The 144,179-nt window shown below is 43.9% G+C and overlaps 2 protein-coding genes and 1 pseudogene across 3 annotated transcripts in view; all 3 read right to left on the minus strand.

Annotated features, from left to right (window-relative positions):
- Window positions 1-7,114: 7,114 nt before the first annotated feature.
- On the minus strand, window positions 7,115-95,935 carry TFEB (transcription factor EB). The gene is made up of 10 exons (XM_084853110.1): window positions 95,659-95,935; window positions 48,693-48,805; window positions 19,025-19,270; window positions 18,263-18,511; window positions 16,826-16,906; window positions 15,361-15,481; window positions 15,111-15,167; window positions 13,056-13,131; window positions 10,521-10,668; window positions 7,115-8,915 (listed from the first exon to the last, which is right to left on the minus strand). Exons 3-10 carry the CDS (start codon window positions 19,220-19,222, stop codon window positions 8,469-8,471), a joined length of 1,377 nt encoding a protein of 458 aa, XP_084709236.1. The 5' UTR covers window positions 19,223-19,270; window positions 48,693-48,805; window positions 95,659-95,935; the 3' UTR covers window positions 7,115-8,468.
- A 14,628-nt stretch (window positions 95,936-110,563) lies between these two features.
- On the minus strand, window positions 110,564-123,814 carry LOC146348437 (gastricsin-like; annotated as a pseudogene).
- A 5,856-nt stretch (window positions 123,815-129,670) lies between these two features.
- LOC146348438 (pepsin B-like) overlaps window positions 129,671-144,179 on the minus strand; it is a 15,950-nt gene continuing 1,441 nt past the window's right edge. The window contains exons 3-9 of one of the 2 annotated variants that reach the window (XM_084848324.1): window positions 140,478-140,595; window positions 139,444-139,562; window positions 138,492-138,691; window positions 137,732-137,854; window positions 133,793-133,934; window positions 132,746-132,844; window positions 129,671-131,311 (exon numbers count right to left, since the gene is read on the minus strand). In XM_084848324.1, coding sequence (XP_084704450.1) covers window positions 131,159-131,311; window positions 132,746-132,844; window positions 133,793-133,934; window positions 137,732-137,854; window positions 138,492-138,691; window positions 139,444-139,562; window positions 140,478-140,595 — 954 coding nt within the window. In that variant the 3' untranslated portion in view covers window positions 129,671-131,158. The remainder of the gene's footprint in view (window positions 131,312-132,745; window positions 132,845-133,792; window positions 133,935-137,731; window positions 137,855-138,491; window positions 138,692-139,443; window positions 139,563-140,477; window positions 140,596-144,179) is intronic. The other variant, XM_084848325.1, reaches the window with a different exon arrangement.

The following is a 144,179-nucleotide window of genomic DNA, read 5'->3' on the forward strand; positions in this document are numbered from 1 at the left end:
ATGCCAGGTTGGATGAATCACAGGTCAGAATTAAGATTGCCGGGAGAATTATCAACAACCTCAGATACGCAGATGATACCACCTTAATGGCAGAAAGTGAAGAGGATCTAAAGAGCCTCTTGTTGAGGGTGAAAGAGGAGAGTGCAAAAGCTGGTTTGAAACTCAACATTAAAAAAATGAAGATCATGGCATCTGGCCCCATCACTTCCTGGCATATAGAAGGGGAAGAAATGGAAGCAGTGACAGATTTTATTTTCTTGGGCTCCAAGATCACCACAGACGGTGACTGTAGCCATGAAATTAAAAGATGCTTGCTCCTTGGGAGGAAAGCTGTGGCAAACCTAGACAGCATAGTAAGAAGCAGAGACATCACCTTGCCGACAAAGGTCCGTCTAATCAAAGCTATGGTTTTCCCAGTAGTAACGTATGGCTGTGAGAGCTGGACTATAAGGAAGGCTGAGCGCCGAAGAATTGATGCTTTCGAACTGTGGTGCTGGAGAAGACTCTTACGAGTCCCCTGGACTGCAAGGAGGTCAAATCAGTCCATCCTAAAGGAAATCAACCCTGAGTGCTCATTGGAAGGACAGATACTGAAGCTCAAATATTTTGGCCACCTAATAATGCAAAGAGAAAACTCTCTGGAAAAGACCCTGATGCTGGGAAAGACTGAGGGCAAAAGGAGAAGGGGATGGCAGAGGATGAGATGGCTAGATAGCATCACTGATGCAATGAATATGGACTTGAGCATGCTATGGGAGAGAATGCAGGACAGGAAGGCCTGGCGTGCTATGGTCCATGGGGTCACGAAGAGTCGGACACGACTGAACGACTGAACAACAACATGCCTCTTGATACCGGTTTCAGGGGAACATGAGCAAAAGGGTACTATTGCCCTCATATCCTACTGGTGGATTTCCCAGGGGCATCTGACTGGCCACTGTGAGAACAGAATGCTCGCAAAATAGGCCTTTAGTCTCATCCAACAGGGCTCTTCCTATTTTAGCTGATCAGTGGAGTGGATTACAAACACATCACACTCTTCCACCTGGAGGGCCCCAGGCTAGGAAAGGCTGGTCCATAGAATGGCAAGCATTAGTATGTTAATTTCACATACCATAAACAAGGTGTGACATCAGTTATATTCATTTGTGAAGGAAAAGTAAATTGCAGCTCAAAGGGGGGGGAGGTATAATAATCTCCTGGACTGCCATGCCAATAGCACCACCTTGTGCTCCTAATCCTCAAGCACAATTCATTTAAAGTGCATACTCTTAGTTTCAAGTTTTGCTAGGAAAGGAAGTTGATCTGTAGTGACAACAAGGACAGCAGCACTTTCCAATTTGCCACATATTCCAGTTCTCCCCACCCACTCTGAAAAGGCTTATATTCCCACCCATCCTCGAGTGCTACATCTGGTGAAGTAGTTGGGAAGGGTTTATCCATTTCTCTCCAGTTTTTGTAATTTGTTTGTAATACCCACCTTTCGCTTCACTATTCTCCTTGCAACAGGAAAACAAAACCACCATTTGAAGATGGTCTTTCTAAAAATAAACAAACCAAAAACCAAAAAAAACCCCACTTTCCCTAAACTACATTGGGTAGGCCACTCTCTAAAATGCAGGGAAATATAATCACTACAGCACAGAAGTTGCTGTTGAAATGCATTGGCATGCTCCCTCAATCCCAAAACAAGCAGATGTATCCATCAATTGTAAATAAATAAATTTTAATGATTTGTTTCTGTTCCAGTCCATTATTTTATACATTTATTTATAAAACAGTAGTAACATTTCAGAATCAGAGCATGGTGCAGTTTTCTTCTCTTTTTTCTAAAAAACAACATTATTTTAAAAAGTTATGACTAATTCTCACAAAAGGGATAGCCCCTCACTTCTCACACTGGAAGGGATTTTGGTAAAGTGTACCTTTTGTCCATTCCAGCTGGGAGCCAGACACAATCCTTAACTCTTGTTGCATATACAATATACACAACATCACCATATAGTCAACAAAGCATATTGCGCTGTGGTGTATACTAGCATGGGGTGGAGAGGGAAAAGAGAACATATACAAATCTTTGTTCCTGAAGTTTCAAAAAGTGTGTCTGCTGATTTAAAATACTCTTAGCATGAGACATCTCAATAGAGCCCAGTATTTAGAAGACAAGGACTTTTGAGTACAATGCTTTTTGAAAATCAGGTTCCTTTCAGTTACTTGAAGGCTGGTCTTGGAAGCTGAGGCCTCAAAAAACATCTTGCTAGATGCTTTTTGGAAGAAAACATTTTGTTTTTTTTATATCCCTCCAAATCCAGATACTTTTCAAAGCCTTCTGGAACTGAATCATATTGGATTGAATGTGACAGGCAGACCAGATAATATGGCTGCAATCTGATGCACACTTACCTAGGAGTAAGCTCCAGTGAACATAGTGGGATTTATTTCTGAGTAAACATACACAGGATTGCATTGTAACTGGGCACACTTACTTGGAATTAAGATGTACTAAATTTCAGGGGACCTGTCTGAGTAAACAGGTATAGGATTGTGCTGTAGACCTGGGTTTTTAAAAATTTGTTTTTGTTTTGAAGATTAAATTATTTTTCTGTTCTATATAAGGTGGAACTACAAACACATGCCACAGTTTTAAATCCTGAGAAGAAGAGAGGCTAAGGAAAAAATGGGCTTTTGGGGCAAGTATTACATTCACTTCCTATTCCTATACCTTGTAAATCAGTCACGCACACTACATAATAACAGTAAGAACTACATTCTGTGTCTTCAAAAGCACTTCATGAACATAAAGTTCTAACATGCAACACTTGCAGCAGATTGAGAAAGGATCTGGCAATAAATTATCCCCCTCCTCCTCCCATCAAAATGTATTTGAGATATTAGATGCTTCATGTACAACAAATCCATTTCCCAGTATATTCCTCATACCAACACAAGCTCTCTCTTAAGACAGACTCACCTCTTATGTGCTATTTCACTAGATCATTGCAAAACACCAACCGACCTTAAACTTTCTGATGCCTTCCTTTTTGCCCACCAGGGTTTCTAGCATCGCATGCTGCTTTACTTCTCTTCAAGGGCTAGGTGCACGAGGCTTAGGATGCACAACACCCCAACAAGAACTAAACATGTGTATTTAAGTTACTGCAGAGAATTAACACACTCACCCACAGGCATTTGGCAGAAGTTCAATATACTCTCTAGCTCAAGAGTGTACAAACACATTGTCTCAGAGGGACTACATTTGATTTGGAGGATGCCCACTATCTTTGCACGGATGCTTCATAGAAATCAGTAACAGCTGAGCTTTCATGGGTCATGCTCTGAAGCACGTAATCCTATGCATGTTTAGACAGAAAAATATCCTACAGCTTCCAGCATTCCCTATGGCTAGCTGGGGAATGCTGGGAGTTGTAGGACTTTCTTCTGTCTAAATGTGCATAGGATTGCACCCTAAAACTGTTAGCACAGAGCAATGGAACATGGAGGTTCCGGCATTGAAAGTCTAGGCTGTCATCTGGTCAATACTTTCTATGGTTTCAACACGTTACTTCTCAGTGTGTGTGTGTGTATACATACACACAGAAACACACATATAATACTATTCCTACTTTGCAACAGGCATGTTGTGTGAAATCCAAATCCAAAATTGGATTTGGTTTGGTCTCACATGTCTTCATGTCTATGTGTGCCTTTCCAGATGATCCAGCTGTACTTATTATTGTAAGTGCTGAAGTAGTGCAAGTCACAATCCAGCACCACTAGTACTATACTCCATCCTCACTTGGTGGAAAGGGGCAGAGGTAGTGTTATTGTGGAAAATATATATTCTTTAAAATAGCCGGGAGGGGTGTGGGGGAGGGAGATGAGTACTCTACTGCTAGAGAGTGGATGTGCAAAGCCTCTGAAGGAAAAAAAATACAGGGGAAATGGGAATAAAATAGCAAGACATTTAAACTCCTGAAAGTGGCATAGAGAGAGAGAGAGAGAGGAGGGACTTGTGTTGCTGGTTGCAGTGCTGCCACAGGCACCATCCCAGAGGTGCCCATGATACTAATGCAACCACATTTCCATACAACATTAATTCCTGCGACAGTTTTAGTTGCTGTGGGCAGGGGGAAAGTGCTTCTTCTATAAGAACTGTGGACCAAAATCTGCCCAGTTCTAGGTACACCTCATTCATTCAGTGCTTTCTCAGTTATTCAAGGCCCAGATATTCACATGCATGCATATTTCATCTAAGGTCACACAGCATCATTGGTTTTCATAGTCTTAAATCTTCTGTTTTTCTGATTCAGAACGTAATAGAAGTGAACTGGAGAATAAACAGGTCAGAATTTTAACGGGGTCTTTGTGCTGCCGAACAGTGACATTGCATGAGTTTATAGGAGGTGCTTTGGCACAAAAGGATTACAATATTTTCAAAATTCAGGTATCTCAGTAATACAAAATGCTCATTGCTGTGGTGCTGAAAACACTAAAACATTCCCCGGATGAACTTGCAGCAGATTTGTCCAAAGCTTTGCATATGGCTTAATCAAAATCTGCAATTTTGAAATATTCCTGTTTGATGGAACAACATGCTCCCACCTGAATTCTGCTACTAATGAAATTCAGCAGCTACCCTGGAGAAAAAGTGCCATCTTCTTCCCAAACAGTGCATTGCATTTGTGAGTGCTGCATGGAATGTACTTGCAAGCATGTCACAGACTTCTATTGGATTTTGTTTATGGTGTGATTTGTAATGACTGATGCAATATCTTTTCTCTCCATGCCAACAACATTTTGTGAACTTTCAGCATGTTTATTATTATTATTTTCATTATTTGGAGGCTGTGTGCTCCCCTGCTGTGCAGCTCCAGCATGTCAGTGCCCAACTAACCATACTTTCTTTTTTCTTTTTGGCAAATCCCAGAAAGGCTACACTCTGTCATTTTGTGAACGTTTTGTTTAGCTGAGTTTTTAACAGATCTTTGGAAGCTACGTCCTCCTCCTCTCCCTCCTGCAACAAGACATCCCCCACTCTTTATTTCTGTTATGTGCAAATGGAACATCACATCGCTGCAACTGGGAGAAAAAGAATTGCAAGAGTATCACATAATGACTAAAGATTCAGCCAGGACCTTCTTTGGCTGCTCATGCAGAAAGAACCTAAAACGCTGCAAATCATAGAGCCATGGCAGACTGAAGGCACTGTTTTGTCTAAAAGGAATACGTATGTGATCTGATGGCTCTTTGGTAGGTGGCTGTTAGTTCTGGAATCAAAACCTCCACAAACAAGGTTTGTTTCAGGGAAGAAGAATTGCTCATCTGAAACGTTAAAGTCAGTTCCTTCTCTGTCAGAGTTTTCTTCAGTTGTTTAATATAGGAAGCTGCCTTATATACCCGGTCAGACCATTGGTCCATCTAGCCTAGTATTGCCTGCTCTGACTGGCAGTGACTCCACAGTCTCTCAGGCAGAGAAGTCTTTCCCATCACTGGCTACTTGACCCTTTTAACCGGAGATGCCATGGATCAAACCTGGAACATTCTGCATGCAAAGTATATTCCCTACCCCTGAGCTATGGCCCCTGCCCTTAAATCCTTCAGTAATCATATTGACCAGGATTTGGATCTTAAGCAATAGAATAAATTCATCTCCCTTTCTCCACAGACCTATATGCAGAGACAGATTCTAAGTAGCCTCAACAAGGCCTTAAGGCATACATGCTGCAAGTTCAAAAGGACTAGAATAGACTTAACAAGTTTAATATAATAATCCAAATAACAGCACTTGACACTTCCCCAAATACACAAACACTACATTACCCCATCCCCATCTGCCCAGAACTCTCCACTTGTTCCTTTGAGAAGCAAAAATATATTCTCGCAGGGCAATTTCGATTCAAGTGAGTCCAATTTGAATTGGCCATCAAGACCCCTTAGTAGAGGGGTGGGCAACTGGTGGCCCTCCAGATGTTTTGGCTTACAACTCCCATCATCCCTCACCATTGGCTATGCTAGCTAGGGCTGATGAGAGTTGTTAGGCCAAAACTTCTGGAGGGCCACAAGTTGCTCACCCCTGCCTTAGTAGGAGCCAAGATCTATCCAACATTTCACAGGCTTGATGACACTAAGTGCTCTAACTGAAAAAGAGCCACAGTCTACCCTAAGGTCATTGAAAATTAAACTATACATCCCCTCTATGAACTATTCCTTGATTAATTACACTCAGGCATTGTGCATATTGCTCTTGTCAAAAACATCAGGCTAAGTCTCTGTGCAATGCACCATGAAGCAAGTCACAGTACGAGAGAGAATTTTCATCTGATGGCAAGTGGATGAAATGCACACAAGGCACAACGTTGGTAGGAAGGAGGTCCTGGAGTCTTCCAAATTTCCTGAGCTACCAAAGGGACTGAAGAACTGTAGAGAAGACAATTCAAGCACAGCTTTCAGGGTTGGTCAATGACAGATAATGCCAAGTTCTATGGGCCTGGAACTGCAAAGTACACTGCTCCTAAGAGACTGGAAGCATTCTTAAGCCCTGATCAAAATGCCCTGAGAAACTGAAGGACTGATGGCAGGCATAAAATCCAGTCACTTTCAAACCACCCAAGACTGTATAGTATAGATGATCTTATCAATTCTAGGAGATGGCAGATGCCAAAACACTCAAGTAAGGCTTTAAAGTAAACCAAGGTAGGCACACGCTTTCAGACCTGATAGAATTTCTCTCTTTCAAGCCATGTTGGGCAATAGGAAAATAGGAGGGTCCCTGCTGCAAGGTCTCTATCTTCATCTGAATAATACAAGAGAGTTCACAATAGGATATGCATGGGCAGAAGAGTTAAGGATACAAGGTGTTTCCCACCAGAGATGCAAGTACATGTGCAAATCACCAATTTATGGTAACCACTGAGAAGCAGCTGCTTTTCAATGGTGTGTTGCTTTGAAGTTATTATTGAAAGTAAGGGCTTTGTGCACACAAATGCTTGCATGTGTAGTGGGGCAGCATCACACATACCCCAAAATACAGGTATCTGACATATGTAATGGCTATATGAAGCTGCCTTTCGATCCACACTAGAGTTTGCACTAGTTTAGTTGAGCAAGTTTATTAAACTTGCAAAGGAGGGTTCATAGATCTCCCTTCAGGAACAGGTAGGGCTTGGGGGAAAGGATGGAATTGGTAAGGTTCTAAAAAATATGTATTTCTTTGTAGCAAAGCTACTGATACAATAGCCAGCATAAAGGGGGCAACAGAATCACTTGATGGAAAGATGGCTCCCAGCTAGACTGACAGGCTATGGCCTCTGAATATTATATGGAAACCTCAGGTGGACAAAGACCACAGTGCTGAACAGCCATATGCATGGGTGAGGGAGAAGCAAACGTAGAGCTGGAGATACTTTTGCCAGGTTTTACTGAAGCCAGTCATGCTTTTAAATGGCAAAGCAACGTGCCTATTTTTCCTGGGGGAATGGCTGCAGTAAAAAAATGTTTGAAATACCTCCAGGTGTGCACGTACTTCTTCACCTGTATGCACTTCTGGCTTTCTAGGATTGTAGCCAAAAAGATTACATGAAAACAGAGGAAGGGCCCAAGCCAAAATTAGATCTCAACAGCCTGGGCTGTGGAGGACTCAGACCAGAGGTCTGCATCATAATCTAATGGGGTATGCATTTTGAAAGCCGCAAAACGTTAATTAAGCCAGCTGTATCCCACTTGGGATTCTAACTTTAGAAAGGTTCTGTGAGAGTTGTAATACTGTTGTGCCATCTCACCAAAGGATTGATACAAAACCACCACCCCTGGTCACGTGTGGTGAGGCAGTAGCATCGCACTCTCCCTCTTGCAGGCTGTGCTGGATAACCCTGCCATGTATAAGGAAAGGCACCCCAAAGTAGGAGCACACCTGAAGAAGGTCATTACTCCCATCAGGCTGGCGGTAGCAGGTAAAGGGGTGGGGGCACAGTGAGGCTTAAGGGACACACTGGTCTGTGATAACAGACAAGCCCCAAGCCTTAGTTAAAGCTGCTTCTTAAACAGGACAAACTGCCGCCTAGGCCATCGACACCCAAATCACATTGTTGCAAAAATGCTCAAAGTGGCTTTGCAGGACACGTGGTCTGAAGGCACAGGGCACCTGAGATATACCTGCAGGAATCAGAAAGGTTGAAGGGGGGTTGCAAGACCATGATTATCCTGTGGTCATGGCAGATGAGGCAGGGCTGCTCAGTTTTTGGCACATCAGGGCAGGAGAGAAGCGTGGGGATTCACATGCTAAGAACTGGAGTGAACCTTGTGCTGAGGATCCCCCACCCCACCTGTGCACAAACTGTCTCCAGTTCAGGATGCGTTGCTGTTTCGTCTCGCGTGCCCTTGACTACGTCTGCAGGGATAAGGCAGAGGGACAAATCTTCACAAACAAACAGTATTTGACTCCTAGTCTTTTCTCCCTTGGAGGCTTCAAATCACAGCATGTCTGTGTCCTCCATGCTGAAGCTGCTTCTGCGACTGCTAGCCTTTGAAGCTTCTGGGGACACAGCAGAGAACAAGGGGTCAGAAGCCACGGGCAGCATGGTATCCTCCATTAGCATCAAGTCTAGCTCCTTCTTGGACAAGGAGGGGAAGGAGACATTTTGGCCGGGGTCCAGAGGGTCATGGAAGCTACTGGAGTTGTCGTCAAAGCTCAAGCTGTGAGTAAAGTCCAGCTGATGGTAAGGGGACTGTGGTGGAGCAAAGGGAGGCTGGTGCTGAGTTTCCTGCTCTGGATGGAGTTGTGGCTGCCGCTGGATCTCAGCTGTCCCCTCCTCCCCAGAGGTTTCTTGCTTCACAGCCTGCTGAGCCAGGTCAGCCATGTTCGTGCCAGAGGGTGAAGAGGCTGGCAGGCCATGGACTCGAGCCTGCATCTCCAGCTCCTTTAGGACAAGGCACACAAAGAAAGAGTTCTTATCAAACAACCAACAGAGAGATCTGGGCATAGTAGTCTCATCTACTTTGTTGCAGCTAGTGCAAAATGCAGTAGCTAGACTGCTGACTAGATTTACATATCGTAAAGACCACATGACACCAGTTTTAAAGGAATTCCAGTCAGAATTCAAAGTTTTGGTGATGACATTTAAAGCCCTAAGCAGCTTGAGACCTTGATAATTGAGGGAGCACCTCCCTGCCTGAGGACTGAGATCTGTTGCAGGGGCCCTTCTTTGCGTTCCACCAGTGCAAGACATACACTATGGTGGGACATGGGAGAAGGCTTTCTCTGCTGTGGCAGCCAAGTTGTGGAATGCCCTCCTCTTGGAGGCCCGATTGGTGCAGACATTGGTTTCATTTTGGCACCAAGGAAAAACATGGCTTTTTACCGAAGGCTTTGAGGGCTAAATGCAGTCCCTAAAGTAGCACACTGTTTTAACTGTTTTATTGTCTTAGATTTTAATTGGTATAAACTGGTTTAATTTAATATGTTTTAGCTGTTTAAATTATTTATTGTTTTATACTGTTGAAATTGATTTTATCTGTATGCCACCCTGAGATCTTAATGATATAGGGCAGAGGATATCTATATCTATATCTTCTATATCTATATCTATATATCAATCAATCAATCTCTAGCAACTCTAGCCCACTATGGAGAGACAATCATTCAGCAAATAACAGTGACCCAATTTCTGCTATACATGCTTGGTAACTTCCTAGGATGGGCAGTTATAGCAGGCAGACAATGTGCAACTTCCAACTGAAGACAGCTGGAAAACTTCATTGCTGCGTGAGCTTTCATAGGCTCACTCTTCATCATGTGCAGTCATACAGCCTTCCCCAGCCAGGCGCTCTCCAGTTGTTTTGGACTACAACTCCCAACAGCCATGCTGTTGAAGCCCAACTCATCTGGAAGGCACCAGGTTCAGCAAGTCTGCGATAACATACCATTTTTAATTTTATATCTTGGTTTATTCCTAAAATAATGTAGCCTTGCATAAACCCCTTAGAGATATGGGCAGTGGTATATAAATCTATTAAATAAAGAAAATAATGTTGAGTACAGGATGGCACAGCTTAAAAAAACCTCCAAACTAAAAATGAAATATTTCAGTGAACTATTCTTAACACCCAGAGCCTTGACGGGTGATCTGGGATGTTTCTGCTTCTTGGGTCCACACCTGAGGACCACACCAACACACCTGAGACAGCCATGTGTGACCGGAAAATAGCAAGCCAGAGGAGTATAGGACATGGCTTTCTGAAAAGCAACCATCAAATACGTACTGCTGGTGGGCACTGCTAATGGGGGGAACACACGGGTAAAGGCCACAGTAAGAAACTGCTTTGCAGCCAGGGCTCTGGACCTCTTCCATATTTCCCCAGAGAATGAGAACATGAGACAAGGCAACCAAAGGGAGGTGGATGAAGGATGTGATGGATGGAAGCTAGTATATCTTCAGTGAGGGGATAAAAGGAAAGCAATTTCTAAAAGTACATAGAAGTGATTGTGGCAGTTATGAGCACAGGATAGAAGGATGGGGATCCACCTGTATACGGAGCCAAAGCTGCTTGTTTGCCATTTCCAGACGCCGAGAATGGTTCTCAAGATCTCGTGACCTCTGCAAGTCCTTCTGCATCCTCCTGATGTAATCAACAGAAGCTTTCAGGATTGTCCCTTTGTTCCAGCGCACATCCCTGGAATGAGACATGGGAGGAGAACATTTGACACTGAAAGGATTACTTACACATTCGATAAAGCTTTTGAGAAGTCATGCTCAGAGAACGTTTCTAAGCAAATGGAAGGAAGAGCTGAAATGACAATGCACTGACTTGTTTACATTTCTTGAAGCCAAAAGAAATCCCTCCAGGAAATAAGTTGGGTGTCCTAACACATTTGCCACTAAAAATAATTGCCTGCCTTTTAAAGCTGGCATGCTTAAAGGTGGGGCAAGCAAGCTCACCAAGGAAAAAGCAAGGTCAGCATCAGAAAAAGTTGTATCCTGCCATTATACAACTTGTAGGCTTCACATGCTTCTTGTGAAGCCTTCCCCAACCCGGTGCTTTCCAGATGTGCTGGGCTACAACTCCCAGCATTTCCTAGCCAACATGGCTGGCTGGGGGATGCTGGGAATTGTAGTCCAACATATCTGATAGGCACCAGATTGTGGAAGGCTGATCTTGTACAAATCAAATACGTAGCAGTGCCTCCACAACACTTCCTTGGACATAACATGGACTTTTTGAACTTTGCCACCAACCAGCCATATGGCATGCTTAGGTGATGCCTGGAAGTGGTCTCAAAATAATGGCCAGAAATTAGCCCATAAGTTCCCTGCTGGGCTGGAACTCTCCCTTAAAAAGTCACTGGTTGAGTGAGGAGTGAAAGCTGTTCTGTTCCTTGAAAGTTTATATACAACAGCTCTTTGCCACTACTTTTAACAAATTGACACAAGAGGCTAAATTCAGATTATGTCAAGATTGTTTGAGAAATACTACACATGCCCAAGCTGAAATATCTGATCAGGTTTAGATAAAGCTGACAGAATAAAAATTCTCCACATTTTTTCTGTATGAAGCAGCTGTGCGTACATGCATTGTAGCCAAAAAGAGAACTACAATATTTAAAACTTTTGAGCTATTCTGAGTTTGAGTTTATCATTTTCTTTAGTTGTGAAAACTCTCAAAAGTATTTTTGCATACATTGTATTAAACTATAGCTTCTAATTTGGATGATATATCATGAGTTCAAAACTGACATGCTATTGGTTACTGTGATTTGTTGGACTGTTGCTTTGGTTTTACACCTCCAACCCTGCCAAAGAAGTGTTCCTTCTTGTCCCAATCCATTTTTGGGGGAAAACTGGTTTAAAAATTCTCTGGCAGCATTGTGGCAGGGAGAGTGAGGGAGCTCCACTATGGTAGAAAAACTGTTTTCCCAATCTGATGCCCACCAGATGTGCTGACTGGGAATTATGGGAGTCACAGTCCAACACATCTTGAGGGCATCAGGTTGAGAAAGACCACTGTAGAGCTTTTATAAATTAAAAATAGGGGACCCCAATAATTTGGTGAGGCACATCACAGCACAATCCTGTTCTTGTCAGTGGATGCTGGTGGATTTGATGTCAGTGGGGCAGTGAATCCATTCCGGGTTTCAGTCAGAACTCTAAAGCTATCCAAGATGCTTCTGAGTGAAAACTGGAGCAGATTCACTGTCCCACTAACATCGAAATCACCAGCCACCACTGGTTCTTGTTTGCTCCCACTGTGTTCAATTGTGCTCATTCTCGGGTAAGCATGCCTAGGATTGCATCATTCATAACAGCCCTTCTAACTACCAAGCAGGGTGGGGAGATTTCAAGCACAGGGTAGGCAGTGACAAATGGGAAGCCCATCCCCCATTCATGCTTTCCTTCCAAATTGCTTTTCTTTAGCTTAAAAAAAAAATCTAAGCTGTGACTACTTCTACTCATAGAGACCCACCAAAGGGTCAGTTTGGGAAGGTGGGATTGCAAGCAGCAGAAGGGGGTCAGTCTCCCTCCTTCTACCCCACCCTGCTCCTCTCCTCCACCCTTCTTTGTAGGGGTTCAGCTGCAATCCAAACCTGACACATGGATCTGCCACCACCACGTTTAGTTTGGCCCTAAAAGCACATTTCCATAATGCAGTTTACTAGTTTGTTCTAATCTCAAACCAGTAAAGAAATATTAGATTTGTAAAACACACATGCACACATTTCAGGGACTTTTGAATAATCCTGTATTTTAAATGGAAACAAAACAAAACATTTCCAGAAATAAGGAGCTCTGTTTTAAATCTGAAAGAAGTATATGTAATATACTTTTTATTTGGTTTGGGGGATCTTTTGTTTTAAGGCTTAAGTAAGTTTGGCATTTTAGCTCTGAGACAAAAAGTGAGTTGTTGTGAAGATTGTTTGAGCCAGAACTGATAATATTGTTTTCAGTGGATATGAAGCATAAATTTCCAGATGGTTTTATTCCCATGGCCTCTTTCTCAGGTTGGTGTTCTTGTGACTCTCTAAGAGGAAACAGAAAAAACCTGCAACTTTTACCAGAACTTACAGATCTCCAGCTTTAGGGATCAGCATTCCAAGTTCCTTAATGCGATCATTGATGTTGAACCTTCGCCTTCTTTCAACTAAGAGGGGAAAGAAAAATAGGGGGAAATTGAGTATTTCTTAAAATATCTCACTTTTGTAAAAAGCAAAGTGAGCATAAAGGGGCTGAAATAAATAAACAGCTGTCACCTGATTAAAGAAAACCAATCTGTCAATCAATCAATCAATCAATCCTGTATAAATGTACATATGAAAATAACAGTCATTCTAAAGAAAAAGATCACACTTCCTATGTTTTTCAAGTATGCATGCATGTATGGTGTCACAATAGGCATACTTTCAGAAGAGCATTTCCTGTGCTCAGTCATACTGGATTGGAATGCCTCTTTTATGATGGTCCTTGCAAAATTTTGAATCTGCTGCCTGATGATGCTGGGGCACCTTTTTTAAATAATCAAAATGTTAAACTGATTATTCTAACTTATTAAATACAGCAGCCCTAAAATAAACAAACAACATGGTGATGGCCAACTAGATAATATATTCATTTGAGCACAGCAAAAGAGAGCTTCAGAGTTCCATGGTCCTCCATATTCATTAGTGTGTGCATGTGCCATTTGAGGGTGCACACATGTGCGCACATATACATGTGTGTACATGAGGTTGTATGGGTGCGCATGTGTGTGTATGTGTAACAAAACACAGCAATCTTCGTGTAACACAGAGAGGAAAAGCATTAGCAAAAAGGATGGAAACATCTTGGGGTGCAGGGCGCTTCTTCTTTCTGGAGACCTGCGTGAGGCAGGAGACTTGCAGCCTGGTTGGCGTGTGAATGTCACTTGCTTCCACTTATACTCTATTTTTGTATTTGTAAAGAAACCTAATATTACAAAACCACCATTCATCACCACTGGTCTCTCCTTCAAAGGGAAGGCAAACCCCAATAGTACCCCACTGGAATGTTTCACTGCTCCAGGGAGTGGGTGGTGCGTAACATTATAAACACTCACAACAGTGGGTTATGTCTAAGGATGGGTGCATCTGTCAATTTTGGTTTCTCATTTTTCGAAACCTTAGGTTCAGTTCATCCCAAACTGAGAAATTTTTGAATCTTAAGTTTGGATTGTCCTGAACGTTGAGAAAAAAATGCATACAAATAGACTAATACACATTTTTGCAAGCAATTTTTCTAATCTAATGCATTTGTAAATGTTGTTTTCCCAATACATGCATTTCTGCATGCACTTTCCCTAAACATATACTTTTTGTGTACAATTTTTTTAATTGGGAAACTCCATTACACAATTTGGGGAAGTGTCAAATTTGAAGGATAACTGAGTTTTGGTTTGTATATTGGTTTGAAAGTGCAAAATTAGGTAAGTTTACACTAAAATTCGAACTGAACAATTTCTCTCCCATCTCTAGTTATGTTATATATATAAAAAAGCAACCCCCCAGGTTGACAAGCTGGCTTTCATTGCCTATTCAAAAGCAGCAGTGGGCAGGGGGCTTAGTATCCTTTATGCTCATTTGTAATCTTATTAAAAACAGATGCTTGTTTTTAACATTCAAATAGATAAATGTGCAATTGCAGATTTCTTCCAGACCAAGACTGCACAATTGCATGAAACTATGCTTTAACAGTACTGGAAATAGCAAAAACAGAAACAAAAAAGTCCCCTTCTAGGAACCAATCAGGTGATAAAATGGCTTGTCTAATAACATGAACACATTTTTGTGCCAAGCAGAATAGCCAAAGGCAGAAAAAGAAAACAGAAAAGATCTGCATGAGGACAGACCAGCTCTATGCACATGCAAGAACTGTGAGTGTTCCATCTCCATTCACATTTTGGAATTCTGCATCAGATTAGCTAGATAGTTGCATTAACAAGCAGTGAAATTTTGATGCTGGTGTATGAGAATGTTGCTAATACACTGTATTACCATACAGTCCACAAACCAGAGACACCAGAGGATGAGTAAGGGGAACATCATAGGGAGCACTGACGAGAATTTGGGAAGGTGTTCCAGCTTCATGTTTCAACCAACCATCACTCACTCAGATTGTGATTGTCTTTCTTCTGCCGTTCCTTAGCCAAAGCACGGCTCTCCGCATCTAGAGATAAAAGATCAAGCTGTCAGGCAAAGCAGTGAGCCAGGAGAAACAAGAGTGATTTTAATGCACATGTGCACACATCTGTATGTGCAAACAGACTCCCCCTAGACTATACCCTGAGGCCAAGCTGGGAATGAATATGGCCCCAACAAGTTAACTCAGAACCCACTGGCCACACGCTCTGCTAAGTTACCTGTGAGCTCTCTCTTCTGAGTGAGATCAGCAGGGCAGGAGCTGCTGGTGATGCCCACCAGAGAGGGCGTCATCTGAAGGTCACTGCTATACACATTCATATGGCTGCTGGACAGTGGCAGCTGGAAAAAAAAGGAGCACAACAAAACAAAGCTTTATCTTAGCATAGGAAATACAGGGGGATAGAATGAGGGGCAAAACAACAGGGTACCAGGCAGATGCAAAGTCCATATTTCCCCCCTCAATGAGTGGCAGTGACTTCTTCCAAGAGATAAACAATTTAGGTCAGGGGTTGGCAACTTGTGGCCCTCCAGATGTTTTGGCTTACATCTCCCATCAGTCCTAGCCAGCATAGCCAATGGCGAAAGAGCAGGGGAGTTGTATTTTAACTAATTATAATTTTAGTTAACCAGGCAATTAATTGTATTTTAATGTATTTAAATTCTTTTGTAAACTCCTTAGAGATATTTTTAAATATAGGAAGTGGTATATACATCTATTAAATCATCGTCATCATCATCATCAATAATAATCCTCTCTGGAAAAGACCCTGATGCTGGGAAAGACTGAAGGCAAAAGGAGAAGGGGACGGCAGAGGATGAGATGGCTAGATAGCATCACCGATGCAATGAATGTGAACTTGAGCACACTCCGGGAGACAGTGCAGGACAGGAAGGCCTGGCGTGCTATGGTCCACGGGGTCACGAAGAGTCTGACACGACTGAACGAATGAACAACAACAACAACACATACCAGCTATTAAGCTGGAACATAAGGCAGCAGGCCTAAAGCAGCACATACATGGGTAACTCCATTCTGATGTGCTGTGTAGCCCCAACAGCAAGGATGGCACTGTATGTTCTAGGGGGGGGGAGTTACCTGCACCTTCAGTGGACAGCTCCCAAATTCCAGTATCACTACACATAGAGATTGGGGGTGATGGAGGAAAGGGAAATAGGATCTAGATCGGGGTGGGGCAATGTTGGATGATCTGGGGGCAATTTTTGCCCCCCTCCCCGATTCCACTGTGGGTTGCACTCCCCTGCCACCATGCCTGCAACAAAGCCACTTTTTCAGGAAGACCCATAAGACTGTGATTTGCCATTGAAACAAGGGAAGCTCTCACTGTGCACCTTGTTTTAAAGGGGGAAAGTTCCAGTTTTGCCACCGGTGCTGCTGCACCACTAAAATACGGGAGCAATTTGGCTTTTGGCAGCGGGGGCCAGAAAACAGGCTGGGGGGGGGGTTCACATGCAGCTTGCAGGCCATGTGTTGCCCACCCCTGATCTAGATAGACCCATACTGTGGGCACATTGCAACATATTTCTTTCCTCCAGGAGGGTCTGAGTAAGATTTCTACTAAAGTGTCACTACCCTTAATCCAGGACACAATGATCTTGTAGGTTTGCTTCTTCCATTATTCCCTCCCCACCCAACAGCAAGATGCAAAAAGCAGAGACACTCACAGTATTGGGCATATGAATTTCTGGGTTAATGCATCCCACTGTAGTTGTCAGCTGCATGATGTCTTCAATGACGTCATCCATCTGAAGGAAAAAGTAGCCTTTCAGACATAGGAGGGATTTTCTTCAGTCAACAATACATATTTTTAATACTGATTTTTCCTGTATGTGTACAGACATGGGAAACACATCACAGATTTAAGTGCCTCTTATTTTTATTTAATTTATATTTATTTATTTAAAATATTTCTAGGCCGCCTGTCAGGGTAGGAACCCACCCAAGGCAGCTTCTTATAAAGAAGGTTTGCTTCCATCTGCCCCTACTCTTTAGGGCCTACAGTCAGTATCTCCTGCTGGAAAGGATGGAGACGGAAGTTCCCCCACAGCCAGTTTTTAATCTTACTTCCTACAACGCAGAATGATGCAAAAGCCTAACTTTCATTTTGTCCCCCTTCTTAATCATCGTTGGATGTGCCTGATCTCATCTGATCTTCGAAGCTAGGCAGGGTCAGCCCTGGTTAGTACTTGGATGGGAGACTGCCTGGGAATCAGGCTTCCTGCACTGAGCAGGGGGTTGGACTCAATGGTCTTGCAGGCCCCTTCCAACCCTGTGATTCTATGAATCTCTATGATCAAGTTATGCAACCAGGACAATCATGTGGTACAGCTGTAGCTAGACTTTAGATTGCAGGAGAGCTGTGGCATACTACCTATAAACTTCCTGAACAGTTTTAGCGTAGTCTCCACCTCAATTTGCTCATCTTCTTTATCTCTTATGTGCCAATTTTCTGTTAAAGAGCATTCAAATATGAAGTAGTACAATCCAGAAAGAGGTGAACCACAAGACTGTACTGTTCAAGTAGCTCTGCTGTAAGTGACCATCTGAGTGAAGAAGTGGTTCCTGCATAGAAGTGGACTTCCCCGGAAACAAATGCTCTTTCTTCCTACTGTAGGGTAGGGCTGTGCAAATTAGCAAAACTTGAGCTCTTCCAGGTTCACTGAATTCCATCTCGAAGCTTGTTCTGCCTTGTGTCCATATCAGGTTGCAAGCTTTGGGGTTTTTTTCTTTTTGAACGAAAATTTGTGCATATTTTCCTGCATATTTTTCCAAATGTACATATCAAATGTGTACATTTTTGAAATGTATGCATTTTTCTCCCTTTGATTAAAGTGTATTTGTGTGCATTATTCAAAAGTGCACATTTTTCATGCACGTTTTTCAAGTGTATGCATTTTTCGAACACATTTTCCCCCCCGTGAATCACATTGCAAGCTCAGAAATGTATGGACTTTGACCACAGACTGTGTTCAGGTCTGCATTTGTTTCGCCCTACTGTAAGGTACCAAGAAAAGCAAGACTGGGTCCACATGCCATTTAAAGCATTGTCCACTGCTCTCTTCCAACAAATCCACATTTCCCCAGGAATATAACTTACACACCTCCCTTTCTGGGTTGGAGCCAATGTTGAGCATCGCCATTGGACTGTTGGGGGTGCTGTTGCCTGCAGAAGAGGACATGACATGGCTTGGCCTCACACCAGGCGAGGCAGAAGGGGGAGGCTTGGGAGAAGGGGCACTAAGCAGCGGAGCAAACTTGTTCCCATAGGTTTCAGACAGGTATTCTTGGACCTTCTTGTCTCGTGACCGTTGCAGGTGGTATGTGGTAGGATTCTCCAGGAAGGACTGAACCTAAAAACAACCATTGAAAAGTCAGGAGAGGAGTGACAGAGAGTTGTCACATAAAAGGTGGCAATAACTTTCAACTGAATATATCTGGAGGAAAAAAAATGCTTTATTGTTCCAGAGAGTATTGGCCTTTCAAACCTATGGATTGTAAAGTTCAATGTATAACCTGGAAAAATACAGGGCAGATGAGTACTAGCTTGACCCATTTCAAGAAATCTTCATCAAGATTACTGGTTTTGTTTGGATAACATCCTTTGTGTTTATGCATACAAATCTCAATACTTCCAAATCAAAAGAAAAGGAAGGACTGTCACCCTTAATACATCCAAATGTATAAAGGCTTATATATAGATTTTTTTTTCTCCACCTCCATGTTCACATATGTTTATTTGAAATTAAGGTTTCCACTGATTTGTAAAGAGAAGACAATCATTTTTGCAGTTTTCATACCTGAATGGCTATTTCATTTGTCTCCCTCACTAGGGATTGACAAGATTTCATTTACTGGAACTGTACCTTTAAGACTTCACCCGGCACAGAGGGTGGTGACTGGAAATTAACTGGTGTGTTGATGGCAGGGGTTGGAGCCATTGGCATTTGCTGTTGTTGCTGCATGTAATGCATCATTGCCTGCTGCTGCATGCGCTCCCGTTGTTCCTCTTGCTGCACTTGCTCTCGCATGAGCTGCATCCGCAAGCCAATGCGCGAAGCCATGGTTAAGATTTTGGATCTGTCAGTTCTTCCTAAGGAACACTTAAAATCCTATGGAAGAAAACAGAAGGACTTAAACACAAAGATTCCACATTAAAACAGCTGAAGTATTGCCTTGGACTACAAATTGTGCATCTGCACTTTACAGAAATTGAAAGTTACTTTGCACAAGTACTTATAATTGATACAACAACAGATCTCTCAACTCTACCATTGATTAATAGTAGACTATGAACTTAGCATAGATAGCCCATGCTGCTTTATATCTTTGTGGCCATCTAGCCCAACCTTCCCCAGTCTTGTGGCCTCCAGATGTGTTGGACTAGACCTCCCAGCATCCCCTTGCCCAAGATGGGGAAGGCTGATCTAGCATTTTGCTTTTGAAATTTATGTGAAAGATGTATTTTTTTCTCTGAAATTTCTAACAGAAAGTTTACTGGCAGTTAAGAAAGGCAAGGCAAGCTTTGCAAGAGCTGAGTTGCTATATCAATCCAGAATACCCTTGCAAGAGCTCAGATCACATCCACAGCTAGTTTGTTGCTAGCTATAAGGAAACAACAATTAGAAACTACAAAACAGAACCAAAAAATAATCTTATTTTGTATAACAAAAGTATAACAAAATGCTTTATTGATTCTTTAAAATTTTATAATACATTTAAATAAGTGCTAATATTCAATAACTTCCCTAATGTTTTGGGTTTTACTCTCTCAGCATGAGACAGGAGGTGATATCTATGACAAAAACATCTAGGCCATAGAGAGTAGGAATGTAAGTCTATCTCTTCTAGGTAATAATTTGTGCAGTACTAAAAGCTAGCACTTGGACACATGGAAGAACACTTGAGACAGCTGCTCCACATTTCCCATTTCATTTATGCTTGCAAGAAGAAAATCACCCTGGTTTGAAAAACAAGCTGCAACGGCAGTTGTGTGAATCAGAGATAAAACTAGGGTTTCTGCAAAGCATCTGCCTTACTAGACAAAATGAAATTGCAACACTATTATTGCAGGCTCTCCTTTTTATCTGGGCATAAAGGTTCTCCTCACCACCACACACATTTTATAAAATTCTTCAAAAAAGTATTCTTCTCAAGTATACAACAATGGGGAAATTGAAGCATAAAGCATGGATGCTTCCGAGGTCACTATGTTCAATGATGGCAACACAATTGCTTGTCCAGGATGCTATTTAACAGCCTAACCAAGAGATCACACTCCCACCTCTATTTAGGAACAGTCTTCCCAGCCTGTGCTTTCCAAAGACTGTCCCTGGTGTTCTTTGATGGCAAGAAACCCTTTTTATTTTAACTATTGTGTCTCTCAACTCTTGCTCTCTCCTTAAAAAATGAACTGCTAACAAAATGGTAGTAGTGTCCCTGGTGCGGCCATCCTCATTCCCTCACTTGGACTTAAAAAGAAAAAAAAGAGCTTTTAAAGTCAAAGTGAGTTAATGATCCCCTTTCACTCCATCTACTTTTCACTCCATCTACTAGATCTTTGCCCTGTAATCACCCAGGGAATGACAACCCACCACCCTCCTTCTGTTTCCTTATCATCTCCAGTCAGGTGACAAGAGATGTACACTAAACTTTGCTGAATGGAGACAGAGGTGATCCCAACTCCTCAGACACTCAGCATGTGACAGAGGTAGAATTCAAAACCCCAAAGAGAGAGAGAGAGACAGAGAGAGAGAGAGAGAAGGGCTTTGTTTGCATTGGCATGAGGTTGAAAGGAAGTCCAGAAAGTGGTGTACCAGAGTACTAAGTTCAATTCCCCATCGTGGCACTGCTTCTCATGTCAGGGAGAACAGCCCCAGCCTGTCCCAGAATTGTGAAAAGATGCTCAGACACCAAAGGGCAGATAAATATTGATTAGGCACAACCGCCTTGCTGGAATATTATGCCATAGAATGAATGGATTCATCGATTACGGCTGCAATTCTATACACACATACCTGGCAGTAAGTCCCATTGAATTCAAAGGGACTTCATTCTGAGTAGATATGCATACATTTGCCCTGTAAATGCATTTTTGTCAACTAATAAGGCACCCCTGACTAATCAGGGAGCAGAATTAAACTTTTTTTTAAAAAATATAACCACTTAAAATAACTGCAGATGGCAAGCACTATCTTAAGAGAGAAAGGGGAGAGGTACCTCTTCTAAGATGATACCTACCTCAACACAAGCCTGTGTCATCTAAAAACTATTTTTCTTTAGAACAGTGTTTTTTTCTTCATATGCAACTAAAAAAAAACTAAGCTAAAACTCATACAATTAACTGTATGCAACTTCCATAAAGTCAACTCAACTATGTATGCAACTCAACTAAAATTCATACAATTAATTGATTAAAGGTGCAATCCTATGCATATTTAGACACCAAAAATGTCCTACAACGCCCATGTTGGCTAGGGAATGCTAGGAGTTGTAGGGCTTTTTTCTGCCTAAACATGCAAAGGATTGATTTCCTTTCCTAAGATTTCCTTAACTGTGTAACAGCCTCAATAATAAACTAATAATAAATTGTTATTTAGATAATATTTTTTCCTAGGTACTCAAAGCACTTCACATTAAATATCTCAAAGGAATCAGAGATGGAGGGAGACTCATAGGCCATCTAGTCCAACCCCCTGTTCAATGCAGGAAGTCCAGAGTTAGAGGATCCCCAACAGCCGGCTGTCCAGCCTTTGCTTGAAGACTTCTAGTGAGGGAGAGCCCACCACCCTCTAGGCAAATGGTTCCAGTGTCAAACTGCTCTTACCGTCAAAAGGTTTCGCCTAATGTAGAACTGAAATCTACTGTCCTGTAACTTACATCCATTAGATCTAGTTGTGCCCTCTGGGGCAGGAGAGAACACTCTTCTGTGTGACAGTCCTTCACACAGTGCTATCATGTCCCTCTTCAGTTTTCTTCTCTCAAGGCTAAACACGTGTGGTTCCTTCAACCTTTCCTCACAGGGCATGTTTTTCATAACCCTGTCCGTCTTTGTTGGCTTCCTCTGAATCCATTCCAATTTGTCAACGTATTTCTTAGTGCAGTGCCCAAAACTGGACACAGAACTCCAGATGAGGTGTGACTAGTGCAGAATAAAGTGGAACTATTGCCTTGTGACTTGGGAACTATGGTTCTATTAATGGAACCTAAAACTGCATTAGCCTTTTTTGCTGCCATATCACGTTGCTGACTCATGTTCAGCTTGTGGTCAACTGTAATCCCAATATTATTTTTGCATGCATTATTGCAGGTAATCCTCATTCTGTGCATTTGATTCCCCGCCCCCTTAAAGTGGAACTTTTCATTTGTTTCTGTTGGGTTTTATTCTGTTAAATTCAGCCCAGTTTTCCATTTATCAAGGATTGTTTTTTAAATTTTATTCCTGCCTTCTGAGGTGTTATCTCTCCTTCCCAGTTTTGTGTCATCTGCAAATCTGATAAGGATTCTCTCCATCCATTTATCTAAATCACTGATAAAAATGTTGAAGAGTCCCAGTCCCCAGCAGCACCCCACCTGAAACCTCTCTTCATAGGGAGCCACTGATAAGCACACTAAGATTTCCAACCAGCTGTGAATTTATCTGATGACATCATCATCTAACCCAGATTTAACCCATTTGCTAACCAAAATATAATGGGGAACTTTGTCAAATGCTTTGCTAATCAAGGTAAGTTCTGTCTGCAACATTCCCACAAACCACTAAACTAGTATCTTGATCAAAAAAGAGATAAGAGTAGTCTAGCCAGATTTAATCTTGACAAATACATGCTAGATTCTCTTAATCAGTGTGCTGATGTCAAGATGCTTAGAGACTGAATGGTTTATAATCTGCTCTTTTACCTTCCCTGGTATCAAAGTCAGACTGACTGGCTTGTAGTTCCCCATATCCTCCTTTTCTCCTGCCCCTTTTGAAGACTGGGAAATCTTCACACCAAACCTGTAAGAATGGGACCAGTATTATTTTGCCTCAGGCCAGAACAGCTGTCCTGATTTCACCAACTTATTTGGGGGAAATGGGATAGGGAGGGCCATTTGGGGACAGAGGGTCAGTCAGCGGCATCGTTTTTGGTGGGTCCTTCTTTTATCTTACCTTATTGTTTTGCTTTATTTAATTTCCAGGCACATGCACACAAGCTCCTTCTGCTCTTGGAGAGAATCGTGGTGGAGAGCACAGGACTGGCTGCTGCCATCCGCCATTGTTTTCCCAGATGACAATGGGGTGGGATAGGGTGGGGGGATGGTGGACAGCAGCCAGCAGCATTCTTTCTCTTTGAGAGTGGGAGAGACAGCATGCTTGTGTTTACACTTTAAAAAAAAAAAAAGGGCAAGGAGATGGATCCAGACTTAGTCATACTTCGAGCAAACCCACTGAAATCAATGGGACAAGTTAGTCACAACTAAATTGATTGATTTCACTGGGTCTCCTCTAAGTATGACCAAGTCTGGATCCAGCCCAAGGTCGGTCCTGAATCTTCTCCCCCCACCAGCCCAAAATAACAATTTGCCAATTTCCTCCTCCCCTCAGGAAACTTGCTTCACATTTCAATTACTGTTTCACTTGCCAAAATTGCACTTTCATAGCCAAAACAGTTTGATAAAACCATTTTTGCCCCAGCCTAGTGTTATGATGCCCATGATACAGATGGGAAGTGGAGGCTGGGTGGCAAGGCCCACCCAGTGAGTTTACAGGGAAGGTGACATTTCAAGTGGTGACTTTCCTGGCTCATGCTTTTAATTACTCCACACCAGTTGCTTCATAGGAAGAACGTGTATTTGGGATGAATCATCTTGGCACATGCCTACCCTAATTTCTAAGCAGCTGGATTTTCAGGCATGCAGGGTGCTTCTGATGGGGGTTTCATTTAGGTTGAAGCCATCCTATGCCTTAGGCTTAGCGAAGGTAACAACAATTTGTAGTATGAAAGCCCTTGTAGTGAATATGCTTTCATAGTGCTTTTGTAGGGCATGCTCAGCACTTCTGAGAATGAATCCAGCTGCTTATTCAGATTCCTAAATATGCATGCAGGAGTTTACACCCTGCTGGTTAAGCTTTTGTCCTCAAAGCACCTCACCTCTCTTACAAGCTGCCTTCTTCAGTCATGGAGTGTGAAGAGCTTACAGACCCTAACTGGGCATAGATAAAGCTATCGTATTCTTTCTTGCTGTCATAACACAGGCAGTACATAACAACAGACACACAAAAGGATGGGGAACTTATTCATAGACTAGACAATCTGGTTCAGAAACCAGCTTAACCTCAAACAAATTGCAACAAGAACATCCCTTATACCAAAATGCACAGAGAGATATACTCTATCACATATGAAAAAGTCTCATGAAATCATACTCCAGGAATCATACTCCAGACTCCTCTTATGAGTGCCTTTCTAGCTTTTTCACTCCCTTCTGTATAAAATCCAAGATCTTGAAATAATTAGGAGGGAAGTCACAGAAGAATGAACCAAACACTATGTGAAAGAGAACATCTCATGCTTAAAATCAAGACATAATACTTCAAATTTACATACAATTCAAGATGTGTAACTGAAATAAGTGGACCTTTTGAAATTTAAAACTTACAAAACCAAAGTTTGGCCACTAATATTTTCTAAGAATTTAGATGCCCCTTTTTAGACATGTTGGTGTATAAAATGTATTTCTACTTAAGACCTTTCCCAGAAAAAAAATCAAGGAAACATCTTACACCTGTATGCATCTTGTTATTCATACTAATGCCAATGTGTGTTTAATATCAGTCACTACTGGTTCATAATTTTTTTTCTAGGGCTGTCACCTAATTAAATAAATTTTAGTTGATTAAACATAAGAGGTTGAATCCACTATTAGTCCTACTTAGAGTAAACTGATTGAATGGAATGGGAATTCAGTTAGTCATGACTAATCTTAGTCCCATTCATTTCAATGGGTCTACACTAATACACGCTGTATTCAGCCCAAGTCTTTTACAGAGGAATCCTGTACTCTAATTATGCTAAGGGTGGAGATGCACTGCCACTATGCTGGTAGAAGGGCAACCTTATCCAATACTCACTCAGCTGGGGAGCAGAGGTAAAAACACACAACTTTAAAAACCTCCAAAATGGCAGACACACACCCAATGTCTCTGGAAACACCACCAGTACCCCCAACCCAGGGACAGAGTTGCCAATGATGCCCAGTTGCCACGCGGACACTGAAGGACACAATCTGTGTATGCTGAGCTAGGGATGTCAGAGAAATCCAGAAAAGATTTCTATGAATCTGACCTGAAGATCCCGCAATGGACTGGCTTTTTCTGAGTTGCGCAGACTGTTTTTTTTTTAGTTTTGTGGGGGATTTGTTCAAATGTGCGTTTAGGAACAGGGAAAAAAATTATCGTTAAAAAATTTGATTCCATCAATATGATGGATGATGGAATGAAACATGCCTGACAGTTTGTGAAACACAGATGGAATGGATTTCATAGAATCATAGAATAGTAGGGTTGGAAGGGGCCTACAAGGCCATTGAGTCCAACCCCCATTTAACAAAGTCCATACATCCCTAGGCTGAGCTGGGCATATGTCTGTCATCATGTCACCAACACAGAAGAAACACGGACAACCAGGCAGCGGCCAGAGGACCAGCAAAGGGAAAACTGTGGCACTGTCCACTAAAGCAGGCACAAACATGCTCTTGAAACTGCTGCTTCAAATCCCCACAGAAGAAAACATTTTACCTCCCCTGCCTCCTGCCTGTGGAAGACAAGATACATGTCCAGGCAGGCAGCAGCAACAAGCAAACGGACTCTGTGCTACAGTCTGCAAAGCAGCCGTTGACTCCCAGGATCAATGGTTCAAATCCTCACAGGGGATTTCTTTCCCCCTTTCCCAGAACCCATAGTCTTTTGAAAAGGGGATGGATAGTACAGTTGCAGAGACACATGAATGAATGCACACATGCTTCCAGGGTCATTGGTTTAAATGCCCCAGGAGAAAACACATTACACACACCCTACACTGCAATATTGGCTGGGAAGGACTAGAACAGGGGTGCAGAACCTCTTCGGCTCCAAAGGCTGCATCAGGTGTTAGATAGGGCCTGTGAGCACGCACATGCTTGCCACACAGCTTTGGAGTTGCTGAGCAAGGGATGACGCTAAAATGGCAGCATGGGAGTGGTTGTCAAAACTGCTTGGGAAGAAGCAGGCGAGGAGCACCTGCTTTCAAGGACCACCAAGGGAATGCACTACACCCTTGGACTAGAACGAGGAAGTCCACTTCCAACATCATGCCCCAACTGGTGAGGGGCTGGCATTCTGAAGTTGGGGGGGGATCACAGCCCTGAAGCAGCAGAAATCTCAACAAGGGAACACACACCCCACATCCTGTGGCTGCATGTTGCATTATGGTCCAGGAATATGTCACCAGGGACTTCTTTGAGGGCTGAGGGGAAGCATGCAGCAGCTGGGGTGGGGGGCAGAGTCAGCAGCCACAGGTGTCAAACCACTGGGCTAGGTATGCTGACAGGATGGGGAGCTTGTGCCATGCCAACCAAGCAAGTGCCTGTTGGCTGTCACTTATGGGTATTGTCACAGTTATTTTCAGAACATTGTTCTAAAAATTGCTGCCCAGTTGGGGGGGGGGGGACTTTTTAGTAGATCAAAGGGTTTTTATCTGAGCAGTCTAACTGATCAACTGCATATTGCAACCCCAGCTTTGCCTTTATGCTTCCAACTCTAAGGCAATGTGCAGCCTTCCAATTCGTTTTGTTTTTGCAAATGCACTTGCATGTATTTTAAGGAGGATTTCTTTAAAAAATTGTACCTTGCTTTTCTTTCTAAAATAAGCTCAACATGGCTTGCAAAAAATAAATAAACGTGCCCATGATATTTGATGTGCAGTGCCTTCCGTGGGTGGGGGGCAGGGGACGTAACATGTTTTCCTCTGTGTGGATTTGAACCAGCAATCTCTTGAGCATGCTTGTGCCTGCTTTAGTGGACAGTGCCACAGAGCTTCCTTGGCTGTTCCTCTGGCTGCTCCCTGGTTGTCTGTGTTTGTTCTGTATTGGGGGTGTGGCAACGTGACAGACATGCCTCTGGCTCAGTCTGTGCAGACTGTGTACCTCATTGTCTGCATGGCATGTGGGCATCATCACCAACTCTGCCCAGGGTTGGGGAAGGGATGGTTCCAGAGATACTGGGAGTGTGCTTGCTGTTTTGGAGATTTTTCAAGTTGCTGCAGAGGAAATTTTGAAGTGTGCACACAGGAACAATAGAGGCCATGGGCAAGGCGTCCAGTACTTCTATGTTTTGCAGTGCTCCCATTTCTCTCAATGGCTTCCAGTCCTCACCATCCTGCTTCAACTGATCCCCAGCCCATACCACCCATCATTTCTTGGCTACTGGCAACCCACCACATCCTTGCCCAAATACTTCCCTTTTGCAGAAACCCATCAGCCATAATTATGATCAATAATGAAACTGTAAAGGTTTTCCATTTTCACTTCATATTCTGAGCCTTCAATAGGGATTTGTTGTGCCACCTTTGGATTACTCCATAGCAGACCATGGCCATCCCTGATATGGCTGTCTTCTACCGTTTTTGCCAGATTAGCTCTCAGAAGTGAAGAAGCAGGTCTTAAATATATACAACCACTTGGGAACCTTATACTACAGTTTCAGTATGAAATAAGTGTGGCTAAGCAAATGTAATAGGGTTTTGGGCAAAGAAGGCCATAACCGTATTGTGTTTTAAAAATACTTCCTAATCCCCATTCCCATAGTGTCCTAAACCAACCTGGACAGAAATAAATTACATGGATCAAAAGCTATGGGATGGTGTGAAGACAGGAATTAATTACCTATAGCAGAGAGCTGATCTAAAAGGATAAAGAAGATATCCAGGGGGAATATGGTTCACATTATTATTCATAAACTTTGAAGGTCTGCCTAGAAAATACAACTAAGTATAGCAATACAGGAACTGCCTACAAGGCTGTCAATGCTGTGCACCTAATGGTGGACAAATCACTATGCTTCAAAAAGTGGTGCACTACACAAGAGTGCTTCTGTCCTGGGGTTTTTCCATGTCTGTGGTATGCTCTTTTAATGCACCATGACCTGCAACCCACATGCACTGGCCACTCTGATTACCTGCCTGGAACAAAAGACGAGTCACAAGTTGCTGTATCTTCAGGTAAGCAACCCGTAAATTTTGTTGTATTGCAGGGCCCCTGTTGTGGATTGCAGACCATTTTGCTTCTTTACCTTGGGAATGGTACACAGGCCAATAGGGTTGATTCCAGCTTTAAGGGGGCCCTGGGCAAAGTGCCCTCTAGTAAGCCCCCTCTTCCATGCATGAGCCTTGGCAGGCTTACCTGGCAGTGGTGGCAGGAGCAGCACTTTGAGCAAGGAGGTCGACCTACCAGTTTAATTTCTCACAATGCCCCAGAGCAACACCTGGCACTGCTCAGGGCAACAGGCTGGATTGTTGTTGTTGTTCTTTAAAAAGGGGGAGAGCAGGGCAGGTGTCAACAGCGGGACCTGTGGCAGTTGCCCATGGTTGCCTGGTGCTAACACCAAAGGCGTTAGCACCTTTGAATCAGAACTCCTCCTTTTGTACTCTGATGCAGCGATACCACCTATTCCTACCAAAAGAATGGCTACACGAGGAAATGGAAAGGGGTTACAAAACAGGCAGCCATAGTGACATGTGTGCATCCTCTATGCAAACAATGCATCTGACTGTGAAATACTACTACTCAAGAGCAATTCTTAATTGGTCCAGAATAGTAATGCCTTGACCAGCAAACATCTCAGTGACATGAAGCGTGCACCAGTCTAACTGCACCTACTTGCAACCCTAGCAAGGCTTCCCTTCCCCTAGGAAGCTGCCCTATACCGACTCAGACCACTGGTCCATCTAGCTCAGTACTATCTACACTAACCAACAGCAGTTCTCCGGAGTTTCAAAGAGTCTTTCCCAGTCACACCTGGAGAGGCCAGGGATTGAACCTGGGAACTTCCCCATGCAAAGAATGTGCTCCTCTTCCTATGCCCTTCTCCACCAGGGCACCTGAGTGCAGAAGAATTCATTCTGGAGGAGGAGACATATTTGTCTAAGGCAGCAAAACCAGCAAGACATATTTATATGTATGTATGTGTGTGTGTGTATTTACTTATACTGCCCAATAGATGCAGTTCTCTGGGCAGCTGACAACAAATACCCCCCCCCCCAAATACACACACTAGGGAGGTGCAGATTGTGTAAAATCCATTCCATTTGCGTTTCGCAGATTGTTAGGCGCCTTTTGTTCCATCATCTGCTCATTGATAGAATCGGATTTTTTGTAGTTTCCTAATTGTACAAATGCGCATTTGCACAAAGACAAATTTGCACTTGCAAAAATGCACAAATCTCTCCCAAATGCGCATTTTCATACTTTAGCCTGTGGAGAAAATGCACATTTTTGGCCGGTTTTTAAAGTTTTTTGCATATTTGCTATTACTAAATTTGCACAAAATTCCTAATTTTGTTTTCTAACAAAAGGTTAGAAAAATGGTCCACAGGTCTATGGAATCCACCCAACAGGAAATGCCGGTCAGCTGGGGAATCTGTGGGTCAGATCCATACAAATCTGAACTCACTTTGTTCTTCTGTGGATTTCTCCAACATCCCTAACACACACACACACACACACACACACACACACACACACACTTTAGATTTGCATATAAATCACACAGACTGTACCTCTTGCATTTCATAGACTAGGGCTGCTTTGTTTACCCTTTTCTTTCTCCTCTAACCTTGCGTGTGTGTGTGTGTGTGTGTGTGTGAGAGTGTGTGTGTGTGAGTGTGTGTGTGTGTGTGTGTGTGTGAGAGAGAGAGAGAGATCTCTGCTAACAAAGGATAACACTTCATGCATCTAATGAAAAGTGCTCTAGCCTATGAAAGTTTATGCTACATATCAAAAACAAAGATAAATTAAGGCCTTTCCATAAGCAAATGAACCAAGTTAAAAATCCACTTTTTCTTATAGTCTCACGGACCACCTGAAAGCATACTTTGGATTACAAGTAGTAATGAGCCATATATGATTCTGTGCCTTGGACACATGTAAAGTCACAGGCACTATGACCATTGCTCCTGGGGAGGGCCCACAGGTCAGTGGTCGAGCAAGTGCTTTGCATGCAGAAGGCCCCAAGTTCAATCTCCAAGTAGGGCTAGGAAGGAATTCTCCCTAAAACCCTGGAATTGGTGTAGACAATACTGGGCTAGACGGACCAATGGTCTGACTCAGTGTAAGGCAACTTTCTATATTCCTTCGTATGTCTTTCCTCAAATCCAGAAATCTGCTGAAGCCCTGTTAGTAGTGTTGTTGTTGTTCAGTCGTTCAGTCGTGTCCGACTGTTCGTGACCCCATGGACCATAGCACGCCAGGCCTTCCTGTCCTGCGCTCTCTCCCGGAGCGTGCTCAAGTCCATATTCATTGCATCGGTGATGCTATCTAGCCGTCTCATCCTCTGCCGTCCCCTTCTCCTAGGGATGGCGGAGAATTTCTCCCTGAATCTTCGGGGGGCCGAGCGCCAACGCATTCGGCCCCCCGAAATCAGCGGTGAAATTCTCTGCCACCCCCCGCCCCTCCCGGGATGCAAATCTTTGCTATTTGCGTTGCCCTTATTTTCACTGTAGTCTACGTAAATCTTTACGTAGACTACCGGGACCAAATAAGGAACGCAAATGGCGGTGCCCCATGGGGGCCGCCATTTGCGTACGCGCTTTTTTTTTTTTCTATGATTAACGTAGCCTATCACGGCTGACTTTGCAAATCTAGCCGTGATAGGCTGTGTAAATCGTTACGTAGCCTATCACGGGGTCTTTTTTTTTTTTTTTAAACTTTCGTAGTTTGCGGCCGGGGAGACGGGGCGCTCCTCCCCAGCCTGAATTTCGGCCGGGCGAGGCAGGAAGCCTCCCCCCCCCGGCCTGAATTTCAGCCAGGCGAGGCGGGACGCCTCTCCCGCCTTGCCTGAACTTCGGGGCGAGAAGCGAAGTGCCTCCCCCCCACCGCGAAGCAAGCTGCGAGACCAGGTAAGTGACTTTCGTACATCCCTACCTTCTCCTTTTGCCTTCAGTCTTTCCCAGCATCAGGGTCTTTTCCAGAGAGTTTTCTCTTCGCATTAGGTGGCCAAAATATTTGAGCTTCAGCTTCAGTATCTGTCCTTCCAATGAGTGCTCAGGGTTGATTTCCTTTAGGATTGACTGATTGGACCTCCTTGCAGTCCAGGGGACTCGTAAGAGTCTTCTCCAGCACTACAGTTTGAAAGCATCAATTCTTCGGTGCTCAGCCTTCCTTATAGTCCAGCTTTCACAGCCATATGTTACTACTGGGAAAACCATAGCTTTGATTATACAGACCTTTGTCGGCAAGGTGATGTCTCTGCTTCTTACTATGCTGTCTAGGTTTGCCATAGCTTTCCTCCCAAGGAGCAGTACCTTCTCCTAATTTGGAAGTAGTAGCTATTTACATATTCTTGGTATCTGCACTCTTTCACTATGCCTCAGCTATTTCTTTGCTTCTGCTACTGGGAGTCTCTTTCCCACCCTGTTCATCATACAAGCAGACCTCACCAATGTCCTAAGTAGAGAATAATAGTGTAGGTTTTCCATTTTAGGAAATTCCTGCACCTCACCCAAGAACGAGAAATTAATGTAGATTGTAGGGCAAAACAAAACAAAGCCCTGCATAAAAGACAGGGAGAACTGGAAACCAAGGTAGTTTTAAAATAGCCTTGTTGGCTCTGCTTGGCTTCACCCTATGTAACGTTCATCAGCTTCTGCTTTCACTCTGACTCACTTACAGGATGGGCGGGGAAAGAGGACAGGAGGTCTGAAGGAAGGAAAATGAAAACCAGCATACACATGGAACACAGAGCAATTCTATGAATTTTGACTCAGTAGTCCAACGGGGCATACCCCTTAAGACTGCAATTTTATATACTCCACAGAACTCAATGAACCCAGTGGAATTTACTTCCAAGTAAACATGCACAGGATTGCATTGCACAGAAAGTAGCAGGCTTAGCCATTAGTCAAGGGAATTGGTCAAGTAAACTCATATAAATAGGACTGAGTCTTCTCAGCAATGAGACTAGTGCTGGGCCAAAGTTTCATCACTTTCAGGGTATGTGAAAATGGCCCTTGAAGGTTTTTGTGATTGGGCAACCCCCTTTGAGGGCTGGGCCAAATCTGGTGTGGTGGTGGGAGGCTTCCCATGATAGAGATGAGGGGGCAGAGGTCATTTTCTGTAAAAGACTACAACCTGCTGCCTCCTCATCTTTAAGTCCCCACGCTCACTTCAAATAGTACAGTATGATCCACCTATCCTGAAAGTATCCCCAAATGCCTCTTTTTTTGTGGAAGACAACGAATGGCCCAATGAAAGTGAGGGAGCATTTTCAGCCAGACATTAAATGAGAAGAACCACTGAAGAAAGTTCTCAGGCAAAATGATCCTATCCTTGAATTGTGGTACAATATTTTAACTTTTAAAAGCCCCAATGGTTTTCTTCTCATTCACCTTTTGATTTTTGGAACGCTGAACTTATACCATGAAAACAAATGACTCCATCCACCTAGAGGTACCTGCGGATTGTACAGGAATCATACAGAAATCGTATAGATATATATTTCTATATATATAGAAACTGTATGCATTTGTGGAGACACATGCAATTCTTGCCATCCTCGTAAGTCAGGGACTTCATTCTCTAGTAAACCCAACCCATTTCCAGATCGTAATTCACCATAACTTTGTTTATTAGCACATAAAATGTTGCAATATAGAAACCTCATAAAACAAATACCCAGTTAAATCAAAAGGTGTAATTGACAACCAGTCAAAGATTAATTGAAAATGTATGTTGTGAAATGGCCCTTAGGGGGTTGTGAGTAGCACTGTATCTTCATTTCACTTTCTGTGTCATTTTGAAGATGAATGCCCTTGGTTTTCTCCCTTTTTACTATGCATTCCTTTGAGTTTTTGGCATAGGCGGAGACATTTAAAAGTTTTGCTTGTTTTTTACACATATGTTGCAAGTTGACTTTTGATTCATACAATAAAACTAATTTTAAAATAAGAAACCTGAAAATAAAATGAGCCATGGACCCTGTCCTGCTCTAGATCAAGTTTGGGCTGTCTGCAAGCACGTACAGGGAGCGAGGCAATAGAGTAGTCAAGTTGGCAAGCAAATGGTCAAGCATAGGTTTCATTACAAGGAGGTTTAAGCTGAGGCAGGAGCGTTCAAAATCCAGGCAGAGGTCAGAACACCGGAAGTCAGGCAGGCTACAAGGATCAGGCAGCAGCAGGAGTAGTCAAGATCACAAGCAAGAGGTCAAACACAGTAAAACAGATAGGTACGTTACACAGTCCAGAAGCAGAGTCATTGAGGAGTCCAAAAGGTCAGGAAACAGAGCATCAGACACAGGGCACAATTCAGGAGGCAAGGTACACAGCAGAGACTGGATGGACCAAGTTGTTCCAACACTGGCTGGGTTTCCAGTCAAGGCTTTTAAGCCCAAAGCTAGCCAGACTCCACCCAGAGCTCAGCTGCAGCCATCAGAGTTCCCTTTCCAGAGCCTACTCCTAAGGAGTCCCTTTCTCCTGAGGAAACCTTTTCTGGAAGCGAGCACTCCTTCACACAGGAGCCCCTGCTGGCCTGTTGCTTGAGGTGATGATGCTCCTGGGGATCAGGGGGTCAGAGTCCCTCAGAGGCAGAGTCCCTCTCTCTTTACAAGAATGGCCCTGCAGCCACTTCTCCTGAGGGTTCAAGGCTCCTGTGGGTCTGGTGGTAGTCCCTGGTCTGGGGTATCCTGGGCTTCTGGGGCCTTTAGCTCCTCCTCTGAGGAGGACTCCTCCAGTCTGGGCATGACAAACCACTATTAATACTCTTTCCTCTAGTGCTTGTCCAGACAAATCAGTCAAAGTGTGGTCTCCAACCACATCTGAGCCCAGTGATTCCCAAATAATTTGCCAGGGTACAAAAGAGTGCCATGAGAGGACCTGAACAACTATCTGCTACTTTCTTGTTCCCAGTAATCCCAGGGGCACTGAAACCTGAAACCAACACATCACCTGGTACAGCCTAATTTGAATGTCTGCAAACCCTCTTCCTCCATATTATTTTAAGATTCTGACTATACAGGCATCATGAGTTCAACATCCAGTCATCCTTCTCCCCAGTCCCCACTACTCCTGCCCTCCTGCTTTTTGTAACATCTTGCTAGTTGAAGAGATCTGCAGATCTTGAAAGCTTGCACAGGTTTTGAGTTGATTTAATGAAGGTATTAAACTAATATGGATATTGGAATTGAAAAATTAAGCTCAACAAGAAGAAAGGAAGGTGTTAAAGTGACACCTAAAGCAAATCCACACACAAGGGAAAAGGGAGGGGGCACTTACCAGCCGAATCCATTGATCCCATAAAGCTTCACATTCTGATGTGAATCAGTTAATGAAATGCCACTGAAAGCCATGTCATAAACTTCTATTATGGCAGAACAAATGTACTATGTGCAATAAATAACCTTTGAAATAAATAATGCTGTTCCACCACAAGCAAAGGAGCAAACAGACAATGCAAGTCCAAATAGTGTACGTTCACAAGAGAACATGACGCTTGCAAAATAACTCCCATATTCATCAGTAGACTCAGGCTCTCCCAACTGGTGAGATACAAGATTATTTATTATCAACAGTTAAAATGTTTCAATGCAGCTCCTTGGATATCTCCAAACAATTCAAAATGCTTGATGGGATGTCAGTCAACAGGACTATTTTACATACCCTTATTCATGAGCATCCAAAAATCAATACAAAACCACGCAAGACACTTCGATGAAGCAGCATAATAATCCTTAAATCACTCACTGGCTTCCTTGCAATACTTGTACCAGCATAATAGAACTTTATGACTTAACTCTCAGTGGCATTTAATTGATTGTTCCTATAGTAATTAGCATCAGAATATGAAGCTTTATGCAATCACCAGATTCTGCTAGTGAGTGCTCCCTACTTCGTTCATATGTACTGAAAAATTAAGCCCGCAATCCTATACCCACTTTCCTGGAAGCAAGCCCCCTTGAACTCAATGCAAGTTATTTCTGAGTAGACATGTACAGGGTTGCATTGTAAACCACCCACATGGATGCATCCACCATTCTATGCCCAATGAAACAGGGAGGCCCTGTGCAACACTGACACCCATTCCCAATATCTGGCCAGTGGCATCATACAGAGTGAGTATGGATGTAAAGGTAAAGTAAAGGTGTCCCCAACCAGTCGTGTCCAACTCTAGGGTGTGGTGCTCATCTCCATTTCTAAACTGAAGAGCCAGCGCTGTCCGAAGACGCTTCCGTGGTCATGTGGCCAGCATGACTGAACACCGAGGCGCACGGAACTCTGTTACCTTTCCCGCTGAAGCGGTACCTATTTATCTACTTGCAATTTCTTGCTTTCGAACTGCTAGGTTGGCAGGAGCTGGGACTGAAGACGGGAGCTCACTCCATCACGCAGCACTCGGGTCTCGAACTGCTGTCCTGCCAACCTTCCAGTCTTGCAGTTCAGCGTCTTAACCACTAAGCCACTGCGGCCCCTACGTATGGATGTACTAGACCCCATTTCTGAGCCTTATCTGACAGAACAAAGGTAAAGCTACTTTTGTTGTTGTTTACTCGACTCTTTGTGACTTCATGGACCAGCCCATGCCAGAGCTTCCTGTCGGCTGTCGCCACCCCCAGCTCCCCCAAGGTCAAGTCCATCACCTCCAGAATATCATCCATCCATCTTGCCCTTGGTCGGCCCCTCTTCCTTTTGCCTTCCACTTTCCCTAGCATCAGCATCTTCTCCAGGGTATCCTGTCTTCTCATTATGTGGCCAAAGTACTTCAGTTTTGCCTTTAATATCATTCCCTCAAGTGAGCAGTCTGGCTTTATTTCCTGGAGTATGGACTGGTTTGATCTTCTTGCAGTCCAAGGCACTCTCAAAATTTTCCTCCAGCACCACAGTTCAAAAGCATCGATCTTCCTTCGCTCAGCCTTCCTTATGGTCCAGCTCTTGCAGCCATAGGTTACTATGGGGAATACCATTCACTATGCGGACCTTTGTTATCAGTGTGATGTCTCTGCTCTTCACTATTTTATCAAGATTTGTCATTGCTCTCCTCCCAAGAAGTAAACGTCTTCTGATTTCCTGGCTGCAGTCAGCATCTGAAGTAATCTTTGCACCTAGAAAGACAAAGTCTGTCACTGCCTCCATGTTTTCTCCCTCTATTTGCCAGTTATCAATGCAGCTGGTTGCCATAATCTTGGGTTTTTTGAGGTTTAACTGCAACCCAGCTTTTGCACTTTCTTCTTTCACCTTCATCATGAGGTTCCTCAGCTCCTCCTCGCTTTCAGCCATCAAAGTGGTATCATCTGCATATCTGAGATTGTTAATGTTTCTTCCAGCCATTTTAACTCCAGCCTTGGCTTCATCAAGCCCAGCACGTCGCATGATGTGTTCTGCGTACAGGTTGAATAGGTAGGGTGAGAGTATACAACCCTGCCGTGCTCCTTTCCCAATCTTAAACCAGTCCGTTGTTCCGTGGTCTGTTCTTACCGTTGCTACTTGGTCGTTATACAGATTCCTCAGGAGGCAGACAAGATGACTTGGTATCCCCATACCACCAAGAACTTGCCACAATTTGTTATGATCCACACAGTCAAAGGCTTTAGAATAGTCAATAAAACAGAAATAGATGTTTTTCTGAAACTCCCTGGCTTTCTCCATTATCCAGCGGATATTGGCAATTTGGTCTCTAGTTCCTCTGCCTTTTCTAAACCCAGCTTGTACATCTGGCAATTCTCGTTCCATGAATTGCTGGAGTCTACCTTGCAAGATCTTGAGCATTACCTTACTGGCATGTGAAATAAGTGCCACCGTTCGATAGTTTGAACATTCTTTGGTGCTTCCCTTTTTTGGTATGGGGATATAAGTTGATCTTTTCCAATCTGTTGGCCATTCTTATGTTTTCCAAATTTGCTGGCATATGGCATGCATCACCTTGACAGCATCATCTTGCAAGATTTTAAACAGTTCAGCTGGGATACCGTCATCTCCTGCTGCCTTGTTATTAGCAATGCTTCTTAAGGCCCATTCAACTTCATTCTTCAGGATGTCTGGCTCTAACTCACTAACCACACCGTCAAATCTATCCCCAATATTATTATCCTTCCTATACAGATCTTCTGTATATCCTTGCCACCTTTTTGTGATCTCTTTTGCTTCTGTTAGGTCCTTGCCATCTTTGTTTTTGATCATACCCATTTTTGCCTGGAATTTACCTCTGAGGTTTCTAATTTTCTGGAAGAGGTCTCTTGTCCTTCCTATTCTATTATCTTCTTCTGCTTCTGCACATTGCTTGCTTAAAAATAATTCCTTATCTCTTCTGGCTAAGCTCTGGAATTTTGCATTTAATTGGGCATATCTCCCCCTATCACTGTTGCCTTTTGCTTTCCTTCTTTCTTGGGCTGCTTCCAGTGTCTCAGCAGACAGCCATCTTGCCTTCTTGATTTTCTTTTTCTTTGGGACATTTTTTGTTGCCGCCTCCTGAACAATGTTGCGAACTTCTGTCCATAGTTCTTCCGGGACCCTGTCTACTAAATCTAGTCCCTTAAATCTATTCTTCACCTCCACTGCATATTCATGAGGAATATTAGTGAGCTCATATCTAACTGATCTGTGAGTCTTCCTTATTCTCTTTAGTCTGATTCTAAATTGTGAAATAAGAAGTTCGTGATCTGAACTACAATCAGCTCCAGGTCTTGTTTTTACCAACTGCATAGATGTCCGCCACCTTTGGCTACAAAGGATGTAGTCAATCTGATTTCGGTGTCGGCCGTCTGGTGAAGTCCATGTATAAAGTCGTCTCTTAGGTTGTTGGAAGAAAGTGTTTGTTATGCACGGTGAGTTGTCTTGGCAAAATTCTATCAGCCTATGTCCTGCTTCATTTTGTTCTCCCAGACCATGCTTGCCTGTAATTCCAGGGGTCGTCTGACTACCCACCTTAGCATTCCAGTCTCCTGTAATGAAAATAACATCTTTGTTTGGCATACTATCCAGTAGGTGCTGCAGATCCTCATAGAACTGATCTACTTCTGCTTCTTCAGCATCTGTGGTTGGGGCATATATTTGGATCACTGTGATATTAAATGGCTTACCCTGAATTCGAATTGAGATCATTCTGTCATTTTTTGGATTGTATCCAAGCACTGCTTTAGCCACTTTATTATTAATTATGAAGGCTACTCCATTTCTTCTGTGGTCCTCTTGTCCACAGTAGTAGATCTGGTGGTCATCTGATGTGAAGTGACCCATTCCAGTCCATTTCAGTTCACTGACACCCAAAATGTTTAATCTTGACATCTCCCCAATAACCACATCCAATTTACCCTGGCTCATAGATCTTACATTCCAGGTTCCTATAGTGTGTTGATCTTTAGAACATCGGATTCGTCGTTCACCACCAGCACCATCGGCTGCTAGCCGTCCTTTCGGCTTTGAGCTAGCTGCGTCATCACATCTGGGGCTAGTTGAACTTATCCTCTGTTCCTCCAGGCTACCTTACAGTTGTAAGCAGGATGCTGCCCATGGTTCTAGAATTTAAAGAGAAACACACACACACACACCTCTTTCTGAATGCAACAGTGAAGGCTGTTTCCAATTTTAACCCTGGGAGGAAAAACACTACCAAAAGGTTGGAAACACTGTCTTAGAGCGCAATCCTATGCATGTTTAGACAGAAAAAAAGGCCTACAACTCCCAGCATGCCCCAGCCAGCATGGCTAGCTGGGGGATGCTGGGAGTTGTAGGACTTTTTTCTGTCTAAACATGCATAGGATTGCACCCTTAGCTTTGGTCAGTATCCTAGAGTAAGAACAAAATATGGGTGCTGATCCCTCAAGGTACCAGTAAGAGAAGACTGGATTATTCCAATATATTTCAAAACAGCAAATTCTTTTTTCCTGGGAGGTTGGCTGGTATAAGAAACTGATATTATTTCAATGAAATTTGAATGAGGTTTTCCTCCCAACTCTGGAAACACATGAATTTGGATAGCCAACTGAGGCAGCCACCATAATATCTGTACTGAAATGGCAAAGGTTGAGGAAGTTGGCAGTTTAGGTTTGGTGAAACCAGACCAGCACAGGGGCCTTCTATAAATCTGCCAGCTCTCTGAAATCCAGGTTGATCTGTGGTCCAGCATCTATGTACAGGGATAATATGGAGCAGCATGGAGAGACAATGAAAGCATCCAAAGCCTAGACACATCAGCTGGGTGACTGTCCTTCATCAAGAGCCCTTTCAAACTCCAATTGTATTGGTAACAACAGACTTTGCATTGACTGGAACAACCACATCACTCATAGGCAAGGCTCTTTTAATTCATTGGTCTTATCCAATTATACTGGTGAACAGGTTGCCTGAATAATTCCCTGCAACCCCATAAACTGCATGCGAACTGCAGTTCGGCACACATAAGCCTTCCAATGTGGGTTGAGTGTGCAAAAATTGAAGCTGTCAGCCCATGGCAAATGAATCAGACAGCCTATTGGACATACCTAAAAGGTAAAAATATCCAGCCAATAGCTCGATTGTGAACCAGAGTGTCAGGTGACTCTGCCTTAAAGACCTTGATGTGTGAGAAACAGGCCCTACTTGTCCTGAACCCATCAGCCCATAACCACCTGATGCATCCACATGCATCACTGAATATTTCCCATATTTAAAATACCAGTGGCAAAGGGCACAACGTGATTGTTGTCCATTTTACTAATGGACAAGCCACCCTAGGGAGGGATTTTTTTAGAATTTGCCTTAGGCAATATCAGAAAAGCATAAAAGAATAGAGAACTAAAGCTGCTAGAGCACAAACTTTCCCCATCAGACCACTCCTTCTTCTGCTAGTGCTGCTCTCTGATCGTTTTTTCTTTTTCAGGTGCCATGCTTACCCCACTAAGAATAGATTACGCTGTTATGGCTCCATTAAGGAATGAGTGATTCAGGCGCCAACCATTTTCAGCAAAGAAACAGCAGAGGACAATGGAGAAGGAAGAGAAGAGGGGGAGATATGCTGGACTTCAAGAACATAGGGTGGCCATGTGTCCTACTTTACCGGGTAGTTTATTTGAAAATGTTTTCTATCTGCAGAGCTCTCCAGTCCAAGTTCACTTAAAGATAAAGAACCATAAGAAGCGAGAGCAGGGAGGGGCCTTGAAGTTGTCCATCCACAGTTAGTATTTGAACAGCAGACTGAGGAGCAGACTGGTCGCAGTCTTCCCCACTATGGTGAGATGGACATTATTTCTATTTTGATTATAGCAATTATTTCTAAATTTGCATCTAAATGTATAAATTATGCCATTTTATGCAAATCTGACTTTATTTGGTTGTTCATTCCCCCTTTAGGTCTCCCTACAAGAACATCTTGACAATGGCACCAATGTTGGCAATTCAGATCTTGAAGGACCCATTACTTGACTGGGCAAAGATCCTGCTATCTGTTGATCATTTTACTTCATGCAAATACAGACAAGCATTTAATGGCATATAGTGGGTCATTTATGTCAGCTGACTTTAATAGGTCTAATATCTTATTGAAATTGTTTTTAGCTGTTGAAATTATTTTAAATTTTGTTATGTTAAAAATTTTATACTATGCTTTATTATCTTACATCTGTGGTTTGTAATATCTGTGAACTGTTGTGAACCACCCAGAGAGCTTCGGCTATTGGGCGGCACAGAAATAAATAAATAAATAAATAAATAAATAAATGAATGGTGGTGGTGGTGATGCTGATTATAATAATAATAATAATTATTATTATTATTATTATTTACCAAGAAAGTGGTCCATGTGGGGAGCTATTATCTGTAGCACGAAAAGAACTTTACCCTTTTACTGCTTCTCCAGATTTCTTATTCAGCGGGGATATCTGATAAAATCTATGCACAATGTTGGCAGATGCTAGAAATGACAGAGTTCAAACAATTTTAGAAAACCCTGGGGAAATCCTGTTTGCATGCCTACCAGAAAAAGTTACCACTTAGATGATCACCAATATTCACCCTGTATATGTTTACTTCTATAATCCCCCTAAGATGAAGGCTAGTAATTCCTTCTTTTCCTCAACAAGAAAGATGTGGCTTGTGAATGACAGCAGGAGTTGTAGCAAAGGAGGGGCTAAAGCACAGCCATCCCAAATGACAGCCTAGTACCCGAATCACTCCCTCATCTTTTTTTCCTTTCTGAGCATCTCAGTGCCTCAGTTGCAGGAACAATTGCAAGATCTTATTGCTGTGGCTTAGACAAAACACCTGCCTTGGAGAAAAGCAATGCTGGGCCTCAGTCCTCTGTGAAAGGCTGCGATTACAATCAGTGCTTTATGACACTATAGCCTCCAACATTTGTCAGGCAAAATTTGGTGTACTTATTTTATACCAACTAAGAAAATAGCTCATCAAAAAAGTGTATCTACACCAGATCCCCTCTGCTGTAAATGGTTGCTTTTTACTTAGTTTTTATATGTCCCAATGGTGTCCAATAGTGAAAAAATAAATACCATAGCTAATAAGTTCGTACCACTGGCACTCTTTGAGGGAGGCACAGAACACAAAACACAGATTTGCTGTCAATGTATTGCTGAACATCCCAGCTTCAGTAACTGGAACTTCAGGCTATCAAAGACCCAGTGACCTGGTTTGCACATAACAACAATCCAGAGTTTAGGTCGAGTATGGGTTGTCACTGAATCTTGGGCTGTCATTATATGCGAACCCTGCTCTATGGTTTAACTATGGGTTGTTAACCATGAACAACTCAGAGTTCACAACCCAACAGCAAACCATAGATTCTTTTCTTTGGATGTTCGTGGTTAACAACCCATAGTTAAACCATAGTACACGGTTTGCAGATAATGACAACCCACGATTCAACGACAACCCACAATTCAACTCATTGCTGTTGTTACATGCGAACCTGTATGCTGCCTTGGGCTGTATATAAAAGGCAGCTTTGCATAAGTAGGCTAGGCATGGGTTAAGGCCAGGAATTTCGACAGCGGAGTGTGCTGACCCTCCTCAGTTCATAGTTGGTGCCAACCATGCAAGAATGGAGGGTGAGCCAATTTGCACTGCATTACCCTAGCCTTATCCTAGCCAATGGCCATGGTGGATACAGATGGTGGGTGTTGTAGTCCATCACATCTGGAGGGTACCAGGTTGAACAAGGCTGCCTAATCCATTCACACTAGCTTTGCAATACAAGTCTCTCGGTTACTGGCCTTGATCCATGCTGGCTGCCAAACTAGTCCGGTATTCCATCCCTAACACTATTCTGGACCTGATACTTCAGAAAAAGGAAAAACAACAGCACAACCCACTAACATTTCCGTAAGTCCCACTTTTATTGAGTACCTGTATCAGCTTTTGAACATTAATTTTCCACACATATTCTTCCACAGGAATCATTCTGAAAGTATTCCTGTGGAGGCAGACAGTTTATGGAAACCAGCCCTAAATGTCACAGACACCTGATACTCTGCTTCTCATCCTCCAGGAATGGCAGGGGCCACCATAAAAGGGATCTTTCACCTACTTTGTGTTTTCTGAACAATAATTCCCACTGGGGTTCTAGTCTGCTTTTAGTGCTGCTGGTTTTTACTCTGGTTTTATTCAGTTTTAAACATAAGGTTTTTATTTTATGTTTTGCTATGTTATTGTATTTTATGTTTTAAGTTTTGTTTTGTAAACTGCCCAGAGAGTTTAGGCTATCAGGCAGTATAAAAATGTAACATATAAATAAACAAAGAAGTATTTAAGACTGCAAACACTTGTAGGCCTGGTGAGTTTGCCCTTATCTAGTGTCAAATGCCAGCTATGCACATTCTATCATTTGCAACACTATGATGGGGGAAGCTGTATCTACCAACATTCTCTCCTCCATACAGCTGTTAATATGTATATTTTTAAAGAGATCCCTGCCCCATTTTGAATCTGGCTGAAAGCATTTCAAACTAACACCTAAGACTGAGTATTAGATAAAGTTTTCCAGATAGTAGCATAGTCCACTCCTGGTACAGTACATAATCAGGAGCATGCGAAGCATTCTGGGGCCAAGAAAGATTTAATGAGCTTTAATGAGCTTCCGTCGTGCATTAAAAACGTGGTTGTTCAGGCAGGCATTTGGGGTGGGTTAGGGTATTTTTAAAAAAATTTTATGGTAGAATTTTATTGTTTTAAATTGTTTTATGGTGTGTTGTATATCACCCAGAGTGGCTGGGTGACCAGCCAGATGGGCGATTAATAAATTTAATAAATAAATAAATAAGAAAGGACCAGAATGAGATTATATACTCTGCAGGTCTAGACCTTGTGGACCAGGAGTTCAAAAATGGTGAATCTAATCCAGGGATGGGCAATTTTGTGACCCTCCAAATGTTATTGGACTGCAACTCCCATCAGCCCTAGCCAGGACGACGAAAATGATGATTATATTTATACCCCGCCTTTTTCCCAGGATAGGCAATGGTGAGGGATGATGTGGGTTGCAACCAAACAACATCTGAAAGTCAACAAGTTGCCCACCCCTGATCTAATATCTCTGAGACGATGGCAGCCTAGTCATACCATTCATGACCCTGCAAGCATTTCCTCACTAAGAAGTCAGACTGGTGATAGTTCCACAGCAAGGACTAATTAATTCCCTAAGTCAAGACAAATTTGTGGCTAGATTTATTTATTTACAGCAGATAATTTCCATCTTGCTTCTCCATTCCTCTAGGAGAAGAAAAGCAGCTAACAGTAAAGAAATACAAGTAAAGACATTGGGGATTTCTACACCAGCCTAAAATCCTGCATTTAAAATGTGGCTTTCCACTTCTGTTTTAAATGCAGGATCACAACTGATTCCCTTTACACGTGCTTCCTTCTCTGTAGATGGCTGTTCCCATTGTGTTATGTTTCCGTGAAGAGGCATTACACATGCTCCAGGTTCAGTGATACTTGCTCCTGGGTTCCTGCCCCTTTCCCTCCCCTTGCACATTACTGGTGGATGGAGACTGACATGCGGACAGCCACCCCCCCAACAATCTCCCCAGCCCCGCCTCCCTCTTCCATTCTTTTGGCCAGTCCCTGCTGCTCAGCCCCTCTGCTGCTCCTCCGCTCTGCCTCCGCCCACTGCCGCTCTGCTACTCTGCCATTCTTCCGCTCTGTTTTGAACAGGCAGGCTGAAAATGGCAAGGAGCCAAAATGGCGCAGGGGTGGGAAGGCTGAACACCCATCAGACCTTCGTCACCACTGTTGACATCATGATCACGCCCCCAACAACTACACTCAGCCCTTCATTCACACTAGGGGAGAAATACACGGGGAGGACATGGTACTCCATTTGCGCATATCTGGGAAAATACCCCATTTTTTCCGTCTGAGGAAAAATGGGATAGGTGGGAGGAAATAGTGGAATAATGACTGGACAATGACAATGTCATGTAGTGGACCCGCACAATTCAGTGAGTGAGCAACCATGAATGCGTAATAAACTTGAGGTGTAGAGATCCCCATTATCAAGAATTGTGATAAGTATTACAATAATAGAATTGGCAAGCACAACAGATTATTACTTCAACTTTCCCAAAGGCCTCTATTTAAAGAGCCCAGTGTTCACTAGGCACCAGAAGATATATAGTGTCACGGCCTCTCTAGGGATGACATTCCAGAGTGTTGGCACCACAACTGAAAAGGCCCTGTTCGGCTGTTCCTTGTGCCACCTGAACGTCAGTCAGTAGGGAGACCCAAAGTAGGACCTCAGGTGTTGAACTGAGTGTTTAGGACAGCACATATGAGAGAAAGCAGTCCTTAAACTACCCCAAGCCTCAAGCCGTTTAGGGCTTTAAAAGGTAAGAAGCAACACCTTAAACTGAGCTTGTAACAAATGGATAGCCGATCCAGCTTTAAAAAGAACTGTAGTTATATATTGTGTCCATCCCATCCCAGACAATCATCTGGTGACAGCATTTTGAACCAAATGAAGTTTCTAGACGTTTTTCCAGAAAGCACATTAGAAATATTCATTCTCATCCCGCCAGTGCTTCTAGCCTCTCTTTTTAATGTTATTTATTTATGAACTTATATCCACTTTATCACTTACACCTCAAGGCAGCTATCAAAACCAGCTGCAGTTAAAACAATAGGCAGAAGATAAAAACAAATATTGACAAAAGCCAAAAGATAAAATTTTAAATTAATTTCTCATTTAAAAGGCAGACCAGATACCCCTGAAGTGTTTCCATTCCACTATAAAAGCTATTTCCCATTAAGAATCAGTGTCTGAGTTTGCTCCCCCGCCCCATTCCTTTGTGCTTCTGTGTCATGTCTTTTAAATTATAAGCCTGCAACCAGGGACTGTCCTGTGTTATTGACTGTATGCAAGATCAAGAATGGAAGAATTTTAAATAAACAAACAAACAAGCAATAAAATGCTATGAACAACACAAGAGCACAGGATGAACCTTACTCAGAACCTAAAAGATAATAATGAAGTTACCAGGCAAACACACCTATGGAAGGAGTTCTGCAGTTTGGGTGTTGACACTGAGAAGGTCCTCTCTGATAGCCACCTGCTTAACCTAAGAAAGCAGGGGAAGCCAGAGGAGAGCCTCCAACTAAGACCATAGTTGACAGGTAGGTTTATGTGGGAAAAGGCAGTCATTCAAAAACCAAGCTGTTTAGAGCCTTTAAAGGTCCAAAACTAGCACCTCAAATTCAGCCCAGAAATGAACTGGTAGCCAATGAAGCCCTTTTAATACTGGCATAATATTGTCACAGCAGTTGGGCCCAATAGACAGTTTGGCTGCTATGTTTTACACCAGCTGTGTTTTCTGGACACTCTTCAAGGGCAACCCCACATATGAAACATTAAACTTTTCTTGATTTCCTGGGCCTATGGCATTTATTTATCTCTAACATTTTTATTTTAAGTATTTTTATCTCGCTCCCCAGCCAGAGAGGCTTGCATGCAATCAGTAAAACAAGACAGTTGTCTTGATTTTCTGAGGCTATGACATTTATTTATCCTTTACATTTCCTTCAAAATGGCTCCCAAAACAGGTTACAAAATATCAATTAAATTCACAATAAAAACAGTTATTAAAAACCATAAACTCAGACACCAAAACGGTAGTAAAAGGAGTAATACATACAGTCAGGGCCAGAAATATTGGAACAAGGATAACTGTTTTGGCAGTTGGCCTCTGTACACCACCACATTGAAGTTGAAAGGAAACACACCCAGATGGGAGCGAAGTCAGGACTTTCAGCTGTAATTCAAGAGGTTGGACAAAAGTGGGGCACTACCCATTCAGGAAGGACAGCCGGTGGCATACACACACACACATCGTTGGTGGCTCATAAGTAATGGAACAAACCAACATCATTTCAAAAAGGATCGCCTTTAATACCTGGATGAAAATCCTTTGCAGTCAACGACTGCCTGAAGTCTGGAACCCATGGACATGACCAAATGCTGAGTTTCCTCCCTTGAGATGCTTTGCCAGGCCTTTACTGCAGCTGCCTTCAGCTGCTGCTTGTCTGTGGGTCTTTCTGCCTTCAGTCTTGGCTTCAGTAAGTGAAAAGCATGCTCTATTGGGTTGAGATCAGGTGAATGACTTGGCCATTGAAGAACATCCCACTTCTTTGCCTGGAGAAACTCTTGGGTAGCTTTTGCTGTATGTTTTGGGTCATTATCCATCTGCAATATGAAGCGGCGTCCTATCAGTTTGGCAGCATTCGGCTGAATCTGAGCAGAAAGTATAGCCCTATACACTTCAGAATTCATCCTGCTGCTTTCCTCAGCAGTCAAGTCATCAATAAACACCAGTGACCCCCCGTACCATAACACTGCCTCCACCATGTTTGACAGATGATGTGGTACGCTTTGGATCATGAGCTGTTCCTTTCCTTCTCCATACTTTTCTCTCCCCATCATTCTGGTACAAGTTAATCTTGGTTTCATCAGTCCAAAGAATCTTATTCCAGAACTGGACAGGCTTTTTTAGGTGTTTGCTGGCAACGGCTAATCTGGCCTTTCGGTTCTTGAGCGTTACCAGTGGTTTGCACCTTGTTGTGAAGCCTCTGTATTTACATTCATAAAGCCATCTCTTGACTGTAGATGTTGACAATGACATGCCTACCTCTTTAAGAGCGTTCTTGACCTGGCTAGATGTTGTGAAAGGGTTCCTCTTCACCATGAGCGGAATTCTGTGGACATCCACTTTAGTTGTCTTCCATGGTCCTCCGGGCCTTTTGCTGTTGTTGAGCTTGCCAGTTAATTCCTTCTTTTTCAGGATGTTCCAAACTGTTCTGTTGGCCACTCCCACTGTTTTTGCTATCTCTCTGATGGGTTTATTTTGTTTCCTCAGCCTAATGATGGCCTCCTTCACTCACATGGACCCTTCTTTGGACCTCATGTTGGGAGTTCCAGTGAACAGCTACCAAATGCAAAGGTAACACTCAGAACCACCTCCAGGGCTTTTATCTGCTTGATTGGTCATGGGGTACCCAGGAAACAGGCCACACCTGGCCATGCAGCTGCTTGTCAGCCATTAGTTCCATTACTTATGAGCCACCAATGATGGGTGTGTGTGTATGCCACTGGCTGTCCTTCCTGAATGGGTAGTGCCCCACTTTTGTCAAACCCCTTGAATTACAGCTGAAAGTCCTGACTTTGCTCCTATCTGGGTGTGTTTCCTTTCAACTTCAATGTGGTGGTGTACAGAGGCCAACTGCCAAAACAGTTATCCTTGTTCCAATATTTCTGGCCCTGACTGTATAATCCGTCTCTAGTAAAACTTGCCATCAATATTGAGAGGTGGTACCAGTTCCAGGTTTTTGAAGGCCCCTGAGCAAGACACCCTCAATGGGTGCCCTCCCTCAGTGAGTCTACCTCCTCACCTGAATTGTGCTATTGCTCCTTATCCTCTTCCTCATCATTGCTACCACTTGCTTGCTTGATAGGCAGAGAGCCAGTGAACATGCAGGCAGTGGTAACTACTGCTCCTCCTCCACACCACCACCACTGTCTGGGCCAGAGCAAGAAACAAGTGAACAAGCAGGTTGCAGTGGTGAAAGAGGAGGAGCAATTCGAGCAGGCTCTTGCCAGCAGGCCCCTGGCTGGAGTGTGGGCCCTACCCTTGACGCTGTCCCCCTTTCCAGACATATAGCAAACACAGAAAGCCATCTCACTGCTTCCCAAATGCTTGACTAGTCAATAAAGCTCTTCAATAAAAGGAAGATCTTGATCCTTTCAGGAAAAAAAAAACCTGGAAGATGACGCTCCCTCATTGGGAGCTCCACAGAGAAGATGTCACATCAGAGAAAGACCCTGGAAGTGGTCGTTACTCACCAAACCCTGGGTGAAAGGGGCACCCGTGGGAGGGCCTCTTCCTAGGACTTCAAGGATTGGGGAGGCACATAGGGGAGGACACGTTCCTTCAGATATCTCTTCAGTATGGCTTCCTAGCATTCAAACAGGGAGAAAAGCAGAGGGAAACCAAGGTTAATAACTTTCACAGGGAATTGTAGCATGTCTTTAAAAAACAAAACAAAAAACCCTCTACATCACACATGAAAAGCATGAGTGGTGCAGAAGAGAAACTACAGTGTTGTATATTCATGCCAGCACATTCCAGGTTGCCTGTTTTTCAAAAGCATGATACTCCTTGAGGATCAGCAACATTTGACTTAAACACAAGCATTAAAAAGGTAACATTAATGCATTTTATGTTGCAATGCAATGCCAGGCAAATAAAATACCAATCCCCAAAGAGCATTAAGCTTTGCAACAGCCAGTGAGAGTGAACTTGTGGGATAGGTAGCAAGCACAAGCAGCAGGGTAAACTAGAGGCAGGGGATTTTGTGGTCAGGGGAAAAGAAATCCAGTGAGAGTATGCCAGATAGTAAAAACCCACAAATACCAGAATAACTATCTGATGTGATTCAAGAACACATGAGACTGTGACATCTGACTTGAAAACTCATTTCCCGTGCCATTGTAAACAGGACTAATTTCAGACGGCTAAATAAGGCAGCTGACGTTTTACAAAACCATCAGTTGTTCATTCACCTGTACATATTCCTTTGTGGATTTAAATTCTAGAGGTGGTTTTTAAAAGTTGGCTGGAAAACTGTGATTTTATTTAGAAAAAGTAAAAAACTCAGGACTGAAAAACACTCCCAATGAAAAACAAGATTATTTCACAGTGCCTCCCACAAGGAGACTGAAGTATCACAGTGTCAGTTCCAAATAGCTTTGCACATTGAGGAATTGTTCACACCTGTCTGAAGAAAAAATGAAGCACAAGTGGTTGAACATCACTGTAGGTGTAAGCTGAGAATTGGGCAGAATGTCACACAATGCTGAATGGCACCACCGGTTGCAAAGCAGGGAAGATCAAACTATCTTAGATCCCAGGAGTCATTTTTATCCACAGTTCATAAATTTAGCAACAGGCAGACTATACCTCCTATTACAAGTACAAGTTTTATAAGTCTGGTTTATCAGCGGGCACTATTGTATTTGCTCAAAAGTTAATGATTACTGCCCTCAAGAGCCATCCTTGCTCAATGTATAGTAAATGCGCGCGCGCGCGTACACACGCACACACTATTTACGTTGAACAACAATGCTGCTCTTTCCTGAATAGCACAGTTCTGTTAACTCCATCAGTTCCAAGCTATGCCTATTTTGAATTTTGAACTACCCGGATCTTTGCTGTGGGGTGGAGGGGAAGGGGTGGCTCATGGCTGCAAAAATATAATTATGAAGAGGAATAAAAATAAACTTCTAAGAGGACAGCAACTATAGATAGCACATGCAAAACATCCAGGGGTGAGTTAGGTTACAGAGCTCTCACTCTACTCAAGAAGGTGGCATTGGCTGTCTTATAAAAACATTCTTGGGAGGTGATAGGAGCAAGAGACAGTTTCCTGATACTGGCTTGCTTGCTAGGTGATTTTTTAAAGCAACATAACATCCACCTAAAATAAAGTATCCTATGGATTTTAGTACTTCAAGGGACCTCGATGACATTCCCCGTCCCATTCACCACCAGGATGGGTGTGTAGGCATGGAGGGTGCACAGTTAGGGGTCTGCAGGATTCATGGGGTTCTCCTCCCTGCAGAAAATAGCGAGGGGAGACTCAGAATGACCTCCACCTGCCACAAGATGCCATAAAGCATGGCAGCGTGCAAGTGGCAGACATGTACTTCTTCCCAGCTGCTGAGGGTCTCAGTTGCAGAGGGCAGCAACATTAGCTCAAGACTGCCAAGCGGGGAAACTGTTCAGCGAATGCAAGACCTCGCTGCTCACTATGAGCTTGGGCAGAGAGCCGGAGGACACAGATGCACTCCTATCCTCCCTTCAGGTCAGCGCCACTGCTTGGCTCAGACCCAGGGCTTAGCTGAGGACTCTGCCAAGCATCAAGCCAAGCTGAGGGGACCAGCAGGACTGGGAGTTTGTCATAATGTCCTGAGAGCTCTCCAGATCTGAAGCTGCCCTCCCCAGGTCCCCTTGTCCACTGGGTTCCATGTAGGGTTGGCGGAGAATTTCTCCACGAATCTTCGAGAGGCCGAGGATTTGCGAACGCAAATAGCGTTCCCTTATTTTCACCGTAGTCTGCGTAAATGTTTACGTAGACTAGACGTGCCAAAATAGGGAACGCAAATGGCGGTCCCCATGGGAGCCGCCATTTGCGTATGCGCTTTTTTTTTTTTTTCAAAGTCACCCGTGATAGGCTACGTGACGATTTACATAGCCTATCATGGCTGACTTTGGAAATCTAGCCGTGATAGGTTACGTAAATCGTTACGTAGCCTATCACGGGTGTGTGTGTGTGGTTTTTTTTTTAACTTTTTTTTTCGCGGCTGGGTAGACGGGACGCTCCTACCCTGCCTGAATTTCGCCAGCGAGGGATGGGGCGCCTCCCCCCCGGCCTGAATTTCGGCCGGGCAAGGCAGGGCACCTCCCCCCCCCTCGCCTGAACTTCGGGGGGAGAACCGAAGCGCCTCCCCCCCACCGCGAAGCAAGCTGCGGGACGAGGTAAGTCCCTTTCGTCCATCCCTAGTTCCATGGAACTGCAGGGGAAGGGGACTGTGAAGGACTGCCTCAGAAGGAGATGCTGAAGCCCCCTCGTCCATTAGTTCCATGGAGCTGCCAGGCAAGGGGAAGAGAGGAAGAGGTGGGTGTGGCATTTGAGCAGAGAGCATATGTGCAGGGATCCCTCCACCACCCCTCTTTCTGCACGTTCAGGACTCAAAACAAAATGTCATCAAGGCTACAAAGAAGCTGCTGAACTTTTACACACACACACACACACACACACACACCCTTCCACTCACACTGCTAATACTACATCCATGCCAGAGACAAAAGAAGCCCTGCAGAATGTTGCTTCATCTCAGAGCCATGCCCTTCCCCTCCAGAGTTCCTGTGGGCTATTTGCTTTACAGCTGACAGTGATGTTTTATGAATGGAAAAATCAATGCCACCATCGAGTTGATTTCAACATCCTTTGCAGGCACAAAGGTCCCAGTAGGGACCCAATAATTACAGAATGCCCCAGGAAGGGAGGTAGAGGGGAGAATCTGACCTTTGCCCTTTGCTTTGTGATACTGCTTTGACAAATATGATTCCTCAGAGAAGAAAATCCAAGAAGAAAGATCTGATGGGGGGGGGAGAGAACCACACACAGTTGTTGTTTCTTCTTTGTTCTGTATTTCCTTTTCTAAGTGCCACTAAGAAGCAAGCAGGGAGAAAGCATCCTGGAGGGCAACGTTCCCAAGGTGGTGCCAAGACCAACACACACAGCTTTGGTACTTTCAAAGGCAGCTAGCACAAGCCCCAGCCAACCCAACTGCATAGACTCAACACAGAAAAGTAAATACTCCAACTTTTCAGAGCAAGAAGGATGCCCGGACAGAGAATGGTGTGGAGGAATGCATGGAATGCCATGCTAGTCGGGTCTGGGAGTGCTTTTAGCAAAGAGATGGCCAATTGCTCTGTTCTCAGGGCTACTCTGTTCTCCAGGCAGCAGCCTGGTGCCCGAGATTTATGTTACGGCTCATGAGTTGACCAGCTCCATAAGAAAGTTGGCACAGTCTTGCAGTAAGGGCTTCCAGATACTGGGGTGTATGCACTCAGTCAAAACATTACATGTAAATATGTATGTTTACATATGCACATACATAATCCAAAAGACAAGATGTAATAGTAAAAAGTTTGAGATAGTTTTAGTTTCCTTGCACCTGAAATTCTGGGCAGATTTTTATCCATGCCTTTGACTAAACTTGGTAGGGCTGTCAGGGGCAATGTGAGACCACTGTGGAGTCAGGATATGGCTGTGGGCCATCAGGCAACCACCCCTGTTTTTCAGCCCAATCCTATGCATGTTTTCTCAGAAGAAAATTACACTAGAATCAGTGGCATTTACTCCCAGGTGAGTGAGCATAGGATTTCAGCCTTAGTGCATGATCCATCCTTGACGATGGCTAATAACAAGGATTGAAGGTATTCACAAGACATGCAGCTGACTTGTCTGACATGAAAGCAATACTATACTAATCTCCTACTGGTCATAGACTTGCTGTTCTTTACACATAATGGGTTATGTGGTTAATAGTAAAGAATGCACCAGATCATTGACAGAACTGTGAATGGAAGAGGCCAATCCTTCTGGCCTCTTCTGACCAATCATTTTTACTTCTATAAACACCAGCCACGAACATTTGTCTGATAGTTATGCTCATCAGATTCTTATTTCTTAGTCATTCTGAGGCATTTATCTGGCAAACAGAGACAAGCAGGGAGGATGTTTTAAAAGCAGATTTTTGTTTTTAGATACAGTAGGAGACCCTGAACCTTGCAATAGTGAATGTCATAAATTTAAGGTGACAAGACAATAATATCCCATGACGAATGGTTATTCCACTCCTTAGGAGCAATGCTCCAGCTCAGGACAAAATAGAGCTATAAACACCAACGAACCCAGCTGCCACAAATGGAGTCTATGCCTCTAACATCTGGCCTGGCCAGACACAGTCCCAAATCATTGCATTTCCCAAATGGAGTACAATCACAATTCAAAGCTCTTGTTATTGTTGCAAAGTTTTTATTTGATGTTCTCCATGTGTTATTTGCCCATTCACTCATGAGGGTATGAATTCAAGACTCAGTAATTCATGTATGGATCCTTGGCTAGTTGGCTGAGTCACACGAGCCACAATTTGTGAAAAAAAAAAAAGGCCGCTTTGATTAGCTTGAAGTTGCTGACCCAGACAAAGCTACTGAAGATTTCAAATTTGACTGTCAGCATTTACTGAATTGAATTAACACTCAAGTTTGAAATGTGGTGTTGGTGAAGTATACATATACTGGTGAACATGGCCAACATGTAACAATCAAATGCACCGCACATAACTGATTTATTTGTTTCTCATCAACTCAGGCTGGCAGGCAGAAAAGACCTGTGGCATTAGTCTATTCTCATCTCTACTTTATTAAGCCATAGTTAAGTCGCATTCTACTGTACTACCTTTCCCTGGCTTCATTGGACAGATCTATTTTAGCACATCTTTAATTTGCACAGTTTTTCTCACCCCCCTCTACTACTTTCAAAGGAGGAGAGGTCTAGTGTCTTCCACTCAGTTCTGAAAACTGTGCACACTCCACCTCTCTTCCAAGGAAAACTAGATGGTCATGCAAACACACCAAGAGTAGTCACACAACTATCTCATGCGCCATCAAACCCATCAGCAACAAACAGAGAACAGTGCTATCTTCCAGGCTGATCCCTAACCCAAACTGTGGGCACATAACACGCTCATCATCCACACTATTTGTTACCTTACTGCTCAGAGAGCCAGGAAGAAGAGAGAGGAAATTTCACAGCCTCCAAAGAAAGGGGGTGACCAGTAGCATCGCCTCTTCGCCAAACAGCTTCTTTCTCTCCAGTTCTCACACAGCACCCTGCATTTCCTCATTTTTCAGGGCCTCTTTTTTTAATTTAGTGCTCAGCAGCAGTGGGGAGAGGAAGTTGCAAAACTGCAGGGCTGCTTAGCTCATTCTCTTAATGTGACCTAGGCACTAGAAAGAAGGCTATAACAACAACAACCTGAGCACCACAAGTTGGGAGCTGCCAGCCAAGTCTCTGCTTCTCCTCCCACAGGGTTTCTGGGCACTCAGCGGAGAAAGACACATTTCCTTCTCCCCATAGTTGTGCCCTACCACTTCAGCTGGGTTGGACATGACTCCAGGAATGAATAGGAAAGCGCTAAAGCCTAAAACTTTGCCATTGCTCCCAAATACTGCCTGTAGCTGGGCGAAATGGTTCAAGTTGAGCTCTCTGTTCTATTTTTTCTATTTTTTTTGTGAAAGATGGGCTCCCTGTATTTGTCTGCTCCACTTCAATAGCTCAGAGAATCTGCAGCTGCGTAACAGAAACAGACACACTGATTGCATGGTCTCTTTATCCCAGATCACTGGAAGCTCCTCCCACACCTTCATAGCTGTAATTGAGAAACATTCAGGGTACATACTGAAATCACATTTTCATGTTTGCCACTATGAATATAGGAACTATTTGTTTTAGAATGTAAACTAAGATTCCCACAATTCTATTGAGGTTCTTTCCCCCCACTCAGCAGTCCCACAGAGAAGCACAACCCAGAGCTTAAGCCAGGTACACAATTACACTAGACCTCTCTCTCTCTCTCTCTCTCTCTCTCTCTCTCACACACACACACACACACACACACAAACACACGGCAACTTCCAGTATTTTCTGCTTTAGCAATTAGGGCACTGTGCTCCCAGAGATCTAAATGAGTCTGCCTTTAATAATGACTCAGCCAACAGTAACACATTCCTCTCTATGGTTAGCAAACCAAGGCTACCCATTCAATATGCAGCGCATGCAACAGCTACAAGTAGCTGAGGTGACCTTAGTTTTATAGATTGAAAACCCAAAGTCACAAGGCGGGCTAGCAACATGCCAATGCCAATATGGGACATCTACGGAAAAAATGGAAATACAACTTGGTGAAAAGGGCCTTCTAATGTAGTATTTACCAAGTTCATGTATACAAATGAGGGCGGCTTTACTGAAGATTTTTTGTGTTGCCCACAAAATGGGCAAACTGTATAAAATACATGTGCTGTGCATCAGTTTAAGTACAGAGTACAATAAAAAAAGAGTATTATTTAAAACTCCTGCTTTTGTATCCTTTACTACTACTACTATTATTGTCGTTGTTATTGTTATTTGATGATGATGATGATCTGGTTTTGACCTATAAAGCTTTACACAGCTTGGGATCACAATACCTGATGGAGCACCTCTCCTGGTCCGAACCTACATGTACACTACGTTCAACATCTCAGGATCTCCTGAGGGAGGCTCAGAGGGTGGCAGCAAGGGAGAGGGCCTTCTCAGTGGTAGCTCCCCAATTGTGGAATGCTCTCCCACTGAGGTCTACCTACCGCCAACATTGGCATCTTTTTAGTGCCAGATTAAACTGTCCTCTGCTCCCAGGCATTTGATAAAATATGATAGTGTCAAATGTTAGTTGTTTTATCAGGTCCTGGTATCTCACTGTAACTTTTTTTAGTTTAAATTGTTTTAAATGTCATATTTAAAGATTTTTACATTATATTTTGTAATTTTTGTGAATTGGGCAGTATAGAAATATAATAGTAACAGTAACAACAACAACAACAACAACAGGCAATCCCTTATTAGCCAATTCCTATTGTTTCCTAGTCACAGCACATGTGTAAAATAAATGAACAAGAAATTAAAAATACACTCATGCTCGCAAGAAACCTCACACATAGTAGCACTAAGACATTCCCTTTAGGATGGTAACATAGGTCACTCTGGAATCTGTGCCTGGGTGACAGGGTTAAGCACCCCTCCTCCTGCCTATTGCTTCTTTTTTACAAATCACATGCACTTTGTTTCAGAGAAGCAGCTGCTCAGACACACAATGGCTGCCAAACATGTAGCCCTGGCCCAAAGTATTTTTTTGTTTCTCTCCAACGGAATCCATCACCTCTGGATGGAATCCTCTTCCTTTAAGGTGTTCAAAAGAAAATTGGACAGGTACCCAACAGGGACATTTTAGGTATAGGACATATTGAATCCCTCTTAACCCAATGATGCTATGAACTACATGTAGCAATTACTTAACCATTTCTGATTAACATTTGCAATCATTTCCTCTGGATCTTACTGGTAAGAGGACCTTGAATAACACTAACAGTGCAATCCTATGCTTATCTACTCAGAAGTAAGCCTCACTGAGTTTGGTAAGACATACTCTCCGTTAAGTGACTATAGGATTGCAGACTACATCTGAATGGGTCCGCTAAGCGTTTGGTGGGATTTCTACACAGGTGGTCTCTAGCTATCCATTTTGGAATTTCACCAGGTTCCTGACGCAAAAGTGTCATGTGATCTTTGGATGCTCGTGAGCATTTGGGACCTTGACTAAAGAGGCCACCTCCAAGTGCAAACAGGCCTCTAAGAATTCAATAACAGAACAACACTTCAAAGGACTGCACTTTTTGCCCTCTTGTGCAGAACACACAGTTAATGGACTCAGGGACAACAGTGGCAAGTCATATGGCCTAGAGTGACAGGCCTCTTGCTCTGCCTATGCTGCCAGGGTCCTCTGAATATTCTATTACTTTTGTCACCCATTCAGACCTGCCAATGGAAAGCAAAGCCAGGGCAGCACCTGTTCAAGGCTAAACTCCATGACCAGAAGAGGTCCAAAAAACTGTGCACAGAATATGTTCGCTTGCTCCTGCTTGACAAATAGCATTCTTCTATTAATCTGTCTCTTATTTTACAGGAATGTCCCCTGGACATGGTAAGTGCCCTATACAATAATGAATACGTCCTTCCCAGTTCGCTATTGAAAGAGGACCTGACATGTTCCTGACTTTGAGAATCAGAATGCCCAAGAATGAGAATGCTTGGGAGTCCCCAGAATTGACATACCAGTTATGCGCACTTATTTAATGCTTTTGTATACTGCCCTTCATAATATTTATCACAGGGTGGTTTTCAGTGCAAATCAAAATTAAAGAACAAGTTATACAATAAACAGTACAGCTGGCAAAAGCTTTTATGTACATCTCACACACAGCCTCCCCTCCCATGGGTCTAAGGAAGGGGGACCAACAGGAAGCCTGAATGAGAATGCATAAAGGGTAGAAACAAAAACATAGAAATGAAAGTTCTTCTGTTCTGACACAAATTTATAGATGGCCTCATCTACATGGATATGCATCATCATCATTATCATCAACATTTCTATACCACCCCATAGTCGCAGCACTCTGGGTGGTTTACAGAAGTTAAAACATTAAAATACAATATACAAAGTTTAAAAGCCATTTACATAAAAACACACAGACAATATACACAAACAACATATAATTAAAAACAGCGTTGAACAGCCAGTCATAACTAAAGACACATCCAAGACTGATTAAAACTCATCATGTGCTGCCAAATGCCTGGAAAAGAGAAAGGTCCTAACCTGGTGCCAAAAAGATAACAATGTTGGCGCCAGATGGACCTCCTCAGGGAGCTCGTTCCACAGATGCAACTTTGTTTAAAGCTGGATTTTCATGAATTCGAATTTGCTCCTACTGTGGCATACGTATAGTTAAGAAACCTTCTTTTTTCATGGTGCAAACAGCACCTGAAACCACACTAGTTGGGGTTGGGTGGGCGGAGTCCTGCGAGTAGAATGGACATCATGAATTGAAGACAATGAGTTACTTCTGAGTAGACATGTTTAGCTCACTCCTCTCCTCATGTCCACCCTTTCTTGGCGGGAGTAAGGATCACTTCGGAGCAATAACCTTTTAAACACATTAAACTGATGTGTGTATTTACAGGTCCAGAGATTTAAAAAGGGCAGGCAAAGGAATTCTCCTCACCCCTCTCTCTGCTCATACTTGGTAAAGTGCAATTGAAGACAATGGGTTACTTCCGAGTAGAAAGTTTAGCCCACTCCTCTGGTGTCCACCCTTTCATCATGCAACTGTCCCTTCTGCCAATCAGCACTGCACCCCCCTCCCTCAGCCTGCACCGAAGGCACTTAAGGTCACACAGACTCCCAAACCATGCTGAAGTTGCTGTGGCAGGAAAATCCATCACAAAACGAGTTTGCAAATAGAGGATTTTACAGCATGAAAATCTGTGCTTGCTAGGGAGAGGGGTATACGTCATGTGCCACAATCATCTTGTGAGGCACAGTAGAGCCGGAGTAAATTCCTGTGTAGATGGAGCTAATAATATTTTTAATGCTTACAAGAAGTAATACGTTTCAAAGTAACTAATGCCTAGTATCAGAAGACTACCAGCAAAAACAAACAAAACCCAAAGCAAGACCTTGCCAATTACAATTACTTGGTCACTGAGCTTGGTCTCTACTCGATAGAGCGTTTGAATCCGAACAACTCAGCATGGCACATCTATTCAGGTGATACGCATTATGACTGTAGAGATGAGCAAATCTGTCAATTTTGGTTTCACTTTGTTTCTCATTTTCCCCACTGTGAGTTCGTTTCGGCCCTCTTCTGCATCTGCATCCTGCAAACTTGGCCAAAAAAGGGCCACATGAAAATTTGCACACTTTTCCTAGTGCGCAGATTTTTGCAAGTGGTTTTATTCGACTATAATGCATTTTTGTGAGTATGTCCCCTATGCATTTTTGTGCCCTTTAATATACACATTTTGTATGCAGCTTTTGAGTTACAAATTGCAGCGCAAAATTTTGAAAACTGCAAATTTCAGCATACAAGTTTGCTCCAGTTTGTGTATAGGTTTGGAAATTGCAAATTTATAAAGAAATTCAAACCAAACGAATTTCTCATCCATCCCTAAGAGTGCTGAAAATGCGTCTACACAGCGGTGCTCCTATCCTAGGCCACTTAACATCTGAAATCCTTTTACAACATGGATGGTCCCAACCACATCGTGAGTTTCTATGTCAGCAACACCAGAGGCCGCTAAATATCTGTCCAAAGGGGGGTGGGGTATTGCTTTGGTGGGTGTTTTTTTTTTTTTTAAGATATACTTTTTGCTGAGAAGGACATAGGATGTCAAAGCAACTGGCCAGATGGGAGCTGCTTGAAATCCAAACCGCATGAAGGCTTTTCAACATGATTCATCTGTAATGGGTGACTACACAGATCTTTCAGTTTCCCCACACTACAGCTAACCATTGTTGGCAGTTTGCAGTATAGATCCGCCACTTGCCATTCAGATTTCACTGCACCAGTACAAAACTGCACATGAACCAATCTTCCTGTGATGATCTGGCCATTGCCACATGGCTGCTTGAATTGAGTCCAAGTCATTGCACTGGAGACTTCAACTGCTCGGTTCTTTTCCAAATGGACTGCATGTTTTGGATTTTTTAAACTAAGATAGCAGTCCAGGCAGACACAGGCTTCAGATTTTTGAGAGCCCTTGGGCAAGACACCTTCAATGGGCCCCCTCCCTCAGTAAGTCTACCTTCTCACTGCCATTGTCACCAGCTGTTATCACTCCTCATCCTCTTTCTCATAATTGCTACCACTTGCTTGCTCGACAGGCAGACAGCCAGTGAGCAACTAGGCCGTGACATCTACTGCTCTTCCTCCTCTCTGTCACCATTGTCTGGGCCAGAAAAAAGACATAGGTGGCAATGATGAACAGGAGGAACAACTCCTGAGGGCTCTTGTCAGTGGGGCTCTGCTAGGGTATGGGCTCTCGGCAGGTGCCCAAACATGCCTACCTGTGATGCCGGCCCTGAACAGATGTCTTCTAAAGAATATTAATTGTAACATTTCCGTTTGTGACAAAACCTTTGGGATACCAATTAGCAAAAATACATAAGCAGTACAAAATGGAACAAAGTAGGAGAGGTTTCTTATAGGCACATACCCCCAGATGCTCACACTTGCAAAATCACTAGTGTCTGTCTGGTACAGTACTCATAAGTATATACTGAATCACTTATACCAGAAGTCCCATATTAAGGGCCATTCTGAGAAGGCAAGAGACAAGAGACTCCTGGCACTAACAACTTACAGTGCCAGGAGCTTCATGCTCACAACCAGAAATGCTAGGAAGCCCTGCTGCAAGAACAAGCCAAGATAAGGGACCAACAAGGCTCTTGTGTCAGAAGGCTTGGCCAGCTGCATCAATGCCAGGGAGAAATGCAGTACACTCCCCCTCTTGTAGGCCATTAACCACAGTTCACATTTTCTCCTTTGTGTTTGGGATCCAGGGAGTACCCAAGGCAGGCCTCCCACTGTGACATGTTCCTAGGGCCAGCTGAGGGGCCTATCTTTAGCTCTTCACTTATCAGAGGCTTTAAATAACCATGAAAAACACAGAAGGCTTCAGTTACTAAACAGAGAACACAGTTCTATGCAAAAAGGCATCCCTTGAAACGGCTGACTTTGAGGGTCTGAAGCGGGCCCCCGTTAACATCAACCACTGCCAGATCAAGCACAAACAAGCCACTACAGTGAACAGTGTGTTTACCTACTTATTTTAAAAGGAGGAATTGTTTATGCTGGAAATACAAGAGAAATTGGTTATGAGTCTATCAAATCACACATAAAGAGCAAGCATCTTTCCATATACTCTCTACTCAGTCAAGATCAGCAGGATTCTGCTCAATAGTGATCAGTCTGTTAGAGTCTGATCAACCTGCTGCAACTTCAATGCATGCAAAAAACAAAACAAAAAAATGGGGAAGCCTCAGGTTAATACTGTATTGGCTGAAATGAAAGACTAGGCAACCATCCACTTTCCACCCTCAAGTATGCCTATGACCCAAAGACCTGGAACACCCAGGTTTTATGCGGCCCTCCTTAAGGGAACAAACGCAAAACAATATCCCATGAGCCCTTGCTGAGAGGCAAGGCGCCAAGTGGATTGCTGGTGACGTTCAAACTATTCTGAGACCTTAACGGGTGTTGCTGAAGCCTGCATCACAAGAAAAGAATTCCTGTGCTCAGGATTTAGTCACAGCAGGCTGGTATTCTCCAGTGTGCTTAGCCAGGCTAAATAGGCAGGGGTTGGGAAAGAAATGGGGACCAGCTCTGAGCAGCCTATTCCCTCCGCTCCAATCTATGACTGGGACAGGTGCACACTTATGCAAAGCAAGCCATATTAGGTGAGGGCTCTATGTGCCCTGGAAAGCTATTACAGAGAATGCCAGGAAGAGAGCAGAGCAAACTATTCAGAAGACACTGGGCACTTTGTAGGCCAGTCACACTACTTTGTGACAACAGACTCTTAGTAAAGGCACCTTACGTCTACTTTGCCCTCACCCCCCACCACACACACAATCGATTTCATTAAAAAAATATTCACAGCGTCAAAGCAGCCCTATTGATAGCTGGTATTTTAGTACATTACTATGCTACCTGATATGTTAAGTATCATCTATTATCAAGGCTGTGTCTCCACAACAATGGAAGGAGAAGGGAGGAGTGGTTACCCCCTTTTTTGTAGGAGCCACTTTTGGTCCAGGCAGGGCTCCAGGCAGGTGTGCATCGCACTATTCCAATTCATATCACATAACATACTTCTGTGTAGGGGTTGGGGTGAACGTCACCTGACTGGCAGGTGCTGCTCAACTAGTAAGAGAGGCTTCCCCCCTCCCCCCTTTCTCCTTTCCCCTGAAGGTCCAGATGCACCTACATTACAGGAGCAAGCCTCATTGACCACAATGGGACTTACTTCTGAGTAGACACACATATGCTTGTGCTGGGAATGTGTGGGGGGGAGAACACAAGGATGGGAAACCAGCCCCCTTTCTAACCAAACCGATACTCTGCAGGATCTGCAAAGTATCGGTTTATAAGTCAATAAACCAAACAATGGAGAATCAGAGCCTCGAGATCTCACACTTTAGAGCATTTAGAGGACATGCTTTAAACTGTGACATTTCAATTGAAGGGGATCTCTGTAAATTCCAATGTGGGCATTCAGAGGACAAGCCTCATTGAGCACAATGGGAGTTCCTTCTGTGTAGACACTAATTGGTTTGTGCAGGGATGGGAAACACACAGAAAGCACCCCTTGACTGGGGGTCACGGTGAAAGACACACCCCTGGGCAAGGCTAGCATACCTGAGGTAAATGCGGGGGTTGGGGCACACAACAACTATACAGTCGGGAACCTGACTTGAGGGAAAGAATCGGACTTTAAGCAGTCTCAGGAAATCTCGGGTTTCCCCGATAAGCTCCAGAGTGGCTGCTGGATGGCCACAACATCATGTATCCCCTAATGACCTCAACATGTAGCCAGCTTGGAGTAAATCACTTGTGGAGCCACCCCCCGAGTAGGATAGCTTTCATAAGAAATATTCTTCATGTAAAATGGCTGAGATAAAATATTCGCAAAAGCACATTTCCCGTGTGAAAAACACTCATGTGAAATCAGTCCTCAGACAAGTTATCGATGAAGAAAGAAACCTGAATTTCCAGCTGCCAGGCCTGCATAACTGGGACAATTAGGTGGCTGTGTTCGCACATAACACTAAGCCATGGTACTAACAAATCATGGTTTGTTGCTTTTATAGTCGAGCAAACTACCCACAGCTTGTTTTACCTATTTCTGATTTGTTCCTTTCCTGCCTATTTTGCTACCCTTCAGAGCAGTTTCATTTTTAGGCTGCTCATGCTAGGTGCCTCTGTTTCAGGGTAGACAGACACTCAAACAAGCCGGGGACAAGGTGTCATGTGGATTCAAACTTCACAACAAGCCATGGTTTAAACAAGTCAGACTTCATAAGCCAACAACCACCCATTGCTTCTATTTGTAGTTTGTAGCTGGTTAGCAAACCATGGTTTGTTTGCAGGGATGGTTTCGGACACAATAACAAGCCAGATTTCAACAAACCACACCATGGCTTAGTGTTATGTGTGAACCAGGCCAGCATAAGGGCTGCTTTGCATGTTACATTGCATAGACTTGTGCTTTTTTGGATATGAAAAGGAACTTGTGCATCAATCCCCGAGTAGGGGGAAGATACAGGAACTCTGCTTGCTTCTGGAGCCAAGGCCATCACCCCGCAGAGATACTCACACACCTTCTATTCACATTTCTGTGTAACATGCAATGTGTTCCCAAGTTTAAACGAGGGGACAAAAAAAAATCCCCTGAGGCAGACTTACAATAGTATTTATTACATTTTTATACTGTCCAATAGCCAAAGCACTCTGGACGGTTCACAAAACTTATGTGTTTACAGGCTTATTTTAACAAGAAATACTTAGAAGACCATGACATACTTTGATACCAAAATAACAAGAAGCACCATCTTGCTCTAGAATACAGCATGGCTTGTGAAAGGCCCAATAGAGAGAAGTGAAAGGGAAGATCCAGATGTTTAATGGAGCTTATTTGCATACCCTCGCCAAAAAAAGAACAACGGCTGCCACCATCTTCTCCACCAATACACACTGCAAGCCTCTTCTTAAACTCTCCTCTGCTTAGGAGGAAGTCCCAGAACAGAAGAATGGATAGTTTGTGTGTGTGTTTGGAGGCTAGGTTACACTGGTGTTCCAGAAATAACCCAACAAAATCCCACTCTACACAGTTTACCAGATCACAGCTGTAGTCTTTCATATTTTCAAATTCTCTTTGAACATCAGGAAAGGAGCTAGCTATTTTCTTAAAAGGAGCAAAATAGAGGACACACATGGGGTAGGCCCTCCAGATGTTTTTGACAACAACTCCCATCAGCCCCAACCTGAATGGCCAGTGGTCAGGCATTATGGGAGATGTAGTCCAAATCATCTGGAGGGCACCAGGTTGCCTACCCTGGGATGCATCGTTCCAGCTATAGCACAGTGCGTTTAACTTTGAATTACAAAAGAATCCAGTTTGTCTGTTATTCCGTTTTTAACAACTATAAAAGGTCACACCAAACAATAGCATGCAGTATTACTACTACCTATGAAACCTATTGCCTTGCCACTGCAGAGTTGCCTATGTTCCTTTAGGGACAATTAGCAAGTCAAACAAGAAATTGTTCAAGCTATTGGGGTTCTGGTCCTCTGCTGCCAGGGGGATAGAACAACTGAAGCCTACTAAGTCTCAGTTCTATTATCTTTCTTTGGTTGTGATGTGTATTGCTGTTTCCATTCGGGGGCCACAATTCAATTTTACCTTCAGACAGCCAATGGCCAACTGAATGGGTGTCTATGTAGTACAATGCAATTAACAAGTGCATTGCAGTCTTCCTCAACCTGGTGCCCTCCAGATGTTGTTGACTTCAACTCCCATCAGCCCCAGCCAGCATGGCCAATGGTCAGGAATGCTGGAAGTTGTAGTCCTAAACAACTGGAGGGCACCAGGTTGGGGAAGGCTGCTGTATTGCTTCTAGAATGAAATAGTAGTACACCAGTAATATATTATCCACAGAAAGACTGATGGTGCTGCAAGCCCGGTCTGCACACATGCACACACATATAAAGGAGGAGGAAGCCATGGATGATTCAAACTGCACAGAAACCAAAATGCTGCCTTCATACCAATATGGGCCAAAACAAATATTATTTTAAATATGTGTCTAGCAGCTATATCTTTTAAAAAAATTATTATTATTTTTCATTGGGACCCTAGTGTGGGTGGTAGGGGGATTTTAAGATCCGGATTGGGGCCCTATACCTACTATAAGAGTGAAAATTGAAAGGATGTCATAGCTAGTAGACACGGATTTAAAGTAATGTCTGTTTTGGCCATTAGAATGGAAATGGGTGGGTGGAGGGGGAATTGCATGTCTGAATGCTCCACCCAATCAAAAATGTCCTGCAGATGGAAAGCTAGCCCATCAGAAAGAAGGCTAGTCTATCCTAGGCCAGGGCCCTTCCCTGATGTGCTAGCCTCCCCTATGCAGGAAGTTCATGACATAGGGCTAGGAATATTTCAACATGTGACCCAGTGGTGGCACAAGAATATATAGTACATTCTCGCAATGGGGTGTGTGTGTGTGTGTGTGTATCTCCCACATTACATTTCTGAAAGAGAAATAAAAGGCTGTATCATATTAATGATCCCATCCTAAACATATTTCCTCTGAAGTCTTATTGATATTTTGATAAAGTTAACTTTCAAGTAAGTATGCTTAAGTTTGCAGCCTTATTCTAATTTTAATTTATGATTCAGCTGTAAGTTTCGAAGGGATCCAGCACTGCGGGGTGGAGGGGAGGATAGAAGCTACCTGTCTGCAAGACCACTTCCCCCATCCCCACACGGTGGTCTGCCTATCAGGGCAGTGTCAGGGGTCAGCATTGTCAGGCCCCTGCTGATCCCCACACCCCAGCAAGGGGCCCAATGCCAGCCCCTGAAGCCCCAGGCCCTGCTGCTACTCCTTATTTTCACTGCCTGCTCAACTGTCCCTTCTATGCCAGTGAGCAGTGACGGGAACAAGGAAAAGGAGCAGTGGCCTTGCTTTATTCTCTTCCTCTGAGTGGCTGGACAAATTGGGTTCAAAGACAGAGGACATAAAAATGGGCAGTAAGGTGTCCTCTTTTATTTGTAGGCATGCTCTATTTGAAGAATTGTCCAGTCCAAGACCAGTTTAACGATAAAGAACCATAAGAACTGTTGCCCATCAACAGTTAGCACCTGAACAGCAGATGGAACAGGCAGGCACACAGGTCACCCTGGTCACAATTTTCCACACTATGGTCAGATGCACTGTATTTCTATTTAAATTATAATAATTATTTTCTAAATGTGCACCTATACATATACATTAGCATATACATATTTGATACAAGTCAGTGTCCTCCTTAGTCCTATTCTTTGATAATGCATTTCTTGCTCTTTGGTGATTCATAACCATCCTAATAGGTAACACTGAGGAGCATCTTGACTCAACACTGCTGCCTATGACTGGGTTTGGACAACATGCTAACCCACACTCAGTGGTTGAGTGTGGGTTGTTGTTGAACCGTGGGTTAGTGTGTTGGCTGAACCCAGGACATTTTCCGCAGGTTGACTTGTTAACCATGCAGTGTGGATTATTTTTCTTGAACAAGCTACCTTGAGAACCCATGGTTTGTTGTTGGGTTGTTCAGGGTGTAACAAGCCACCCTGGGGAAAATGTCCTGGGTTTAGACAACATGCTAACCCACAATTCAACAAACAACCCACACTCAACCACGGAGTGTCGGTTAGTATGTTGTGTGAACAAGCCCCTATGATTCTGAAGTGTTATAGTCTTAGGAGAACTGTACAATGTGCTGTTGTTTTTAAATGTTTGAAGTAGCTCTACATTCTTGCTGTAAAACAGCAAGATGGAAAACAGTGAGACTGAACAGCTGCTCTACTCTGGAACCAGACAAACAGTGATTTTAAAACTTTTCTCTGCCCTTCAGAGACCAGTTTCCACATTCACAAGGATAAGGGAGAGTGTTCTAGGACCAACTTTTAAGTAATATGAGATGCTGGCTGGGCCTGCTGGGCATCACTGTTGCCTTACATGAACTGAGAATGTGCCTAAGAACACCATCAATGCTCTCTTCTGGCTGCGCATTGCAGAAGGAGGACAGCGGCAGAACAACTACTTTTCACACACTCTTGTCTACTGTTGCTGATCTTATCGAAGGTTTCCCAGAACCCTCTCTGAAAATGACCTGGCTAGCCTATGGAGCAGGAATAACTGTGCCAGACAGCATCTCATTTTCAGACATCTTTGACTCCTAGCTTTATAAGCCCAGTGGCATGCCGTGAAATTCGTCCCTCGCTATTTCAACCTTGCTGGTGGAGATAAGAAGATAGGCAGAAAAGGCAGCCAACAGAGGTAGCATCCCAGGCCCTTATAGAACCTCAAAAAGCTGCTCATTAATAGTCAGCGCAGCAGCTCTACAGTCTTTGCAGACTGGAGCAATGTTGCAAATAAGAGCAGAGGTTGTATGATAAGGCCAATAAGCAAGTGAATCACTAGACTGTTTTAGCCCAGGCATTTCAGCAACGTAGGCTGTTGTGTTGTTAACAAGCACTTAGGTCAGAGGCCAAATGTTTTCCCTTCCATGCTTGAAATACCACAGTAAGAAGCAGCTCAGATATTTAGTACAGTGAAAACATTACTGCTCTGGGTAGGTGGCAAATCCTGAAAGATAACCCCCACCCCCCAGTAAAGCAGAAAGACCTATTTGAGAGGTCTCCCACTGAAGTTAATTGTTGCATTTGCTAATGCCATGAAGTTCTTCAAATTCCTGGCTATTACCTAACTGAGACACAGATCTCTTGAAGGTTTTTTGCCCTTCTCAAACACACACACACACACTTTCAGAAACAAATACACCTACAAGTTATATTATGAATGGCTTTATCTGGAATGTAACTCTTGTAAGTGCTGTTAACATGAGACGGGAAAAGTGAAAAAAGCTGTTTAAAAATGGTTCGTGGTTTTCAAGTCAGCTGCATTTAGCAAACTCATTCCATTTTGCCTCATGTGCAACATCTGGCATAGAACCCTGGCACATTAAAGAAGATTCTATGGCATATTCTCAGTTTAGGATTGCCAATCAAGCAAAACAACCTGACCCAGCTGTGGGGCTTTGACCTCTAGGTCAGTTGCCAGAACTGTGTTTATAAATGCCAAAACATTCAGCATAATTTCCACTTAGTGGTCATGCTTAAAACTGTGTAACCAGCAGTATGCACATTCATTTGTACTCCAGTATTACTGATTTGCCTGAACCCTGCCACCCATTAATCACCTTCCTGGGAAAAATCTGTTTTAAGCACACTTTTAAAAAATGCACGTACATGCACTGTCAGACCTAACTTGATCAGTTGTTACTTTTTCCTGATTCCCCACTATAAACACAAGTATGCATATGCTAAGGGGTGCAATGCTTGGAGCCCACGAAACCCGAGTGGCTCACTACTGCCACCAGCCAGGAAGAGTTGGAGCAGCTGGTGCCAAGGGGAGCATTTTCCCTAAAGCTAACAGTAGCACACATGGGGTGCTGATTTTTCTTAAGACCATGGCTGGGAACAGAAGGGTCAAACATTTCCTCCTTGTGCACTGTGATACTAACGAAAATTGCTATTTTCTTTTTTAAAAAATCCCTGATGTGCTTCTAAGTGATGCATTTAGCATCACTCAAGTTTGATCCCAAGAGCATGCATTTTTTTGCTGCTGGCAGAGGAGAATGGTTGTGTAGCCAAGGATCTCTTCCTGCCTTTCTTGCAGCCATGCCCTGTCCCCTGTGCCAGAAGAAACTGTTGTTGACTACTGAAAAGGAAGGCTGAGCCTGAAGCACCTGAGTGGAAATAACACAGCATGTGTGAGTGAGAGGGTTGCTGCCGATAACTCCATAAGGTGCTCCCCTCTCTGCCTTTCTCTAGAGCATTCTTCCAGAACAGGCTACACTGGCCGGGGCTGATGGGAATTGCAGTCCAAAAACATCTGGAGGGCCACAAATTTCCCACCCCATTCCAGAAGTTCTGTTACCCAAACCACCCTGAACCCTATCCTGGCCAGTGCCTGCTTACGAATATGAGAAGGAGCTGGAGCCTGTTTCCTTTGCCAAGGCTACTGTGCTTTTAATTAGCAGGTTCCTTTTTGCACCTACTGCTCTTTTTATGGCTTCCTGTTCATCTCAACAGCATTATTACTGATGGATAATATCCCAATTGCACTTGAACCACTTAATTCCTCTTTGGGTTTGGTGACTGATTTCCAATCATTACTTCCTGACCCCCCTTTTGACCGTTTAAATTGCAAGATAAAAACAATTTCACATTCTAAAAAAGAAACTGAAAAAGGAAAAGGAAACCAGGAAGCAAAGCTAGGTGAAATGTTTGAACTGAAATGGGAACAGGGATGCCTGCTATCCTTTTCTACCCAGAATGCCAAGTACCAAGGGCATGCTGGAAAAAAATGGCAGCCACCAAAGAGGAAAAAAATAGTGGCTCCCACTGGTGGCACAAGGTACAAGAAGGGGAAAAAAGAAGTACTGTGCAGTCCAAGCCTATTTACACATGTTTGTTTTGGAGACTGAGCCACATTCAGGCATTCAGATTATGCTTTCACTGACAGCACATAAGAGGAGGGGTGGTGACTAACTCCCTCATCCTACACATGTTCACTGAATGCATAATCTAATTGCCTCTCATTTTAGAACAGGGGTGGGCAATGCGTGGCTCCCACTCCATTGTGGACCCTCCTCTTCCACAGTGTTCCCCCCCCCATTTTTTTTAACTTCCCGCCCAAATGGCATTTGTAGCAGTTGCCAGGCACCCAAACTGCCAAGTTCTACTTATTTGCAAACTAAATTTGGCCCTTTTGGCATGCTGTAGCAACTACGTAGCACCAAAAGGGTTACATTTAGCTTGCAAACCTACTAAATATAGCGATTGTAGTGCTCTAGAGTGTTACAGAGCGGTTTGCCACCAAATTTCGGCAGCAAACCAGCAATTTCAGACCTTTTTCTCTTTTGTGGGGATACCAGTGGTGCACAGCATCCTGTGAAATGCGGCCCGTAGCAGGACTTCAGGGTGCGAAAATGCCCTCTGGACCTCCAGAAGTTGCCTACGTGTTCTAAAGCCTGGAGAGGGCCAGGGTCTCTTCCTGACCTCATGCTGAACCTTGGACAACCCCCTCAGAGTCTCTAACACAGATATCCCCAACCTGCTGCCCTTCAGGTGTCTTGGACTACAATTCCCACCATTCCCAGCCAGCATGGCCGGGTAGTGGCACATAACCAGCCTTCTCAGTGGTGGCACCCACTCTTTGGAATACTCTCCCATGTGAAGTTAGAGGCAGAAGCAGTGACTAGTTTTAAACGCCTCCCGAAAACAAAGTTGTTCACTCAAGCTTTCCCTGACCTGTGAGGGACTCCACTACTACATTGTTTTACAGTTTATTCTGCTGTGATGTTTTTAATGTTTTTAATTATTGTTATCTTCGTTTTGCATCGTTAAATTCTATCTTATTGTGAACTGTTTAGGGATTTTAGTACACTACGCGGTATAAAATAATAATAATAATAATAATAATAATAATAATAATAATACGACATCTGGGGGATACCAGACTGGGGAAGCCTGCTCTAAAACAAGGTCTTCTTCCAGGCTTGGGAGAAGGGTGAATAGAATCTCCCTGACCTTGTGCTGAACTCTGGAAAAGCTAGGAAAGCAGCTTGCTGCTTTTCCAAACCTCTCTGAGGCTCAGGCCATTTCTACACAAGGCATTTATCGTCCACTTGTGATTGGTCACTCATGGAAGTTCACAGGTTCTACACATGACGCTGTCATCCTTCAGAGCACCTCCCGCTCTTTGCAACCTTTATCACTTTTTTTAATGACAACGAAAGTCCAGCATTCTCTGTCCTCCTGCGGTAAATCTATGGTGTACTGATGAAATGGTATTTTATCACAGCAATATCACAGCACCCTCTAGTGGCTTTATAATGAAACACAGAACTTACCCAGAAAGGAAAAAAAGGCCGGGGGGGGGGGAGAATCGTGGAAAAGAGGCCAATTGTAATCCCACAAGGAATCTGAAAGCAGAAGCCCCAGTAAAGTTGCAGGATTTTAGCTTCATGTAGAGAAACCCCCAGTGACAGGCACAAGACTTTGCCTTTCCCCCTCAATATATCAGTAGCACTGGTGGTGAGCCTTGGTGCAGGACCCCAGCCAGCCCTTGGACATATGCCTGGATTAGTGTGCTTAAAACCCCAGGTATTAAGGAGTTACTGCCCACAGGGACTCACCAGCTAACCTCTGTTTTAGCTTCTGTGTCCCCAGCTATAAAACAGGACGAACACCTGTTGCAGAGTAAGTTTTGTCTGTCCACACTTGAGGCAGAAAGCAACCGCAAACTTTAAACATGACCTTTACTTAATATATTAACAGGTATCTTCTTGTTATAGCTAAGCAGGCAAGTACAGTAGGCAAAAGTGAAACCAAAACTAGTACCCCAATTCCCTACATGTATTAACCATTTAGTGGCTTTTCAACCAGTTATTTCCCCCTCCATACAGTTTGAACTAATGGCTGTTGCTTCTTCTAACAACAATAACAACAAACAAGTGTTTGTTGAATTGGTAGTTAAGAAAGCATTGGTGTAGATTATGAACCAGCTTTTGGATAGTCCATTCTTTGAGCTCTAGTGTTCCAATGAGATCTTCTAGAATGTGGCCTTAACAGTAGACATGATTCATTCCCCAATATACATAGGTAGTCAGTCACTTATGAATTGCCAAAAAAGAGGAAACGCACTACCAAAAAAAGACGACAAAAGAGGGCATCTATGTGCATGTGCTAATTCATATGTACAGATGCAAATTTAGAAATTATTATTATAATTTAAATAGAAACACAGTACATCACTATAGTGTGGAAGACTGTGAACAGGTGTCCTGCGTGCCTTGCTCAGTCTAGCATCCAGGTGCTGTTAATTTAAGTGTCACTTATGAAGACAGACTTACTATAGCAAATGTCTATATAACCTAAATTTGATCCCCTGTTTTCTATTTAAATTTGGTAATAACTATTTCACCCTAAATTTTAGGCCCAATAGAAAGAATGGCAACAGAGTAGCAGGAATCCAGTTAGAACAAATAGCAAGTTTTTGCTAAAAACAGCAACTAAAGCATCAGGTTTTTAATACTTGGATAGGTCTCTTAAAAACAATATGTAATTATTACGGTTACTAATGTTAGTGGCTAATAATTGTAATACATTTTCAAAAACATTACTACTAGTTGTGTGAGTAATCCAACACAAAAATTTCAACCCCCCATGTAAATACAATTGCTAGGCTGAACACAACATACCTTTGCTTTGCACTAGGGCTGTGCATGGACCCCCTAATCCGACTTGGAGGCTGCTTCTGGGCTTCCAACTCCGAGGCAGGCCCGATTAAGCTCGAGCTGATTCAAGGGAGGGGCAACTCGCTTCAGCCTACAAAGCCGAAGCAGGATTCGTACCAAATCACACTTCGACCCCACCAACATGCCACCCAGCCCCGAGTTCTTTACCTGGGCCCTTGTTCCATGGCACGGGGGGGGGGGGGTGCCACTGGGGGAGCTGCTGCCGGGGGAGACACTGCTCCCGCCGGGGGGGGCCACCGCCAGCGTTGCTGGGGGAGCCAGAGCCAGCGCCAGCTTCTAAGCCTGCTGGAAGCACACCAGCAGCTGCCTTTTTGTTCCAGGGGATATGGGAAGCAATTTTTAAAATGGTGACTCCCTGCATTTCTGGAAATACAGGGAGTCACCATTTTAAAAATGGCTCCCCCCTTCCAGAACAACAAGATGGCTGCTGGCACGCGTCCACAGGACCCAGGTATTTATTTTTATTTATTTATTTAAAATATTTCTTGGCCGTCTTTCAGGGTGGAAGCCTTCCCAAGTCAGCTTATAGCAATAATATACATTATAACCGTTAACATATTAAAAGCCAAAATAAACCCAGCAACAATGTATATATTTCTTTAAGGAGCTGGGGGATGGGCGGTGGCAGTGCGGAGTCATGGCGGCAGTGTGGTGGTGTGGCAACCAGGCTCCCAGATTGTGCTGAAGCGCACTGAAGCTCTTTGGAATGACCCAATGCGCTTCGGGTCACTTTGGGGCCCCTCTGCCTCGCCTTGGAGGCGGCCCGAAGTGGCCCAAAGCACCCCGCTTCAACTCAGAGCTTGGGATTTTGGCCAAAGCACTGCACAGCCCAACTTTACACTATTAACACTTTACTACTACAACTATCAGATGCCTTTGACTACTTCTGTAACAATTATAGGATACCAACACAAACCCTCATTCACAGAATGCTCTGGTTCAGATAACAGTAGGTGAATGTCTGGGAACACAAATACAGAAATGATCTTAGTGGTCATTGGCCAGGCTGGCTGGGAATTATGGGAACTGCACCACAACACATCTGGAGGGCGGCAGGTTGGGGAAGGCTGGACTAGGGTTTCTTGTTTTGTTTTTAAGACTGTTTTAATTCATTTTCAGCTTTTATATCCCATCCTTCTGGTGAAGAAGCATCACCAGCAGTAAACATTATAATTTCATATAAACAACAATAGGAAAACCATCAATCAAGCAGACAGCGTCAGTAGTAAAAACCAAAACATAAAAAATTATCTGCCATATTTAACAAAACCCTGCTGGAATAAAATGGTTATCAGTAACTGTCAGCGCTTTTCTGCACGAGGCTGTTAGTTGCTGTATCTACTTTCGGTTTCAGCACAGAATTGAGATCCAAGTTCTATAAAAAGAGCTTTTCCTTTCCTGGTTTTTCACTACATAACCTCCAGGTGGCACTGTGTTATAGTGGAATAGCACATTTACACAAGTAGGAAAATACATTTTCTTTTGCTTTCAGAAATAGTCCATTTTCCTTGCTCTAAAAACACCCAGGAAAGTGCTCTTAAAAAACAGAAGCGAAACTGGAGGATCACATCACCATCAAAACGGCCCGTAGACAACCATAAAGAATATGAGCACACAATAAATGCCACACGTAGAAAAGCTCTTAACCACAAAGCAGCCACTTTAAAAAAAACAAAACCCACTCACGGTGTGTAGCAGCTCTAATTTGCCTATGGAGGAGGAGGAGGTTAGCTACAGCCCCCATGCATGTGTTAAGTCATGCATCAGGGAACTGCCCCTAACATTAGCAGAGTGAGGTAGCCACCTCAGATGGCCAGTGCTGGGAGGGCAGGCTGGTGGCAGCAGTGTCCCCACTGTTCCCCCTAAGTTAGACTACATTCTATCTCCTAAGCTAATTCACTGTTCTTAGGTGTGGTCATGGTGGATGCTGTGCTGCAGTGTTGAAGTCCAGTCCAGTTGGTTTGATTCTGTATGTGGAATGGGAGGGATGTCCTTCATCTCAGGCAGCAAAAGTGTCTTGAGCCAGCCCTGCCCTCTCCCCACTCCAGAATTCCAAGTGGTCATGGGAGCTTATCTTGGGGCTACAGACCACCAACTTTCCATGCAACATGAACTGTTACATCGCTCACTCCAGTTTTCAAAACTTCATCAGCTACAAGGGTGGGGGGAATAAATCATAGAATAGAATCACATAATAGTAGGGTCGGAAGGGGCCTATAAGACCATCAAGTCCAAAGGATCAACCTGGCTTCAAAGCCACCTTTTAATCACCGAAAGGACAAGACTGCACCATGCACTGCAGTGGGGAAAAAGATTAGTTTATTTTGTATCATCCTCCAATCCTAGCTTTCTTCTTGACCTTGATGGCTCTGGGAAAACATGAACAGTACTGTTTATTCCCATAGCCCAGCTTTCCCCAACCTGGTGCTCTCCAGATGTTTCGGGCTACAACTCCCAGCATTCCTGACCATTGGCCATGTTAGCTGGGAAGGATGGGAGCTGCAGTCGAACACATCTGGATGACACCAAGTTAGGAAAGGCTGCCACAACCCTTCACTGGGGAAACTTCCACAATGGATTCTGGGTATAAATACAAGGGGGGGAAAGACACAAGTCATATGAAAAACTAGGTGTTCTGCTTCAGCAACCAACATTCACCAAGTGTAAATACACCATTTTTTTCATTGTGGGAGGACAGGGAAGTTTTCCTTGCCTCCTTTATGTTGGTTTCCTTGCCTCCACTGGGGGAAGGGCTGTAACTCAGTGGTAGAGCACATGCTTTACATGCAGAAAGTCCCTGGTTCAACCCCCTGAATCTCCAGGTAGGACTGGGAAAATTCCTGCCTGAAATCCTGGGGAGCTGCTGCCACTCAGTGTTTGACAATATTGAGCTAGCTGGACCAATTATCTGACTCCGTATAAGGCACCTTCCTGTGTTAATCCTAATGGTACTGAATCCTGCCCATCCTAAAATGAAATATCACAATGATGTCACCTTTGAGAATGACAGGGGGCAGGGGAGAAATGGGGATACAAAGAAGGCAATTCAAAGACCAAAAGGTTGGAGGAACTGAAGTTTGTAGGCCCCCTTTCTAAATAATTCTGGTGACAGACGGGCATTTCTTCTGCACTACAAAACATTGACCTTTGGACTCCCTCAGATATAACACAGCTCCAACATAGACAGCATTTCTATAAAATATATAGCATGCATAAATAATAGACCATCAGATGATGCAACATCAAATATGTGTATTTTGTTGTATGTATAATACATACACTGGGTTGCTGTAATATAAAATAGCTTCCTTGCACATGCCATAAAAGGCATATGCATTCACATCCAATAAACTGTATTTCTAAAAGGTTGCGTGCTCTTTCCTATACAGAAAGTAAGGATCAGCATCAGATATTACATTTAATTTAGAAGTAATAACTGCAAACTTCAAGTTCTTCTCAAGAAAGAATTTGTGTGTGGATAAACTAGATTTTCATGCCCACACAAATCCTCATCAACAACAGAAATAAACTGGGTCAACCAATATATTAAAATTAGTTACACTTTATTCCATTGCTGTGTGAACCTGCTTAAGAGTTTCGTATTACAGTTTAATCTCGGTTTGCATACAACAAAGTGAATGCACCTGATTTTGTCCAAAAACAACCACAGTGGCTTATTGAGCAACACTAAGTACATTTCTTTTTAAATATAAAATCTCGCTTAGGACAAATCAGTCCCCCTGAAAGGCTGCCTCTCTGCTTTCCCCTGGTTACTTAGAGGGTGCATCACACAGTCCTAGGCAGAAGAATATTTATAAATGTGCAGTTCCCAGTTGGGAGAGTTACCAACATGTAATTATATCTGTGGTTGTATTATCCTCTCTTGTGTACAGGGGCTGCAGCTGTCCTTCGTACCCAATAATAAACAAGTGAAAAGGACAGACTGTGCCTTGCTTTCCCAAGAAGACCTCAGCAACGGTTGCTCTAATTGCTTTTACCTTGGCCTTAATACCCTCTTCTCACAGCTATAAATTTACAAATGACAATTGGCAATGAGTTGATAAAAACAATGTAGCATGAAACATGCAGAATGTTTTGGTACATTTAGCCCTTCTGGGGCAACCCACGAATTTTAGGAATATGTTGCCATCATACTGGAGAACAACCAGAGTTATCCCACCAAGTGCCTTCCTCTCAGATTTCAGACCAAATATTTACCAGGTCCTTTTTTGGAGACAGGAAGAGAGTGAAGCATTGAAATAGGGGCTTATTCGTTTTCCAAGTCCAGTCAAGGAGGCCTTTATTTCATGACACTGTGGTCCATGAAAGCCTATGTCATAATAGATTTGTTTAAACTGCCACAAGACTGTTGATTTTGCTGCAACAGACCAACATGGCTACCCCTATGGAAAAAGACACAGTATGTTAATGATACAGTGCAGCAACATTTGTTGTTGTTCAGTCGTGTCCAACTCTTCGTGACCCCACAGACCATAGCATGCCAGGCCTTCCTGTCCTACGCTCTCTCCCCGAGTGTGCTCAAGTCCATATTCATTGCATCGGTGATGCTATCTAGCCATCTCATCCTCTGCTGTCCCCTTCTCCTTTTGCCTTCAATCTTTCCCAGCATCAGGGTCTTTTCCAGTGACTTTTAGCAACCATTTGCATTCATTATGTTAGAGACCTGGGTTTTAATTCCCTCCTTGGTGTGATATAATCTGAGTTTATTCGTACTTAGCAGGACCAAATACCATTTTAGTCATGTCATTTATGATGCAACCCACAAAGAACTTCAGCTATCAAGGATCAAGCTGTCAGCTTCTGCACCTAAATATTACACACTGAATGAATGGCTTTTAAAAGGATTATCGAAATCAGCTTCTAGACTCTAGAGGCATCAGGTTTAAACTTTTCAAAACTGAAAGCTGGACCTTGGCTCCTATTCCTCAAGGCAATTTTAAAGTAGAGAGTTAATTGTCGAAGTGGTGATATTACAAAACAGTTAGTTCATGAACAGAAAAATCAGGGCTGCAAGAGGATAAGAAGCAGGAAAGCTCCATTTTCAACATGGCAATTATAATAATTCATAGCAGCAAAAGAGAAAAGCACCTCGGAATGAAGCTGCCCCAGTGTAACTCATACCACTTCCAAACAAACTCCCAAACAAACAAAAAAATGTAATAACATTTTTTAAATAACTCCACTGTTCATAGGTGATAATATTTAATCAGCCATTCCCATTTGCACTGGAAAACCAGCATCAGCAGTGGGGAACAACAGGGATGGGCTTCCTTTCAGCACCCACAATGCCAAAAAACAGTTTCACCCATCCTGTGTCAAACGTCTTCCTGAACCAAATAGTTAAGCAACACAGTCTTTGTCATGGAAGAAAAGACTAATGCTTACGAGATTTTTGTTGATTTAGGAAGCTGGACAATTATCTCACCCAATAAAATGAACTTGATCACTAGATCTAGCTTTTTCCAGTGGTGCAGCTATGTTGGTCCCAGAAAACCAAACAAACCATGGTTGATTGCGACTGACCTTTGGCTGCACACTTATCACATTTTGCTGATAACCATAGACAAGCTTTTGATCCTCACAAAACTGAGCCTTTGGCAGAAAAACTACTTATATACCTTGAAGACCCCTCTGTAGGCCTCAAGCTTGCTAACTCTCACCACTGTTAGCTGGTCCATTGCAATGCCGAGCTTAGATTTAGTTACAGCACCTCCTTTCTTCCCGTTATGTTGTGCATGGTGGTAGTATTATTGGCATATATAAACTAGCTTCATGTCTTCTCAAAATCCTATTTTGGGACACTTACATTAATTCTGATGCTTTTTCATACTTTTCTGAAGTGTGGAAACACACAAGATGTGACGGTTTCAATTGCTGTAGATGCCAACATTGTTTACAGTCTTCTGACTCCTGGGAGAGGAGTGCCTGAGCGTGGAGGCACAGGAAGAGAGAGTGTAGGATGGTGCAGCTAGATTGTGCTGGTGGCAGTGTTGTAATCCACTTCTCAACTCTGTCTTTTAACTTATGAAACTATATCCAAAATCTAGTACTAAGCCTACGATTCTGAAATTGTATGCCACTGATTTAGTTTTAAGCATTCTGGATGGTTCACTATATATGATGCATACAACTGTATTCGGATTTCCGCCTAGCCTAAGGCTTTTGCATCAATAAATTAGCTGAACTGAACAGCAGCATTAACTCACTAGAGAGACAATAGTTTCCTTCTCTCAGCATATGAGGATATTAACTAATAATATTAAACATCTCAGTTCAATAAACTATTACTACAAAGGGGTTATTTGGGGCTGGCATTTATACTACAGTATAGAAGTGTCAAAAATAATTGGAATTCTTGGGCTGTTTCAGTTTGCCTGTATGATGTTAAATGGTAGATCACCGCCCCCGCCCCCCAAAAGCACAAATATTGATTCTGCAAGTCTAACTACTAAGGGAAACTGAAATTGCAAGTTAAGTTTAAGCCTCAATTTCATTTTTAATATACGGAAATAAAACTAAGTTTTGTTAACGGTGATTTTTTCCCTTTCCTTTTTCTGAGCTATTTTTACCTATTCAAATATGGAAGTTCTACTCCTCTTGTGAAATTCTACCCTTTGTTAACCTGACTCACACGCACAGTCTTTCTTCTGTGGGAGATAATGGCGGAATGAACGTTGAAGCAGCATTCAATTGAAAACTTTCAAGTGTCACAGATTTCTATGTCCCACTCTGGTAGAATTCAGGCCCGTGTACTCAATTTCCACAAAACTGAGGGAATGGGCATGTTTGGAGTGCTTTGCAGATATGTGAAACTGTATGGTTTCTGGAAATTCATGCCTTTTGATAGGGCTTATATTCACAATAAAGCATGCTGTAAAATACACACAGTGCCAAGGGGAATATCTGAACATTTAAGGTATGGATAATTCTACACGTTCCTGCCAGCCAGACTACACCTTATGCTAATTGAGTAGCTGAGGTCATCTTACATTTTACTCTTGTGCAAGTACACACAGCCCCAATTCAGATTGGGACCATGGTGCTCTGGGAGGGGAGGGTTAAACCTTCCCACCACCTATTTTATCCTAAAATCCCTTCCCACTATGGATTGGGGTTTAAAAAAAGAAAAAAGCCTCCACTTAGCCCCCTGCAAGGTTACACAACAGTAGCCCTATTTCTCCATTCTCCAGGTTGTGGAGGAAGTTCCTTGTTGAGGGATAAAAAGAGAGGAGCTTCCAGGTAGTCAGGAAGAACCAAGAGTGTGCTAGCAGGTAATATGTATTTGCCTGACTGACTTGTAGAATCTCTTGATAGAGGACACCTAATTATTTTGATGTAACACATGAATGACCTGTGTGCTGTTACTAGAGCTGTGTGCAAAATGGCCTCTGCCCTATTTGAGGGCTGAGAAATAGGAGGGACCAGTTCACCAAATTTCTCCAAGGGAAGGTGAAATCTTCTAAGCGTTTTTCAGGGGTGGGGCTCCAACTATTATAGCAATGGCTGTAGCACTGCTTCTTTCTTCTTTGTTTGCTAAGGTGTTTCTTTGCTACCACTGTAAGTGGCAGCAGCAGCAACTGTATTGGCAGTATGTTAACCATTTTGTATCTTCCACAATGTCCTGAGGTTCATTTCGACCAGTGATTTACTCCAAGCCGGCTGTGTGTTGAGGTCATTAGGGATACATGGCATCGTAGCCATCCAGCAGCCACCTCAGAGCTTATCAAGGAAAAAAGTGATTATCCTGAGACTGCTTAAAGTCCGATTCTTTTCCTCAAGTTGGGTTCTCCGCAGTAAAGTTGCTGTGTGCCCCAACTACCACACTGAACTTGGGTATGCTGCCCTGCCCAGGGGTGTGCCTTTCACCATGACCAGGGTCAAGGGGTGTTTCCTGTGTGTTTCCCAGCCCTGCACAAACCCATTAGTGTCTCCTCAGAAGTAACTCCCCTGGTAGTCAATGAGGCTTGCCCACTGAATGCTCACATTAGTACTTACAGAGATCCCCCTCAATTGAAAGGGCACAGTTTAAAGTCCAATTCCCTAATTGCTGTAAGATGTGATCTTGAGACTCCGATTCTCTGTTTGCTTTATTGCCTTAGGAAGTAAGTACTTCAGGCCTTCGTTATAGAGATCCTGCGGGTTCAAATGGGAGCTGGTTTCCGTCTTTGTGTTTACTGCTCTCTTTCCTACAACAAACCCATTAGTGTCTCCTCAGAAGTAACTTCCATGGTGCTGAATGAAGCTCGCCCTCTGAATGCCCACATCAGTACTTACAGAGATCCCCCTCAATTGAAAGGGCACAGTTTAAAGTCCAATTTCCTAAGTGCGATTAAGCGTGATCGTGAGGCTCCAATTCCCCACTGTTTGCTTTACTGCCTCAGAAAGTAACTAATTCACAGCTTTGTTATAGAGAGCCTGCGCCGTATCGGTTTGGTTAGAAAGGGGGCTGGTTTCCCATCTCTGTGTTCTCACTTTCCCAGCAAAGCATGTGTGTATCTATTCAGAAGCAACTCCCATTGTGGTCAATGAGGCTTGCTCCTGAAATGCAGGTGCATCTGGGGTGTTCCTTTTGTCCCTCTGTTACCCCAATCAAGCGCAGCAACAGGCTACAAAGGGGGCTCATTGGGAGGATTATCTTACAAATGCACACAAGAGGAAGTAACTACTTCACACCTTCCTTATGGAACCTGGGGGTGGGGAGAAGCCTCGCTTATTGGTTGAGCAGCCCCTGCCACTCAGATAACGTTCACTCCAACCGTCCCTCCCCCCCCGGAAGTAAGTTATGTGAATCCACTTAGAATGGTATGATGTACACCCTCATGGAGCCCCGCCCAGACCAAAAGCAGCTCCTACAAAAATGCGGGTGAGCCACTCCTCCCTTCTCCTTCCATTTTCATGGAAACAGGGCCCCGGATTTAATGTCGTTCCAGGGCAGCATTGTGGGGGGTGGGGGTGGAATGACATCCACCATAAAACATGGTGGAGATTATTCAGGGGAAATTCTGCAAAGCAGCTTTCTTGCTCTTGAGGTGGGGTGAGGCGAAGTGGGGGGAAAACCGGAGAAATTCTCAGGAAAACATCTTCTGAGCAATTGTGCCTCAGCTCTAGTTGTTACTCTGTTAAGAACAGAACTCACTATGTCCCTAGCTAGGGAATGGACCCTTAAGGTAATTTCATACATTACACAGCAACAAACTTGGTTTTATGTAGGAACAGGAAGCTGACTTAGACGGAGCCAGACCATTGGTCCGTCCAGCCCAGTATTGTCGACACTGACTGGCAGCGGCTCTCAAGGATCTCAGGCAGGATTCTTTCCTACCATTACCTGGAGATACTGAGGAATGAACCTGAGACTTCCTGCATACAAAACATGCGCTCTACCCACTGAGCTACAGCCCCTCCCATTTGCTATGAAGTGTACAGAAAATGGAACCACAGCAAATCCTGGAGAGTGTATCTCTGATAAACCAGTGTTTGAAAAACTGTATTATCAGATTCACACTAAAAAAAAGCCTGGTGTATGTTTAAAATAAAGGTGCACACTTTCTAAAAAATGCAATGTGCCCATGTACTCAAAGATTTCTATGGATGGAAGGAACTAATACATTTAACGGTAGAACGATTGCATTCCCTTCCATTTTGCTGTGCAAACTTCACATTAAGTGGAGGGAAGTATTTCATCAGAATACTTCAAACCTATAAGCACTTCAGCCTATTTGTAGTATGACCTTTTTATTATGCATGCTGCTTCCCATAAAACAAGTTTAGGGTTCCTTTATGCTAGGTTCAGCTCAGACAGAGAGCACAAGTGTCCTCCCTTCATGTTTGCAATGATTGAAGGGGAAACAGATGCAATGCAAGGGGAAATCCCTTGTATGTCCAGCCACTAGGTAACCACATAGTCGGGAATAGGTTGCCAGCCATTTAGAGTCTACCTTGATGTCACATCCATGCTTCTCTGCTGTTATGCTTACAGGATGATCCCTTGAAAGAGTAGATATTATTTCAGTATCAAGGTTAGATAAAACAGGCAAACCACAAGAAAGGAGAGGAAAGCATCAGAGCAAACCTGATTCACAGCAGCTGACAAAGCTGAAATGCAACAAACCTACAAAATTCACCATCAGTGGCCAAACAAAAAAGAAAACTTAAAGCCTTTTGATATACTCCAAGATAAGGAGAACTACACAAACATTTTGAACAATAATGTAAGCAAGGCAGCATCTTCAGAAACTGAAAATACACTGAGGAAAGAGAGACAGTCTTTAAATAGTGCTACTCCTTAAAGGAGATAAGCAGGAAAGAAGTCAAACCACAGGTGCTTCCAGACAGAGGGCTCCCAGCACTACCAACTAGAAAGCATTGTGCAGCTATTCCATCTTTTCTTCCTTAACAGATTTTTCCTGGTAAGTAAAAAGATGGAAGAAGTGGTGGAAAGACAGAGAAAGAGTATGAATAGAAGGCAACGACACCTGGACCTCCCATAAAATTCTATGAATGAGGCAGGATAATGGCACAATAAAAGCCTTGTCTGGAAGCATCCCATCTCTGTTTTTAAACGTCTTTTCTTCCCCAATTCCACCTTCTCCAAAGGCAACATTTCCTGTTGTTTAGAAAATAGGAAAACTATCGATCTCAGGTGGCATCTGTATAGTGGTTGGGGAGCATTTGATATGGGAAAATTCTTAATGCTTTAGAAGACAGTAATATGGCCACCTTCTCCAAGGGGCAGGCCATGATGCTTGGCACTGAAGTCAAAGGTTTCCATCCTAATTTGCAATGCTATACATATGAACCTTTATGTTGGTGATGACATGATGCACATCAGTGTGCCAAGCCTTTCAGAAATTTCAGTCAGCAGGTGAAACAAACCCTTCAGCCTATGAATTAAGCAAGAAGAGATGACATGAAGCCCTGTCTGGTAGTTCCCATTACAGGGAGGGCACAACAAGAATAATTTCCTTACAGGTTTTTAAAGTGTTCCTATCAAGCAGGAGCATGTATGGTACAGACAGGATTTTGCAATATCTTCCCATCACACTGAGCTCCCCAAGACCTTCACAATTAAGATTCAGAGACACCCGTGACCTTCCCCACATTATCTACATGCACCTGGAGTCCCATCACCTCCTTCCTCAGATTGAGGCAGCTGGCGGTGGGAAGTTGGGTGGGTTGAGATTGTGCTTCGCAGCCAGGTGTTTTTTCTTCTTGCAACACTCTATGGAGGAGTTTTACTTCCAGGGTCTGGGAGATCCCCATATTTGGTCACGTCAACTTTTTAACCCCTAGTCAGACTGCTTCACAGCCTTGCATGCACATCATCTGACATGTAGCCTAGCTCACTTGCTTCAGCTTTCTGGATTACTTTGCCAAAGCTTTCCTTGAATTCCAGTAGTATCTCAGGCATGTGGATTGTTATAATCTGAACAACATGGGCCAACATGTAGTGCAGATGTGGAGTAATGTATAGAATAGACTTTTCTTAAAAATTGGAAAGGGCTAGATAATCTCCATGGATAGGTACCCTTTGTGAACAATCATGCTGCCTGCCCCTTATTCCCAGTTGTGGGAACTCAGTCCTCCTTGCTGCATTTCCTTGTCCTGTCCTTGAGCCCCAAATGGCACTATAGTGCTGTCTCACAGTGAATACAGTAGCTTTTGCAGTGGTAAACTTCCCCATGAATTTCCCAACCCAAAACAAAACACATTTCGGACTTATCTTAAAGTAGCTACCATAACTCAATATGACTCATACTCAGGAAAGCACCAACAAACCAGCCCCGTTGCACTTTCTGTGTTTGGAAGGCATTCAACAGCAGAAATATCCAATGTTATGCCCATACTGGCTGCCAAGAAGAAAGTGTGGTGTAGGAAGCCAGGCATTGCACTCGTGATTCCACACAAGCTCTGACACTGAGCTGCTATAGAACCTCAGGCAACCCCCATCTCCTTTCTCCTATTCTTAGTTCAAACTTTTTGGTGCTGTCCCACTTTACGAAACAGCTAATATTGCACTTTCTGAACCTCCTGGCAAATGATTTATTCCTCTGACCCCAGTGTTCCATGAACAGGACTGGAGTTAAAAATTACCAATGGAAGGCTTATATAGTTTTATAATTGTATACCAAGTTTTATACCAAGAGTGTATCCATCATTTAAGAACAGACATGCCAGATAGTCCCCTTAGTGTTATACTTTCATCATTTTGTCCTCACATAATGGAATGAGCAGCTCTCATGCAAGCAAGAAATTTATGGGGGATGAACACTATAGTGCTAGTAAAAGAGAGTGCATACATCTTTCAGAGAAACAAAGTTTTAAAAAGAAAGTGGCTGTGGTTCATGAAGGAACTGAACTATTCGTATCTGCCACATTTTTGTTTTTACAGAGCTACGTTAGTGTTCATGTACTTGAGCAATACAGAAAAGAAGCCCTCACCCTTTGAATTAGCAACATAAAATACAGCCTTTAAAAAACAGCCAGCAAAATAGTGCTAACATATGGGCAAAAGTTATGGAATTCATCCTCATTAGTGACATCACAGTCACTATCCAATAGTTCTGCATGACACTCCCACAACCCCATTCCATATATCGTTCAAAGGCTCTGTCATCTGAGGAAAGAATGGAATTTTCTGAGTGAAACTAGATTTTGGATTTGGATGCTGGTACAACGCTGTGTCTCTGAAACAGAAGTTCATTCCTGAGTAGAAAGTATCAGACTTCTGTGTGACATCTGTGTACTTGTGACTCAAGAAATGAGTTTTCTGGAAATTTCTATACAAAATTGTGATGAAGAGGATGCAACACTAGGGATGTCAAACAAATCCGCAACAGAATCGAATGAATTTAGATTTCTATGAATCTAACCCATGGATTCCACAGCAGACCAGCTTTTCCAGAGTCATACAGATTCTGCAGACTTGCGCACTGGGTTTTGTTTTTTGTACTTTCTGGAATTGTCCACAAATTTAGTCACAGAAAAATACGTAAAATTTTTTAAAAAAACAACACTGCCCCAAAACAAACATTTCCCCCATAGGCTAAAGCATGAAAATGTGCATTTGGGATATGCACATTTTGGCAAGAATTTGCTAATTTTTTCAAGTGCACATGTGCCCAAATTCAGGAAACTGGAGAACATTCAGTTCCGCCAATGAGAGGATGATGGAACAAAAGGCACATGACAATCTATGAAATGCAGATGGAATGGTTTTACAAAATCTGTACATCTCTATGCAACACAGTCTTATGGTAGTCACAAAATAATTATTTCAGTGCCCGCACTACAAATGAATTGTTTTTCTCTTCCAAGTTGAAAAAACAACACAGATATATTTCTTATCACCATATTTCTAGGTACTTAGGACCTTAGGTTATTGATAGAAAACGCAGAGACTGTAGCTACAGGCTTTGCATGCAGAAACATCCCAGGTCAAGCTCCTTGTATATGCAATTAAAAGTTGGGCTGCATAACACCCCCCCACCCCAAATTCACCATTTGCTTCGCAATGGGGGGGGGCTATTTTGGTGATTTATTGAGGCTGGTGAAATTCATGCCCAAGATTTGAGGCTGCTTATTTACTCACTGAAGCTTCAGCAATTTCTTCTCAACTTGTATTTTTGCCACAGCTGGTGGCTGCAGAACTAGGGGCTACTATTCTCTCCCACAGCTAGCATTGTTCACAGGGTATTTGGAGAAGGGGGAACGGTGGCCTGCCGTAAGTAGCCACCAGAGAATTTCACACAGTGTCATCCAAAATCACCCTTATCGTCTCCCAGAATTTCAAGCCAACATTTCTCACCCAGCCTTTGCTTCTCTATTGATACACATACCTAGCTCCAGCACGTTTTCACTCCTCCCCACATGCTTTGGCAGACATTATTTATTTTCAGGCACCCAGCATTTTTATCCAGTTAAATATTTACTTAGTGGTGGCAGTGTTTTAAATCAATCACTTGCTGTTGTTGTTTTAATTAAAACACTGCTTTGACTGGGGGTTGAGGAAGCAACTATGTCACAAAGGCTAGCCAATCAGCACTCTGCACAGACAGTTTCTGCTGGAAATAGGAAGCACCTGTTATTCCCAACCACAATTCTCTTAGGAAGGTTGTATATCGGGATGTGCAAATTAGCAAAACTCGAGCTCGCCAAATTCTCCGAATTCCATCGCGAAGCTCTTTCTGACTTGAGTCAGTATCAGATTGTGAGTTTTTTCTTTTCACAAAAATCCATGTATATTTTTCCAAGTGCATACATCAATTGTGCACATCTTTGAAATTTATGCATTCTTCTCCCATTGATTAAAGGATATTTATGCACATTTCTCAAATGTATGCATGCTGTAGAACACTTTTTTGGTCCATAAATCACACCACAAGCTCAGAAATGTACAGACTTTGACCGCAGATTGCATCTGAGACCATGGCTTTCTTTACACGGAGCTTTATTATTTATTTATTGCATTTATATCCCACCTTTTTCCCTCTTTTATCCTGCGATTGAGATTGCTTCTTCATTGAAATTTGCAGGCTCTTTACATGACGCCATGAATCTCCAGGGCATCTCCTGCACTAAATGCCCTTTGTTCCATTTTTAAAAATGTATCGCAGATAATGAGCTATCAAGTTATGTTCCGCTTGAGTTCCCTCCATGAAAAGAGGAAAAGCAGCAAGAAGAGGAGCGAGATCAATGAAAGATAATGGAAGACTCAGATACAGGGAGAAGGAGAGGGAAAGGGGAGGGGGAAAAGGAAGCTGGTAAAAAAGGAAGTTGTGATCCTTCATTTAGAATGGAAGCAGAAAGCCCCGTTTTAAATGTAGGATTGTAGGCTTGTGTAGAGATGCCCTGTGTTCATGTTTGGTCCAGAATGTGCAAACTGCGTAAATCCTGATCAAAAACAAACAAATTTTTCATACATCCCTATTGTAGAGCCTCGTGTGGCGCAGAGTGGTAGGCAGCAGTATTGCAACCGAAACTCTCCCCTCACCTGAGTTCGATCCCAGGTAGCCGGCTCAGGTCGACTCAGCCTTCCATCCTTCTGAGGTCGGTAAAATGAGTACCCAGCTTGCTGGGGGAAAGGTAGTCATGACTGGGGAAGGCAATGGCAAACCACCCCACTATAGTCTGCCATGAAAACGCCAGTGAAAGTGGCGTCCCTCTAGGAGTCAGCAATGACTCGGTGCTTGCACATGAGGAACCTTTTCCTTTCCCATGGAAAGGAGGGGAAAGGCAGAGTATGCTCAAGATATGTACATATGTATGCTGCCTTTTCACATGCGAGATACATCAGTTTTGGAGGGTTGGGGGGAGAAAAGAGAAAGGTTCCTATACAGGTAGTAGCAAAAGAGAAAAGCAAGTTTGGGGCTGTTTACACATTCAGTCTCTAATCCTATACATAGTTACCTAGGAGTAGTATAGTATAGTATACAGTTTATTGCTTTTTAGCCAATCAGGCCGTCCGCACACAAAACAAATAGAATTCTCACATCAACCCAAAAGGGAGACCAAAGTACAAATTATTAATAAAATAACTAACAAGAGCAAGTTAAAAACATTTTAAAATCCTAAAACAATATCTGCCAGAATATTATTACCATGTTTACGGATTTAGTTTTTTTATAACAGTCAATGACTTTCGCCTCTACAGGGCTCGACTGACAAACTTAGCAGTCCTATATGATGTATAATGATCTGTTCCAGCTAATAATAATCGAGTTATACTTGCACCAGAAGTATCCTCAAGCACAGCTAATAGGGGCTCAAGATATTGCTTCCTCAAATCGATATACAATGGGCATTCTGCTAAAAAGTGTACCATGTCCTCTACCTTGGGGCAACCAGCTGGGCACCTAGGAGTAAGCCCCACTGAATACAGTGAGACTCACTTCTGACTAAGGGAGCAATACGACTGCCTATCCAATGCAGGACAGGAGAAGCGCGGAGGGGATTGTCCCCTCCATGCTTCAGCCACCCTGCATTTGCCGCTAGACAGCCAATTTCAGCTGTCTAGCCACAGGAACTTGGAGTGGGGGAAGTGGCGGCTGGATGACATGTTGGATGTGTCGTACCAGCATTTCCGAGTTTCCCACCCTGGCATGCCCCCAGGAATGCCCTGTTTTTGCTGCTCCGCGCTCCTCTTCTGAACGCGGAGCGTGGGCTGTTCCATTCTGTCTATGAGGCAATGAGGGAGGGGGTGAAGGTCGGTTCCCAGGAACTGACCTATCCTATGGCCGTCTAGCCGCTGACTAGTGGCCATAGGATTGCACCCTAAAACGCATAGGATTGTGCTTGGATAACCATCCTTCTGATTTGTTTATAAGTCTGAGGGATGAATTAGAGGTTAAAATGAGCTGAAAGCAGAAAAAAGCAGATGTCTGGCTCCTTATAAGCCTAGCTCCTAAAACAGAAGCTCACCAGTTATTGGCCTGTCCAGTACATTGTTGTCAGAGAAGGGCAGAGACTTGCATGTTTTAAACGTTTCTGAGCCAGTATGGTGTAGTGCCTATACTGCTGGCTTGAATGTTGGAAACCCAGTTCAAATCACCACTCAGCTCCGCAGCTCCATGGGTGGTCTGAGCCCAGTCACCATCTCTCAGGCTAGCTACCTCACAGGAGCTGTTGCAAAGTTAATACATGACTCTGAGCTCCCTGGAAAGAGGGTGATACAAATGTAACACAATTTAAAAGGAGAAGTAAACCTATAGGCAAGCTAAAGGACAAACTAGGTGTTATACAGCATCATGTGTAACTGTTTCATGACCTATTTCTCAACAACAAAAAAGAAAAAGCAGCAGTGGGAAGCTAGAAATTTTATTGAAGAAGTGATCGGGGCAACTTAACCCTTTCCCACTGAGAAGTTTTCCAATCAAAATTGCTGCTTTTCAATTCATGGATGAAAAGATACCCTATCTCAATCAGAAACATGGCCTGTGGGAAAACATCTCCCTCCGCAATCAAACACACCAGCTATGTAATGTCATGGGGAAGTGCAGTTACACCTTTCTAGTGGTGAGGAGATGCACAAGCTCCACATGGAATTGGACCCTGTAGATTGCCCCACAGGGGAAATGCTCAGGTTCCCATTTTGCACCTTACAAGCAGCAGTGGAAAGCGGGAAGACAGGTATACATGTGTATCTACTTTAAAAAATAATAAATACCAAGTTTTCACTACAGCAACTTAACAGAAATACAAACATCAGAAGTAAGAGACTGATTCAAATCTGTCAGTCAATTGTCAACAACAGGTGTTAATCTTGATTGTGCACCCTATAATGGCTGCCCAAATGCTTCTGATTCCCAATGGGAAATCTGTCACAGCTCCATCTGTACCCACATGGTTTGATAAAATATGGGAGGTACTGATGTATAAAATTTCATCATAGGTTAAGGGAAATTCAAACGCGTGGTACATGGACACTTTTGTCTTTTTTTAGAAACTTTACTCCACTTTCTTAAAACTAGAAAGCAAGCATAGAGTATGCTGGAAAAATGCATTTGCTTTTCACTGCTTCTTTTAACTTGTAAGGGGACCCTCTGTGATCTCAGCAGAACCCAAGAAAGGCACACCTCCTTGCTGACTAAAACATCCTGAAATACCTTACTCTCAAAAAGGGGTTTGTGACCTCTCAGGACACATATCTAGGGATAACTGCCTCTGAATCTTGACTGTGTAAGCAAGCCCTTTGGTGGTTTATCTGAAGAAAAGCCTGGCAAATCTAGTGGGCAACCTGATTCACAGAGATCACTATTATCATCACCTCACCACACACACACACAAAACTGTCAACATGGTGCCTATGGAACTTTGACTACCATGACCATAAACAATTAAAGGCCTCACCTGAGAAAAAGCCTCTCTCCTGCCATGCCACAGGTTCCAAGTTTCTTGTGCCACAGTTGCGGCACCTTAAAAAAGAGCTTAGAATCACTTCCTCCAGAATATGATGTTCATGTCTCAGTCAGCAGTTCACCCAATAGGCTTCTTGCCAAATACTCTGTACAGCTGTAGCTGCTAGGCAACTCTGGAAAACTCAGCTAATGCCATTAAAGCAATGAACAAAAGCCAGGAAAGGCTGCACAGCACTAGAGATCTAAGGTTCGTACAATCTGTGCAATTGGATGTGATTCTTAATGCCACATTGCTCATTTACCAGGCATTTTCCATGTTAGAATCATTGGAACAATGTTAATAGTGTAACCTTAGCAAATCCACTGTTCCACACATAGAATAAAAATGTTGTGCCGCTATGCTTTGTCTCACAGTTTTTAAGGGAATTAAATTAACCTAAGACCATTCTAATGGCCTTTCCAGATGAATTTTTGGGTGCACACAATAAATGCACAATTGTTACGCATTTGTTGCAATTACCCAGTTTGTTTTCTACCCAGATATATATCAGTGAAGTATCCCAGAATTCCAAAGCAGTTTACAAGCCAGACCACAACCACACCAAGCCAGATGTCTCAGAAGACTGGCCAATTATCCTGAACCTTAAGGAGCCATTCCTTATTTCAAGTGTGAATCTAGAACTACACAGGGTCCTGTATTTCTGAAATTTCAGTTCAAATTGGTCACAACCAGACCATACAGCAGTGTTTCTTGGTAATTCAAGCGTGAGAAAAAGAAGGGGGTGGTTGTTTAGTGAAGTCCTTTTTGTTTCAACTAGTCTTGTGCTCCCTGCTTCAGTAGTATTTTATACACTTAGTTTTGTTATTACTACTTACTGCTCTCAACTGGATTTTTTTAAAAAAGTAATGCTGTCAGGGGGATAGTTTGCACATAAACATAGATGACTAATCACTCTAGCCTCTGGGAAGCATATCACAGGATTTCTTTTTCTCTTTTCCTTTCTAGGCCAGGTCCAAATTTCAAGCACCACGTCACACGTGTTGGATATTGCTACAGACTGAAAACAAAGGCACGGGGGGGGGGGAGGGGAGAAGTTAGATTCACACCCTTCTGCAGCTTCCTGCTGATAAGAACAATTCCTGGACTTGGGCCACCCAGTGTCACTTGGAAAGCATCCCCAATATATAGTGTGGAAGTTAAATATCTGCACGTACTAGGACTGCACATCACATAAAAAAAAATCAGAGATACAGTAAAACAATGGCATCTATTTCACAGATCATAGAGCAGATATAGTCTGAAATGAGAGAATATCAATTGTGTTTTATAGAACTATGCTGTTCTAGAATAGGTGGTACAAGAGGGACCTGTAACAAAATGTTGTAGTGTGGAGTGCTCTTGTGCAATGTTCCAGCCAGCCAGCCAGCCATAGCCTTTTCTGGGATATTCCATTCCATCTCCATACTCTATTTTCCGACACTACCCCATACGTACAGTCAACATGCCATGAAGTTTGCTCAAGCTTCATTGGGTTGTGTTTTTTTGGTGGGAGGGCTTAAGGGTTTTCCCTAAGGATGTTTCTTAGTTTCTGCCAGTCCTGGGGTTCCCCCAAGCCTACTGATACCTCCCTCTTATGAATGGTGCCATTTTGGCTCCATAAGGATCCACACTCACCTTTGAACTTTGGAAATGGAGGGAATTATTACTTTAATGTAAATACATCCCTATGATCACAAATCAAAAAATATTTACAGTCATGGATGGGCATGCTATTACAAAACTTTCCAAAAATGTAGCCTGAGCAACGGTGTGCCCATAGTGGAGAACACCTGGTCTTGAGAAGCACAAACTGGCATGGGCAAAGTGGTTGTGAGAATCCACCTAGCATTATGCATTTGACTTGCTATAGCCACAAAAGCAAAGGATATCTTCAGACAATAGAGCACCATTCACGTGCTAAATTTATCAATTGATCAACACTGAATAAATCAGGGGCATTCACTATGGTTCAGATACGGCTCAAACATTATGCCAAATCATGGTTTGGCTTTATATGAACAAGCCTAGCTGGACTCTCAGGCTCATGTGTTCTCTCCCCCTCCCCCCACTTAATATGAACAAACCCCAGTTTATAATCCTGAATCCCAAAACAAGTCCAAACCATAGGCTGGCACTTCAAACAAAATAGCAAAGGAATCACTGTGCACAAGGAGAGAAAAGAGTGCATGAGTCCAAGGCTTTACATGTGAAATTACATCAAGAGGTTGTTGCAAAGTGGATACTTCTGGGATTGCTTTCTGTGTAGTTGAGCTCAAGAGCAAGTTTTTATTTTGTAGTATCAAGTTAGGTTCTGCCAATCACTTATCGTTGAATGACTCAACATTTACTGTTACCTCCCCTTGTCCTTTGTATTAGTTTGGGATTTCTCCTTTGATTCCAAGAGAGAATGAATGGTTGCCTCAGTTACACGTTTTCTGGCTAATTAATTACCTAGCACACATGTTCTTTTCTAGCTCCTGCCAACAGGAGAAAATGGAAAGCCACCTCAATAAGATGTATTTGCACAGCTGTTTGGAAAGCTTTTTATAGTTTCAAGATGCATCTAGCTTTGAAGTAGCCCTGGCTGCTCTCGGCAAGGGCTCCACTGCCGTTAAGGGAATAGTCACACATGATACTCAAAGTGCCTTTGAGCCTCTCTTGTTTGCATGCATGCAAGAAAACTGTCCATCATGGATAGAAAGCAGAGGTCAGGCATTTTTAAAATAGAATGAACAAACTTACCAATGTTGGTTTTAGATTCTCATTAAAGATGCAGAAAATACAAAAAGCTATTTTAATAGCATGCATAAAAATGTCCTAAGGGCAGCCTTGCAAATAAGCGCACAGAAGTAAGTTGCCTGCAAAAAAATTTTATTAGGCTGCTGAGGACTGGCAGAAGAGGGACACACAGCTGTACATCTATGCTGGACACAGAGGGGCTTCCACCCTCTAGCAGCCCACTTGGATTCTGTGCTGTGTGCAGTGGAAGAACAGAACACCCCATCACTCCACCAGCAGCCTGCTCACTCTCCTGCGTGCAATTCCTGGTCGCCCATGGTGACCAGTGTAAGACTTCAGTATAAGGCTGCCTTAACAGTGTGTGTACTCCAGCAATATTTCATACTATCTGCTTCTGACATTCATGTAAGGAGCGGTTTGTGATTTTGCACCAACCTTACTTTGTAAGAGTACTTTTAAGAGTACTTACTTTTCTGGCTGTTGTGAGGAAGCAGAGGTAGGACAACTGGATTTTTTTTTTAATTTTTAACCCAACTGCAGCTTCTCTAGTCACTGCATCAAAATGATAGAGTAAGCCACACCTGGAGAAGATTCCCTTTCTGTGCAACACTTAAAGATACAACAGCCCTGTCATGATCTGAACTTGGCAACTCCACCTATCAAAAGGACTCCAGATATGTTCAGTGAATGTTGTAGCATCCCTTTGGCCTAATACAGCACAGCTGTTCTTATGTACATAATATAACTTAATCCACACCAATGTAAATTGTAACTAGAGATCAAGCTCTGCTCGAGTTTACATCTAAAAAACATGGACTCCAGAGAAAGAAGCGACTGCTCTTATTATTTATTAGATCTGCTTGTCCAATACAGAGTCACCTGCACATCTAGCATCTGTAAACAGAAAGAAAAGCAAGAGGCCCAAGAAAAAGCAGGCAGAGACCTGTCTACACAGCCCAACTCAAACCCCCATGCTGGAGATGGAGGGCAGCCATGCATGATGTCAAACAAACATGGTAGAGGAAATTAACAGCACAAGGGGGCAGGCGGGGGAATGTCCACACATCTGCCATCTGTTCAGTTTTCTTTCTGCCATGAACTTTAAGAAGTCACATGTCTCAAACGTCAAAAACGATCTGAAAGTCACTGTAAACGCTTAACGAAAGAGGCAGTAGTTATTAGGAAAACACATCTAATATTCCCTTTAAGTCTTAAATCAATACCAACGCAACGGCGCCAACGGTAATGACACCCACGCACACTTTTTGCCATTATCAGATCTGGGGCGCCTCAAAGGACTTAACAGGTTACGGCTTCCACCTTTCACACTGGCCCTATTCCTCTGCCTCCAACAGCAGCCTGAGAGACAGAACTTAAGCTTGTGAAACCTACTGTTTTATCTCCTCCTTGTCGGGGGGGGGGGGAGAAACCCCTTCCCCGGCTACAGTTCTGCGTCTAAGGCCCCCGCTGAACGCACGGGACCGGGGCCAGAAAAGAACCTAGCAACCCTACGCTACACAAGAGGTTCTTCGGCCTCCCCTCTCTCGCAGCTGGCCACCAGCCCCTGGAAAGGCCTGGAGGAGAAGACACGTGAGGACGCCTTCCTGGCACGGGGCGGCACTGCGCCCTGAAACCGCCCGGCTACAAACGAGCGCCGCGGGCAGGGCAGGGCAGGCCGGGCTGCTGGGCTGACGCGGCCGGTCGGGCTTCGCCCCGTCCTCTGGCCGGCCGCAGCGCACGTGGGCGCTCCCCGAGCCGTCCGCTCGACAACAATCCGCGTTAATTAGCGCTAATGAGGAGCTTCCCAGCACTTGTCATCGGGAACTTCCGTCCTGAAGCAAGACCGCAACAAGCCCGACGCACTGGGCCGGTGTTTTTCCGAAGGGGGCGAAGGAAAACGAAAAAGGAAGCAGAACCGCGGAGAGAAGGGCAGAAGACCCCGCCGCGGGTGCTGCGAAGTCCAACGCCTGAGCCGGCCGGCAGTGCTCCGGCTTTCTGCGGTAACAGTTACATAAGATCCACGCGGCTCCCTTCGAAGCTGCTGGGCTGGCGGCGCTGCTGAGAAGGCGCCGGGGGCGAGAAGGCGCCCGCCGCCCGCCGCTTCTTTCCCCGGCTCGCCCGCTCCGCCTCCCGGAGCGGGTAGAGTTGAGCAGCTCTCCCTTCCCGGCCCCCGGCTCGCCCGACGGTTTCTGCTGCTCGACCGCTGGTTCCGCCATCGGCTCCCCACGCTTCACTGGCCGCTCAGGGCAACCCCCCCACCTTCCCCTCCGTGTCATCACGAGCACCCCGGAGTGGGAGATCGACTCGAGGACCTCATTTTGCCCACCCGCCCCCGGCCGGCCCTTCCTCCCCCGTAAACGGCTCAAACTCCGCTCGAATCCCTCGCCGCGGAGGAGAAAAACGGCGCTGCCCTGTGCAGCGAGCCGAGTCCGCTTGCCCGCCGTGCCCGCCGAAATTCGCCCTCCACGGGTGTCCCCCCCCCGCTGTGCCCTAACTTCTGGGACCTGCCCCGCTCGGCTTCCCGCGCGACCCTTTCCTTCCCCCGCGTTGCCTTCTTCCACCTGCTCCGCTTCGGAGACCCCGCGCGCCTTTCAGGCCGGATCCTTCGGCGCCCTCCGGCCTCTTCCCCCGCCACCTCGACCGGTGAATTTGTTGGGCGGCTGCCACGGCTGCCGCTTCTGGAGGCGCCGCCGCCGCCACTCGCTCCGAGCACCGCCTCGAGAGACCGCGCTCTTGCCCGGAGCGTCCGCGCTTTGGACAGAGCCTTTCCCTACTTACCGTCCCGTGAAGGTCAGAGCCTGCTGGAACCACGTAAGGGGGGAAAATAACAGCCCGCGCCGGAGCCACTCCGCAAACTCGACACGACTCGACTCTGCTGTCGTCTGCTTGACCGCTCGCTTCTCCCTGTAACTTCTCTTGCCACCAGGTACTCCAGCTGTTGCGACACCCTCCTGCTGGCTGGCAGGGGTGCTTTCACCCCCCCTCGACCCCTTACAGGCGGCTCTCCCTCCCCCTCATTTACTGTCACCTTCTCGCTCTTCAACTTCCTAGGTGTACCCAAAAGAGGGCAGCACTCAACCCTTTCAAGCCACACCCCCTCTTGTGGAGATTGCTGGGAAATGTAGTTCCGAGAGCCTCTGCGCGCTTCAGAAATCGTGCTTGCTTCTCAAAACAAGTTGCTAATTGTTTCGGGAGCGCCCAAGCAGTGCCAGTAATACACTGAAATCGTACTTACCAGTGTTCTTTGCCTTTATTCTTTCCCTTGTTGCTCCCTTCATTTTCTCCCTCTAAATCATGTTTTTAGTATTGCAATTTCTAATGTACTGCTGGTTTTGTTTCCTATAATGGAAGTACAATTCCGCCTTCCTCCTTTCTTTTTTAAAAAATGTAATACGATAACAGGCAAATTGGCTAGTGGGAAAGTGAGAACTGTAAATAGTTTAATATCTAAGATGCAGAATTTAACACCAGCCGGTGACCTGAAGGGGGCGGGCGAGGAGGGAACCGGGGAAATGGAGGTTTATTGTTCTATGTCTTGTACCATCAAGTGTATAATCGGGAAAGAGGGAGGGGTTTGTTTAAAAACAACAACAACAACGCAGTATCTTAATACCTTCCAATAAACAATAACAAAAAAGTTATACAACTTTATAACAAGTAATACTTTAAATGTTGCCAATTGGAAACAATCGTCAGAGAGGACTGCAAATACAAAAGCCCCCTGAAGCATAAGCTAACTGATTAATATTAGGGGTTGGTTGGTTTGTTTTAAAGTATAAGATCTAATTGAAGAGATGGGCTCAGAAATAGGGGAATATACCGTAGGTATGACAATGACATAATGGAAACGTTTCTTTGGCCTACAAATGGCTGTTCATAATCTTAGGAATCTGGTTAAAATCATTGGATTCAGAGTGTGTAGATATAAATTGCACAAGAGAAACCTATAAACCATCCAAAGCTATGTATATTATGTATTCATTTTTATTCATTTGATTTATACCCTGCCTTTCCAACCAAAAAATGGTACTCAAGGCAGCTAACAATCATAAGAGCCAAGATTAAAATAAAACTTAAGTTAAAACAATCATAAAAACATACAGACAAAAAATGTGTAGTGGCTAGAGTGTTGGACTGGGAGCCAGGAGATCTGGGTTCTAGTCCCCACTCAGCCATGGAAGCTCACTAGGTGACTTTGGGCCAGTCACTGACTCTCAGCCCAACCTACCTCACAGGGTTGTTGTAAGGCTAAAATGGAGAGAGGAGGACGATGTAAGCCACCTTGGGTTCCTTGCAAGAGGAAAAAAGGTGGGATAGAAATGTAATAAATAATAAATAAACAAAAAAAGAAATAAAGACAGCGCCAACCCAATAGAACCCAGTTCAGCACAGCCAGCTTACATGTCAAAGGCCTGCTTGAATAAAAACATGTTTGCCTGTGGGCGGAAGGACAGCAGAGAGGGAGCCAACCTAGCTTCCCTCAGCAGGGAGTTTCAGAGCCTGGGAGCAGCCACTGAGAAGGCCCTGGCTCCAAATGTGCCTCTGATAGCGACAGCACCAAGAGAAGGACCTCCCCTGGAGATCTTAAAACCGGGGCAGGCTTTTATGGGAGAAGGTAGTCTTCAGGGTTTATCCTGAGAACTTCTTTTAAGAGCTGGAGGGCTGAATGTGAACATTTCAAATATCCCAGTCCTGTGAGCACTTACAATATGTATGTAGAATCTAAAGCCATAGAATGGCCACTAATAATGCAATGCTATACATGTTGACTCAAACATTGGTCCTGTTGAGTTCATTTGGGCTTACTCCCAGATAAGTGGCTATAGGACTGCAGATTAAGTGGCGTAAAAAGAAAACAATCGATAAATTCATGGGGGAGATACTGGGAGCAAATAAGAGGGGTACCCCATTTGTGAGAGCCAAAGAATAAACAAAACAGGACAGGATGGTGATTTCCTAAGAGCATGAGTGTTACGTAAATAAGGAATTGCTGCAGAAACATGTCAAAGTTATTACTGAGCCCTTGATTATAAAAAAGGGATGCCTGTAATTACAGTCAGTTGGATCCTGACTTAGTCAGAACAGACCCAGTAGGACGTAAGTTAGCCATGACTAACTTCAGTTCGATTGATTTTGATAGGTCTACTTGAAGTATGACTAATTCTGAATACAATCCAAAGATACACACCGCATGACAATGTGATACAATGCATAATAACAATTAGGGCTGCAGTACACTATACAGCTGATCAGTCAGATTAATCAGCTAAAAATCTTTTAAGTGACTGGTGACATTTTTTAATTGATCTGGTGGTAATTTTTTAATGGTTTTAAATACAAGAATGTATGAAAATTGTAAGTGGAAGGCATCACAGAAGAGGCATTCTCCCTTCTCCATCACACACAAAGAAATGTCTCTTCTATAACATGTTTCCTGTTATAACACATGTGTACATCATCTAAAAACAAGAGTATGCTTTTTTCCCTTCAGAGCTATTGTTTTCATTCATATGCAAATCTCTGGAGATATAATTATCTCAGACATACACTAATTGACAAATTAAGGTTTGTTTAATCAGGTATGTCAGATCTAATAGTAATAGCATGCCAGTATATAATCCACCCAGTGTCTCAATAAAATAACAGAACAATCAAACTGATGATGTCTTAGTAAGCAATGATCTCAGTTCAGCCATACTGCAGACGACTCCTTTGATGCTTGCAATTCATTGAATGTATGAAAACACATCTCATTGGTGTGCAAATTCCAAGTACGTTATAGGGCATCTCCCCTCCTTTCTATGAATAGCCCTTCTAACAGACTGCTTCAGCAAATCCTTTTATTGTATGTGTTGCAATAAAGTTTTGTTATATAAATATAATAATAAATTAAAATAAAATAAAATAAAATAAAATACATATATACCAATGAAACAAAAGGCTAATGCACAGGTGTGATCATTTATAGGTCTCTAATAAACCTAAGATACATGAATGCTCATCAGTGCCAATTACCAAGACACCTAAAGCATGTTTCATAGGCATTGTTTAAATGTTGTATGGGAATGTACCAGAGGTTCAAGAGAGACTTCATAGGCAAGTTGCCAACCTGGTAGTAGTAGGTTGGAGGCAATTGGAAGGTTCACCATCACATGCACATAAAGTGGGGGCTGTGGGACCACATGGGTCAGGCCTGCTCCCCACTGCTCATGCCTGTGGTGGAAATGCTTCTTCGTTGTCCATGTGTTCAGACAGTATGGGAAAGGGCTATCCATGTGTACTGACGTAAGCACACATAGAGTTCCTCCACGCAAGGGGTATGGGTTCTGATTGAACTAGTTCTCTCCTCACATGGAGGAGCCCAATGCATGCGCATCAAGATACATGCAGGGCATTTGCTGGCTGAACACATGGATGACCAGGAAGTGTTTTGTGGGGGAAAACTGTGAGAATTGATGGTAGTGGTGACAGGGCTAACCCATGCAGCTCCATGACCTGTGTGTGGGGAGGGGGGCGGTCATGTAAGCCTCCCTAATATTACTTGTTACATTTCTATACTGCCCAATAGCCAAAGCTCTCTTGGTGGTTTACAAAGATTAAAAACACAGTATACAGAGATTAAAAGCCGTTTACATAAAAAACACACACAAACAGACAATATACACAAGAGAACATACACAAGAAACAAAAATGCAATCTCAAGCAAACAGCTATACCATAAGATAATCCAGGATCAATTAAAACTTATCATATGCTGCCAAATACCTGGGAGAAGAGAAAGGTCTTAACCTGGTGCTGAAAAGTTAACAATGTTGGCGCCAGACGGGCCTCATCGGGGAGATCATTCCATATTTGGGGTCCATCACCGAGAAGGCCCTCTCCTTTGTCACTTTGTCTGAGCTTTCCTCGGACTAGGCAGCTGGAGGAGGACCTTAGATCTTGAGCACAGTGTATGGGTAGGTTCATGTTGGGAGAGTCACTCCACCAGGTATTGTGGTCCCAAGCTGTGTAAAGCTTTATAGGTTAAAACCAGCACCTTGAATCAGGCTTGGAAACATACAGGCAGCCAATGCAAGTGGGCCAGAGTCAGTCTAACATGTTCGGACTTTCTGGTCCCTGTTATCAATCTGGCCACCACATTTTGCACAAGCTGTGGCTTCTGAACTGTCTTCAAAGGCAGCCCCACATAGAGTGCACTGCAGTAATCTAACTTGGAGGTTACCAGAGCATAGACAACTGAAGCCAGGTTATCCCTGTCCAGATAGGGCCGTAGCTGGGCCTTCTACCAACCAAAGTTGGTAGAAGGCACTCAGTGCCACTGAGGCCACCTGAGCCTCAAGTGACAAAGATGGCTCAAGGAGTACCCCCAAGTTATGAACCTGTTCCTTCAGGGGGAGTGAAACCCCATCCAGCACAGGTTGAGCACCCTCCATCCTGTCAGAAGAACCACCCACTCACGGCATCTCAGTCTTGTCTGGGTTGAGTTTCAGTTCATTAGCCCTCATCCAGTCCTTTGTCACAGCCAGGCACCAATTTAGCATATCCACAGGCTCACCTGAAGAAAATGAATAGGAGAAACAGAGCTGCGTGTCATCAGCATACTGATGACAACACACTTCAAAACTCTGGATGACCGCACTCAATGGTTTCATGTAGATGTTAAATAGCATGGGGGACAAAACTGACCCCTGTGGAACCCCATACTGGAGAATCCATGGGGCCAAGCTATATTCCCCAAGCTCCACTTTCTGGAGCCAACCATCCAAGTAGGAGCGAAACCACTCTAATGCAGTGCCTCTCACTCCCAGCTCAGACAATCATCCCAGAAGAATACCATGGTCGATGGTATCAAAAGCTGCCAAGAGATCAAGGAGAATCAACAAGATGTCAGGGTGGAAACTGAGCCCAGAGAGCCTCAGAGCAGTTCGGATTCTGAGGAGGAGCAGCTATCCGTGGGAGGGGGGCCAGCTCATCCCTCCCAGGCTCAGCACCTGGCAGAGATTCCTCTTGCCGGCATTCCTAAGATAGATAGCGACCCTGGCAGTGAGGGAATGCGGGCAGGGGGCTTCTTAGATGCTCGACACAGACGCAAAGAGCGATGAGCGATGGAGGGCGTGGGAAGGAGGCGTAGTGCCCGTTTGGCACGCAAGCAACGGCCGCCTCCCATGGACCCAAGGGAAAGAGGGAGGATCTCTCCCTAGCCCATACGTTCTGGGTCTTCAAGTGACTCTCTTTCAAACGGGGATCAACTGACTACTTGAAGCTTAGGCCATCCTGCTGTTCCTTGCTTTAGTCGCTGGTGATTAGCATCTGAAAGAGTCATTAAGTTGTAAAAGGATTAAAGCTTTGAAAATAAATCCTTTCGTCTTGTGTCTTGAGTTGGCTATTGGAATCTACTGGGAGAGGCTGCCAGAGCGCTCCTGACACAAGGTCACACTCCCCCTGTCTCTCTCCCAACATAGGTCATCATACAGGGCAACCAAGGCTGTTTCTGTGCCAAAACCTGGCCTGAATCGTGACTGAAATGGATCTAGATCATTGGTCTCATCCAAGAGTGTCTGGAGGTGGTTGGCAACCACCAGCTCAAGAAAGTTACCCAGGAAAGGAACATTTGACCCCTTCATGGATCACTGCCTTGTTGTGGCAAAGGGACTTGCATAACTCAGTGAAGCCATAAGCTATGCCGTGCAGGGCCACCCAAGATGGACAGGTCATGGTGGAGAGTTCTGACAAAATGTAGTCCACTGGAGAAGGAAATGGCAACCCACTCCAATATTCTTGCCAAGAAAACCCCATGGAACGTATCACAAGGCTAAAAGATATGACGCTGCAAGATGAGCCCCTCAGGTCGGAAGGTGTCCAATATACTACTGGGGAAGAGCAGAGGGAATTTCCAAGTAGCGCCAGAAAGAGTGAAGCGGCTGGGCCAAAGCCGAAACGACACTCAGCTGTGGATGTGTCTGGTGGTGAAAAGAAAGTCCGATGCTGTAAAGAACAATATTGTTTAGGAACCTGGAATGTCAGATCAATGAATCAAGGTAAGCTGGAGGTGGTCAAACGTGAGATGGCAAGATTGAACATCGACATCTTGGGCATCAGCGAACTAAAATGGACAAGCATGGGCAAATTTAATTCAGGTGACCATTATATCTACTATTGTGGCCAAGAATCCCTTAGAAGAAATAGAGTAGCACTCATAGTCAACAAAAGGGTGGGAAAAGCAGTACTGCGGTACAATCTCAAAAACGATAGAACGATATCAGTACGAATCCAAGGCAAACCATTCAGCATCATAGTAATTCAAGTCTATGCCCCAACCACTGATGCTGAAGAAGCTGAGGTTGATCGGTTCTATGAAGACCTCCAACACCTTCTAGAACTAACACCAAAAAAAGATGTCCTGTTCATCATAGGGGATTGGAATGCTAAAGTAGGAAGTCAAGAAATAACCGGGAAAACAGGCAAACATGGCCTTGGTGTACAAAATGAAGCAGGACAAAGGCTAATAGAGCTTTGCCAAGAGAACACGCTGATCATAGCAAACACTCTTTTCCAACAGCACAAGAGGTGACTCTACACATGGACATCACCAGATGGTCAATATCGAAATCAGATTGATTATGTACTTTGCAGCCAAAGACGGAGAAGCTCTATACAGTCAGTAAAAACAAGACCTGGAGCTGACTGTGGCTCAGATCATGAGCTTCTTATTGCAAAATTTCGGCTTAAATTAAAGAAGGTAGGGAAAACCACTAAACCATTCAGGTATGACCTAAATCATATCTCTTATGAATACAGTGGAGGTGAGGAATAGATTTAAGGGATTAGACCTGATAGACAGAGTGCCTGAGGAACTATGGACAGAGGTCCGTAACATTGCTCAGGAGGCAGCAACGAAATCCATCCCAAAGAAAAAGCAATGCAAGAAAGCAAAGTGGCTGTCTGATGAGGCTTTACAAGTAGCTGAGGAAAGAAGGGGAGTGAAAAGCAAGGGAGAAAGGGGAAGATATACCCAACTGAATGCAGATTTCCAGAGAATAGCAAGGAGAGACAAGAAGGCCTTCTTAAATGAACAATGCAAAGAAATCGAGGAAAACAATAGAATGGGAAAGACTAGAGATCTTTTCAAGAAAATTGGAGATCTCAAGGGAACGTTTTGTGCAAAGCCAGTGTAGTGTAGTGGTGAGAGTGACAGACTGGGAGCCGGGAGATCCGGGTTCTAGTCCCCACTTGGCCATGGAAGCTCACTGGGTGACTTTGGGCCAGTCACAGACTCTCAGCCCAACCTACCTCACAGGGTTGTTGTTGTGAGGATACAACGGTGAGGAGGAGGATAATGTAAGCCGCCTTGAGTTCCTTGCAAGAGGGAGAAAGGCGGGGTATAAATGCAATAAATAAATAAATAAATAAATAAAGACGGGCATGATAAAGGACAAAGAAGGCAGGGACCTAACAGAAGCAGATGAGATTAAGAAGAGGTGGCAAGAATACACAGAAGAACTATACAGGAAAGATCTTAATGTCCTTGATAGCCATGATAGTGCGGTCACTGAACTAGAGCCGGACATCCTAGAGCAGAGCTTTCCAAACTTTTCATGTTGGTGACACACTTTTTAGACATGCATCATTTCGTGACACGGTAATTCAGTTTTACTAGCAAACCAGAGGTTAAACTAACCCGTTATAAGAGATATGGGCACATACATAAATTGCAATAATGAAATGTATGGGGATACAACATATCTCATGAAAACCTTTCATTTATATTTTTTAAAATATATGATTTGTAAGATAATAACATACATTGTTGTCATTCATGAGTAACAGTATGTAAATATGTGCAAGAATTTTAAAAAGTTGAATTTTAATAACACCAATAACTACTTACCATTTTAATGGGATGTATGAGGTTGATGGGATGAACACAGCTTTTCAATATTTGGGGGAATATTAGATAAAGACACTCTCATTTCGTCATCAAGCATTTTTAAGCTTCTACTTTTCAGTGTCTTTAACTTTGCCATTGTTGAAAATAAATGGCAGAAATCAAATCATAAGTGCCATGTGGTGGGTGGCTTGCTGTTTGCCACATTGGGTTTGGGAGGGTGGCCTCCCTTCAGCCAGCAGCAGGGCTGATGATTGAGAGCACGTTGATTCTGAGGCTTCTGGCCTCCACTGAGCTCCGTTCCGACTGGCCAAGATGGTGGACAGCCCGCTCGGTGCAGTCCCAGGCAGCATTTCTGCCTGCGTGTTACTTTGGCCTGGCCGTGCGGCAGCGCGGTGCAGAAGTCTGCGAAGGGCACGCCCGAAACCACACAGGGCTGGTGGCCGCTGCCACTTCTCCGCGCTGGCGTTGGCCAAGCTCTGCTCCCAGGACAGCATCTCCCTTCTCCTCTCTTCACCCCGCGCCTCTACCTTTCCGGGGAGCGCAGGCTCGAAGCTCCTCACCTGCCTGGAGCAGCCCTCCCTGGTCTGGGGACGTCCAGCGGGCCGTTGTTCTCCCCCGCTGCCCTGCAGCCGCACTGACGATGCAGGGAAGCCTCTCACCCGAGCTGATTGCAAATTGCTCAACTAATTGCTCCGCTAACTTCGAATTCTCCACACTCCTCGTGCAGCCAGTGTTACCACACTCCTCGCCGTACCGCTCCAACACCGCCAATCACGTGCGTCCTACGTCAAGACGCCACATGATCCTAAAGCAGCTAATGTTAAAGCACCTAAGCCTTAGCAGCTAAGCTGCTTTAACATTAGCTGCTTTAGGAAGTTCCAGGGGAGGGACCAAGGGAAGCAAACGCGAGTAAGGGAGCTCCGCGGTGCCCTTCCGCACAACTTTCTGAATTTCGCGCAACATACCTACACACTGCCGGCAACACACTAATGTGTCGCGACACACAGTTTGGAAAGCTCTGTCCTAGAGAGTGAAGTCAAGTGGGCCTTCGGAAGCATTACTAACAACAAAGCTAGTGGAGATGACAGTATTCCAGCTGAGCTATTTAAGATCCTAAAAGAGGATGCTGTTAAAGTGCTGCACTCAATATGCCAACAAATTTGGAACACTCAACAGTGGCCACAAGACTGGAAAAGGTCAGTTTACATTCCAGTTCCAAAGAAGGGCAACGCCAAAGAGTGTTCAAACTACCATACAATTGCGCTCATTTCACATGCCAGCAAGGTTATGCTCAAAATCCTACAAGCTAGCCTTCAGCAGTATGTGAACCGAGAACTACCGGAAGTACAAGCTGGGTTTCAAAGAGGCAGAGGAACTAGAGATCAAATCACCAACATTTGCTGGATCATGGAGAAAGCAAGAGAATTCCAGAAAAGCATCTATTTCTGCTTCATTGACTATGCTAAAGCCTTTGATTGTGTGGATCACAACGAACTGTGGCAAATTCTTAAAGAGATGGGAGTACCAGACCACCTTACCTGTCCCCTGAGAGACCTGTACGAGGGTCAAGAAGCAACAATAAGAACTGGACATGGAACAACCGATTGGTTCAAAATTGGGAAAGGAGTACGACAAGGTTGCATATTGTCGCCCTGCTTATTTAATTTATATGCAGAGTACATCATGAGAAACGCCAGGTTGGATGAATCACAGGTCGGAATTAAGATTGCCAGGAGAATTGAAATTAAAAGACGCTTGCTCCTTGGGAGGAAAGCTATGGCAAAGCTAGACAGCATAGTAAGAAGCAGAGACATCACCTTGCTGACAAAGGTTCGTATAATCAAAGCTATGGTTTTCCCAGTAGCAACGTATGGCTGTGAGAGCTGGACTATAAGGAAGGCTGAGCACCGAAGTATTGATGCTTTCGAACTGTGGTGCTGGAGAAGACTCTTACGAGTCCCCTGGACTGCAAGGAGGTCAAATCAGTCCATCCTAAAGGAAATCAACCCTGACTGCTCATTGGAAGGACAGATACTGAAGCTGAAGCTCAAATATTTTGGTCACCTAATGCGAAGAGAAAAGTCACTGGAAAATACCCTGATGCTGGGAAAGATTGAAGGCAAAAGGAGAAGGGGACAGCAGAGGATGAGATGGCTAGATAGCATCACCGATGCAATGAATATGGACTTGAGCACACTCCAGGAGAGAGCGCAGGACAGGAAGGCCTGGCATGCTATGGTCCATGGGTCACAAAGAGTCAGACTGAACGACTGAACAACAACAACAACAAAATTATTAAGATTTTCTGGGTCCAGGGAAGGTTTCTTCAGGAGTGGTCTCACCAGTGCATCTTTGAATCAGCCCGGGACCACTCCCTCTCACAAGGAAGCATTAATCAACCCCCTGGCCCAGCCAGCTGTTCCTTCCATGCCAGTTTTTATAAGCCAAGAGGGGCAAGGATCCAATATGGAAGTGGTTGCATGAACCTATCCAAGCACCTATGATGCTATTTATGGGAGCAGGGGGAGAGTGCGTGGGTGGCTAGTGTGGGAACCAATGTGTTAAGTAACAGCTGGTGTTACTGTTGTGGCTGTGCTTAATTTGAATCAGGGCTCAATCCTAGAGTCTCTTTTGAACTTCAGGGTTCTGTGCTGGAACATGTGAAGCAATAAAGGAGAGAATGGTGAGCGTCTCTCAGTGTATTAAGAACACCACCTCACCCAGCTGCTTCCCCTTTCCCCATAAACACACCACAATATACAAAGCTACTGCTGCAAGAACCTAAATTGGCTGTTTTTGTGGGATACATTAAAAAAAATGGGATTGACCCATGCTTTTCAATAGACAGGCATGACTCCCAGGTAAACCACATCTAGCCTTTCTTCAGATATTAAATATTGGTAACTGTAGAGAATCTGCACCATATTCAAGTATGCAAACTTCTGGTCAGACAAGTAGATCAAGCCCCACAAGGTGGCAATATTGCAAAACACATAATGGTGTATCTTTCTCTCTCTTGTGGGCTAAGACTACAGATTGTCAATGAAGGAGATGTGCTAACATAAGCAGGTTTCTGCACATGAATCACTTCCTGGATCAAGAATCACAGCCAAATGTGATACGCATCCAAATACATGTGGAAGTGCAGATGCTGCCCATCTGCATCGCATTGCTTACAGTGACGCTCATCCAGTTGTGCATTTGAATAGATACCCCCATCTAGCATGGGAACGGGGATATGCACCCATTGAAAGCGAGGCACTGTGGCTAGAGAGGGCTTCCACTGGCATGCCACGCGCAGTTCCTGGCCCAGGTTGTGCTACGTGTGCAAAATTCCTTAAGTCTGTTACATACTTGCTAGGGAATAAGCCCCATTCAACATAATGAGACTTATTTATGTGTAAAATGTGGATAGGACCATAAGCCCACGTAATAGGAAATAATCTCCATTGAACCTTTTCAGATTCTCTTCTGAGTAAACATGCTTAGGTGGCACAATTACATTAATCAGATTTTTAAATGTGCCCTCTGGGAGAATATGAATATCGCAATGATGCTCAGCTGGGGCTTCACATTTGGGCCGTCTGTTAAAAAAGGGTTGAATATTGGCTTCAGAACATGCTGCTCTGCTAGGTTACCTTGATCGTTTTGGTGCAAATGGTAATGTCCCACTGGCACAATGATGTTGCACCTGACCCTATGCATTTATTTGTTAATGAGGGCACAATCCTATAGGGATGGCGGAGAATTCCGCCACGGACTCTAGTGAGTCCGTGGGGGAACGGAACAATCCCCCCCGCCACCCTGCGAAACCTCCCCGGGATGGAACCTACCTTTTGTTGGTCATCCGCAGGTGTGAATAGTGGCCCCGGTCTGCGGCCGCCATTTCCCTTGCTCTGTTAGCCGTGATAGGCTACGTAAGTATTTAAGTAGACTATCACGGCAAAGAGCAAGGATGCAAATAGCGTCCCTGCTCTTTTCGTGATAGGCTATGTAAATATATATACATAGCCTATCATGGCTAACGCAGGGACGCAAATGGTGGTCGCTACGCCCTTTGCGTCCCTGCGTTGCCGTGATAAGTTACATATATATTTACGTAGCGTATCAGGGCAAAGAGCAGGGATGCAAATGGCATGGCGGCCGCCATTTGTGTCCCTGCTCTTTGCTGTGATAGGCTACGTAAATATATACGTAACCTATCATGGCAACGCAGGGACGCAAATGGCAGCCGTTACGGCAGCTGCCATTTGCGGCCGCGGCCAAGCAGCGGAGGGAGGTCTGGCTGCAGGCAGTCCCAGCCAGCAGCTCCGCAGACTCGCTGCAGATAGGAGCCGGCTGGGGAGGATTCCAGGGGGAGGGACAGATCGCCTCCCCCCGACCGCGGATCCCCGGAACGGAGCCAGGTAAGTAATCCGCCCACCCCTACAATCCTATGCATGGCTGGGAAATGCTGGGATTTGTAGGATTTTTTCTGTCTAAACATGTATAGGATTGCACCGTAAGTGTCTCTGTGGGCTGTGGCCAGATCTACACCTTGTGTCATATCATTACAATCCCATCATGGTAACACTATATCCCTTTTGCGCATTTATACCTCGTAGGACACACAATGACTTCTTTTGCGGTATTTTGGATAATGTGGAATAAAAAGCAGGAAATAACACTACAAAAGTGGTATATCGAATGTGTGATGTGCCCCAACAGTTATCAGTGCACTTCAGTACTGCTATAAAGCAGTAGTGTAGATCTAGCCTGTGTTTCAGTTTACCATATGAATTATGCATTTTTCCACCTAAAAAGAATATAGAACCTTATGTCAGTTTAACAGACCCGCACAGCCTTCTCTCCTGTACTTAATGCTTAATCTGTAGACCAGGGATGAGGAAGGTGTGGTCCTCCATGTGTTGTTGCCAGTGGTGAGGGATAATGGGCAACTCCCCTTATCCCTCACTGGCTATGCTGACTAGGGCTGATGGGAATTGCATTCCAACAACATCTGGAGAGCCACACATTCCCCATCCCTGGTCTAGTGACTTCATTTGTGTGTGTGTGTGTGTGTGTACATGCATGCTGTCATCTGCACCATGTAACTTGGGTCATTTGTATGAGTCATCTGGACTAATCTTGCAGGCATTTCTTGCAGTGTACACTAATCTCTTATTGTGACACCCCATGGTCTTGATGCATCAATTTATCTGTGGGGGTGGAGTCGATGGATGGCTCTGTCTTTGGTGGAGTGGACTAGACAGCTTTTTGGTCACTTCCATATCTATTACTCTATTAGACAAAGATGGATTAACTCTCACATCCATGCATGTTGCTAGCAAGTTCAATGGCAGCACAAGAAGACAGAAAAATTCATGCTTCGATCGATCTATGCAGCTTGGCAATCCCTTGTGTTGCTTATCTGTGGATGCAAGGGCAATGCTGCCACAACAAGAAGCTTTCTGAGCAAAATCCCCCACCCCCCATAAACTAACACTGAGTTGAGTCTGAGGCCGCAAATGTCAATTAACACAGCTGTTACTATTTAGCTTAAAACAGGGGTGTTGAATCTGTTTTGGTCTGAGGGCTGAATTCCATTTTGGAGAAGCTCTCCAGGGTTGCATTCCATTGGTGGGTGGGGCTAAAGGCAAAGGGGCAGGACCAAAAACACCAGCATATTTTAGCTTATGGGAGCAATCCTGTGGCCCCTAGAAATTGTCTGAGTGGCCATAGGATAGTGGGGATTCCCCCCCCCCAAAGTCAGAGACAGCGCTCCTACCTTGGAGGGGGGGAGGTTGAAGAGTCTACCCCCCTCCCCCGATCTCTCACAACCATTGCACAAAGAACTGTGCCAGCTGCCCTCTAAGGTCAGAAAAGCGACTCCAGAGATGGGGGAAAGGGGGCATTTCAGGGGGAGGGGAGGAGACCGGAGGGGCTGGGATATGAGCTATCCTGAGGCCTCTCCAGTCTCCTTCCCTCTCCTCTGAAGCACCCCAGCTAAACAGGCAAGAAAGTCCATTTAGCAAAACATGCAAGGCAGAAGATGGGGAGGTGAAGATTGGTCAGCCACTGTGTGAACAGAGTGCTGGACTAGATGGACCCTTGGTCTGATCCAGCAAGCTCTTCTTATGCTCTTATGTTGTTATTGCCTCTGCACTCCTCCTTCCCTGCGCTGATGATTGGAAGCCTCCAAAGCTCTAACTGGCAGTAACTAAGCCGCAGGACAGGCATTTCAACCTTTTAGAATTGGGGGGAAACCTGCAAAATCTGGGAAACCACCAAACAGTTGGTGGTCAGGGAAAGTGGTGGGGCCAGGGAAAGGAGTGTGGCTATCTGGGGAATGCTAGAGGGCTGGATTAGGACCCCAGGCAGGCTGGATCCCCTGAGTCTGAAGTTCTGTACCCCTGGCCTAAAGATTTAGTCAAATTCCAGGAGAGAGTGCTCTTCTTCCATGGATAGCAGAACTACTGAGCAGACTTAAGTATCTCAGGTTTTAGCCATTTATTATCCCATCTGCCATACATATCATTAGAACACCAGTCAGTGATTCAATCAAAGAAAAATAATGGCCCCCAGAGTATAGCTAGTTCAAAAAGAATGGTCCAAGATCACTTTAAAAGGAAATACATTGTAACTGAGATGGGCAGGTTTTAAATGGCTCCTTTCAGCTCAATAAGCACTTTAAAAAATGGCATTGTAACAGAGATCGAACAGCTTTTAAACTATCCCTTCCAGCTCAGGTAATAATCACACACACACACACACACACACACACAGAGAGAGAGAGAGAGAGAGAGAGAGAGAGGCCTAGGCAGCAGGAGCAAAGCGAACGCTATTGTTGATCATGTCACAGATGGAATAGTGCTGCCTGAGGAAACTATCTCCCAGGATCCAGAGAGGCTGTCCATTTGGGGAGGGCAAGTAAGTGGGCTCAGCCCCAGCTGTGCGGTAGCCATTGTTCTGTGAAGAAATCAATAGCGGAAAAGGTGAGTGGGATCCAGAAAGATGGAAGCACCGTGATTACAAAGGTAAAGATGGCACGCAAGGGAGAAATGTGTATGTGGCTGTTACCGTACCGTTAGACCCATGACTCTAGCTCTTCTCTCCTGAAAGAACACAGAAGAGTTATGATGTCCAAATCCATAATACATACCTCAAGGACATAGGCAGTGCGAGGCAGAGGGAAGGAAACTCCACTGATGGTGAAGGAGATGGTGGGGAAATTCTGAACCCTGCTGCAATCAGCTGCATACTTAAAAGAAGAATGCAGCGACTGGTTAGTCTCCTACAGGAGCAGCAGAGAGTGGGGACTGTATAGAACGGATTGTCAGGGACTGTCAGTGCTAATAATTCAGCAGGCAGCACCACCAGGGGTCTTGGTGGCTCTGGGGCTAAATAAAGCCAACCTCACCCTCTTCATTGTGTTACGCTTCTAGCTCTTTACAATCCCTAATTCCACCTACCTGTCCATACTGATTCAGCTGAGCACGCACAGCATTCAGGAATTTCTGCATGTACTGCTGGGGGAGAGTGAGGAGGGATGTTCCAGTGTCCACAATAGCCTGGCACCATGCAGTAGCTTGTCCTCCAATAGAGAACCTAAAAGAGGGACATGTTGAAATGCCAGTCATGCCCCTCATGTCTCCATGACATTCCCCATAGAAGATCAGGCCTCCATTTCACTGCCTTTCACTCTGATGCAGGAGGAATTGGGAGATGTCATATGGTTCGTCATGCCCCACAATCCTGTGAATTGATTCACTGTTGATACTTTTTAGATCCTTTTACTGCTTCTGTCCTCTGCTGCTGGTTTTACTTCGGGATTATTCTGTAGCTGTTTTAAATTTGTTTTAGATTTTACTTGGTTTCATTATATTTATATTTTTATGCTTTTAACCTTTGTTTTGTGAACTGCCCAGAGAGCTTTGGCTATTGGGCAGTATAGAAATGCAGTAAGTAAAACAAAAAACAACAACAGGAGTTCATCTCACTGCCTAACAGAAGATTGCACAGGGAGCCTGTACCATGCAACAAGAGCTAGGCTTGCAATCTGATCATACCCAATCAAGAAATGATCTACCCTGGAACATCAATGTACTTGATTGCAGTTATGCATGGCCAGTTCACACAGACTCCAGTGTAGTAATACTGAAAGCGTGGATGACATATGTGTGGTTTTAGGCACATGTCATGCACAAAGCCACACCCCACCTAAATTTTAACCCACTACAGTTTGAAGATTACCATATGGCAAATCTGGTGAACTGGCCTCCAGACTCTAGGACTACAGTATAATCTCTTGGTTTGGTGAAATCCCAAAGAAACTAATGACACAGACATTTTGAGAAATGTTGTATGAGTTTGCCTTTATGTCTGCATTCTGCCTAGATGGGACTGACTCAAATCCAAGAAGGTGTCCCTATAACAGTCTTCCCCAATCTTGAACCCTCCAGATGTGTTGAACTATAACTCTCATCATCCCAAAGCAGCATATTATGATGGGAGTTGTAGTCTAACTACAATGAAGGGGCCGCGGTGGCTGAAGGGGCCGCAGTGGCTTAGTGGTTAAGATGCTGAACTGCAGACCGGAAGGTCGGCAGGACAGCAGTTCGAGACCCGAGTGCTGCGTGACGGAGTGAGCTCCCGTCTTCAGTCCTAGCTCCTGCCAACCTAACAGTTCGAAAGCAAGAAATTGCAAGTAGATAAATAGGTACCGCCTCGGCGGGAAAGGAAACAGCGTTCCGTCCACCTCGGTGTTCAGTCATGCCGGCCACATGACCACGGAAGCGTCTTCGGACAGCGCTGGCTCTTCAGCTTAGAAACAGGGATGAGCACCGCACCCTAGAGTCGGACACGACTGGTTGGGGACACCTTTACCTTTTTTTGTAGTCTAACACATCTAGAAAGCACCAGTTTGGGGAAGGCTGTCTTGTGAGTTCAAAATCAGAGCCCTGTGCAGACATTCAGGGGAATCTTTCAACACCCTTGAATAAGGTTATCAACAGTTCAACTCACTCTTGAATACCAGTCTGCCAATTAATTTCTTGGGTGACTGGAGCCTAAATGATCTGTCCAGAATAAAGATGGGTGTCTATACCTCCAAAGACAACGTCCCCATCATACTGAGAGTTTGCTTGGCTGCCCACACAAAGAGAGGATTAGACATTCATAATTTACCAATTTTTCTGGAACCTCTAAGCGAAGCACATAGTGTAAGGAAGTGGACCTTATTTGCGATGTATAAATGTCATCCTGTTCACCTTCAAGGAAACTTAAGGATCTGAGATAAATTGGCAGTCACCCGTAGTGTTCAACAAATACGTGAAATTAATCTTTGAAGCACATCAAATGTTTAATGTCATATATCCACAAAAGTGACATCAAATACAACATTTCTTACTGTATTTATTAAGTGGTAGTTTGTTATTCAGTAGTAGGTGTTTTAGTATTATTACTTGGATAGTAACAAAACATGAAATGGTTGCTTGTTTTCTTCCTGATCATCTGAAACAAATACCAGTGGATTAAAATTCCCATTTGATAAAGTGAATCTGCCTGATTAGCACAGTCAAAATGAATTCATTTCAACCATGTATGTTCCTTTCAATTAATTCAGTTCAACTATTTCATTAATGGAACATGCTGACAAATTAAAGTCAGGCTAATTTAATTTGTTAACCAAGGGAAATAGCAGCCCTGTGCTGTGACGCACATTGCCACGGGACATAAGAAATGGCATTAGGCCTCATTTCCTTGTTCTTCCCATTGGTTCTGTTACCCTCATAACTGAATGAAAGCCCCTACACAGCTCAGTAATGTTACACAAGGGCTTTGTAGCAACTGGGGAAGGAGATAGAAAAGCAAGATTGCCAAAAGTATTCTGTGCTGCACCTTAAGGACTGCTGAAGTGATTCTGTGTTCTTAGTGCTGATGTGACCCATAATAAAGAGCACAGTGTTGGAGTAGTGGTTATTTTTTAGAGACATGTGCAGTAGGAGTTTAACTATTATGAAATACACAAACGGCTTATGATGGAAACCAACATTATCTGGCTTGCGCTTATTGTGGAATAATCTTATGTCTGCTTACATGTTAGCCTGCTAAAAAACAGTAAATCAGAAAACTGAAATGATAATGGCTTGGATCCAGACTAACAGTGTAATTCTATGCATGTCCACTCAGAAGTCAGTCCCATTGAAGTGAATGAGGTTTACTTGCAGATAAGCAAGTATAGCAGGTGTGGGGAACTTATTTTGGGTGGTGGGGTGGAAGATGTTGGGGGTGAGGCTGTGGCCCTAAACTTGGGGCCATACCTCTTGACATCAGGGGGGCCACAGCCCCTGACATCATCCAGGGCTCCACTGCAAGTTGGTTTTCTTCAGGTGGGGAAAGCCCACACACAGCAAAGCCATCTGACTGGGGCAGTGACTGGAGGAGCACTTCTCCCGTCACTGCCTTGGTCAGGGCAGCTTTGCCCACCCATGTCCTCCCCAATGGGAGGGTGTACTAAATCAAGGGAATTCGCACTTTTATCTCTGATCACTGATCAGAGACAACAGTAAGGATATTTCTCCCCACTAGCCTCCCCAATGGCCTGCTAGCCTCCATGGGAGAAGGGGCTTAGGGAGGGGGACTCTCCACAGGCCGGATTAGGCCAGATTAGGAGGTTCCCCCTGCCTGGTGTATAGGAAAGTGCCTAAGTTAATTGCACTTTCATTCCATTGAACCCAATGGGACAAGTTGGACAGGGCTAATTTAAGTCCATTGATGTCAATGAGACTAAAGCATGACTAACTTAGTCTGGATCCAATCCATTAATATTTTTGATAGGATGATGTATGAAAAACAAAGAGGGGAGAACATTAATGCTGTAAGAAAGGGAGCTTATGTTCCTTACCTGCTCAGATAGATGCTGAAAATTGGGTCCGATAGCAAGTTTTCCTCCAGCATCTTCTGTAAAGTAGTAGCAGTACCTCCAGCTGCCAGAGACAGATAGGCCATACCTAGGGTGCCGTCAAACTCAGCATAAATGAAGTTGGCGCCAGGCTCATTTTCACTCAGGCCAAACTTCTAGTTAGTGACAGCAATGCTCTAAAGCTAAAGGGGACCAAGTGAAAAGGTCCATTATCTTTATGCTCTGCTTGTGTGCTTCTAGAAGCATCTGGATGGTCACTGTTGGAAACAGGATGAGCAACTAGGACTGAAACAAATTTATTCCCAAAGATTCTCCTCAAAAGTCTTGTCTGCAAATTTTCGTGCCAAACATTTTCTATTGCTGAATACTGTCTGAATATTGAATGTGTGTTATATATATTATATATTATATATATATATATAATTTGATATTTGACAGTATTTAATCTTTGGCATGTAACTCTGTTTAGTCTTTGATAATATTTAATAGCTAATAGGCAATGGCATTAGGTTTTTGTATCTGGTAGTTGGCATGCAATGGTATTATTATCCGAGAGTATTTTATAGTTAGGAATCAATAGTATTTTGTATCTGACAGCACCTGTTAGATGGTACATAACAGTTACTGTCTGACTGCTAAAAAAAAAAAGCAGAGTTCATAATTTGTGCCTTTCAAAACTATCAAAAGATGCCAAGTAATTTAAAACATCCACAGTTTTGAGCTTTTGAAGTAAAACTTCACTGTTCAAAGTGCTGTTTATGACCTATAAATCTCTATATAGCTTGGGACCAGGCTACCTGAAAGACTACCTTCTCCCATACGAGCCTGCCTGGGGGAGGCCCTTCTGTCCGTCTCACCGCCATCAGAGGCACATTTGGTGGCGACGTAAGAGAGGGCCTTCTCGGTGGCGGCTCCCAAGCTGTGGAATTCCCTAGTGAGGGAGGCTAGGTTGGCTCCCTCTCAGCTGTCCTTCTGCCAGCAGGAAAAGACATTTTTCTTTACGCAGGCTTTTGCCATGTCAGCTGGTCTGTTGAGTTGGGTTCTTCTGTTGTTATTCTTTTATTGTTGTGTTCTGAAATTGTGTTTTAATATATTTGTTTTATGATCGTTTTAACCAGGTTTTTATTTTAAAGTTTTGTTTTTTGTTATTGTTAGCAGCCTTGAGCATCATTTTCTTGGTGGAAAGGTGGGGTATTAATTAAATCAATAAATAAATTCAAACGCAAGTTTGAGTTTGGATGTTCATATTCAAAATCTGAGTATAGAATTTGGAAAAATCAGTGAATTCCAAGTATTTGTGAACATTTGTTTCAGCTCTAGACTAGATGGGCTCTTGCCAGGGGGTCACAACCAATCATGGCTCCCTGGCACTGTTCCCAAGTGTTTAGGGTTCCACATCTGCTTATCACACTTTACGGTTTACTGTGAGAAATGGCAATGGAATGTAAGCACTTAGAGACAGAACCTCAGACAGTGTTTTGCACTGGATTTGAGCTGCACTGCACTGGATTCTGCCCACTAGCAGATTCAATTGGTTGGCATCTTTAGATTGTTCACAAGAAAAAAACACACATACAAACCCTTACCCTCATAATGTCATAGCCAAAAAATCCAGCAAGATTGCCGCTGCCATAGTCCAGGTAGAAGGTCTGACCATTGGTGGCATAGGTGCAAGACTTGTTGGGACCGAATCTTGCATGGCTAGCTGGGGGGGGGGGGGGATATAACAAAATGGCATGATTTATTTTAATGTATGTCTTCCCTCTCCCAAAGGCTCCAGGCTTAAAAGTGCATGCGACAGGCATCTCATAATATACAATAACAGTTCCCAGCCCTTTGTCAGTTTAATCTTGAACTACCCCCACCACCCCCAAATACGTTCCAAATGGCTACGGAAGCAATCCTATGGCTGCTAGTCAGTGGCTAGACGGCCATAGGATATGTGGTTTTCCAGGAACCGACCTTAGAGCCCACGCTGCAAGGTCGCTTCCTGGAGAACCAACCTTCCCTCCACTTCTGCGCTGCCTCGCAGGCAGTTTGGAACAGCCCCACGCTCCGTGCTTGGAGGAGGAGCATGGAGTGGCCAAAACAGGGTGTTCCGGGGGGGTGTTCTGGGGAGGGGAAGGTGGAAATGCCAGTACGACACATCCTATGTGTCGTCCAGCAACCTCTTCCCCAACTCCGCCCTGGCTGTCTAGCCGCAAATGCAGGGCAGGAGAAGCACAGAGGGAATGATCCCCTCCGTGTTTCTCCTGCCCTGCACTGGATAGGTAGTCGCCTCTGAGTTCAGGGGAGGCTGCCTGTCCCTGTAGGATTGCACCCTAAGTCTTTCAGTGCTTCCATAAAATAAAAAGTAAATTGTCACTGGGATAAATTTAACCCAAAGTAAAGAAACAGGAAGCCTAAGCACTCCTCCCCAGCCCCCAGCATGTGACAGAAGGTATAGCTTCATAGTAAGAGCACTCAGGTAGATACCAAGAATCCTGTCTTATTTATCTCAGACTTATTTACCCTCGCTGCTTGGAAGCCCCTGAACTCAAAGGCTTCTGAGTTTCCTATGACCTGCCAGGCTGAAGTCAGCAGGATGGGAAGAATGGTGGAGGCGATCTTCACCTTCCCATCCTCCGGTCTCCTCTGTTTTTGTTTTTCAGCCTTTCTAGCAAGGGTGCATTGGGGAGGGGGAGGGGAAGAGGCTAAATGAAGCTCAGGATAACTCATATCCTGGCCTGTCCAGTCTCCTCCCCTCACCGCCCACCGGAACACCCCCTTTACTGAGGCGCTGAGGTTGCTTTTCTGACCTCAGAGAAGCAGCCAGTGTGGTTCTTTCCACACCGGCTGCAAGGGGGAGGTGTCTGGGGTCAGATCTCCGACTCCCCATCCTGAAGTCAGAGCGCCACCTCTGGCCTCAGAGGGGTTTTACAAGCCATCCCATGGTCCATGGGATGCTCTCCCAGGGACCATAGGATTGCTCTTTTAGACACATTATAGATGAACTGTCTGAAATAGAGAATGCAGAATACAGAATTTCTGGGTTTTATTGCCAGCAGTATGCCTCAGATTAAAGAAGCCTTGCCTATCAAAAGTGACCCTTTTCTACAGTCCTCAAAGTTCTCCAAGAGTGCAAATCTCCATGCAATAAATGGGGGTGGTGCTTGGAAACCACTTTGAGAATGGTTGATGCTGGATGGATTCAGATTTGAACTTACTATGGCCAAACAGGTTTTGATGTATGCAATAGCATCTTCTAGCCCGGCCAGCACTGACATCTGTACAAACAAACACCTCCCCCTGTCTTTTTGGTGGTACAGTATCAGTCATTTGTTCCATTTTATCACCACTGATGCATTTGAATCTGTATATCAATGGAAGGCAGGACTGGAAGTTGCTCCCACATGCAGAAGTGAGAAAAAGCATCTCAGATATGGTAACTAATACAGGTCTAAATTGATTCCAGACATCTAACTTGGGGACTGCAGAGAAAGATGAAAAACAAGAACCACATGAGCTCAGGGCTAAACGCTAAACAACATGTGACATGAAGGACACAAGGGAGCCAGTGTGGTGTAGTGGCAAGAGTGTTGGACTAGGAGCTGGGAGATCCGGGTTCTAGTCCCCGCTCGGCCATGGAAGCTCACTGGGTGACTCTGGGCCAGTCACAGACTCTCAGCCCAACCCACCTCACAGGGTTGTTGTTGTGAGGATAAAATGGAGAGGAGGAGGATAATGTCAGCCGCCTTGGGTTCCTTGCAAGAGGAAAAAAGGTGGGGTATAAATGCAATCAATCAATCAATCAATCAATCAATAAATAATCCTATGCATGTTTCAACAGAAAAATGTCCTGCAACTCTCAGCATGCCCCCACTGGCAATGCTGGCTGGGGAATGCTGGGAGTTGTAGGGCTTTTTTTCTGTCTAAACATGCATAGAATTGCACCCTAAATGTGTTATTGCATTTAATATGCACATTTTAAAAAATTCAAATAGCTGCCACAGGGTGGAAGAGCAGGATTGGGATTGCAGCAGGCAGGGAGGGAGGCGGTGTTTAACCCTTTCTCCTGCCACAATCCCCACACATGTCCCCTTATCCATCCCCCAACTGTTAACCCAGGACTGGGATTGCAGCAGGCAGGGAGGCGGTGTTTAACCCTTTCTCCTGCCACAATCCCCACACATGTCCCCTTATCCATCCCCCAACTGTTAACCCAGGACTGGGATTGCAGCAGGCAGGGAGGCGGTGTTTAACCCTTTCTCCTGCCACAGTCCCCACACATGTCCCCTTATCCATCCCCCAACTGTTAATTGCCACCCTTTGCTCTCTTTTTTTAGCATTAACATTAGGCCTTTTGCTAGTAATTAAATATCCAGCAGAAAATATTAATTCATGGTATCGCTTACAATTGTATGCGCAATATAAACGAGGGAAGGAAGTCACATTATAAAGGCTGCTATTCAGATTTACAATCACAGCGCTAATTTGCATGTTAATGCTAATCCTGCATTTTCAGCAACTGATTATAACCTTTCAGAAGGGATCCCTGTACTGACTATAGAAAGGACCACTACTGCTCCTGGGGAACAACACTCTAGTAGAATGCAACCATGGTGCCTAATTAAGGAAAGTCTAAACAGCAGTTTCAGGTGGACTCATTCAGCACATCCGATCCCTGCCAGAAAAGGGGACCTGCAGCGGTGGTGCAGTCTATATGGGAAATGCAGATCTCTTATCATGCAGAACATCTGCTCTACATTAGGCCCATTTTCCAGCACTTCTGGTTTGGCAATAAAGCAGAGAACATGGAGTGTAGCTCTGATAAGATGTGTCCTAAGATATATTGCATAGCATCAGCAAGTGTAGGAGTCTAGAAAAAGCCTGCAGTTGGCTTCATGGCTGATGAAAATTCAGTTCCTTTGCAGCATCGGGTTTTTGGAGCTGCATCTCCAATTCATCTTATCACAGCAGGCTCAAGTGTGGTTTCTGACTTTATAACCTGTACAAACAGTTGAGAACTTTTTACTTACTGCAAGCCTGGCTCTTGTGGTACATAGATGGAACCCACACAGGGCTGGCCTCAGGGGTGGGTGAGCTAGGTGGACATCCAGGGTGCCGAGCTGAGGCGGGCGCCAAGCTGAGGGAAGGGGGGCACCAAGCTGAGCTGAGGGGGTATCAAGCTGAGCTCAGTGGCTGTGTTTTTTAATGCACTGTCTGCAGGGAGCTAGGGTGGCAAAAAGCAAGTGTCTGTAACCTTTCTTTCAAAGGCTCTACAGGTTATTTGGGTACTAACTACCAAAATGATCTTCCTTCAATTAGCTTTGTCAGTTTCCACTTGGATGTTTTCTTCACTAGGTAAAAATCAGTGGAACACAACTTTATTCTGAGGCAACACAAGCACTTAGCATTTCAAATACTGTAAACTCTATTAGCACTATATAAATAATAATAAAATAAAGCCATAAGCTGTAAGAGGTCAGCTGGAGACATTTTTTAATCAATAACTTTTCTTTATTGTTTTTAAAGATAAAAATAATGGATATTTTAAAATAAAGAATGCTTATCAAAAGATAGGAACTGCTACAAACGAACAAAAATTATAAATAAAAGCTGTGATAGTTCTGCTGTGTTGAGCACTGCCACTGCTCAGAATGTGGCTTTTCAAACTTTGACTTGTGCAAACTATAGCACAGTGACTGAGAGATCAAGGTTTTGAGCAATGTCATCTCAATGGACATCACACTTTCACCAGGCCCCATAAATCCTCTGTGTGGCCCTGCAAAACTGACTATGGGTAGGGTGAGGAGAGCACCAAAGGCCCTCCTCATCCAGGGTGCTATTTTTTTATCCTAGGGCTGGCCTTGTACCCACAGGTTGGAAGAGCCAGTGTTGAACAGCACCAGGAAATTTTGAAGTGGAATTCCAAGTCTGATTTCTCCATAGGATGATGTCTAGAAAAAGGATCACAATGTAAATTCAAGAAGAATGGTTGCATGGATTTAGCTCTGTAACTCCCATGCAGTAAGTACCTCTGTGACCTGATTTGCACATGATGCTAACCCATGGTTTACCTGTGATTTGTTGTCTTACTGAGGGTTTGCCTGGCAGATGATAGAACAAACTGTCCTGGTTCATACATCACAATGGCAATTCATAGGCTGGTTGTTTAACCCAGGAGTTGAGGGGATAAGAGGAGCACCAGAAGCTGTGCACTCATCATTTTCACTTTTAATTAACAACCTAGGAATACCCCAATCCTGGGTTAAAAACCTAGAGTTATCCCAACAACAAACCAAAGGGCAAGTTATTTGGCATATAGAAGGGGAAGAAATGGAAGCTGTGACAGATTTTATTTTCTTGGGCTCCAACATCACCGCAGATGGTGAATGTAGCCATGAAATTAAAAGACGCTTGCTCCTTGGGAGGAAAGCTATGGCAAACCTAGACAGCATAGTAAGAAGCAGAGACATCACCTTGCCGGCAAAGGTTCGTATAATCGAAGCTATGGTTTTCCCAGTAGTAATGTATGGCTGTGAGAGCTGGACTATAAGGAAGGCTGAGCGCCGAAGAATTGATGCTTTCGAACTGTGGTGCTGGAGAAGACTCTTACGAGTCCCCTGGACTGCAAGGAGGTCCAATCAGTCCATCCTAAAGGAAATCAACCCTGATTGCTCATTGGAAGGACAGATACTGAAGCTGAAGCTCAAATATTTTGGCCACATAACGCGAAGAGAGAACTCTCTGGAAAAGACCCTGATGCTGGGAAAGACTGAAGGCAAAAGGAGAAGGGGACGGCAGAGGATGAGATGGCTAGATAGCATCACCGAAGCAATGAATATGGACTTGAACACGGTCCGGGAGAGAGCGCAGGACAGGAAGGCCTGGCGTGCTATGGTCCATGGGGTCACGAAGAGTCGGACACGACTGAACGACTGAACAACAGAGAAAGGAGAGAAGTGATGGTGGCAGTAGGTACTCCAGTGGCCTAGCAGTGTGCATCCTTACACCAAGGATCGGGCTGGAACTACCAGTCCCATCATCCCCACTCTGGAGGTCTGACTCCCTAGAAGAAATTATGCACATTTTCACACCTGGGATGATGACTCTGGGAATCCTCCAGCACCATCGTAGTGTGAAAACCTATGCTGCTGCTGGGCCTCCAGCGGGCCCACTGCTATCTCTGCTGTTCCCGCTGCCTTCCCCCAGTCCCAAGATAAGTTCTTCAGGTTGGAGCAGGGGATGTTGTCAGCAATGGAAGTGGCAGCAGGGGGCACTTTGAGCATCCACAAGCCTTTTGTGAGCGCTCAAGGTGAGCACTCAGAAAAATCTCGAAATGTTTGTGGCTGAAACAGGCTCTCACAAAAGCTCAGTGCTTTTCAGGTTGAAACTAGGGCGAGATACTCCAAGAAGTACTAAAAGAAACAATTCATTCGAAGTGGTTCCTTGGTCTAATGGTCATACGTTGTGGTGAGGGAAATGCAACCTTGGTAGAGAGAGCATAATTGATATACAAACAAGAAAATCAGGAAGGGAAGAGAGCCTCACATCCAGATATGTCATTGGCTCAAACGCAACATTGTACTCACTGAAGTGGTACTTTCTGCCTGAGTCAAATGCATGATGCTTCAGGAAATCTTCCAGCAAACCTTTCTCCTTCATCACTTCTCAGATAGACTTGCCCTTCTTCAGGTGGACTCTGCATGGAATTAAAAAGCAAAGGTTAAGTAATAAATAGGATGACAGTTTTCATTCAAACATCCCTCCATTAATATCCCAGGTGGTGCTGGGAGATTCCTTTTTGATGCTGTGCCCATTGGCCTGTGGTTTCCATCATGGTTCTATCTTTTTAGCTATTTAACATATACATGAAACCACTGCGAGACATTCTCTAGAGTTTGGGGGTTCGGTGCCACCAGCCCGGTGATGACACCCAACTCTATCTCTCCTTTCCATCCAAATCCAAGGAATCTGTTCTAGTTCTAAACTGGTGTTTGATGTCAGTAATGGACTGGATGAGGACAAAGAAATTGAAGCTTAATCCAGACAAGAGTGGCTTGTGGTTTTAAGTGTTCATATTTTATATTGTTTTATGCCGCACTTTGCGGTTTTAATTTTTATGAACCGCCCAGAGAGCTTCGGCTATTAGGCGGTATTGAAATGAAATGAATAAACAAACAAACAAATAAGGCAGAGGTGTTCCTGGTGAGTCAAGTGGAGATCAGGGAATAAGGACTCCCTTATTCCCTGATCTGCCAGGTTACACTCCCCTTGAAAACTCAGGCTCACAGTTTATGTGTACTCCTGGACTCAGCCCTGAACTTCGATGCCCAGGTTTTGGCAATGTCCAGGAGTGTGTTAGCACAGCTAAGGCTAGTACACCAACTGCTCCTGTTCCTAGATATGTTTGATCTGGCCATGGTCACGCATGCCTTAGTTATGTCCTGACTGGACCACTGTAATGCACTCTACATGTGGCTGCCTTTGAAAACTGTTCAGAAACTTCAGCTGGTCCAGAATGCTGTGGCCAGACTGTTGACTGGGGCTGGTGACAGGGAGCACATGACTCCCCTGCTACAAGAGCTTCACTGGCTACTGATCTGTTTCTGGGCACAGTTCAAAGTTCTGACTGTGACTTATAAAGACTTATATGGCTTGGGACCAGACTAACCGGAAAGACCACCTTCACCCGTATGAGCCTGCTTGGGTAAGATCTTGGGGAGAGGCCCTTCTTTCAGTACTGCCACCTTCAGAGGTGCATTGGCAACCCAAGAGAGGGCCTTCTCGGTAGGCGGTAGCTGCTGCCAGTCTGTGGAATTCCCTGTTGAAGGAGGCTAGGTTGGCTCCCACTCTGCTGTCCTTCTGTCAGCAAACAACTATCTCTTTATTCAAGTGGGTCTTTGGCATGTAAGCAGGTCTCTTAGTGCTGTTTTTTGTCTGTTTTTAGTCTGTTATTGTTGTGTTTTTATTTGTGCTTTTCATGTATTTGTTTTATTACTGTTTTAATCAAATTTTTATTCATCTGTGGTTGTGAGCCACCTAGAGTGCCATTTTCTTGGTAGAAAGGTAGAGTACAAATCAAATAAATAAATGAACACTCGCCTCAGTAGCCCCTCTGGCAACTGTAAGCAAGCCAACACCAGGATCACCCACTTCATGATGCTTGATTCCTCCCACTCTCAACACCTGAAGAGCTTTGTGGACTCCCACAGAAACAAGCCTAAAGACTCAAGTCTTGAGCCCTTGCTTTTATACTTTGGATACTGGGCCCTCATTGATTTCCTTTGCCATTGCCTATAGCCATGCATTCAGCCACTCTCAACACCCTTACCTATGTTAAGAAATGTTTTATCATTTCACTGACCTTCCATTAAAAGCAACCCTCATGTATATAAAGTGTTTAAGATTTGATAAGGAAAAATAAATGTGCTGATAGAACAAGGGGTTATCAGAAATGAGAAAGACATGGTCACTGTTCATTACCTCCACAAAGTTAAATACTCTCCCCACCTCCCATACACTTTCTGAAAACTAAATGAGTTATGTCCACAAGCTCTGTTAAAGCAGGGTTTTCATGATACTGCTGATATTGCTTTCACCAGGGAGGAAAGTAAGCAGTGGGATCCCTCAGTGAGTTACATTTGGGCTGAAGCTATCAAAGTTATTAATAAATGATCTGGAGTCAGGAGTGGGCAATGAGGCAGCCAAGTTTATGCATAACACCAAATTATTCAGGATGGTGAAATTCAAAGCAGACTGTGAACAGCTCCAGAAAGACCTTCCAAATGGATGGGCAAAGTGTCAAATGAGATTCAGTGTAAAGTACATGGAAAGTAAGAGACATTAGGGGCGAACAGATACTCATAGAAACTTAGATACCAGTGGAGGCTGGTGGCTCTGATTTCGGGGAGGCTGTGATTACATTCTGGGTTTCATTCAGAACCAGCCAGAACTCCAAAGGAACTATCCAAAGTGCTGAACCCTATTCCCAAAATAGGTTCAGCACCTTGGGTAGCTCCTTTGGAGTTCTGGCTGGTTCTGACTGAAACCCAGAATGGATTTGTAGCCCCACCGAAATTGGAGCCACCAGCCTCCACTGATTGTGACTATCCATTAAAGAGACCCTGGGGTCGAGATAGGCAGCTCTCAAAAAACATCAATTCATTTTCCAGCAAACTCAGTGAAAAAAGCAAACCATGTTAGGAATAATTAGGAAATGTAGCATCATCATAATGCCTTATATATAGTTTTGGTGTGGCTGCATTTGAACCTGCCCATGTGTTAAGATCATCTTCAGAGGTCCAGTTACAAGGCTGCCACTTTGTAGGCATTAGAAAGAGCCAATCATGGCTCCCTGGCACTAGAAAGAGGGCCTTCTCTCTGGTGGTCCTTACTTTATGGAATTCCATCCCAAGAGATATACCACTGCTAAGAGGGCTTTACAAATGTACTTGGTTTTTTCTGACTTTTAATTGAAAAGGTTTTATTGTACTTGCTGCTCTACTTTACTGTATTGTATTTTAACTGGCTAAGTTTAAAATTCTTTAAATTTAAAGTGTTCTTATAATTTGTCGATATTGAATTTTATTGTTTCATGTTGTAAGATGCCGTAGGAAGACTACAATCTTGGAAGGCAGCTAAGAAATATACTAAATAAATCAGTGAATTTGGAATACAGTTTTGGTGGCCAGTGTCTCAGGGCTTCTCCACACTAGGCTTTTTATCCCACAACTTTACTGGGGCTTCTGCTTCTGGATTCTTTGCAGGATTATGATGGGCTCCTTCACATGCACTTCCTCTTTTTTTTTTTTTTCCTTCCGGGGATTGCCTTTATCTGCAAGTTCTATATCTTTCATTATACAGTCACTAGATGGTGCTGCTGTTATAGCACAACTCCCTCTTTACATGGACAAATTCAAATTGCGTTTTTTTATTAGCTCATTATTTCCGTTTCAAATAAAGCTGTGGAAATGGTGGGAAAGCATGAGAGGCCCTGGAGGGTGACGATGCTGTGTAAAGGACCTGCAAACTTCTGTGAATAACAAATCTCTATTGCAGGATAAAGGCCCCATGTGGATAAGCCCTCAAAAAGAATATTATAGCACTGGAAAATGTACAGGAGAGAGCAACCAAAGTGATCCACGGGTTGAAGCACCCTCGTTATGGAGGAAGACAAAAGCATTAGTGTTTTAATTTAATGAACAGATGATTAAGGAGGGAGTATGATTGAGGTTTATACAATTTTGAATGGTATGGAGAGAGCAGACAGAAATATTTTGTCCCTTTCTCATCATACCGGACCTTGGGGCTGATCAGCAATAAGTTCAGAACTGATCAGTAGTATGTTCAGGACAGAAAAAAGGAAGTGCTATTTCACACAACATATATAGGGGGGGTTCGCTTATCTGCTTGAAAGAATGTGTGCTATGGATCATAAGGCCACCGGGATCCACCCCCAACGTGCACAACAGCCATGCCCCTGCAGCATCTGCACATTTGGCCAGCATGTGAAAGAGCTCTATCCACATACTGATGTATGCACGTAGAGCTCTTTCATGTGAGGAGGGATCTTGGTTCGTTGTCCCTGCTGCTCCAACCATGCTCCAAAGGAGATCTCCAACCATGCAGCTGTATGTGCATAGTATGTACATGTGTGTGTACATCAGTATGTGCATATTTCACTTGCCAGCAGAATGCACAGGTGGTGGGGGAGGGTGTCTGTGGCTGCTGCTCATGTCAGGGGCAGGGGCAGGGCTAGCCCACAGGGCCCCACAACCTCCCTCAGATATTCTTTCAACACATGGGGGCACTGTCTGACCCCCATGACCTAAGTTGGAATGAAGGTTTCCACTCACATGGAGAAGCTCTAAACACTCCCTTTCACACATCAGCTGAATGTGTGGGTGGTAGGAGGCACCGACACAGCCCTGTGCGCCCCCCCATTCTTTCAACATGTGTGGGGTGGTGTCTGAACCCCCCCTTTCTATAGTTGACATGGAATTCATTGCTATAAGATGTAATGATATGAAGCTGGGTACTAGTTTAAATGGTCTTTAAAAGGCTTAAACAAATTCATGAGCCATAGGTCTACCAAAAGCTATTAGCCCTGGTAACCAATAGCCAATAGTAATAATAGTAAAAATTGTTTTATTTATAAATGTACAATCCTGGCATCCTGGGAGCAAATTTGCCCTTCTTCTCTAGGCATCAGCCACTTAAACACCTACCTGAGGCTCCACCCCATTTATTATTGTTAGAAAGGAAGAACGTGTCCAAAAAAGGACAAAACCTTCCTGAAAAAAAGTATTTCGTCTGTCAAAACTCCAGATGTACTCCTTTTAAAAATGAATGTTGGACTCTAATGAAGTAACAAGACATTGGTCTCTGTATCACTGCCACTGTCCTTTCATCCCCCTGAAGGAACCATACCATGCAGGAAGCACCACTAGAAGACCTTCATAAAAATTAGATTGACTGGCACCATTTATAGGGTTATATAGTATCAGTTTGGAAAACTATCCTTATCAATTCAATGTCACACAGAATAAAGGGACAGATAAAAATACGTCATTCGAAGTGAGCAATGAAAGCTATTGGTCAACAGCTTAATAAACAGTGGAAAGGGCTTGCTGTGGATTTTCAAAGAAATAAGGCAGAAGCTTTTAAGGACCAATGGGGAGAAAACCCCTCCAGTGCATGGGAGTTTTACCAGGTAACTTGTCAAATATATTGAGCCTGCACGTCTCTGGGTACAGGAAAGAGCCAATGTTCCATTGCATCCATTGCATCATTTTTATTTCGTTTCCCTAAAGGTCATTCTTTACCCATTCAGGATTTCTCTTTTTTCCATGAGTGGAACCAATGTTGAAGAAATGGATTGTGTGCTAGCTCTGAAAGTGGGGAGCAACAGCCCAAATCCTTGTACGTAGGACACTAACTTCATGCCACGGGCAAGTCGTTCATATAGTTAAAGAGATAAAGACTTGTAAAACATTTCATACACTGAAAAGGGCTGCAAATTTAGTTAAGGCTGATCTGATTGATTAACCTCCATTTGTTATTTTCTTTTTATCTGTAATCTCATATTAACAAGTCCATAGCACTTACTACTAAAGTGCTACAGACCTCCAAGGTAGAGTAAATTCAGAAGCGTATTTATTTGTTTGTTTGATTGATTATTTATCTGGAGTATTTTTATGCTGCTCCTCGGTCAAAAAGTCTCCCAGAGCAGCTTACATATAATCAATTAAACAAGTCAGTCCCTTCCTGCAGGATTACAGTCTAAAAAGACACAACACACAAGGGAAAAGGAATGAGGAGGGAAGATGGAAAAAAAAAATTATTTTAGCAGGGCTGGTGGAATGGCCATGCTTTCCCTCCCATCTCCTTTTGCACAGCTTCAACCTATAGGTCAACTGCACATTTAGGCTGCAATCCTAGACCCATTTACCTGGGAGTAAGTCTCACTGAATTAAACTGCGCTTTCTTCTGAATATACATGCATAGGATTGCACTGTTAATGGCTGAAGAAGAAACATTGTCTTCATCAGCAATGTACAGTAGCTTTTGTTTATTTTAAGTTATCTCATTTCCCATGAGTGTATGCATATTTAATAGATAGATAGATTGACTGATTAATGAATTAACTGGCAGATGAACAATTAGCTAGATTTCTTTAATAGATTGACAGCCCTAACATATATATTTAAAGCCTTTAGCAAATTAGTTATGCTTTACTTGAAATGAGTAGGGATTGATTCAGTGAATGCTACTATAACCCCAGTGGTCCCATGGGTCATAGTATCCTGACATGCAGATTGCTTTCTGTTTCCCCAATCTGGGAGTAACATCAGGGAAGTAGGAACTACATCTTAATTGACCAGGGGTCTTATTTTCCTCAGTCCCTTGAATGAACCAGTATGAACACCACCAGCAGTAGCATTTTATCCACTTTTCCTGGTCTAGATATTTCATAAGCTACTTTTTACTAAATAAGTTGTAAGATTTGGCTGACCATAATCATATTATAGCAGAATAAAAGGTCAGCTTCCAGTAGGCAAAAGCACAATAGATCAATGCTTTACCTTCTTCCATCTGATGAGTAAATATACCCAATATTTTAAACCATTGCTTTATTTAACTTTTGTTAATCTTAGAGCGACATTTGATAGGTAGAGAACGTCTGTGGTCTATTGTACTAAAACCAGTAGAAGAAGACGATGATGATGATTAAAAACTGTGTACACTAATACAGATTAAAGAGTCTGAGTGGGTGTAAATAATGACATGTCTAAGAAAACCTCAACTGCTGGAGGAGTGATACAAAGCTATACGGTAGTGGCCTTCATCTTCAACTTCTATAAATAATGTGGATTAAGAATATTCTCACTTATTTTTTCTCTCCACCAGCTGTAAGGAATTACAAGCTAAGACATCAATTTTGTTCCATGCAGAAGATATTATGCTCATATCAGTAACTCAGGTAGGACTGAAACACCTTTTTAAAAGGCTCAGATGATATTGGAAGAACAAACAGTAGGAGCTTGAGTGAGAAGTGGTGTCAGCTGAGGACCAGTGTTAAGAGTTTGGGAGATGTTGTGTGTAAACAGGGTGGTTAAAGGTAAAGGTAAAGGTGTCCCCAACCAGGCGTGTCCGACTCTAGGGTGCGGTGCTCATCCCCGTTTCTAAGCCGAAGAGCCAGCGCTGTCCGAAGACGCTTCCGTGGTCATGTGGCCGGCGTGACTGAACACCGAGGTGCATGGAACGCTGTTCCGAGGTGCACGGAACAGGGTGGAGGGTGCCCCTATTAGGTAGGTTGAGGCAGAGGGAGGTACGATGTTGTGGGGTTAATATTCCAGTTGAGGAGAAGGGAGATCAAACATCTTATGGCTTGGCTAGATACTGGAGTCTCCAGCTGTTGAGGAATGCCTGTTAAAATCTCTACATGTAGCTGAAATGGACAAGGTTACAGAAGGTATTCAAAGAAGTACTGGAAGACAACTAATGTTGCAGATAAGTGGTCAACTTCTATTGTTTATTGGAATAATAATTGTTCACATACCAGGTTGGGTAGAATACTATTTTTGTTTTAACAGCAAATACTAGCACTTGTAAATTTTAATCAGTTTTTAAAATGTAGTCTCGACTCGAGCGACTAGAGATGTGCAAATCAGCAAAACTGAAGCTTGTCAAGGTTCTCCGATTTCTACCTTGAAGTTCATTCCAACTTGCATCCGTATCAGATTGCAAGCTTTGTGGGGAGTTTTCACATGAAAATTCATGCATATTTTAGCACATTTTCATAAATGTATGCATCAGTTGTGCACATTTTTCAAATGTATGCATTTTGTCTTATTGATTAAAGTATGTTCGTGCACATTTTTCAAATGTATGCATTTATTTTTCAAGTGCACTTTTCGAACGTACCCATTTTTCAAATGCCCTTTTTTTATTATGCAGATCACATTGCAAGCTGAGAAATGTGACTTCAAGCCGCAGATTGCATTCAGGTCTGTGTTTTGTTCTGGGAGATGCAAACTGGATAAATACTGTTCAAAAACGAACTGATACAAACAAATTTCTCAACCATCTCTACCAGTGACCTCCTTCCAAACACACACACACACACACACTTGGGCCAGCACTGCACCTCAGGACTTCTCACCATTCAAAGAAGTGGGGTGCCCATAACAATATTTTAAGCTTCTCTCATCAACTAAAGTGCTAAAAATCTAAAACTTGATGTTCTGATGAGAGGAGCTAGCTCCAAGAGGGAAATTGGTCCTCCTAGGTTATCCATAGTTAGAATAAGTGCTCCAAATTCCATCACCGACTGTAATGGGCATTCATCAGAACTCATGATTTTAAGATTGGAAAAGTGACTAAAGACTCATAAAAATCTCAAAAGAATTGTCTGTGTCAGTCCTAAAAGAAACTGTAGGTCTTTCTGCAATCTATATCGCAAGCAGCAAATTGGCATTTTAGAGTTTATTTCTGTGTAGCAATGGATCCAAAGGGAATGGATTAGATCCAGGGCTTTTTTTCTACTCGAGGCTGCTAATCCACTGCATGTACTTTTGGTTTCATCTCAGAATTGAGATCCAAGCACTGCACGAGGAGTGTTTGCTTTCCTGCTGCATAACGACTAGGTGGCACTGTGGTATAGTGGAATAGTGCAAAAGCACAGGAGGACATTGTGCTTTCTTTTGCCAATCAGAAATAATACCCCATTTTCCCTGCTCTAAACTCATGGAAAGTGCTGTTTACAAATAGAAGTGAAACTGGAGGCTCACATTGTCATCTAAAGAACCCATAAACAACTGTGAGTAGGGAATGACAAGTGCACAATAAATGCCTCATGTAGAAAAGCTCATTATCTAAGGCAGACCATCTGTATAAAGTTAGGAAAACTGCAATTTGCTGTAAAAACTGAATTTAGAAATATTCTGTCAGAGTCTAAGATCAGCACTGTTCATCCAGATAGAGAATGGGCTTCATCTTTTCTAGGCTGATGGTGCAAAGCCCACCCTGTTATTGGCCATGTCGAAGACAGAATAATACTGCTTAAGGAAGACATCACCCAGGATCCATAGAGGCTGCCCATTTGGGGAAGGCACATAGGTGGGCTCAACTGCAACTATACAATGGCCATTGTTCTGTGAAAGAAAAAAAAAGAAACAGCTCTGTCGGGGGGAATAGATTACACAAAGCATATTTGTAAGAAGTCTGGCTTCAGGTCCTAATCAGACCACATGTCAAGCACACAACTGTCTAACTCTGTTTCTCCTTTCTGTCACCATATCACTGAGAGTGTAATTGTCTGGGGCTTGTTTGCAAGGGCATGTTATGGGGGTTAGATCCACATCACATGTGCTCCAGTGTGTATCTGACCGTTTATATAACAGCCACCTTCAGCCTGTGCAGGGCCAGAGCTGACTGCATTACAGAAAGGGCCAACAATAATACTAGCACGCTAACATGCAGAAGGTCCCAAGTTCAATGCCCGGCATCTCCAGGTAGGGCTAGGAAGGAATTCTGCCTGAAACCCTGGAGAGCCGCTGCTGCCAGTCAGTGTTGACAGTACTGGGCTAGATGGACCAATGGTCTGGCTCAGTATAAGGCAGCTTCCTATGTACTCTTGCTTCTAGTGAAAAAAGCCAGAGCCGATGAGACTTTGGAAAGATTTTTACATCTGGAAATCCAGAAAGTAATGCAGATGGCAATGAGAGATAATGGCAAGGTAAATGGCCTCAAAAAGATGACCACATGAGAAAGCCAGGAGAAAAATGGCCAGGTACCATCACAATAACTTTCCTGAGCAAAGAAATACCAACCCTGAGTATTTTAGAGTCAAGTTGACTCCCTGCCTCTTAAACAGAAGCCAACTGTTATCAAGAACAGAGGGAGCTTAATGATATTGCCACAAACACCAGACATTTATTTAGGTGTGGAAACTCAAATTGGCATGGTTTAAAGCAGGGGTATCAAAGTTTTTGGGAAGGGTCTTGGGGGCCACATTCCAGCAGTGGGTGGAGCTAAGGGCACAGGGCAGGGCCATAGAGAGGGAAAGCAAAGTGGGTAGGGCCAGGTGTAATTCTTACCCATTTTGACATTTTCTTACCAAGCATACTTAACACAGTGCAATTCTAAGCAATTCAATCAGTAAGCAACCTGATCACTTCAGCCAGATGGGAACTCCTGGGGCCTGCATCCGGGCTCAGGCAGGAGGTTCCTCATCCCTGGTTTGAAGTATGCACTACAGCAGAGATGGGCAACATATGGCCTGCAGGCTGCCTGTGCGCCCCCACACACACACACTTCTGTGGTCCTCACAGCATTGCCAGTAAAAAATATTGGCTGCTCGCCATCAAAATTAATCAGTAAACCACTACAGAGCCTTAGAAAGGCCAATATTATTTCAGTGGCAAACTACCATTTTTTCCTCCTGCCACACCACCAAGTTCGGTGGTGGTGGCAAGAGTGTGGCCTGTAGGGGGGTGGGGTCCCAGGGCTGGAATTTGGCCCCTGGGTCACTTGAAGTTACCCATCCCTGCACTACAGGATTCAGCTAAGTAAGAAAGTATACATACATTGGAAACATAGGCCGAGGGAGGCAATGGGAACTGGACTCCATTAATGACGAAAGTGATGGTGGGCATGTTCTGGATGGTGTCACAATTCACCTGATACTGTGAAAAAAAAACATACAAAGAGAAAGTTAACTTTGTGAGTTGGCTATAGGAGAGGTTGGTTACATTACATCCCCACCAGAAAACAGACTGATTTTTTAAAAAAGAACTTTCAGGGCAGTCTAGAGAACCAAAGCCTTATTGTTAATTCACTTAGCAGGCCTATGAATGTACCTGTATCCTACCTACGCTCATCATCTAAGGCCCTCCTCCAGATGTCTCCCTCCTCTGAGGGAGGCTTGGAAGGTGGAAATAAGGGCAAGGCCTTCTTGGTAGAGGCCCCCCAATTATGGAACAATCTCCCCAGCAAGACCTGCCTGTCGCCAACATAGTTATCTTTTTGGTACCAGATTAAGACCTTCATCTGTTCTCGGGCATTTGGCAGCATATGATAATGTTTTTAATTCAGGCCCTGGATTTCTTATCATTGATTGTTGAAATGGCTTAGAGATGTGTGTGTGTGCACGTGCGCTGTCTGATTGCATGTTTGTATGCAAACAGTTTTTATAATATGTACAATATTGTATTTTAAGGTTTTTAATGTAACCTTAATGTAAACTGCTCAGAGAGCTTTGGCTATTGAGGGGTATACAAATGTAATAAATGAATGAATGTACAGCACCTTCACTGGCTGCCTTGCTCACAGATATAAGAACATATGTGGTATTGTCTGGCTGGATTAGATGAAGGTCTATCTAGTCCAGTATTCTCATTTCAAGAGGAGCTACTCCAGGATGCCTCCAGGAAAGTCACAAATGTTAGACGAGCAGAAGTCTGCATCATTCAGTCGATTAGGCCTTTGATTCTGGGTGTAACTTATTTCATTCACTTTGTCCAGTTTTCAGGTGGGAGATGATAGCACACCTCCTTCCCCTGTGATGATGGGCGACTTGCAGAAATACTTTCAGATGCCCTCAGAAGCTCTCCAAGGCTCCCTCCTCTACTTACTGCGCCATCGTAATGAGCTTCCACGGCCTCAAGGAAATGCACTAAGTACTGCCATGGGACAGTAAGCAGAACCGTTCCAGTGTCCACAATTCCCTGACAGCCTTGACTGCACCAGTCAGTAGCCTTGTTCCCGATGGCAAACCTATACAGGCAACAAGAGCAAAGCGTATCACCACGCAAATTTAGCACCAAATGAATAAATTGGATGCTGGTTGAAAGGAGCAGATCTATTAATATGCATTAATCACAGTGCTTGAGGGTCTTTAACCTCGACATATGGCAATTAACTAACAGAACACTTAAATACAGAGACCTCACATAGGCTACCATCCAAAGTTGTTCCTTCATTCTGGATCAATGCCACCTATAAATACTGATATTAGAAAGCAAGGGGAATTTTTTCAGCTCCATCCAGTTTCTCATTTTCCAGGCATAATGATACACCTTGAAAACCAAATTCTAAACATTAAAAACCACAGGAATATGATACCAAGAGCTTGGAAACATCTTTCCTAGAAATGCTGGAGAGCCGATACCCGTCAGTGTAAAAAAATACTAAGTAAAATAGACTAGCGTCCTGATTCTGTATCAGACAGCTTCGTATTGTTGGGAATATTGCAACTTTGTCTGCAAGTTACTGGAAGGGGGCAGTGTTGCATTTAGTTAGTTCATGGGAATAAATGTACGTAGGGATGGACGAAAGTCCCTTACCTGGTCCCGCAGCTTGCTTCGCGGTGGGGGGGAGGCGCTCCGTTTCTCCCCCGGAAATTCTTGGCGGGTGGGGAGGTGCCCCGTCCCTCCCTGCCGAAATTCTGGCCGGGGGGGAGGCGCCCCGCCCCTCCCCGCCGAAATTCTGGCCGGGGGGGGAGCGCCCTGCCTCTCCGGCCGCGAAAGTTCTTTTGTGGGGAAGAAGTAAAAAAAAAAAAAAAGTGATAGGCTACATAAAGATTTACGTAGCCTATCACGGCTGACTTTAGGGGGGGAAAAAAAAAAGCACGTACGCACATGGCAGCACCCATGGGTGCCGCCATATGCGTTCCTTATTTTGGCATGGGTAGTCTACGTAAAGATTTACGTAGACTACGGTGAAAATAAGGGCAATGCTATTCGCGTTGCCCTTATTTTCGTAAAGATTTATGTAGCCTATCATGGTGGTTTTTGAAAATCTAGCCGTGATAGGCTACGTAAATCTTTACATAGCCTATCATTTTTAAATTTTTTTTTACTTGGAAATGGCGGCAGCGGCAGCCAGTCGGAAGACCGGCCACCGCCACCACGCTGCCGCCGCGCTGCCGCCACGCTGCCGCCGCTGCCGCACCGCCACCACCGGGACCCGCCGCCGCGAGGGACATTCACATGAGGTAAGTCCCATCCCAGGGGGTGGCGGGCGGGTGGCAGACCGTTTCTCCACCAATTTTGGGGGGCCGAATGCATTGGCATTCAGCCTCCCGGAGATTCATGGAGAAATTCTGCGACATCCCTAGAATGTAGACCACAGCTGGCCCTAGGATCTCTATAGCTGACAGTGTGGTTTCCTGTGATTTCTTCCTTTTGCTCCTCCCCTCTCTCTGGGAGCACGTGTGTTTTGCTCTCTCTCTTCTGCCTGTGTAATGGAACACAACATGTACTGAACAAGCTCCTTTTGAAACTCTATGCTGTACTGGCATTGTATATGCAAGAATACTTGTGAGTAAAACTTTTCTTCACTGAAGAGTGAGGTCTCCTTTTATTGTCCTGTGTGCATGTGGGACTGGTAAACGCCCATTCTGGTTTGCCTTTTGTTTTTCTCTGCTGATTGCCTTTCTAACAGGAGGGTAGTGGCTAGAGTGTTGGACTGGGAATCAGGAGATCCAGTTTCTAGTCCCCACTTGGCCATGGAAGCTCACTGGGTGACTTTGGGCCAGTCACAGACTCTCAGCCCAACCCACCTCACAGGGTTGTTGTTGTGAAGATAAAAATGGAGGCCGCCTTGGGTTCCTTAAGGAGGAAAAAAGGTGGGATATAAATGTAATAAATAAATAAATAAATAAATAAATAAATAATCTCATCATATATGGTGTGTGTGAATCTTCCATGTACTCCTCAAACTCCGGAGTATATGTTGAGACAATGAGGTTGCAGTCTTATGCACACTTACCTGAGAGTGCATTCTCATTGAACTCAGTAGGGCGTCCTTCTGAATAACTATGTTTAGGATTGTGCTGTCAACAGGCTTGCATGGATTTGCCTCTGTAGATGTGTGTTGGGGCGCCCTCCCCCCATGCAGAATCGACAGCACAGTAGGGGTGGACGAAAGTCCCTTACCTGTCGTCAAAGGACGTTCGCGGTGGGGGGGAGGCGCTTCGCTGCTCCCCCCGCGAAGTTCAGGCCGGGGGGGGAGGCTTCCCGCCTCGCCCCGGCCGAAATTCAGGCTGGGGAGGAGGCTTCCCGCCTCGCCCGGCAGCGAACGCGAAAGTTAAAAAAAAAAAAAAACGCCCCCTGATAGGCTACGTGACGATTCACGTAGCCTATCATGGCTAGATCTGCAAAGTCAGCCGTGATAGGCTACGTCAATCATCACGTAGCCTATCACGGGTGACTTAAAAAAAAAAAAAAGCGCGTACACTAATGGCGGCCCCCATAGGGAGCCGCCATTCGCGTTCCTTATTTAGTCGCTGTAGTCTATGTAAATGTTTACGTAGACTACGGCGACCAAATAAGGAACGGGAATGGCGGCTCCCTATGGGGGCCGCCATTATCCGTACGCGCTTTTTTTTTTTTAAAGTCACCCGTGATAGGCTACGTGACGATTGACGTAGCCTATCACGGCTGACTTTGCAAATCTAGCCGTGGTAGGCTACATGAATCGTCACGTAGCCTATCAGGGGGCGTTTTTTTTTTCTTTGATTGCAATGGCGGCGGCGGCAGCCGGTCAAAAGACCGGCTGTCGCTCCCGCCCCGCTCGAACACCTGCCGAACCGCCGGCCGGACCCGCCACCGGGAGGGACATTAGGTGAAGGTAAGTCCCGTCCCGGGGGGAGTGCGGGGGGCGGGGGGGTTCGGAGGATTTCTCCCCGAAACTTGTTCGGGGGGCCGAACACGTTGGCGCTCGGCCCCCCGAAGTTTCGGGGAGAAATTCTCCGCCATCCCTACGAGCACAGTGGCCGCATGCAAAAGAGTGAGGCTGGCACAGTGAGTGCTTCCTTGCTTCTTGTCTGTCATAAGGCCTTTCCGGACGTATGTGTGCGACAGAGAGAATATATAGTTCTTATTTCTTTTCCTACGTGTAGGCTGTCGATCGCAGGAATATTGCATTTTTCTCACATTCAAACTGCAATATCTTCTTGCTGGAGGTTTGTTTATAAAAAATCCACCTGGTGAATCAACTGCAGTTATTTAAGACTACTCTGTGCACCTCGGTTGTATAAGTCTCAGTGTTCCCTGGTGAACTGTGCCTGTGACATCACTAGTGCACAGAGACAAAACGCATTCACCAGTCCCCAACTGCTTCATTGTGTTACTAATATTTTACTTCTTTAAAAGCTGAATGTTACTCCGCTGTAACACACAAGCACAGCAGCACTCATGTTGCCTGTAATTTTTAAATACCATTGAACATCAGCAAGGCTACCCCCAGCCCGCTGCAGCTTTGCCTACCATTTTGTGACTTTTTGGCACTTATTTTTATTTTATTATTCATTATGCTTAACTCTCCCCATGAAAATAATGGTACTTCCAAGTGCCTACCTTTGGCTGGATCAAGCTTCTGCTTCTTTGAAGGTGCATTTCCTATGCATGAGCAGACATCTCTCCCCTCCCCCCCTCCCTCCCCACACAACATTTTAAAGCGGAAAACAAGAGGGTATCCCACTATGCCAAAAGGCTGGCACAGCAACAGGAGCTCAAGGCAGAAAATGTAGGTCAGATACAAATGAAATGGAAATTGTGTATATCACTTACTCGTCAATACCAATCTGCCAGTAAGGCCCACTGCTGACAGGTGCCCAGGAAAGTTCCCCAGTGAACAGTTGATTGTCAACACCTCCCAAGATAAGTTCTCCTCCATATTGAACAGTTGGTTGGCTGGTGGGGGGAAAAATGGACAAAACAGTCAAAGTTAGCTATAATTATTCATTTGATTCAGGTCTATATGCATAGTCTGACACCACAGAGGAACAGAGAAAATGTGCAAGGAGAGCAGAAAACAGATAAGACAGAAGAGACCAATGGAACACATTGTTCCAGATTGTTCCAGATTAACTAATCCTGAATAACCACGTGTCCCATCCCTGTCCCCCACATGGATCAAGTTCTCATTGTACTGACGAGCCTGGATTCAATGGCTGGGGAAAACTCCAATTTTGAGGTCAAGAGGGTGGTTACAGTGCGTTAAGGCCAAGATGGGACTTGATTGCCATTAGGTAATCTTGAGCATACCATCACAGTTTGAGAAAAATAACCCCTGACATATGTTTTAATTGCCACAATGATTGTAACCCCTGGGATGATTTTTAAAATCTCTTTCTTAGAATGGGATTTTCTCTCTGTTTTTCAGTACAGCTCATAACTGGAATGTCAGTCTTGATTTTATTTGTGACAGTAGGGATGGAACCATAGAATAATGGTAGTAGTTTGTTTCTACCAGATAAACTCTTCTAGGTGGTGTAAAGCATGATCATGTATGTAAACCCTAGTACAAATATAAATTTGAGGATCTTACCGTGAGAAATAGAAGCTGAAGACAGGTTCAGAAAGCTGATTTTGTCTCAGCAACTGCTGCAAGACTGTGTATGACCCCCCCACATCTGGGGAAGGATACGTCAAGCCCAAAATCCCATCGTAACTGGCGTAGTAGAAGGGATTGGTGGGCTCATTCAAACTGAGGCCAAAGTCCTGGTTCTGAACGACAAGATTCTGGATCTGGGAGAGAAACAAGAAAAAATGAACTTCACCTGCAGTTTGATGCATGACAGCAATTAGGCCCTTGAATTTCACTTGAAATTCAAGAATCACCCACCAGTAACTAAGGACAGACAATTCAAATTCGTTGAGGAATAACATAGAATAGAGAGAGAATGTGACCCAGTTGGGAAGATAATGGATTTGATGTAAAATGTACCAAAGAAACTTACAATGCAGTCCTATACATGAATTTAATGGGACTTACTCCCATTTAAGTGTGCATAGGATCGCAGTTTCAAATTTAAACTCAATCAGGATAAAACAGTGTTGTTGGTGATGATGGATTAGGTGAAATGGTTACCTGGGGAAATGCCTGGGGCACACTTTCCTGGTAGAATCAGGTTCACAGCTCTAGGGCACAATCCTATGCATGTTTAGACAGAAAAAAGTACTACAATTCTCAACATTCCCCAGTCAGCTGGGAATTGTAGGACTTTTTTCTTTCTAAATATGCATAGGATCGCAACTTTAGTGAATTAATTGGAAAAACAGACTTTGAGCAGCTTATGTCACAAATTCCGTAATTTGATGCTACGTCATAGAACCCCTTCTTTTGTACTTGTTAAGTAAATGCAAATGCAATGCTGGATTCTACACAGGAGCGTTCTTATCCCATAAGCTGCTCCTGATGGTCTTGAACATAGTTTGAAAATGCCCAGAAGGCAGCTCAGTTAAAGATGGCTGACTCTACCTGGTCAAAACTCACTTACCCGCACAGTATCATAGCCTAGCATCACAGTCAAGCTACCACTCCCATAACGCAGGAGGTAGGTCTGTCCGTTTTTGGAGTAAGTAGACGACGTACTAGGGTTGAACACATTGTGGTTAGCTGCAGTGAAAAGAGAAAGGAAAGAAAGGTCGTACATTTTCTCTCCATGTAGCAATGAAAGATGTCCATTTGTGTGCATTATGTACCACATACACCCCTCCATGCTTAGCTTACAACATGCCTGGCCCACCCTTTCATTCATTCTCTCATGACGAAGGAACACGCTACACCTGGCAAAGCTTAATTTATTCCCACTGAACTGAGAGAAGGAGTTAAAGAGGGGCATCTCTCAAAAAGACATACACAAGAAGCTTCGTTTTTACTGCAGTTAGCTCAAGATGGTCCAAGTTGTGGACAAAAGGGCAACCCTGATAGTTTCAAAATGATTTGAAGCACACTCAACACCAGTATGTCTTTACAACATCTACTTCTCATTAGAAGGCCAGTGTAATAGAGTGGATCCAATGCTGGTTGAGGAAGACCTGGATTCAAATCAGGACTTAGTTATGAAGCTCACTAGGTAATTTTGACCAGGCCCCATTTCTCAGCCTAGCCTACCTCACAGGATTGTTATAAGACAAAAGTGGGGTAACCCCATGAGGTCATAGGAGGAAAAGCAGGATACAGATGATAAATTAATAAAATATAACTGATAGTCTATGAGATGAATTTTAAAAGTTCTGCGGTTAAAAATAATCCAGGAAGTGAATAATTATATCTGAGACATAGTACAAGAGACCTTGCATGATTACGCATAATAAATGTTAGAGCCAGATAACTTCAGACCCCCACATTCTATTTGCCCAATTTTTGTACCTACTTCTCTTAAATATATCTGTTGCAGTAATCAGCTAGTGCAAAAGCTGCACTACACATGTTCAGCAAATGCAATCAGTGTAACTATTTTAAACAAAATCAATATGTCCCCTAAATACAATCAATTAGACAAACAAAAAAAATCATTTTTGTACTCACAGCAGGCCTTGGTTTTACAATACACAGAAGGCACCCATAGAGTGGAAGATCCAGTGTCCAAGGCAACCAGAAAGTTCTGTGGTGGAGTCCCTATACTGATTTCTCCAAAGTAGGTATACTGTCAGATGAAAATGTTGGTAAGATAGGAGATACCACAATACCTTTAAATATTTTCCAGGTCACACAAAAAGGGAAGATAGCTATGTTGGACAAAAAGAAAAAAATATTAGCAAAATATCTTTATTAGGCCAACTAAGGTCAGAAAACCTTCATGGATCACTGCCTTGTTGTGGCGAAGGGGCTTGCGTAACTCAGTGAAGCCATAAGCTATGCCATGCAGGGCCACCCAAGACGGACAGGTCATGGCAGAGAGTTCTGACAAAATGTGGTCCACTGGAGAAGGAAATGGCAACCCACTCCAGTATTCTTGCCAAGAAAACCCCATGGAACGTATCACAAGGCTAAAAGATATGACGCCGGAAGATGAGCCCCTCAGGTCAGAAGGTGTCCAATATACTACTGGGGAAGAGCAGAGGGTATTTCCAAGTAGCGCCAGAAAGAGTGAAGCGGCTGGGCCAAACCCGAAAGGACACTCAGCTGTGGATGTGTCTGGTGGTGAAAAGAAAATCCGGTGCTGTAAAGAACAATACTGTTTAGGAACCTGGAATGTTAGATCAATGAATCAAGGTAAGCTGGAGGTGGTCAAACATGAGATGGCAAGATTCAACATCGACATCTTGGGAATCAGCGAACTAAAATGGACAGGAATGGGCGAATTTAATTCAGGTGACCATCATATCTACTATTGTGGCCAAGAATCCCTTAGAAGAAATGGAGTAGCACTCATAGTCAACAAAAGGGTGGGAAAAGCAGTACTGGGGTACAATCTTAAAAATGATAGAATGATCTCAGTACGAATCCAAGGCAAACCATTCAACATCACAGTAATTCAAGTCTGTGCCCCAACCACTGATGCCGAAGAAGCTGAGGTTGATCGGTTCTATGAAGACCTCCAACACCTTCTAGAACTAACACCAAAAAAAGATGTCCTCTTCATCATAGGGGACTGGAATGCTAAAGTAGGAAGTCAAGAAATCACCGGGATAACAGGCAGGCATGGCCTTGGTGTACAAAATGAAGCAGGACAAAAGCTAATAGAGTTTTGCCAAGAGAACACGCTGATCAAAGCAAACACTCTTTTCCAACAGCACAAGAGACGACTCTACACATGGACATCACCAGATGGTCAATATCAAAATCAGATTGATTATGTACTTTGCAGCCAAAGATGGAGAAGCTCCATACAGTCAGTAAAAACAAGACCTGGAGCTGACTGTGGCTCAGATCATGAGCTTCTTATTGCAAAATTTTGGCTGAAATTGAAGAACGTAGGGAAAACCACTAAACCATTCAGGTATGACCTAAATCACAACCCTTATGAATATACAGTGGAGGTGAGGAATAGATTTCAGGGATTAGACCTGATAGACAGAGTGCCTGAGGAACTATGGACGGAGGTCCGTAACATTGTTCAGGAGGCAGCAACGAAATCCATCCCAAAGAAAAAGAAATGCAAGAAAGCCAAGTGGCTGTCTGATGAGGCTTTACAAGTAGCTGAGGAAAGAAGGGAAGCGAAAAGCAAGGGAGAAAGGGGAAGATATATCCAACTGAATGCAGAGTTCCAGAGAATAGCAAGGAGAGACAAGAAGGCCTTCTTAAATGAACAATGCAAGGAAATCGAGGAAAACAACAGAATGGGAAAGACTAGAGATCTCTTCAAGAAAATTGGAGATCTCAAGGGAACGTTTTGTGCAAAGACGGGCATGATAAAGGACAAAGAAGGCAGGGACCTCACAGAAGCAGATGAGATTAAGAGGTGGAAATAATACACAGAAGAACTATACAGGAAAGATCTTAATGTCCTTGATAGCCATGATAGTAATATCCTTGATAGCCATGATAGTGCGGTCACTGAACTTGAGCTGGACATCCTCGAGAGTGAAGACAAGTGGGCCTTAGGAAGCATTAGTAACAACAAAGCTAGCGGAGATGACAGTATTCCAGCTGAGCTATTTAAAATCCTAAAAGATGATGCTGTTAAAGTGCTGCATTCAATATGCCAACAAATTTGGAACACTCAGCAATGGCTGCAAGACTGGAAAAGGTCAGTTTACATTCCAATTCCAAAGAAGGGCAACGCCAAAGAGTGTTCAAACTACCGCACAATTGCGCTCATTTCACATGCCAGCAAGGTGATGCTCAAAATCCTACAAGCTAGCCTTCAGCAGTATGCGAACCGAGAACTACCAGAAGTACAAGCTGGGTTTCGAAGAGGCAGAGGAACTAGAGATCAAATCGCCAACATTCGCTGCATCATGGAGAAAGCAAGAGAATCCCAGAAAAACGTCTATTTCTGCTTCATTGACTACGCTAAAGCCTTTGATTGTGTGGATCACAACAAACTGTGACAAATTCTGAAAGTGATGGGATTACCAGACCACCTTACCTGTCTCCTGAGAAACCTGTACGAGGGTCAAGAAGCAACAGTAAGAACCGGACATGGAACAACCGAGTGGTTCAAAATTGGGAAAGGAGTACGACAAGGCTGCATATTGTCACCCTGCTTATTTAACTTATATGCAGAGTACATCATGAGAAATGCCGGGTTGGATGAATCAGAGGTCGGAATTAAGCTTGCCGGGAGAATTATCAACAACCTCCGATATGCAGACGATACCACCCTAATGGCAGAAAGCGAAGAGGATCTAAAGAGCCTCTTGTTGAGGTTGAAAGAGGAGAGTGCAAAAGCTGGTTTGAAACTCAACATTAAAAAAACGAAGATCATGGCATCTGGCCCTATCACTTCCTGGCATATGGAAGGGGGAGAAATGGAAGGAGTGACAGATTTTACTTTCTTGGGCTCCAAGATCACCGCAGATGGTGACTGTAGCCATGAAATTAAAAGACGCTTGCTCCTTGGGAGGAAAGCTATGGCAAACCTAGACAGCACAGTAAGAAGCAGAGACATCACCTTGCCAACAAAGGTCCGTCTAATCAAAGCTATGGTTTTCCCAGTAGTAATGTATGGCTGTGAGAGCTGGACTATAAGGAAGGCTGAGTGCCGAAGAATTGATGCTTTCGAACTGTGGTGCTGGAGAAGACTCTTACGAGTCCCCTGGACTGCAAGGAGGTCCAATCAGTCCATCCTAAAGGAAATCAACCCGGAGTGCTCCTTGGAAGGACAGATACTGAAGCTGAAGCGCCAATATTTTGGCCACCTAATGCGAAGAGAAAACTCCCTGGAAAAGACCCTGATGCTGGGAAAGACTGAAGGCAAAAGGAGAAGGGGACGGCAGAGGATGAGATGGCTAGATAGCATCACCGATGCAATGAATATGAACCTGAGCACACTCCGGGAGAGAGCGCAGGACAGGAAGGCCTGGCGTGCTATGGTCCATGGGGTCACGAAGAGTCGGACACGACTGAACGACTGAACAACAGCAACAACAAAGGTCAGAAAATACGGCGCAGTTGGCCTAATAAATGTATTACGTTAATATGAATTTTAGCCTTTTCTTTTTAAAATATTTTAATACCTTTCCTGCATCTTTACTCAGGATCTCAAAATAACTTTTTAGATATGAAGAATGAACTTTTATGCATCCCATAAAGCATGTAAGCGACACTGTTCCAAGATCATAT

Source organism: Heloderma suspectum, chromosome 4, assembly GCF_057233095.1.
Source record: "Heloderma suspectum isolate Gila_16-S chromosome 4, 16-S_ref, whole genome shotgun sequence".
Lineage (NCBI taxonomy): Eukaryota > Metazoa > Chordata > Lepidosauria > Squamata > Helodermatidae > Heloderma > Heloderma suspectum.

Bases quoted from the DNA above. Each gene is read 5' to 3' on its own strand.
- TFEB (XM_084853110.1), bottom strand. From the start codon at position 19,222: ATGGCTTCGCGCATTGGCTTGCGGATGCAGCTCATGCGAGAGCAAGTG. The intron at 15,482-16,825 runs GTGAGTGTCTCT...TTTTTTTTCCAG, and splicing joins AAATTCATATGCCCAATACT to CTGCCACTGTCCAGCAGCCA. The intron at 10,669-13,055 runs GTAAGTTCTGGT...GTCTCATTCCAG, and splicing joins ATCCCTAAAGCTGGAGATCT to GGATGTGCGCTGGAACAAAG.